General features: G+C 36.3%; 9 protein-coding genes across 12 annotated transcripts in view; 6 read left to right on the forward strand and 3 right to left on the reverse strand.

The window, feature by feature from the left end:
- Window positions 1-3,135: 3,135 nt before the first annotated feature.
- Window positions 3,136-36,510, forward strand: LOC121425225 (polycomb group RING finger protein 6-like). Of its 2 annotated transcripts, XM_041621236.1 has the most exons (12): window positions 3,145-3,269; window positions 13,834-14,206; window positions 17,301-17,435; window positions 25,541-25,640; window positions 26,549-26,645; window positions 27,529-27,584; window positions 28,567-28,626; window positions 29,239-29,314; window positions 30,825-30,852; window positions 32,752-32,850; window positions 34,699-34,779; window positions 35,429-36,510. In XM_041621236.1, exons 2-12 carry the CDS (start codon window positions 13,874-13,876, stop codon window positions 35,489-35,491), a joined length of 1,128 nt encoding a protein of 375 aa, XP_041477170.1. In that variant the 5' UTR covers window positions 3,145-3,269; window positions 13,834-13,873; the 3' UTR covers window positions 35,492-36,510. The 2 variants fall into 2 exon arrangements, with proteins under 2 accessions (XP_041477171.1, XP_041477170.1); XM_041621237.1 differs by lacking the exons at window positions 13,834-14,206; window positions 17,301-17,435 and having other exon boundaries at window positions 3,136-3,269.
- On the forward strand, window positions 3,619-8,126 carry LOC121425224. The gene is made up of 3 exons (XM_041621235.1): window positions 3,619-3,847; window positions 4,875-5,018; window positions 5,298-8,126. The coding sequence occupies exon 3, from the start codon at window positions 6,611-6,613 to the stop codon at window positions 8,042-8,044; it is 1,434 nt and encodes a 477-aa protein (XP_041477169.1). The 5' UTR covers window positions 3,619-3,847; window positions 4,875-5,018; window positions 5,298-6,610; the 3' UTR covers window positions 8,045-8,126.
- A 5,791-nt stretch (window positions 36,511-42,301) lies between the features above and the next one.
- On the reverse strand, window positions 42,302-54,673 carry LOC121424799 (transmembrane protein 128-like). Its single transcript, XM_041620580.1, has 5 exons — window positions 54,456-54,673; window positions 47,730-47,916; window positions 47,022-47,183; window positions 46,330-46,434; window positions 42,302-43,902 (listed from the first exon to the last, which is right to left on the reverse strand). The coding sequence occupies exons 1-5, from the start codon at window positions 54,583-54,585 to the stop codon at window positions 43,881-43,883; spliced, it is 606 nt and encodes a 201-aa protein (XP_041476514.1). The 5' UTR covers window positions 54,586-54,673; the 3' UTR covers window positions 42,302-43,880.
- A 9,302-nt stretch (window positions 54,674-63,975) lies between these two features.
- On the reverse strand, window positions 63,976-78,995 carry LOC121424831 (sideroflexin-1-like). Its single transcript, XM_041620631.1, has 9 exons — window positions 78,933-78,995; window positions 73,142-73,356; window positions 72,293-72,463; window positions 70,290-70,388; window positions 69,010-69,085; window positions 68,001-68,214; window positions 67,183-67,282; window positions 65,850-65,897; window positions 63,976-64,767 (listed from the first exon to the last, which is right to left on the reverse strand). Exons 2-9 carry the CDS (start codon window positions 73,330-73,332, stop codon window positions 64,671-64,673), a joined length of 996 nt encoding a protein of 331 aa, XP_041476565.1. The 5' UTR covers window positions 73,333-73,356; window positions 78,933-78,995; the 3' UTR covers window positions 63,976-64,670.
- A 58-nt stretch (window positions 78,996-79,053) lies between these two features.
- LOC121424832 (titin homolog) lies at window positions 79,054-95,051 on the forward strand. Of its 3 annotated transcripts, none has more exons than XM_041620632.1 (8): window positions 79,054-79,100; window positions 81,771-81,948; window positions 83,690-83,810; window positions 84,306-84,413; window positions 86,682-86,768; window positions 88,248-89,971; window positions 92,785-93,044; window positions 93,792-95,051. In XM_041620632.1, exons 2-8 carry the CDS (start codon window positions 81,824-81,826, stop codon window positions 94,781-94,783), a joined length of 3,417 nt encoding a protein of 1,138 aa, XP_041476566.1. In that variant the 5' UTR covers window positions 79,054-79,100; window positions 81,771-81,823; the 3' UTR covers window positions 94,784-95,051. The 3 variants fall into 3 exon arrangements, with proteins under 3 accessions (XP_041476566.1, XP_041476568.1, XP_041476567.1); XM_041620634.1 differs by having other exon boundaries at window positions 79,071-79,100; window positions 88,248-89,968; window positions 92,788-93,044; XM_041620633.1 differs by having other exon boundaries at window positions 79,071-79,100; window positions 88,248-89,967; window positions 92,784-93,044.
- A 9,654-nt stretch (window positions 95,052-104,705) lies between these two features.
- LOC121424731 (G-protein coupled receptor 12-like) lies at window positions 104,706-109,477 on the forward strand. Its single transcript, XM_041620484.1, has 2 exons — window positions 104,706-106,446; window positions 108,544-109,477. The coding sequence occupies exons 1-2, from the start codon at window positions 106,240-106,242 to the stop codon at window positions 109,309-109,311; spliced, it is 975 nt and encodes a 324-aa protein (XP_041476418.1). The 5' UTR covers window positions 104,706-106,239; the 3' UTR covers window positions 109,312-109,477.
- Window positions 109,478-113,912: 4,435 nt separating this feature from the next.
- Window positions 113,913-114,413, reverse strand: LOC121425269. Its single transcript, XM_041621293.1, has one exon. It carries the CDS (start codon window positions 114,411-114,413, stop codon window positions 113,913-113,915), a length of 501 nt encoding a protein of 166 aa, XP_041477227.1.
- Window positions 114,414-125,042: 10,629 nt separating this feature from the next.
- Window positions 125,043-127,358, forward strand: LOC121425668 (substance-P receptor-like). Its single transcript, XM_041621820.1, has 2 exons — window positions 125,043-125,563; window positions 126,438-127,358. Exons 1-2 carry the CDS (start codon window positions 125,357-125,359, stop codon window positions 127,215-127,217), a joined length of 987 nt encoding a protein of 328 aa, XP_041477754.1. The 5' UTR covers window positions 125,043-125,356; the 3' UTR covers window positions 127,218-127,358.
- Window positions 127,359-134,476: 7,118 nt separating this feature from the next.
- The window catches only part of LOC121425319 (G-protein coupled receptor 12-like), an 11,338-nt gene continuing 1,635 nt past the window's right edge, over window positions 134,477-144,179 (forward strand). The window contains exon 1 of the mRNA XM_041621348.1: window positions 134,477-135,024. Coding sequence (XP_041477282.1) covers window positions 134,818-135,024 — 207 coding nt within the window. The 5' untranslated portion in view covers window positions 134,477-134,817. The remainder of the gene's footprint in view (window positions 135,025-144,179) is intronic.

Consider the following 144,179-nt stretch of genomic DNA (forward strand, 5'->3'; position numbering starts at 1 on the left):
AAATGGTTATTTTGGTGTGCGCACTTTTTGGATAGTGTTTCTCTGAAGCCATGTGCGAAGTTTCATGAAATAACTGTTGGCAGAAGTAACAAAAACCGTCCATGAAACAAACCCTCATTTCATATTTGTTAAAATTTTGACTTCCTCTCTCATAGACTTGTGTACATTATTGGTGCATATGTTTAAGCATACATGTACGTAACCCCTTGTTCAATATGGTGGAACTTTTTCCAAGGCTGTCTTTAGCAATGTCGTTTGGCAGTAATGTGTATCAACCTATGGGCAAAATTCTGTGCAAAAATGAAATCGATTTGTTTATTTATGGATGAGTGAGCACGCATCAAAGTGGGAAAATTTGTATTTTCAATGTCACAGACTCATTTTAAAGGGTAATAAAGTGAATATTGGGGGCAAATTTGGTTTCAAATGTGTCTTTAATTGCTGTAGTTTTATCATCCATCATTTCTATCACCAAATACTTTTCGAACTCTAACCATTTTCATGGTTGAGCGAGCACATTCGAAAACTTAGGAATGAATACACTTTATACTGCATAAATGTATTCTTTTCCTAACAATTTCTCAGGATCAGTTAAATGAATGGACAGATCAGTGGTGGATCCAGAATTTTAGATGGGGGTAGGGGCCTATAATCGGGGGAGCCATCAACATTTTTAAATTTTAACATGATCTAACAAGTTGTAGAAGATACTACCAAACCCCCCCCCCCTATGATGATACGTCATAATACAGGGGGCGCAGAGCAGTTTTCAAAGTGGGGGGGGGGGGAGGGGGGGGGCTGACCATGCCAAAAATCACAATCGTATCACATTTTTGTACTTGCTTATGGAAAAAATAGGGGGCTGAAGCGTACCCCTCCCCCCCGCTTCCGCGGCCCCTGCAATACATAATGCTCACTCAGCCATGAACATACGATATCAAAATTTGGTCTGAAGTGGGTAAATGATGGATAGTAAAACAGCATAACACCATAAAATTCACCTAAAAACAATTTTTTGCCCAACTTTGTATTTGCACAATCTGAAAAACGACTCTTGTGACTTTCAAAAATTGTCATTTTTAATCCAATCTTTAATTGCTCATGCATGACTCAACTGATCAATCTCATTTTTCCCCAGGAGTTGCTTAATGAGTGTAGAAAACCACTAATGAAATATCATATCTCAAAATAAATCGGTTCAAAAGTTACAGCAATTTGATTCAGGGGGACTTACTTTTTTTGTTGTGTATATTTCCACATTGTTTTACAAAACGCAATGGTTGCAACAGAGCTAGGGGACGGGGCAGTGGCGTAGCTAGGATTTTTTTCCCGGGGGGCACTGGGGGGTCCTTGCTTTTTCAGGGGGGGCACCGGCCATTTTCCGGTGTGTGTCTATGTGTCCACAAGGGCGGATCCGACTTTCGCCAATAGGGGACCAGGCCAGAAATTATCTTCACCTATATCAGTCACTTCTTAGTTTTATTCTTATAAAACAACATAAACATAAAATAATCTCATAAGCCTTATAAAAAGTGCGAGCGCGAAGCGCGAGCGATTTTTTTTTTACTTCAATGTATTTTTTCCTGAAAATTTAATTTTCTGGGCAATGTTATGTGTGATCCTTAACAAGATTCATATGTACCCCCAAGCATGAACATAATTTTTTATCAACTTTCTAGCATTATCGAAAAGGGACCTGTTAAGGACTGCTTACAGTTACCCACGAAGACGGTATATATTTCAATAATGCGAGCGCGAAGCGCGAGCAAATTTTTTTGACATTCTGACCTAAAAAAAAATGGTCATTCTAAGCACTTTTTGTATTAATTAATGGGATATGTATGTAACTAAACAATTGATGCGAGCGCGAAGCGCAAGAGGAAGAAAATTGAGATTTTAGACCTAAAAGCGGGACACTCTATTCATATTTTGTAAGTCATAAGTAGGATATAGTCAATTGGGTATCATTAATAATGCGATCGTGAAGCGTGAGCAGACAATTATTGATATTCTGATGTAAAACTGGATATATAAAGAACATGCAGGCTATCGCGCATGTTTTATATTTAGACCTAAAATCTGGGCATTCTGAACACATTTGTGTAATGGAACATTATGGAATACACGTAGACACTATAAACTTGGCAAATCAAACAATGTGACCACGCAGCGTGAGCTTAAAATGCTGATATGTAGACCATAAAACGGACATTTTACAGAGCACCTTAATTTGTAAATGAAAAAAAAATAATGAAAGCTCGATGTCCGAGCTAAAATATGTTTTGCATATTGACTTCAAAACTTGCTCCACATCAGCTTATTGAGCAAGATATGAATCCCATCGAACAGGCAATTATGGCGCGAAGCGCCAGCAAAAATTCTATATAGTAACATGAAAATATTTTTTTGTAATTGCAAGTCTTCCCCTTACATTAATTATTTCATTCACTCGTCTTCCTCCTCTTCTTTTTTCTTCTGTCTTTCTTCTTCTTTTCCTTATTCTTTCTCCCTTTTTTCTTTTCTTTTTTTTTGCTCTGCCAATTTTTTCTGGGGGGGCACCTGGGGGGGCACACCAAATCTCAGGGGGGCACGTGCCCCCCCAGGCCCCCCCGTAGCTACGCCACTGGGTCGGGGCACGTGCATAGGGGTAATTCCCCAGTCAGGATCGTTGCCCCCCCCCTTCCCCAAAAATATTGACAAAAACACATTGAATACAAAATATGTTATACACATGCAAGTTGTAAAGACTTTTTTTTTAAATTCAGCCAAACGCTGAAAATTTCATCAAAATCTGATTAAAAGAATAAGGTATTCAATATGTCTCCCCTCCAACAAAGTTGCACGAATATAATAAAGTGAATAGGATGATCCAATCATACAATCAATCAATCAATCAATCAGTCAACCAATCGCTGTAAGAGTATTACGACGAGTATGAAGGGTCAGAATAATAGCGTTTGTTTGAAGAAAGTAAGGCATTTCTTCCAAATTATTGTATAATTGACACTGATATATTTCAAATAAAAAAGTCATGAATAATCTGAGCTATAATGTGCATGGTCATTATATTTCAACTGTAATAGCTATAATTATGTGAATAAATTATTATTTGTGATAACACTTTAGCTTGCCATATTCAGGGAGCAGAGACTTTCTACTTCGAGCGCGCGGCCGAGCTACGTCGAGAAATCGCCTGTTTCAGCTTAATCCTGGTCAAGCTTGGGTACCATAATATGTCTCGCCGTATCTTGAGGGGTCAGCCCGTGCCGGTAAGAAAGCAATACAGTCGGAAATAAAATAGAAGTTTGCGTGATATTAACTTAAAAGTTATAAAATAAAGTGTAACGTTTAAAACTGACTTGGCCACTGACTTATGGTTGAGACAAGTCCCATCCATTTATTTTTGTGCAGGGAAAATGCAATGGGGGAGAATGAACAAGGTTATGATATAACCCACATGTTCACTGCTACCACCCTGCCTGTGGGGAATCTAGAGGTAGGACTATGGTATGCCAATGTTTTACAGAGCACACACTTTAAAAAATCATTAAAATATCACTTTTATGACCAAAATTACTAATTTCCATACAGTTGCAATTTATTTTTCATTAGGGTAGCGCACCCATTATTCGGTCACGATCCAGAATTCGGTCAAGCAGCTGTTTGAACAGCTGTGAGAAACTCATGAATAATTCATAAGCTTCGAAACTTGCACAAATCAGACACCAGTACAAGACACCCACACAGTTCAAACAGGGACGTAAGGACACCTACTTAAACTTCTCCAAAATCACCTAGAAATTCGCCGGTGACGCCGAGCTTCTCAACTTCCGGGTTCCGTTAGCAGGTGAGTTAAGACGCATAGCCATTTGTAGACGTTTATGGTACTATAAATATGTGTTCTTGTGGAATGAATTTGGTACGAGTGTGTAGAGGAGAGTTGAGATGTTCACTCTGTCGCAGCAAAATCGCAAATGGCGGGTTCAGGCGAGCGCAAGAAGACTTCATACGTCTACCTTGCCTTGAGAGGGCGCTAGTCCACTATTCGGTCAGGCAACATTGAGTGCTTTGCCAGCGCAATTGCTTAAAACTTGCCGGCGAAGACGCTTCGTCATTTGCCGACAAGGGAAGCAATTTTTCTTATTTCTTTTTAAAATATATCTCATTCAATATTTTCAAATACATCTTCGATTTTTAAATGGATGCTATTTCCTACTAATTTAGATATAGAATATAACAGATCATTTGTTCATGGTATGAAAAAATAAGGGATGATGGCTGAATGCAATGCTTTGGGTGTGACGAATGTGATAAAAAGATAATGTTGATTCCACAAACGCTCAATATAAGAGTTTCATTTTCTCAAGTTTTAAATATTGGGGGCCTAGTTTATTTTAATGATTATGTTATGGTTAAGTGATGAACTATCATTCTTAAAATTTAAATTCGCTGTTGCTATAGGCAATGGAATTATCAGTTGTCTCTGGCCTACCATTTTTATTGTGAATAAGTTGGCGATGTTACTCAGTTCACCCACAGTTGTGAGAGTAGTTTTTTTCATGTGCGCCTCGGAATAGAATATTTCTAGATAGATGGAGCCATATAAATGCCTATTTTTATTATTATTAATATAGACTTTCAATTTTCATATAAACATGGATAAAAATACAATTATTTATTTTTTAAAAAATGTATTCTGTATTAAAACCAAATTATGCCCGATGATGGTAAATATATATATATTTCTCAAAATGTAATTTAATAAAACCCCATACTTAAATCCTCATCATCTCTAATGAGAGCCTTTTGATTCCCTGGTCCATTTATTTATTTTAAAAATCAATATTTAATCACTTTTCTTGTATTTCATGAAGGTTGCAAAAATGCCGAGGAATAAATACAGGACTTATAATCAAGAACAAGTGGATGAGGCGGTCACACGTATCCGCATGGATAAAATGTCGATCAGAAAAGCCGCAGAAACGTATGGGATCCCAAAGTCAACGCTTATAGATAAAGTAAGTATGGTCTGTATACCAAAATGAAAGTGACAAAAAAAAACTCTTGTGTTCTAATAAGGAAACTTAAAATATGTAAAATCTCCAAGCCAACATTTATATATAAAGTAAAGAGGGTCTACATACCAAAGTGAAAATTACACACAAAAAACACTTTTTGTGTTCTAATAATGAAACTTAAAATATGTAAAAGTCGCTCCTATAAATTATCACTTCTTTTAATCTAATTTAGGTTCTGCTAATAAAAGTTATATTTTCTCCTTACCTGTATCTCCTCAGGTCGCTGGAAAGACACCAATCAAATCTACCCAAGGGCCGTGCCCATACCTCAACTTTGCTGAGGAAGCAAAAATCGCCAAATGGGCCCAGGAGATGTCGAGAATAGGGTTTGGTGTGAACAGGCTAGAGTTGCAGCAGGTAATCCAAAAACAATTTGAGTACATCTGTTGCTTTTCCTTTTCGTCAACAGTTCTACTATTTCATTTATTTGTAATATTTTGTTTTCTTATTTATTTAATATTGATTTAATTTTCTGTTGTAGTTTTTCCTGTTCCTGTGATTGTAAATATTAGGAAGTTAAATAAATGAACTGAACTGACTCGAATACTCGTTTCCCCTTGTAGTATTGCTTTGATAGTCCAGAGTATGACTAATGAGGGAGAAACATACATAGAGTAAAATGTTTATATGGGAGACGGAGAGAGATGAGAAGGTTGAAAAGAAGTGAGAAAGAAGAAAGGAGAAAAAATACTAAAGCACATGAAAATAAATAATGAGAAGCAAAAACAGAGTCAAAGAAATAGAAGAGTAGGCCTGGATCATCATCCGAGGTGAAGAGCAGATGTGGTAAGTAATTTTGGCGATGAAGGGAGGAGAGATGGGCAATGTCATCAGGTGAGATGTTTATGTATTTCACTAATTATAACCAAAATATCAATATTCACAAAAAAGCGTTTGTTCGAAATTAACATTTCCAAGAAAGCATTGTTTTCTTTTGTTGGTGTTCCTTGCCCGTTGCAACATATTTATATCTGAAGTTCTCTATACTTTCATAACATTACAATCATTAAGGTTTTACGAGGATTCCACTATGTATAAGAAAGATAATATTTCTGACGATATTGATAATGATTGACACAATAAAAGTACTGATGATTATGACAATAATGACAGTTATGATAATGATTATGATACTTTTGATGATATTTATGAAAATGACGATAAAGATTACAATGAAATCAATTTCAATTTGTATATCAACGTAGATGCCCTACTACCTGAGCCAACACACACGAGTCTTAAAGTCATTAGGTATAGCCATGATAGCCATAAGAACAGAGAAAAATATATAATTAATTTTAATGACTTAATTGGTACATTATAATTGTCACGAACAGGTTAGAAATATTATGGATCCAATATTCCAATGAGGTATGGTTTGAAATTGTAGCTAGGACTAGTGTTGACCTGGTTTTAATGATCAGAAGACCATCCATCTACTTTGGCTCCTCGATCATGTCCAGAGAAGCATTTACTACGCCCTTCTCTTCCGTTTTTATTGCTCAATTCAATAGACTGTCAAGAAGATAGTCATGGACGATAAGAGGAAGACTCCTTTCAAGGAGGGGATGCCTGGAAAGAAGTGGCTGAGGTGCTTCTTCAAGCGACACCCCGAGCTCTCGGAAAGGAAGCCAGAGCTCCTCGGCAGTGAAAGGGCTGTGGTGACCACGGAGAAGATGGATAAGTTCTACGATGATCTGAATGAGTACCTAGTCACCAAGGATTGCTCGTCGATCCTCACTTCGCCACGTCGGATCTTCAATTGTGATGAGAGTGGATTCCCCCTGAGTGGAAAGATGTCCAAAATAATCGCAACCAAGGGTAGCCGCACTGTAAGCTCAGTAGGGTCCAGTAATAAGTCACAGGTTACCGTCCTGGCCACGATCTCGGCCTCGGGTGATGTGCTTCCTCCCACCATTGTTATAGCTGGCCAAAGATTCAAGGAGAATCCACTCAAGGATGGGCCCGAAGCTTGCCTGGGTAGGAGCGAGAGTGGATGGATGACAAGCGAAGTGTTCTTCGAGTACGTAGCAAACAGCTTTATCCCTTGGGTTGAAGACCATGGAATCCCCAAACCCGTTCTTCTACTCGTCGACGGCCATAGCAGCCACATCAATTATGAGGTCGGTAAGCTCTGCAACGAGGCAGGTGTTGAGTTGTATCCACTACCAGCTCATGCCAGCCACATCATTCAACCCTGTGATGTGGCGTTCTTCAAGCCACTTAAGTCAGCATGGGCTCAAGCTGAGCGCCAGTATCGCCAAGATAATCCAGGCCAATGTGTGACGAAGTACACCTTTGCAAGCGTGTTTAGAGGACCATGGGAAGATGTCAGCAGAAGGAAGGAGTTGGTAAAATCCGCCTTCAGAGCTACTGGCATTTTTCCGTTCTCCAAGAACTATGCAAAGGAGAAGCTGGCACCAGCTTCTGTATACAGGGAGGTACAGGATGAGAGGGATGTGAATGCTGAGGTAAACACCCAGGCCCCTGGTCCCTCCGGGGATGCTACCCAGTCAACGTCTGCAGGCCCATCTTCCTTCTCCCTTCCACTGGAGAAGCACCTTCGGTACCCTCAGATCACCAGGGTGAAGTCAGGGAGACGGAAAGGAGAAGATCTTCCAAAATGCATTAGTAGTGATGCGTATTTGAAGTACTTGAGAGAGAAGCAAGAGGCAAAAAATCAAGAAGAGGAAAAGAAGAGAAAACGAAAAGAAGAGAGAGACATGAAGAAGAAAGCAAAAGAAGATGGCAAGAGGAAGACGAAGTTGAAAAACACCGAAGAGGATCATCCTGATATCGATGTCAACACCTGTCCAGAATGCGAAGGCACGTACGACAACGATCCGGATCAATGGGTGGGTTGCTGTTACTGTGCAAGGTGGCTTCACATCGTTTGCTCTCGACGGTTGGACGGTTTGACAGATGAAGAGATCATCGCTCTGGATTTCAAGTGCCATTTTTGTTAGGTTATATGTTTGAATGACATCTAACATGAAAGACACCTGGATAAATCTTATTAAAGATAAAAACAACATTGGAACACTTACATTTTTGTTTATACCATATGAACTACTTCTTAAAGGGGTTCTCCGGCCTGAAAATAATATGGTTCGAACAGATGAAGTTAAATCAGACAAATGAAAAACTGAAAATTTGATCAAAATCGGACAATCTTACTCTTTATTTAGCTATAAATATTTTCAGCCCGGATAACCCCTTTTAATGTACAAAGATTCCATATTACATTAAAATATTTTATAGTATAATTTGTCTTATCCAAAACAACTTTGTCTTTTTTTCAGCTGATATTGATTTTTTCTAATCATTAATTTACAGTGCAATATTCTTTTGTATAATTTATTGTATTTTTGTCATTTCTTATCCATTTTATATATTTGTGAAACGGAACGAAATTTAATTTTCCTATGTATAACTATTCTTTCCTTAAATCAATGAAATATACCAAATTCATTTTTATGACGATTAATTACAATTATCTTGCCATTGATTTCAATTAAACAACAGCAAAAAAAGGAATATCTGCTTGAATTTTACAAACAAAGTTTCATAGTTTCAATTTATCTGTTTTATTATAAGTTTGGTGATTTATAATCTATTCAATGATTGCGTGACGGATATCTTGAGTGAATAGTTTCTGATTGATAGTATTTCTAATTTGACTGATTAATGACTGAGTGATTGATTTTCTGAGTTTGCTGGGGCTGTTTGAAAAATTCTCTTCAAGTTGTTAGTGGGCACAGGGCAGTTTGTCGATTAGACATATACTTTAATTATCTAATATGACTCTTATGACTGACTGGATGGGTTTGATGAATTGATTGTCCGAGGGGCTAATTGTGAGTTTGATTAATTACCCTTCAGAACTATTTGATATGTTAATTGAATATCGAATGAAAATTAAACTGTGTGGGTAATATATTCACAAAATTCAACATTTGGCCCAAATGCAATTGAAAATAGAGGTGAATATATATATTTCCTATTTTCAATTGCGTTTGGATCAAGTGTTGAGTTTTATCGATGTTATAATTGACATATTCGGCAATTTTCATTAAGATCATGCTTCAATAATTAATTGAAAAGATTATTCTAAAATAGTAAGGTTATTTTGGAGGGAGTCAAACATGCTAACATGCAAAATGGAAATAGGAAAGAAGGGGAATAACAGGGAAAACATCATACAAGAATTATATCTAGCCCTCCATGTCTTAGAAACAAATAATCTGAAAGTATTCCAATTGAAAACTCTTAAAAATGAGGAACTAAAAATACATGCAAAAAGGTATTATTAACGAGCATAAAATAATGGATCTAAACCGAAACAAAGCAGACAAAGTCATAAACATGCAAAATACAAATTTTGGAAGAAAAAAAATCCGGGGCATGCATAGGACTATGAAAACTGCAAACAGGTAAGAAACCATGCAAGTTGGGATCATATAAATACCAAAACAAAACAGAAAAAATAACATGAAATGTAACGTCGGAAAGCAAAACAAGTGATTGAAAGTAGGAAATTATAAATCATAAACAAAGTAAACTAATACAAAAGGAGTTTTGCCTGTAAAGAGAGAAAAGGAAAAAAATACAAAAGTTATATGGAACATATATTTAGTTTACGCCATCACATGGCGAACTTTCAAACAATACCGTCCAGTCTAAATTCTTCCACCTGTTCTGTTATTTCTTGTGGATTATGTTTTATTGTTACTATTATTAAAAAATAAACACTAGAAATGTATAATTAAGATGTGGAGATCACATAAAAGGAATAAAAAACAGTAAGCATAAGAGAAAGTCGAATAGTTAACAGTAGATAAATCGCGCATTTTCGCGCGACCGAATTCAGGGCGGCGTGTCCGAATACTGGGCGAAAAACACCACCTCGGTCTATCGGCAATATTTTGTTCAACAATATTCAATATTCTAAATAAGTTCAATAATCTGAAAGAGGACAATATTTTCTTTCTCCTGGATGGTGGATTTACAAATAAATGAGGTAAGTATTTATTTTACCCGCGATTTCCCCTTAAGTGACCGAATACCGGGTGCGTTACCCTAGATCGGATAAAACGGGGAAGTGAATTTGCGCGACAGCCGAGGTAAGTCACTGTTTTTGTTCCTTTTAACTTGATTTTTCTCCGTTTTTTGGCAATTAATGCCAAGAGGGAATATTAATTTGCATTTTGGTTGTGTTAACTTTCAAAATTTTTATTCATTAAAGACAAAAATTGAAGAGCCCCGACGGGGGGATTTTGCATTGCAAGTCCCCTAATGGTGGCTGCACGATAGCGAGCCGTCTGTGTACGAGGAGAGATAAAAAAAAAATAAAATGTAAAAAAACTCCTCGAAACAGATGGCTGCCAGCTGTCTAGGTTATATCACTCATTCAATGAACAAGGTTATAATATAACCTTGTTCTCAGTTATATCTCCATGTGTGGCAAAATAAGGGTGGCAATGTTTGGCTTATTTTCTCTTTTTCTTTGGGGCAAATGCTTGATTTTTTTACACTGTCAGTTTTCATTACAGCTATTCATCATTACAACTTGGCTCTTATGTAAATTTAATTCTTTAAATTATTTTTTTCTTAATTAAATATAGGTCTAGAAGTAGAATCTAGGGATTGAAAATGAAAATTTTCTTGCCATATTACTTTCCACCAATAGAGGGCGTACACAAAAATATGTCCAAAATTCAAGTTTTTGAGCACTCTGGGGAACATGGTGAATACAAAAATTATCCTAAGTTACTAATGAAAAATAAATTGCAACTGTATGGAAATCAGTAATATTGGTCACAAAAGTGATATTTTAATGATTTTTTCATAGTGTGTGCTATGTAGGGGAAGGCAGGGTAAGTTGTGACAGTTTTTGCTTTTTGCATGTTAGAATTGATATGATTAATGATCTTGTCGAAATAAGTACCTTGCCTTGAAATTTAATTCTTCTGAAATATTTTCCACCTATATATAACTTTCTATCCCCACACTGAAAGTCATCGTGACCTTTGAAAAAAACGATGTCAAATGGCTCAACTTGCCCCATATATGGGGTAAGTTTGAGCCACCTTCTGGGGTAAGTTGAGCCACAAGAACTATGGACAAAATGTATGAGGGGAGAGCCAGCATGTCAATTTTTTGTTTAAAGTCTTTTCACTTGCTAATTCTCTGTAAATACTAACATCCTTTAACCCTAATTCTCCCGGGGGGGGGGGGGGGGGGCCATAATGGCCCCCCCTCAACAATTTTCGCGATATATCTGCTGCGCGAAATTTTTTCACCTCGCAGCTCACTGACTTTTACATTCAAGTCTCGCGCAAATTTTGAGACCAAAGTTGTGATGCCCGGGTACGCGGTTACGACATTACGCAACATTATGCAAGTGCATGTCAGACCCAAAATTGCTCATAAACGTGATTTCATGTACAAATCCAATGCAAATTGCGTATTTAGCCAAAATTCATAAATGTATCATTATTTCTACTTTTACTGATTAAACTTAATTAATTTTGCCTTGTTTATGATCAGAATTATGTCTGGAACAATTTCCATTGAAAAAACAATAAAAAACAAAAAGTAAAAAAACAAAGAAATACATAAGAAATTCATAAAACAATAAAATACATAAGAAATTTATTTCTAAACCAAAGTTTTTTTGAATTACGATTGTTAAGAATGCTACAAAGAAAATTTTTACCAAAAATTAGCATTCTAGGAGCTTTATTTAGTGAATTAGAGCAAAAAGTATGATTTATGCATAAATTAGAATAATTAATTCATATAAAATAAAATCTCATTACTTTGAAAAATTTTACCATACAGCCTTGTAGATTACATCGCACACTACCAGCGTGCAAATTTTTGCGTCGCTCGCGCGATCGGCGGCCGAGATCTTAAGGGGGGGCCATAATGGCCCCCCCCCCCCGGGAATGACAAGAATCAAAATACCCCGGGAGATTTAGGGTTAAAAGGAAAAGAGCAGTCATGTAAATTTGCTCCTTTCAGCCAACATTTCAATCAATTTTTATGGTTTGTTTGTTTTTTAAGATACATTACCATAGGAATCACCATGGCTCAACTTGCCCCATGCTGTTTGGCTCAACTTACCCCGTCCGAACTTCGTGTGATAATTTTGTATCCACACATTTATTATGCATCCATCATATAAAAGACTATGACAAGAATGAAGATCCATACCTGGACTAATAATGTTGTTATCATGTCTTTATTATATTCAAAGACGTGTGTGTTTATAAAGCACTTATCTATTTCACACTCTTTTTTACTTTTTTGGCTGAAATTCATATTTTTCCCTCTAAAAAACTACTTTATGTTTCAAAGTTGTAAACAATGTGGTGGGGTTAGGAGTTATGCTATGGGTCATCAATACATGACACCACCACAATGTCTGACTCATTCATTATTGGCCTGGGGCTGGTGGCTCAACTTGCCCCTATGCTCAACTTACCCCGCCTTCCCCTACTGCATTGGCATACCATAGTCCTACCTGCAGATTCCCCACAGGCAGGATGGTTGCAGTGAACAAGTGGGGGGAAGGGGCATTTAGGTCAGTCACACGTTCAAGTTTATGTTTTTTTTCTCAATTATACTAAACATTATACATGTCATCAATGAAGTAACAATAGTAATACTCAATTATTTCAAGCGTATTACGAGGTACTAACCATTCTTCAGTTCAAAAAAGGCTTTGCCTTTATTCCGCTGATTTTGATTGGTCAAAAATTCCCGTGGTTGCTTCGTAAGATTTCGTACACCTTCGGCACATATCGATAATAATCGTGGATTTTCACTTACCATAGTGGGATGGAAGGACCTAATATTAAAGGAGAATGAAACCATTGGAACAAGATACATGTAGCTTGTGTGAAAACAGAAAAATCAAAGAAACAGATCAACGAAAGTTTGAGAAAAATCGGACAAATAATGAGAAAGTTATGAGCATTTGAATATTGCGATCACTAATGCTATGGAGATAACAAATTGGCAATGCGACAAAGATGTGTGATGTCACTTGTGAACAACTCTCCCCATTACTTTAGTATATATTTCACTTGAATTGCCTCTTTTATCGCATCAATCCATAAATCATACTGTTCTTTCTACATGAGGGCATGTAATACATAATTTTTAAGAATACATCATGGATAAAGAGTTTGTATCATCATAAGAAAAAGCAAAAAGAGACATTTTGAGGGTATTTTATAGTCCATCAAAGGGAAAGTTGTTCATCAGTGACATCACACATCCTTGTCGCATTGCCAATGTGAGGATCTCCATAGCATTAGTGATTGCAATATTCAAATGCTCATAACTTTCTCACTATTTGTCCGATTTTTCTCAAACTTTCTTTATTCTTATTCTTTGATTTTTCTGTTTCTACACAAGCCTATTTGTTCCAAAGGTTTCATTCCCCTTTAAAGGTTCCATGAAAAGCCTCAATGATTTACTGTTATTCGTTCGGGAAGAGGTTTTGAAGCACAAAACCATCAACTATTCGCCTTAAAAATATCACATTTTAAATTTAATTTCAGAGCCAAATTTAAGGTCATATCTTGGCTATTTTTAACGAATATGCCCCGCCCTCCGAAAAAAATCTCAGAACGGCATTTGGAGAAGCACGTGACCACTGACGTCACCTAAAGAAGAAAGATTGTTTTGCCCGCACGGTCTATGGGTTTCACGTGTGTAATGTATTGTCTTTCAATCCTTGCAGTCGCCGTCGTCATTATTTATTTTGATGAAAAGTTACAAAAATGCCAACCAGATGTATCGTTGCTGGATGTTGTAATACTCCTAAAGAAAACGTTAGTTTGCACCGATTTCCAAGAGACCCCAGTCTTCGTAAAGTTTGGACTTCGAAAGTAAAGCTTACTCGAGCTAACTGGGCAGGCCCCTCGGACACTAGTGTCATCTGCAGTGTACACTTTGCGGAGACCGATTTCGAAGACCCAGGATTGTGGACAGAATTTGGACTAAAAAAACAAAGGCGGTTGAAAGCAACGGCAATTCCTAAAATCAGGAGCAATTCTTATGAAGAACCGAAAAGGAAACAGAGAGATTCAGTGGAGAAAAGGAAGAAAATACGGGTAAGCTTTATTGCATTTTTTCGTGATGATGATGATGGATGATGAGTTCCGCATCAATAATGAGCTGTTGAGTGCTGTGTTAGCGCATCGCGACAACTTGCTAAATTCGAATTTTATTATTATTATTAGACTCTAGTCTAGAGCTCTACATGTATTTCTGTAAAATCTTGGCGTCAACCGACATTGCACTGTTGGGATAGTGTTGTGATGGCGTGTGCTTGTACGAAAAAGTTGGAAAAAGTTGAAGCGGACATCGCTTGCCCCGCGCCGCTAGGGGGATGTACCGGGGGCCAGACAGCTGGGTGGGCCGTAACAGTTGAAAAGTCCATCTGTGATGATGTGAATGTGATGAGCGCGCTCTTGCCCCCTTATCAATTTCAGGCCAATCTCGTGGTGCCAATTCTTTTTGATCAACTCTGTTGCTATCGAATTTAAAAAATCGCAACCCCAAAAAGAAGAATTCTCCAATAGAAATTGCTGTATTCTTTGATTGAATTTGAAGGAAGCACTCCCGTGACTACGAGATTAGTAATAGTATGCCAACACAGGACATTGCATTTTGTCATAGGCCCTGTTTTGATTATTGTAATTGATAATCCATCAGATTATTATCACTGTTTTCTTTGCAATTCTGGAATAATTATTGATATTTTCCATAATGTTATCGAAGGTGTCAGATGTGGATGACCCAGCCTAAATTCTAGATCTACAATTAATGTGCATAAGGTAAATGTTTTGTGAAAAATAAGCGAAACATTAAAATGTCCTATATCTAGTTATTTTACAACTGATTTTGAAGAAAATTTTCAGGGTTGTACTTGTTTAATTTTTATCTTTTTATTCAAATCAAGATTTTTCTGGGGTGGTCTTCACAATGTTATCAAAATTGTCATTTTATTTTAAAAATAATTTATCATGTATTTTAAAATTTTTTTACCCATATTTTAATTTCTCAAGTTTGTTTTAATTATTTTTTTTATTGCTGATATTATTACAAGCATAAACTGCATAAATTCAATGATATATTTTTTTACCAGTAAAAACAAAAATAATCACACAATTATGAATTTTGGCTGAAACCATTTTTTTTCATTGAGATTGTACATTATGTTTTTTTTATAATTTTTTTAGTATTATTAACCTGCCACTCCCAAAAAAAATGCTTTTAGAGAATTTTTAACTTGAACCTTATGATTTATTTTTCTTTTGTGGTCTAATATGAGAGTTCATACATTTTTGTTGATGACATGATAATGAATCCAAGGTGAAATGTCATCAAAGTCTAAAATATTTTTTATTCTGTTCATACATGTAGGTATCCATCATACTACAATAACACTGAAAAATCCAAATGCTTTTCTTAAAGTATTTTTCAGAAGTTGCACATTTCTGAGTGTCCCATACATGTAGGAGCTGTCACACCTTGGCGTTTTAGACAGCATATGATAGAGGAATTTGGCGAATACGCTGGCGTACGTTGAATACGTTACGGGTAAGTTTTGCATACGTTAAGAGTACGCTAAAACACGCTGGTATACGTCGTCATACGGCGAGGTCGAAAAATTTTGTGCAAGCACAAAATTTTTTGACGTATGCCAGCGTATGGCTCATACGTCCCGCATACGCGGGCCAATAGTTGTAGGCAAGTTACGCGATCGTTGATACACGTTGACACACGTTACTCGTAAGTTACTCATAAGTCGATGTACGTCGAGATAATGTCCAGCGTACCCTAAAACTTACTTTTAACCTATGAGTAACGTGCTTTGAACGTATGTGTAACTTAACTCCAACTATTGACGTATGAAGACGTATGAAGACGTGCTCCGGACGACCACAAAACTTACTGAACGTGTTTATAACTTACAGCTACCGTATAATGGCGTATTGATAACGTTTATAGGAATTGGTATATAAAGGTGGGGTTCACAGGAGTTTTCTTCGGCATGGCGGTGGTGTTGATACGGTGATGTATCGTGCGGTTATGATTTGAATAGTCGAGCGGCAGCCTTTTTATAGGCTACGACACGTGTTCGTCAGCGATACGCTGCCGCGCGCTATGCGTAAGTTAGGCTATCGTAGGGCATAAGCAATACGCTAAGCATTCGTTGGAATACGTTACTTATAAGTTAACGCAGCGTTCGATATAAGTTACTAAGACGTCATGTATACGTCCAACTCGTTATGAATACGCTAAGTATACGCCCAGAGTTGAAAAAAAAATCAAAGTTCAGCGTATGCCGACGTTTTAGAGAAATTTTGATACATCGGGCATACGCTGTCTAAAACGCCAAGGTGTGACACCACCTTAAGGTTGCAATATCTTGGATGCCTTCATGCTGTTAAATGATGATTTTCATAATTTCATTCCCAGTATCAATTCAAGCAGTGTTATGGTCTTTGATGAAATGAATCATGGAGCTGGAAAAATATGACCACGCTGTAAAGTACCCTGGTTTTACACTGACATCATCATGGAAAATATATTTATACCCTTTTTACACAGGCTAAAATTTCCTTAACCAAGTACAATAGGTGGGGCTAAATGGCAATTTAGCCCCACCTATAGTACGGGGTTAAGCTTAGCCCACTTTCTTTTTACACAGCATTTTTGCAAAGTGGGCTACCCCCACCTATAGTACGGGATTATTTGGCCCTGCAAAAAAGCAGGGTTATCCCACCAATTGCGGTGCTAAGAGCAATAGTACGGTGTTAAGATTGCATGTGTAAAACGAAAGTGGGCTAAGCTTAACCCCGTACTATAGGTGGTGCTAAATGGCAATTTGGCCCCACCTATAGTACGGGGTTAAGGAAATTGTAGCGTGTGTAAAAAGTGTACGAGTGAAGTACTTGTACTACGAATGATCGACAAAAACCACTAGTCCGGGGTTAGCGAGTTTCGTGTGTGAAAAGCAAGCATTCCTTATCCGGGGTTAGCAATAACAATTTGGCATGTGTGAAAAGGAAAAAAAATAGTACGGGTTAAGGATAGTACGGGGTTAGCGATAATCCGGGGTTAAGAAAATCCTGTGTAAAAAGGGCATTAGTAATTGAAGAACTATAAACTCATACTTGTTTTATGTTACTTATACAGATGCTAGATGAACTGCTTAGCCCTGGAAATCCTGAAAGTACTCATGATGATGATGATGATGATGATAATGGCGGTGATGACATCAATATGCCAGGACCAAGCTGGGCTACAGATGCCGATGTAGCACCCATGCAGGTATTGATTCTTCATAATTTTTACATTTTAAAAAAATTATATATACTGGTCTTTTTTCTTCTTTTGTCCGTTTCTGGTGCTATCAGTCATTTTGATTCCCTGAATTGTCTTTGTATATATAATAAGCTGGGACGTGGGAGGGAGTACACTGTATGATGATTAATGTTTTGTTGTTCTTAGAAGCATGCAGTCTACATGGCATGTATTTTCTGAAAAAGAAAATTAGTTAAATGAAGAGTGTAAATCTTGAAAACTTATGTGGTTGTAACTATACAAACATGATCACCTCATACCCTTTTCATAAACCCATCCTCCAATTAGCCGCCTAAGAGTAATGCGGATAATTCAATAAAAATTGCGTTCACAAACTCCGAAAATAAGCCGCACTATTTTTACGAGCGCCCGTCCTGAAAAAGGCGGATAATCGTCATGACAACTGGACACGCCCACTCCGATGCGGTTGTGTTGGAAAAGGGTGACCTTGTGACCGCACCATGGCAATTATCCGCATTATTTGGAAATGCGTTCATAAACTCAAAATCTTGTCCCGATGCTGCTATTATGCGGATAATAGCAGCATCAAAATAATGCGGATAACTCTGGTCCTCCTCCAATTTTACGACCAAATTATAATAATAATAATACCAACATGCCTATATAGCGCATATCACTGCCAAATGCGTCCCTATGCGCTTCATTGGATATTATTACCCTGGCTTTAGCCCCGGAGCCTTTTACAGCGCGGTGGCATTTCAAGGAATAAATTCCTGCCAGGTACCCATTCACCTCACCTGGGTCGAGTGCAGCACAATGTGGACAAATTTCTTGCTGAAGGAAATTACGCCATGGCTGGGATTCGAACCCACGACCCTCTGTTTCAAAGTCCGAAGACTAATCCACTGGGCCACAACGCTCCACGCTCCACAAATTATGCTGCTATTAGCCGCATAATTGGGTTTATGAAAGGGGTATTAGTCTCATTCTTTATTTCTGCGTCTTATGTTGACAGTTGTTACACTTTGGTAATAAATGTATCTCATGTGTGTCCATGAGGGTGATGGGGTTAAAGGTCATCTAGCGGTCAAAAGGTCAAATGGTAATGTCGTTTTTGTTCAGCTTGCTCTCATTTCTTTGTTTCTGCATCAATTGTGATTACACTTACATGTACAAATAACCATTGGGTAATACCACATGTATTTATTAGGATGATAAGTTAAAATATACAATATAAGACACCAGTGATTTTCATATTCAGGAGTATTATTTCTCATATCTTATATTTGCCAAAAGATGTTATTCAATGTACTATTTTTAACAAGAGATTTCATGTTTCTAACCTTGCCTGTATTATACCAAACTATGTTATTTTGCTTTTCGATAAAACTTATTGTTTGCTGTAGCTGCAAGATATGTTTACATTTAGACAGCAGATTTAGTTCGCTTGTTATTAAAATTGAAAGATATTATATTTGGATGGAAGTTTTTATGATATTTACAGTCTCGGCTAATGTCAGAAAACAGTTATATGCACATCCTGGTTGCTATAAATGAGAGAATAGGTGATGCCACACACTTCTTTTGTATTTAATACTATTCAGTTTGATCAACTCCCTAACACTTGGAATTCCATGGTTGTAACCTACTGTGATAGGGTGAAGAGTGTGCTTAATGCCAAATTAGGCTAAAAAAAGAGCATAGGTCATAATATTTAGAAGAAAAAACAGTTGGTGACATAAATTTTCTCATTTGCAAGTAAGTGTGTGTGCATGTAATTTTGTGAAAAAATTAAAAATCTTATTTACCCTGATTTCTATTAAATTTCCCATTATACTAGCGAGATTTTTTTCTTATAATTCAAATCTACAATTTTTTGGGGGGGGGGGGGGGTCGTGTGGTACAACAGTTGAAACCAGGGGCGGATCCTGGATTTTCCAAATAAGAGGGGCACATTTTTCTGATGAATATTTGACAAGCCCCCCTCCCCCCGAAAAACGTTTTCACCTGAAATTGAAGGTCATTTCGTCCATGAGAATAATTGACAAGCCCCCCCCCCAAAAAAAAAAAATGGTCCTGGCATACAAAAGGAGGGACACCTTTGTGTTAGAAAGGCATCTTTACCTTTTAAAATTTTAATTGTGCCTCTCAAAAGGGGGAGGGAACAGACTGGCTGTGTCCCCTCCCCTAGATCCAACAGTGAAACTATTTAAGAATTGAAAAGTGTAAAAATATAAAAATGCATTATGTGAACTCTACTTAATGTATTTTTGGGGTACATTTTAAATAATTATTGTGGCACCCCTCCCCCCTTTCCCTTAAAAGATCTGAAGCTTATCATGCACAGATTCAATGTCTCAGAGTTGGCACTGATTGGAGGATTCAAAACCTATTTTGATATTTTCTTTGAAAATTCATGTGCTCTTCACATATCCTGGATCTTGATCTCGTCTCACGATATCCAATATCATACCAAGATTGCTCGAACCCTTGCAACAACTTTTTGAACGTTTGCCTACTTTAAGCTTTGTACCATTTCACCTTCATACTTGTAAATAAAAACTCATTCCCTTTCTTGCATAATCACTTGTCCCTTGCCAATCTCACATCAGTACTCTCACTTTTATTGTTTTATCATTCGATGTGTACTCTCTCTTCATAAATCACACCTTTTCCCAAATTTGCACAAAGTAGCAGGTCTAGATGGTGCCAAGGGCAAGCTGATTAATTGCACCCTTTTCCAACCAATAATAGTTACTATAGTTACTGAATTCAATTAAAGTATGCAAACCTTTTATGGATGTAGGTATTTGTTTTATCTTGGTAAATGCAATTAAATATGGTGCTTATGTGGAGATTATGTGCACCTTTGTTCCAACTAGATATGCTACTGACAAGTTATGTCATATACACTGTTAATAATTTTTCTTTCACTATGCATTCTCATATACTATCATTTTCATTGAATAATTTCCCCCCATTTTCTCTCATTCACATGACTGAAGTACTATTAAAAAAAAAATATATAATCTGCATTGTTTAACAAATAAGTCCATGAATTTTTCCTGTAATAGTAATATCAACTTCTCATATAATCTTTCCAATCACTGCACAGGACACATCCTTTCTAGTAACACACCAGTAAACAAATAATGAAAGACACAATGAAGTGTTGGTTATTTTTCAACTTTATTATCTAAAAAAAATAACCATTAAAAAACAATAAGATTGCAATAAAAAAAAGTGATCATCATAGTCTCTTACATCCGAAGGGCTGGCTTTACTTGGTTACATCATAGCTCCTGGAAGCCATGGTAGACGTCTGATGGGAAGGTTTCCCTGATCACTCTCATGGCGCACGATGGAAGGGGGACCCTTACTGCTCGTCCCAGGAAACCCCAGCACCAGCGGGCAAGTTGACGATAGGGCACATGACGGTTCTTCCTGCAAGTAGAGTGGAAAAAAAATGTCATCTCAACAGAAGGGTATGAATAAGGCTCCAGCTGCGTAGTTTTGTTAAATGGAAACTACGTAAAAATTGGGGTTATTTATTCAACTGAATTTTTTTATAGTTCTTAAATCAATCAAATCAATCCAAGTACCCATAATCCTTTCCAATTTCCCTAAAAAAGTAATTGTGTCCTAAATTAAACAAAACAAATTAGTCCTGAAAAATTTCTTTTTAAAAATTTCATTTCCTTTACTGCTCTGATTCACATTATTGCATATTTCATGAACATATACATACTCATTCTCTGTCGCATCATTGCGACCTCCTCCTCCATACACGGCCCTGATATGGCAAAAGGGTTTATCTTGAAATTTTGAGTTTTTGACAAAATTTCAAATCCGGGTAATTTTAAGGCGCCCTTTTCACTGGTGGGATCGTAGCTTTTGAGATAGCATCGGCTATCTAGGTTAATTTCTTAAAATTTGGTCCAATTTTTATGGTAAAACCATCTATCTCGCACACAGCCGACTTGCAACCGAAGGCTTCCATGGAAAACTGGTCTATCTCTGACTTATACTGCTTTACCATGCAAATTGTACTGTTAATCTTTCCTTATTTCAACGGGAAAACGGTTAACTTCAAGTTAGACCGTTTTTCCGAAAAAAATGAACCCCCCACTCTTTGCTATGTCAAAGATGGATCGTTTTACCATATTAACTGCCCGATGACGGCAACTCTTAACTTTTTCTTAGACAGTACTTCGCTGCATAGTGCGCATGCGCAGCGCATATTCAGGCCATCCGAGCCGGCCTGGAGGATAAAAATGGATCGTAAGAAAGTTGGGAGGCTGAGCTGCCTCCCATCTAGAGGGAGGATATTGCTGGGGTTGTCGTTAGAAAAAAAAACTCACAGGTAAGGATAAAAGAAGGCAGAATACAATGACACTAATTAATTCATCCTAATTCCGAGACCAAGGCAGCTGCTAGATCATTTAGATCTACTGTATCGACGGCTGACGTACACTTCGCGCGCCAGCCGCCGCTGCGGTAGGGACTAGGCCTTAGCCTGCCATATAGAACTGACCATCTGGGGACCGTTTCATCAACATTTTTGTCTGACAATTTGTCAGATCTGACATCTTTTCGTGATTCTGATTGGCTGAGAGGCACTGTTACTATAGTAACTGTCGGATAAAATGGGACTTGTCAGATTAAACGTCCGACAAGTCCTTTCATGAACTGCTCCCCTGGTGTCCAATATCAATATAAAAGCAATATAGCAAATCCTTTTTCTTCCCAGTACCCCAAGAAATGTTATGAACTTTCATAAACCAAGGACGGCGACAGATTAGAAGAACTAACTGTTTTGCTGGATTATCCAGCTTGTGGAGGTTCATGTGGTAAAATACCATGCATTTCCACATTTTATTTTTACCGAGTCATCTAGGATTCTAGCTAGCATTTGATAAATACGGTAAAACGGTCTATCTTTGAGATAGACGTTTTTGCCATATTAACTCGCTGAGACCATAATTAGAGATAGACCCTTTCACCAAATCATCCATTTGATTAATATGCAGCCAGTCGGCAAGCCCCTGAGTTAATGAGCAAATGGGCAAGATTTATCCAAGTCCTCTCGTGGCTGAATTCATTTCCCTGCAAAATCTTGTGAATTGTGAGACTTTCTTTCTCAAAGAATTTAACCACTTTCTCCTTGAGTGAAATTGATTATTTTTATACCATGGGAAAGAGTAAATGTTACTCTTTTATATTGGTCATTTATTTTGAATAAAATATTTTGATAAATAAGTTGATTTTTTACCTGAAAAGATGCATCAAACAGAATTTTCTTCCTCTGTTTTCACTTGCAAATTCTGCAACATTTTGTGTTTTAGGCACAAACATTTACCGGTATATCATCAGAAAGCTCAAACTCTATACTTTCTTACAATGTCCCTCTTTAATGTGTGGCATCTTTTAGATGGGTCAGCAGCCAGCTTTTTCCATGAAGATGCAAGACGAGATTTCTAAAATTTCTGAGTGACATAAAATCCAGAGTTCTGATTGGCTGAATAATGTTTTCGCAACAATAGGCGCGGGTAATTTGAAGAGATTACCACATGGTGAGGCCCAGTGTGGGGAACATTGAAATTTGCGTGAGTGTGTGGTTTCTATGAACAATCAGAGCGCATTATTCTTGATTTTGAGCTGCTAAATGTACTTGGCCTATGAAAAGCTGGCTGCTAACCCATCTAAAATTCATCTTCTTATAAAAATTATATATTAAAGCTTAGATCTTCAGCTTTATCATGATTTAAAAATCATTTGTGCTCAAACAGAAATTAAGTGTGAAAACAACAAATTTTGTTGCATTCAAAAAATTATTTTGTTTCATGTTTGATATCAAAAGTTTTCCCTATATTACCACATTCTTTTAAAAATCCAAACACCTGACGTAAAAGAATGATTCTTCTTCTTCACAAAGATACCAAAAACATGAAATTTGGTCAATATTTAGAGCAGCAATGGCCGAATAAAAAGAGGTGTTTTGGTTCGCACCAAGCTCATTAACAATGCAAAAAACCCTAGTCATGAATATCACTTGGATAAAAGAAGCCACTTTTTCAGGGCTTGCCGACTGACTGTATGGTAAAATGGTCTATCTCGAAGATAGAACGTTTTGCCGTATTAACTTACTCCCTTTTGCATGTCAATAGCCCCGTACGGTAAAACCGTCTAACTACGTAAATGTGGTATTAATTTTGAAATAAATAGATGAAATAAGGGTTTTAAAATTAAAATATCAGTTTTTAATACACTTTATTGCTATACAAAGTATCACACAATTAATCCCTCAAATAAAAAAAGCTCACAAGTTTGAACTTTAAACCCATTTTTTTCCGTTTTTCCCCAAACAGTGTTTTTCAAGATAGACCCTTTTACCATATCAGGGCCGTACTGTTGCCGGTAGTGGAAATAGGCCGTCTCTAGCACCCAGGGGTTGAGACAAACCCCCTCAAATCCTGGATGGTTTGTGATGCAGTCAAGTTCACCACCGTTGAAAGAATCCATCTTCTGGACAACCTCTGGGATCTCTTTGCAGCACACACACTCGCGGACGATGGGCATTGGTGCACAGTCCCCACTGCATGTACACCTGTATGAATAGTAAACCCGGAAGTCGGGCAAACGCGATCGATCGTTCTTCAGGTGACGTCACAATGATTGACAGCTCGATTTGCTGATTTTTCTCAAAAATAAAATGGGCGTTCCCATTGAAGTTCATTTTCAAGGAATTACTCGAAACCTGTGAGCCGAGCGAGGAAAACGATGACAGATTCGTGTTTTGCACGAAAAACTACATTAGGAAAATGCTTACTTCTAAAATGAATGATTTCTGTGTCATGGAACCTTTAAGGTATTAATTTGTCTTTGTTTGAAATCGCCTTCTCATTATCATCAGATCTCATCGAAACTCCGGAAGTAATGAAATTGAATTTTGAGAACATTTTGTGAAAGTTGAATTGAATTTGGTTCGTAAAGAGCCAGCGGAAATGAATTTCAATTTTGAGTTTTGTGAGGTGTTTGTGAATCTGACTCTGTCATGATTTTTTGTTAGAATGTGTCTAAATGTCTAGAATATGGTATTAATGGAAGTTGTATTTTTGAATGGCACAGAAAGCTCCTTTCATAAATTTAATTTAGAAATAGGTTTACATGTATATGAGATATGTTTCATGAATATTATATCTGATTATGGACCTTTGTTATGGTGTTAATTATTATTTTGAAGATATGCAATAATAGGATAAGACAATAATGAGGCGATAGTGATGATGAGACATTAATTAACAGCGGCATGTAACGCACCCATGGGTGTATTTTGGTATAGCTTAGACCTTTTTATCGCAAATAGCTTCATGCAAAAGATCATGGGATCGAAAGGGGGCAAGAGGCAAGAGTGCTGCTATTGTCTGGATGGGACCATACGAAGCAACTGACAATATCATGTACAATATACATTTGTTTTTGTTTTTTGTTATCAATAATTATCAATTTTTAAGTATTATGCGAAGCAACCAACAATATCATGTAGAGTATACATTTGTTATTTTGATTTTTGTTATTGAATTGAAATAAAAAGTATGTCAGTAAACATGCGATCATTGCTTGAATTCAGCTTTTTCTTTCAGAATCTCATAAACATCAAATTTATTTTGTTTGAAGGGGGATTCATGAGTTATACAAATATGTTTTTGGTAGTGGTATGGCAAAGAAAAAGAATATGGAAGTTCAAAATGAAGTACAGTGGGGGTCCTAAAACTTACATATTTTCAATCATTTTTAATACCAGTTTTGAAATCCTCAGGAAATTTCCTGAAGGAAAAGTATACTTTTGTTTGGATAGAGTAAATATGTTGAAGGAATCAATGAAATGCCTGAAATCCAATATTGTTTTACCACAAAGATTCACTCTATCTCCCTATCTTTACCAGATGTTAAATTTGACACAAGTCTTTAGGAGAAATCAAAGTTGTAACCCATCAGTGTTTCGATGAATCATACCTTTGGTTTGGACCTTTAATTCCCCATTCTTCCTCAATGATATGAAAATAATCAGTTTCTCAACATTCCCATAATTTCATTTTATTTTTAAACAGATCTACATTAGACTGACAGAAGTGAATCAGTATATAACATGTCACCTATGTGGAGGTTATCTAATTGATGCTACGACTATAACAGAGTGCCTTCATACTTGTAAGTATTCTTAAAATTTGTTGCAGGTAATAAAGTTTTCTCTCATTAGACCAATTTTTTCTTGCCTGTTAAAAAGAAGAATTCAAATAACATGCAAAATTTTTTGGGAAATTGTGGAATGTAGATAATTTGTATTAAGGTTGCAGACACACAAAAATTGTGTAAGTGTAAATGGTACATCTAGTCTACAGGAAGGTAACAAGCTTTTGTTATATCTCAGAAATGCACCTTATTACATAATCTGCATAATTCATTTTACCCTCCTGGCCGACATGAATTGTTAGAAAATGTTTCCCTAAAATCAAATTGCTAGCCTGCCGACTCTTTCTGTTAATGCCTCCTAGCATAGTATTGTATGTTATGGTAATTGAAGTTTTAAGATTGACTTGACTTTCTGATTTTTTTTTTGCTAGGGACAGGCAGGTGCAATACACCATGTGAACACTGTACGTGATGAATAGTGTATTGGTTTTGACATGCATTGTGACCCTCCTATAGGTGTGACTCTCCTAGGAAATAGTGCTGCAAAAGCAAGACATTAACCTTCACTATGTGTTGAAAAGGGGACAATGTAAGATGTTCTTTTCTGGACTCAGGTGCATAAAATCTATTTATGATATCTACATGTACTTTATTAACAACAGTTTTTTATGTCACATGGATCAAAGTTTGCAGACTAAATTTCAAACTATATTTTCTTAGTGTTGAATATTGGTATATGTAGTATGCATTACACAGTCAATGGAATCTTTATCACATGCATCAAAGTTTGTAGACTACATAATATTTCTTAGTGTTATAAATTGTAATATTTACACAAAGGAATTTTGATGTCACTTCCATCAAAGTTTGTAGACTACATCTCATTATGGTACAAAAACATATATTCTCTTCTTTTCCAATTTCAGTTTGTAAGAGGTGCCTTGTTTCATACATCAAGAAAAATGATCTTTGCCCAACGTGTGATATCCTTATTCATCCTTCTAATCCATTCTTGAGCATCAAGTAAGTTTGTTATTCTCTTCCTTGATCTATTTGTGTAGATTGTCTGTATTTGTGTTATAAAAAGAACAAAGTTATTCATGGCTACATTATCCTGTTTTCACAAATAGATGATTTTCCACTAGAAATTAAAGTTATCGAAAGGAGGAGTCTACCGTCCTTTTATATAGAGCAAAAAAAACAGTTTTCTTTAATTTCATGTATTAAATTGCCATATGTGGAATTTCATAAGGAGTAATATTAAAGTGACATCTGCCTACTGTCAGTATACTTCTAATGTCACATAATAAATGTTTTGAGAAACATTGCAGAATTCATATAGAGATTTTAATTTATTTTACATTTGATTTTGTTGGGATGTTTATTCTTCTGCTTGCCTGATTTTTCTGTACTTACAGTGTAGTCAAAATCTTGGAATTGGGGTTAGCTCTGATCTACTACAATATATCTGAATCAGTACGCATAGGCCCATATTCTGAAGTCAGGTTTAACTTAAACTCCAGTTTAAAGTTGTGGTTTAGGTATGGAAAAAGCCAATTGTTACATAAATCACTAGCGGTAGAGATATAATATTTCACAGCATTTGGCTCTCAAATCATTCATAATTGTATAGGAAATATAAATAGATGATTGTCTTCACCATCGATGAATCAGGAAAGGGCACAGTAAACATAAGAAACATACAACTTAATAACAATTTTGACACTTTTGGCTTGCCATAATGTGAGCACAGAGTTAAACCATGGTCTAAGTTAAACCTGACTTCAGAATACGGGCCATAGAGAATAAATATTGAATAGTGTATGACATCATTGACTCACTTATTAGCATACCATCCAAGAATGGACTCATTGATTAATATTTTTGTATGCTATTCTTACTCTAGGCTAGATCCAACATTACAGGAAATTGTCTACAAACTACTTCCATACATCCAAGATGGTGAGGAGAGTTTTTTTTTTAATAATTGGTTTTTTTTAACAAGAGATGTTACACTGGGATGGCTTACCTAGGGTATGTCAACCTATGTATGTTAAGTTGTTTTATTCTTGATCTTTTATGATATCAAGAATTGTTATTTTTAACAATTAAAAGCAAAAACTAACCAATAGCGCCATCTCGAGTCCTCAACTACTCTTCCTGGGCACATTTCCTGATCCATAATGCTAGTGTAGTCTAGCGATATAGCAATATAGACCCACTTGAATGATAACATGCTAATTAACTACTCAATACATTTCTACCACAATAATTATTTTACCAAATAGCAAAACAATTACTTTTCCTCTCAAAACATTTTAGTTTCTCTACATGCAAATACAATTCTAGGTCAATTTATTCTCTGTAGTACTTTGTTAGTAGATATCTGAAAACGTATATTTTAAGACTATGTATTTATAACATACAGTCAATGAGAGACCAAACACAGTTCACTCACCCTTTAAACCGATCTCTTGACAGATTTCCATCTCTTGATATCATGAATCAAGTATGATAAATGAGGAGAGAGCTTGTCATACTGTAATCCGAATAAGTTGGCTGAAACATCCAGGTGTCTTTATGCTGGGATGAAACATGCAGTAAAAAATATTGGTTTGGTGGTTCCGACTCTCCTTCTAAAGAAGGGTTGGGGTTCAAATCCTCGCTACATGTATGACATCGATTTCCTTCAGCAAGTAATTCATAATTTGCTGCACTAACTTATTGAAATAATGCACAGAGCACAAAAACAGCGGCTACGCTAAAGCTGGGAAAATGTGTATTAAGTTCTTAAGAGGCAAATGGGTAGAATGCAACTATATTGCTACAGCTTGTGAGATGGAAATAATATTACTGGCTGTTGGGACCTGCATTTTCATGAATAAAAAAAATAATGTTTAATGCATGATTTTGAATTAACATTGTACATAAAAAAATTTTGCAGATGAAAAAGCCAGGGAAGCAAGGTTTTGGAAGGAGAGGAATCTTAAGCAGCCACAGAAAGGTGAAACAAAGTTTTCTTTAATTTGTGGGCTTTTGTTTTGCTGTATTTGGTGATAAGGAAGGGATGTCGCACTGAATGCAGTATATTGTCAATAAACCACACTTCCCCTCTATCTGGTCTCACTCTCCCTCCACTTTTTAATATTCAACACTTATCTACAATGCCCCCATAAAATTTATTCTTCCTTGCAAAATTAATAGAAAATATGGTTATATTTCATTGTCTGAGATATCAGATCAATTACATCTTTTGAAATGTTCAAATCTACGTTCAAGATCTATCTTTTATGATTAAAAGCTCTTTATAAAATATTCATCTTTCTTTTACTTATCAGTATATCGTTTTGCAAATTTCTAAGAACTGATCATTATAGGCCTTAGAATGTGCAATTATTCACTTTTAGAACAGTGTTCTTGTTAGCCTTATTTGCACGTTCCATGAGAAATTAGATAAAGCTAAACTGCCGTCTGATTCCATCGCAATTGCTATTTAATTTGTTGTGCAGTCAAATAAAACAGAAAACTAATTTGGTGATGATTTCAAGGAATCTAATGTAAGTTTTTATGTGTATCAATTTAATATCATGTATGGTAATTTTTGTATTTGATACAGAACTGCCACCTCCAGAGAATGCTGTATTGCCAAGAAATACTGAAGTTCATATCGCAGTTCTTTTAGAGTATGCAGGGTAAGTAATTTACTAAAAAACAGGGTCAAACTTGCGTAAATAACTTCACTTTATGATTACACATGCTATCATATTCGTCATTGTCTTTGTCATCTACGTCATCATCATCATCATCACCATCATCATCATACTTACTTTACTTTAAGTCCACTATGCTGTAGGCTTGAGTTGAGTGCCTGTTCATCGATCGTAGTATCTCCTCTGGTGGTAGTACAGTATCCATGGTATCGGTACTTAACACGAGAAAGGACTGTCGGAAGTGTGTACATGTATGCTAAAAAACGTGGAAAAACAAAGACAATACTGCCTTCACTGGCTTATAGAGCAAATCATAATTCTTCGACCAGTGCCTATCTAGACGATTTTTGAAGGAGTTGACTGAAGAGGCTGAACAACACTGTCAGGAAGACTATTCCACATACCTATGACTCTGTTACTGAAAAAGTACTTTCAAATATCAAGCCTAGAAAATTTCTTCTCCAACTTCAACCTATGACCTCTAGACCTCCTCTGCAACTTGGTGAAAAGGTTGAGTTGTGTGTAATATATTCCAGTCATGTACTTGTAGACATCAATCATGTAACCTCTCCTTGGCCTATGAGCAAGACTCGGTAATTTTAGTTTCATGAGACGTTCCATATAAGACAGATTTCTAAAACCTGGAATCATTTTTGTGGCTTGCCTCTGTACACTTACTATCTTTCTTTGTTCACTCAATTTATATGGTGACCATGCAGCTTGTCCATACTCTAATAGGGGTCTGATAAGACCTTCAAACAAATATGACATTGTAACTGCATCGAGACAAACAAAAGATCTTCTTATGAATCCTAGGACTCTGTTTCCCTTTAATGCTGCTTGTGTCACTTGGCCTTTAAAAGACAGCTTTGAATCACGATCTTTATCATCATCATCATCATCAATCATCACAACTTCAACCATCACCACATTAGCCATCATCATACTTCTGCCTTCTTGTCAGGCATGTGATATATTGGAATGGAGATGGGTAATAGCAACATGTTCTGTTGCCTGCTAGAAGATCGGCTAGTAGCTGCTGAAGTGGCTAAGAACTATTAGTATTACTATCATCATTATCATCATCATCGGCCTCATCATCATCGTCATCATTATCATCATCATCATCATTAACATCATCATTATCATCATCATCATTATCATCGTCATCATCAACGTCCTCATCATCCTCATCATCATCATCATCATCATTATGTCCATAATCATCACTCCATTATCCCTACTAATTTGGTGATCAAGACCATTTTTTTTTTTGGGGGGGGGAGGGAGAGGCTGCATCATTATTGTAATGCCCCATCTTTTCCTGTTGATGTTATATCAATTTTTTTTATACCAACCTCATTTCATCCCTCACAAATTTGAACACTCACAAAGACAGAACACAAGATTGTAAGCCTGTTCTTTTGAAAATGCAATATTTTATTCTCTGTATTATTCTATGATATGTAAATTATTTATTCTTTGTTCTCAGGGCATCAGTTGGCTGTCCAGTCATCAAGGTGTGTATTATCATATATTTTGTAGAATAATATATAAATTTTATAAACATAATCGATAAAAAAATCAATCGTCACTTTTGGACAAAGTTTTCTTTTCCATCCACTTGATAGCATTTAATAATTTACCAAAGAAAATAAAAATTGTCATTAAGAAATTTAGAGTAAATGAGAGGAATCTTTGTCCAGAAGTTATGTACTGTATTCAGTTTTTTTGTCTCACCTGCATAGCAGAGTGAGACTATAGGCGCCGCTTTTCCGACGGCGGCGGCGTCAACATCAAATCTTAACCTAAGGTTAAGTTTTTGAAATGACATCGTAACTTAGAAAGTATATGGACCTAGTTCATGAAACTTGGCCATAAGGTTAATCAAGTATTACTGAACATCCTATTAGAGTTTCATGTCACATGACCAAGGTCAAAGGTCATTTAGGGTCAATGAACTTGGACCATGTTGGGGGAATCAACATCAAAATCTTAACCCGAGGTTAAGTTTTTTGAAATGTCATCATAACTTAGAAAATATATGGACCTAGTTCATTAAACTTGGACATAAGGTTAATCAAGTATCACCAAAGATCCTGCATGAGTTTCACGTCACATGACCAAGGTCAAAGGTCATTTAGGGTCAATGAACTTTGGCTGATTTGGGGGTATCTGTTGAATTACCATCATAACTTTAAAAGTTTTTGGATCTGATTCATGAAACTTGGACATAATAGTAATCAAATATCACTGAACATCCTGTGCGAGTTTCAGGTCACATGATCAAGGTCATTTAGGGTCAATGAACTTTGGCCGAATTGGGGGTATTTGTTGAATTACCATCATAACTTTGAAAGTATGTTGGTCTAGTTCATAAAACTTGGACATAAGAGTAATCAAGTATCACTGAACATCCTGTGCACATTTTAGGTCACATGACCAAGGTCAAAGGTCAATGAACTTTGGCCATGGGGGTATCTGTTGAATTACCATCATAACTTTGCAAGTTTATTGATCTGACTTTTGAAACTTGGACATAAGAGTAATCAAATATCACTGAATATCCTGTGCAAGTTTCAGGTCACATGATCAACGTCAAAGGTCATGTGAGGTCAATGAACTTTGGCCACATTGGGGGTATTTGTTGAATTACCATCCTATCTCTGTAAGTGTATTGGTCTAGTTCATAAAACGTGGAAATAAGAGTAACCAAGTATCACTGAACATCTTGTGCGAGTTATAGTAGTTTTCAAAGTCAGCACTGCTGCTATGTTGAATCGCGTGATGCTGGTGAGACGGCCAGAGGCATTCCACTTGTTTTCAAATAAGTCTTAAAATTATGTAATGTGTTTAGATTATTGTAAGGAATGCAAAATATTAGAACATACAGTTAATGAACACTCCTTCAAATTTGCATGACTTCATGCTCTGTCCTTGTACCTTTCACAGCAATAAAAGGTGAAAAAATAGAAACAAACAAATACATTTTTTAAATCCCAAGGCAGATCTGTGTCTTGATATTTTGTTCAAATAAGAAAGAAAAAAAGAATGAAAAGTAGGAGTCATAGTTACTGAGATGTATTTCCCCTTCTGGTGGGTGTTTCATAAAGCTGTTCGTAAGTTAAGAGCGACTTTCAGAACGACTGGTGATCCTCTCTTATGGTAAATTGTATACACCAAAATTCTCATTGGCGATGGTTTATTAGCGTGGAAGAAAGTTTTACCAGTCGTTTTTAAAGTCGCTCTTAACTTACGAACAACTTTATGAAACGACCCCTGTTTAACCAAACACTATGTGTACTTTGTCTACTTTTATTTTTTCCTATCTCGTGGCTGCTTGTATCATTTCAATTCTTTTGTCTCGTTTGTTTTGACCTTCAAATTTGTCAACCTTTTCTACTGTATTTCTTCAACAGCCTCTAGAAAAGAAGTATATTCTTGTACCTAGCCGAGTGACTATCTGCCAGATACAGAGGTTCATTGAGCACAAATTAAACATTGAAAGACCTCTTGAGGTATGTATTCCATTCATTACAATTACATTTATAAGTCATGAATATACAAGAGAAATCTGTTTATAGTGCTTTACAGAGGAAGGGACATAAAAATATAATTATAGTTATTCATACATCACACGTTCTACATGTAGATTGTATTTTTAGTAATTGATGATTAATCATTTGCTATAGATATTGATAAATATTTGTAAAAGTTTATATTTGACCAATTATAACTAGCAACAATAATCAATAAATTCATTAAGATGATTTAAATAAAAATTAAATTGGAAAATTTGGATGCATATGTGTGAAAAATTGCATATCAGAAATTCTCCATATATTTTTTTGTATATTCTCACCTCCCATGGTATGGCTATGAATGACATTGAGTGCTTCAAGCTTGAACGGTTATAGATTCATTAGGTTCCAACTGTAATCTTCACTGACACTGCACTATCTCTCAGAATATAAACATGGTTACTCTAATCAGGAAAAAAATAATAAAACAGTCAATTTTTTCATCCAGTTTCCATTTTCTACATGTATTGTGTGTCTCCCAGGATTGACCAGTTTCCCTGATTGTCAGGACTCCGTGAAAATAAATTTTTCAGTGAAAACTGAAAATTTTCAATATCTCCCTGATACATATATTGATTTGGTGTAATTTAGATAGATCTCCCTTCTCCCTCGGCAAATTCTTCATGTAAGGTGAATTGCGTTGGCAGCTCGGGGGTGGTATTCTGAGATCCATTTTATCTCAAATAAAATAAAATATTTATCTCTGTTAAAATCAGTAAGATAAAATACCCTTAAAAACTCTCCGAATTGGTATTCTGAGAATAATTTTCTCTTCATTTTATATCTGTCAGACACACCTATTTTTCAATCAATGTCCAATTAGAAACACGTTTTTATAGCTCTCTCATATCACTCAACCAATGGAAATCCATTCCGCTAGGTGTGGCAAAGAAGTGAGATTGCGTCAATTCATTGACTTCAAATACGCTTGCGTGTCTTTCAAATATTTCTTTTAACAAATATGACAATACTCTCATCTTTTTTTAGAAGTCTATTTCGCATCTTTTCAAGCATCATTTCAAAGACAATATTAGTCAAGAAAGGTCTTATGAAATACTTCCTGATTGTACAGGAATAACGTTAAGGTGTTGTTCTCCATGAATATGTAATTTTCCTTCATTTTCATGTCAACATTTGGAGTTAATTCACCTAGAAATATTGGTGAAATCAACGTCGCGGAGGTAAAATAGCCCCTACCCTCTTTTTAAGTTTATTTGATTATTTCTTCAAAGTAACTTGGGCGCAAGCACATCATCCGCGTTGCAATGACCAGATATGCGATGGGTATGTCTACGCAGCCACTGCTCTGTTGCGTATCATCATAGGTATGCAAGATAAAATTTAAAAGCAAGATAAAATTTTCATTTTTATCTGAGAGATAAAATGTCATCTCAGAATACCAATTTTTTTTTTTAAGAGATAAAATATTTTAAAGATAAAATGACCTCAGAATACCGCCCCAGGGCCCCATCTTACAAAAAATTACGATTGATGCGATCAACCACAACTACGGAAAGCCAGCATCATAAACATCTAAAATGCATATTTCTTCAAAATATTTTCTGATAATGTTTATTCATACATTTAGTATTCTCTTGAAGATTCAGAGTGATTATCTTTTTTTACTAAGGAGATGTGCAAATTTCCTGTAAAAAAAATTATGGTAGGGAAGGATTTCCATACAGTTGAGATTGGAGTGGAACAATCGTAACTCTTCGTAAGACAGGCCCCTGATCTGTTTGTACGATACCCTCATACAAGCCTCAATGTTTATATTTATGGTAGGTTGACATCGTCTGTGATGAAGATATCTTAGAACCAGATGTTATGTTGAAACAGATATGGGCTCAGAGTACAGAAGAACAGGTATGTCACTGTGATTAGATAACGGGGGAGTTTTCGCACTGCTACGCAGAACACTTTCAAAAACATAGAGAATGCATTATCAAATGCCCATCATGACAATGAGCTAACCAAGAAATCTTTGTTGAAAATTGTTTAATCGAAACAGCAGTTTCGGTCTGGACACTGGATAAACAACATATTCAATATTTGTCAACCCCAAAACTTGGGACAAGCTGCTTTTTTTATTTATCTATTTTCGAAAAAATACCTAGCTGTTCATTGTCATTTGATGCACATTCTCGATACATCGACTGTTTTCATGAATTTGTTGTGCATTGCGGGGTAAAAACTTCCTATTAACTCATTAAAAGAAAGGTAAGTAAGTATTTTAGATATATTTCAGTGGTGGTTACGCCATAGTGACTTGAATAAAATTCCAACAAAAAATGGTAAAAGGTTAGCAAAAGCAGACCAAAGAATATTGCCACTTGGTAGTGAAGGATTTACTGTCAAAGCCTTAAAATATATTTTTTTTAGATACATTTTCACAGCCCAGTGATGACATGCTACTTCAGCTATTTGAATGGACCCCCCCACTTGAAAACATTAAGTTTGATCTAAGCATATTGTATTCCAACTCATACATGTATTTTGTTATCTCATATTACAGATGGAGGATGGTTTGTTATGCCTGTATTATAGCATATCAAATATACAAGAAGAACCCAGTTGATGAAGTCATCACTCCTGAATACGTTTGGACATAGTCAGGTGACCAGGATGGAATGGTTACACGTGATCAGTCATGTGACCATTTACAAACTTCTTAAAAATGTACTATGAGTGTAGTGCATGCATTGCCTAAGACTACTTCCCAAATACAGAACTATTTCTGGGTTAGCATAATTATTTATTTTCAAGAAAGGGATTAGGTAAACTGAGCGTGGCAACCACACAATTCATATAAAAGGAAGTTAGATGTTCAGATGAACCCCCCCCCAATAAAAAAAACATGGCTGTCAAAATACTATCCTATAAGTTAGTCTTCCTTTGACATCCTTTAGAGTGGCAGAGTGGCTGTTTTAAGACTGGGGCCCCATCTTACATAGAGTTGTGATTGATCCAATTTATCTCAACTATGGAAAACCAGTGACCCCTAATATCTTTATTTATGTCCATTCATAGAGGTTGTTGCAACAAAAACATTAAACAATCAATTGCAAACTACAGTTGCAACTTAACAAGTGGTGGAATCAATTCCAACTAAATCACATTGTTTTCTACATATTGATACAAGAAGTAGACGTCGATCAATTGCAAATTTTTAACTAATTGCAATACCTATGATTGATTTTGGGACCTTAAATTGACTTGCCATTGATTCCAAGTTTCTTGCAACACTCCAAAGTCTTTTTCTCTTCTAAATATGATGAATAATCCTACATGCATCATTGTCATGACAAGTCGGTCTGCACAAAATGATTCCCAAAGGATTGTTAGGGTACATTTCATTTATGAAAATAATGACAATGATGGATTTCTTTTAATAAGATTTAATGGATCAATCGCAACTCTTTGTATTACTGGGTCCTTGGTGGGTGTTTCTTGAAGAATGTGGTAAGTTACAAGCGACTTTTAAATGACTGGTAACCCTGTCTTAGGAACTAAACCAACACCATTGGAAATCTGGTGTGTATCACTTACAGGGATGGTCCAGGCTGAAAATATTTGTATCTTAATACATAGAGTAGAATTCACTAAGCAAAATGCCGAAAATGTATCACAATTGGATAACAAATAATAAAGTTATTGAAGTTTTGTGAAAACAGTCATGAATATTCATTAGATGGGCTAATGATGTCACATCCCAATTTCCATTTTCTTATGTTATTACATAAAATCATATTGTTTTCATTATTTCATACATGTACTTGTGTGAATAATATGTCTCCTTTATAATGAAATAAGTTGCAGCAATAAATATCTAATGCACTAAATCAGTTGTCAATCCAATTTTTCTAGTTCTTGGAGGAAAAATTTGAATAACCTCATTTCATATAATAAAATACAAAAGAACAAGTGGAGATGTGACATCATCAGCCCACCTAATGAATATTCATGACTGTTTTCACAAATATTGCTAAACTTTAAAATTCAGGAACTGTCTTATTTATTATCCGATTTTGATGAAATTTTCGGCACTTTGCTCAGTGAATTCTACTCTATGTAACAAGATATAAATATTTTCAGCCTAGACCATCTCTTTAAAGGGGCATGTTCACCCTAAAGAAAAGTCTGTTGTAAAAATAGCGGGAAAAAAAATTGTAAAATATATTGGTGAAGGTTAGAGGAAAATTCATTGAAGATTATAAAGGTTATTAGGATTTTAAGTTTTGGATTTGTGACATCATAAATGAGAAGCTGCACCATACATTATGTAATATAAAATGCTTTAATTTCAATTTTTTAAATGGCTCATGATGAGTAATTTTTGTCTTTTGAAGAACAGGTGTGCAATAATTTGTCTATTGATACACTGAAGGTACAACTTACAAGTACATAAACAATTTTTACCATATGATGTGTAGGAAAGCTGCTCGCAAATAACTGTTTCATTCATTCTTTGATGGAGTCTTATCAAACCTTCAGCAATGTTTCTTTATTTCTTTCTGCTATTTTTCAAATTAACTTTTTGTCAGGGCGAACTTGCCCTTTAACACAACAAAGGATCACTAGTCGTTTATAAAATCGCTTGACATTTGAGTATAGTTTTATGAAACACCCACCAGGAACGTGAAGGGGGTATTACTAGATAAAGTGCCTCATCATTAAAGAACATAAGTGATTTCCAAAAAACTTGAGATCCAAGGTTTGGTACCCACTTTTATAGTAAACACACTTTGCTTTTATTTCTTAGCATTCAAGAAAAGTGGGTATATGCTCTGGTGATATGGATCCTAATCAAAAGATTGGCTTAAATATATCAGATTGGCTTAAATATATCACATGATCAGTCATGTGATTTCACTCACAGAAAAATTTACTACTGACTGACTGGTACTAATAATTTTTTTTGTTGACCGGTCATGGTTTCGAGAGGAGCAGGGGAGGATCCAGGATTTGCAGGGGGGGGGGTGGGGCACAGTTCCCCCCGATGAATATTTTATTTGACAAAAAAAAAGGTTCTCGCAGGAGGGGGGGTCTCACTTGGATAGCAGGGGAAGGGCATGGGTCGGATGTACCCCCCCCCCTCCTGGATCTGCCACTGGAGAGGTGGATGTGGTTTCTCAAATATCAATGGTTGACATCACTATCTTATAAATCATATAATATGCATAATTTTGCTATTGAGGCATTCACATAAGTTTACACAATGTCTTTGAAATAGTTTAGAAATGTTAGAAGTATTCCAAAGATACCTTGTGCGTGGAATTCTTATCAATGTCTCAGATGTTGTGTATTATTTGTTTGATATTCCAGTACTATTGCCAACTTTCATGATCATAATTGATTTTTTTCTGTTTATTTTCCCAAATGAATTGTACACCAACATCATCTCATGATTAATGTAAAATAAAAACTACATGTTTCTTGATTATGTTTTGTAATAAAACTTTTGTACACATATATACCTATGTGAGGCTATTTATTTCTGAAGTATGTGCAGTTTGGTCATTTCTGATAGTTGAAATTTTGACATATTGCAGCTCAAAGGGCAAGTCTAGCCAGCAAAAGTTTATTTGAATTGATAGATAAAATAAAAAGCATGAAACTGATTTTTTTCATAATCATATCATATAACAGAGTGATAACATTTAAAGTTTTGCTTATTGTCGGTGAAATGCCCATCATACACGAGACGCAATTGAGGAAATATATGTCACATAACTGATACATTTTTGTATTTCATTAGGTGAATGTAGAAAAATTAAACCACATTTAGTAAAAAAATGAAAGAAATAGCACATGACATCATCACCTTCTCATTTGCAAAACTGCGAACGACAGTACATACAACTGTTTTTTAAACTTAAAAATTACATAAATTTCTTATTTTTTACAACCAATTTTGAAGATTTCATCTATATGCTGGTTTGATTTCTCTTTGTTCAAATCAACTTGTCTACCACAACCTTTTATGACCAAGGTTTGATTCCCCTTTAATTGAATAAAGCATTAACTGTGAGGATGAATCACAGTTTCCCGTCTTACAAAATGTTGCATTTGATCCAATCAACACAACTATGGAAAAACCAGCAACGTCAACATCTAAAATGCATATTTGTTCAAAATATTTTCTACATATGATGTATATTTACATCGTGCTGTTCAGTATGCTCCCTATTAAATACATAAGGACAGAGTGCAAATTTCCTGTTGAAAAAATAATTGACATTGGATTTTCATATAGTTGAGGTTGATAAGATCAATCCTTACTGTGGTAGAGCCGTGGTGTAAACAGAGGGTCATGTGATCGAATCCCACCGTGGTCTAGCGTCCTTTGGCAAGGCGTTAATCCACTTTGCCACTCTCAACCCAGGTGCTAAATGTACACCCGGTAGGATGTGAAAGATATTGTATGTTTGATTTTGCCAGCGCCATAATGTGGCTGCAAGGAATGCTCCCCAGGGAGTGAAAATTGTGCACTTTTCATGCTTTGCTGTAATGCGTTTTGGGCCATTCTGGGAAAAGCACTTTATAAAAATTGGCTATTATCATTATTATTACTCTTTGTAAGATGGACAGATCTATTTACATACAGATCAAACTGAATAAAAACTAAACACTAAGACAAATTATCTGGAAAATAATGCATTTATTGCACAAAACAAATAAATACATTGCATTAATCATCAAATCACACAATGAAAAACAAGAAATGTTTAAGGCACATATGGACATCAGGGAATAATTTTACTTTTAAAATTTGATTTGCAGTTTTGGTCACCTGACAAAATATTAAACTGCCATTATGTAAATATCTACATGTATGTACCTCTAAAATACTTGCTACATAGCGAGAAGCATTTCAACCAAGATTTACTGATTGTACATTTACTGGATTATTATGGTTCTTGACAAATCAAAATAAACTTCTGACAACATGCAACAGTATTTTTTCTAGTACAACATTATATGAAAAATATGAAACACACACAGCCTAAAACAAATTTCAGATAGTTGACGATTTTCAAAATTATTTATCATATTCATGTCTGTATTTGAAGTCCTGCTTCAGACCATAATTTCTTTAAGTTGGCAATAAACGAAACCATGTAAAAATATGGTTACATAGTGTAATTGAATATCATAAGAGTTGGAGGATCATAGCTTAGTTGCTTCACCAGATGGTCCCAAGTTTGAGTGCCACTCACCTCAACCAATGTGAACTAAACAGGTATAGATCTGCAAAGATTTATTCTTTGAATGCACACTATTGGGGTGTTGCAAGAAACTATTTGCAATCAATTATAAATACTCTGTTGCAATTTTTACAATTGATAGATCAATTTTAACTGTAGCAAATCAGATTACACAGCTTGTTTCAAGAAGCAGATAAGCTAGCAATTGCAAATTCCCAAGTAATTTCAATAGTTATGATTAATTTAGGGACCAACACAGACCTGCAACTGATCGCAAGTTTCAATGTAACGTTAAAGCGAGGCCTTGTATCCTCTCCGATAGTAAAAGAGAGGACGGATGGCGGTAACTTTAATAGCTGCCCTTGGCTATTTTTCAAATTATTTTCAGGGGGAATATCATGCCAGGAAAATGAAGCTCTGACTTTACACTGTTATGCTGTTCTCTAGCCCAAATGATCTTGTTCAATTCAGGTAGTCAATTGACATCTCTATCAATCAGTATCAATGCTTGGCAAAAATCATAATTTTACTTAAAAATTCTGAACATAGAATTCTCCTAAAATACCAAAGCACTGGGCAATGTAAATGAATAGGAAACAAAGAGAGATAGATCAAGTGCATAAATTTGTAAATGGAATGTCACCATAATGTCTATTAAATGTTTATAAGGTGATAAAACTCAAGGATTAGCATTATTTAGCTGATGCAAGGAGTCATTGAATTAGGCTAGGCCCCAAAATGTTCACAATTTCGATGTCAAGAGGTATACACAAATAATCTAAGTAATTTCAGATGAAAGAGGAGATTCTAAGCTTTAAAATGGTAGGTCATTTGTCTATTGTATTTATGATTAAGTTATGATAAATCATCTCCAAATCTCGTTTTCGTTTTTTCTGGGAGGCACTGTATACTTATTTTAGAAACCAATGAAACTTTCAGCTTTAAAGCCCAACGTTATATCAAAACAGAATTTCATATGTCTTGCGCACAAAAGTATAAAAAAAGATAATTCCTCTGCTTTTTACAAGAATATTTACATCTTTCAATACAAAAGAAAATAACTTAGATATACATATTGAACTATATATACATGTTGTTACATTCACAATATAAAAATATTTCTCTATAGTTGGTACTGGTATTAAACTGTTTCATTCATCAAACTCAATGTTAGTGGAATTATTCACTGCAAATATTAATTGTTCCACTCGTAAAATGTGCAAAGAAACAATTAGTGACATCAAGAATGAACAGAAAATGTTAAAATAGAAAGTAAAAATCATTCAAATGATTACAGTGAGATGGAAGTGTTAAAACAGTAACTTTGGTCCTATGCCAGTGAGTCTTGACCTTCAAAGGTAAAGCCCACACAAACTAAAAGTTTCATTGGGGCAGTGGTGGACCATGACCCAGAGGAGACAAAGCATTGGAGGGGCACTGTATTGTTCACAAACAATACAGTGCCCCTCCAATCATTGTCTCCTACAGGTCATGGTCCATCACTGATTTGGGGGTAAACTTGGCCTTTAATCTACATGTACATCGTATTCCACTCATAATCGAAAGCAATACCAATATCATTATTTTCATGCACTCTAATCATTTGATCCCATCAATATTCTTGGCCTCATGCAACTCATTGGTCCTACATAAAAAAATTATGATTGGTTAAAAACTGATCAAACATCCAACTGATCCTGTACGTGTATGTTCGGTACTTCACATGTTTTATCAAAAGCTTGTTAAATTCATCTCTTCACTTTACATGCTCCATTAGTTGTATTTATGCACCATATGTAATCATTGTGTCTTCCAAAGCACGAGATATAAAGAATTACTAGTATCTTGTGACCAATAACCAACACTAAATATTTTAAAAATACCTATTCAGGCTCGTTCAGGCATACATGTACTCTGACTGCTGGTTATGACCAGTGGCAGTTGTTTGTAAGACAAACAAGGTGCCCTAAGACACCAAACTGGAGGAAGCCTACTTTTTCAGGCTGCAAATCAGGGAGTCCTGGGGACCGTTTCATCAACATTTTTGTCCGACAAGTTGTCAGATCTGACATCTTTCCTTGATTCTGATTGGCTGAGAGGTACTGTTACTATAGTAACTGTCGGATAAAATGGGACATGTCGGATAAAACGTCCGACAAGTCCCTTCATGAAACGCTCCCCAGAAGACCAAGTCTAAGTCCTACTAGAGACTTATCAATCACTTGCCCACTGGTCCTACATCGATTCATTCAACCTATAGATAATCCAGTTTTGTCTGTGGAGCGTTGATGCCCATTGGATTAGTCTCCGGTCTTTGAAACGGACGGCTGTGAATTCAAATCCCATGCCATGGCGTAATATCCTCCAGCAAGACATTCATCCGCACTGTGCTGCACTCGACCCAGGTGAGTTGTATGGGTACCTGGCAGGTTTAATTCCTAGAATGCACCAAGCAACTCTAACAGCTGTGCTCAAGCCGGGGTAAAATATAGTGCCCCATTGAATAGGAAACTAGATGATCGATGGCTCATAAATGCTATACGTTATTATTATCTGATCTTTGCTAATACCAATCACCATAACAGAGACAGATCTCACTGCAAAATTTCACAACCAACAATAGTAAGAGGACATAGGTCACTGCATACTGCATGCACCCCGAGACTTGACACTTCAAATGCATACTAACAGGATTTCATAATACATGTTAGTGCAGGGAAAGAATAGGGACTTTTGACATTTAGGAGTGGGGTGATAAACATCAACTATAACACAGCTCCTGGATGTTTTTGTTTAATTTCAACATTTTTATTTTTTCATTCAGCAAAGTGAAATCCTGAGAAATCCACCAATTTGCAACCAAATCGGTTCTTGAAGCATGTTATTCATATTTCCCACAGTGTCTACATGAATACCAGTGAATTCATGAATAGAAAATGATGTACTTGAAAATGGTCATGGTATTATTGGCAGTTACTATACACTACACATCTTGGAGGGTCCCATATTTCTATGATTTCACCAATACATGTATCTGGATTTTACTGCTTGGCAACTAATTTGGAAATTAAACATCTTCCTTTTCCGATGAGAAATAGCCCCAAATTTGTCAATTTATGTTATGAAACATGATTTTCCCATAACAGTGTATCTAATCAGTGGATCAATCAATAAATGGAGTTTGTCACGATTAATAATTAGAGAAGAGCCATACTAAAGCTTTTCGTTGTGATGACGCACACATGAATGGAAGCGAACAAAACAAAATATATAACAAAGGGCACGTAGGCAGACTGGCGCGAAATAGTGAGCGCTGATTGGCTATTTAAGTCCCAATGGTAAATTAGTCTTGCCCCGAGTCTGATGGGGAAAAAACAGCATAAATAATTTACCGTTAGGACTATAGTCAATCAGCACTCACAATTTCCTGCCACTCTGCCTATGCGCCCTTTGTTATATTCTTTTGTTGTGTTCGCTTCCATTTTATGTGCGTCTTACTCTGAATAGTACACAATGAAAAGCTTTAGTATGGCTCTTCTCACTATTTAAAAATTTTGTACCACTAAATGACTATTAATTAGGAGAGCAAAACACTAATCAATGAGCAAAGTGCAGAGTAAACAGTTGAGAGGCTGAAGCCGGAAGATGAAATGTGGGTTAATATTTGAAGAGATTTGAAAAATCCCTAAAAGACTTAAGAGATTTTATAAGCACAGAGAGAGAGAGAGAGAGAGAAAGCAAGATGAAAGATAGAATTGATCAGATAACTACCCCCTGCCGACTGTGATATGGTGAGGAAGAAAACAGAAGAACATTTGTAAGTAATAAATAATATAAAAAAATCACAATATAAATACATAGAAACATACATTACAAATTGTGTCCAATCAATGCTTAAGTTATACACTGTGGAATAGATACATATAACGGTAGCACTCCCTAATTAACAAGAATCTAAAATGATAGGTCTGCTACAATCCCCTACAAAATATAATCAATTGAAATCAATCAATATGTTGATGAAAAATAATGAATTTTCTAGTACAGGATTTTGGATTTTATATTCATTGTTACAAAATCGTGATATTATTTCCCTTTACTCAATTTCAAGATTAAGAATTTTTCATGAATAGTTAGTGGGATTCAGAAGACTATGCTCTCAAGATTCGACCAAACACAATGGCCCGAATTGAAAACCCACGGTTGAGTCCATGGTTTATGCAGATTTCCTGTATAAATTGCGCTGAATTTAGCGCGCATCTGGCACGTGTATAAAAAATAGCCAATTCTGATGTGCGCTTTTGTCACAGTGCACCAAATTGACGCCTGTTACCATGGTTATATACGCTATTTTATTCATGAGTCCACTCTTCAAACAGTGGACTCATGAACCACTCTTCAAACGGTGGACTCGTAAATAAAATAGCGTATCTAAACCATGGTAACAGGCGTCAATTTGGTGCACTGTGACAAAAGCGCGCATCAGAATTGGACATTTCCTATACACGTGCCCGATAAGCGCTAAATTAAGCGTAATTTACACAGGAAATCTGCATAAACCATGGACTCAACCGTGGGTTTTCGAAACCACCTTTGTGAATTCGGGCCAGTACGCCTGAAACCATGACTCAACGAAACCAGCCTATTGATACGTGCTCCAATTTAAATAATCTGAAACATCATCTGGGGCCCGTTGCAGAAAGAGTTGCAATCAATCGCAACTCTAAAAATCATGCGCAATTTCATTTTCGACCAATCAACAACGCGCATTTGGGACTTGCGCATGATTTTTAGACTTGCGATCGATTGCAACTCTTTCTGCAACGGGCCCCTGTACATGCTTCAAGTTCTAGCTGTTCTAAAACCTCATAAATATAGCATGCAGTTTTACAAGTAATACCTCAGTCACATTTGCTCTAAGACAGCCATTTGGCAAGTCGAAAACAGCCGTTTTATTCATTTTTGTTCAAACCACCTATATGTAGCTATCACAAGAAATGTTGAAATGGCTGTTTTCGACTCGCCGTACAGCTACTGAAGAGCAAATGTGACTGAGGTATAAATGACGCACAAGCACTTTGGATGCAATGAAGATTACATGCTCACGTCATGTAGCATGAAGGCTTTGGCACACTGAACATGGTATGGTGCATGCTAGATTTGATTAGTCACATTGGAGGGGTATTCATGATCACTTCATTTCCACTATTTCCGGTCCACCATTATTCCTCAATAAGGCCCAATGTTTGACCTTGATCACTTTAGCTTGACCAGGGGTGGGGGTGTTTCACCAACATGTCTTGTCAGGTCTGACAACATTCCTTGTTTTTGATTGGCTGATAAGTGTATAAGCAATATTACTAGGGTACATGTAACTATTAGATATAGGTATTTGTCTGATAAAACAACAGACTAGTCCTCCATGAAATGCTTCCCTGGCCTTTCTACGAGTATCGTCATGTGGCATATTGTTTTCCAGGTGGGTGTTTCATAAAGCTGTTTGTTAGTTAAAAAGGACTGGTGAGCCTTTCTTGTGGAAAATGGTATATTCATTGGCGATGGTTAAATAAGAAAGGTTCACCAGTCGCTCTTAACTTAAACACAGCTCTATGAAACGGCCCCCAGGGCACTTAACATTGCTTCCTGGGCCCTGTTGCATAACAGCTACCGCTATGGTAACTTTGCCACCCAATATATTGATATCTATCATGGATTTTATCATTTTAGCAGAGCGATCAATACAATAAATTACAAAAACCTGTCATTTGATTAATTGCTATGCTTTGTGTAACGCATACACAAAGGCCACATCTTTTCCCTTTGGAGCAATGCCTCCCTGATAACAATTGATAAAAGATAGCCTTCCTTATAACAAATGTTGCATACAAGGCCAATTCTACTTAGGTCTTTAAATGGAGATTAGGCATTTTTACAACTGATTTCGAGTTCTCAATTCAGACAGTTGCTTTCATGTTGCCCATTTCTTTCATTTTGGCCCATGCCATTTTGATACCCTGAAAAAGCAAATGGCCAATGTTCACTCTAGCATTAAGCAACAATCTGTCATCAGATAGAGGAGACATTAGAGCATCCATCAACATAGAAACATCTCCTCCATATCATTCAGAGCCAAAACTCTGACAGACTATTCCAAAAGAATTTAACACATTTCTTTAATACACACTGTACGTGTAGTATAGATGCTTACATGCTATTCGGTAGGAGACTGACGAGGACGATGAAACCCATGAAGAGAGTGAAGAGAAATAAAGGTGTCAGGAATCCATACACAGGCCACAGAGCTATGTTGAGACTGTTGAGAAGAAAAGGAGAGCAAGAGACATAGAGAGAGAAGGGGGGGCGTAGAGGGGTGACAGAGAGAGAGGGGCAGATGGAAAATAAAAGAAATACTTAACATAACTGAAGAAATCAAAGTTAATCATGAAACACATTACCTTTCTTTGCATGGTACTTTATCCCTTTATTTAATTTTCTAAAAAAATATATTCCCCTGCCATGCAAGACCTAAAATAAAATGTTTTCAACTTCTTCAAAAAAATGTTTAGAACACTCACACGATCCAATCCTAAAATTTTCAGCCCAAAGCTTTGGAATATGGTTTATATAAAAAGAATAAGCATGCAGATATCGATTTTTAGCAGGCACCCTAGGCTATCAAATTAATTTTTCATGTAAGATGACAAAATTTACATTTTCATTTCATATCGTCCACATAACTGTTTCAGGGCATGTATTCATAAAATCTAGTGTTTGGAATAGTCAAAGACATTTTCTTTTCTTTTTTGGGGGGGGGGGGGGGGTGGGGCGCAGGTGGGGGGGAGGGATTTACCAATGAAAGCTATTAAAAGACAGGCTTGAGGCTGCCTTACAAGATCTTACCACAGAGTCCCAGCAACGAAGGAACATGTTGCAATGGGTATGGCACACGGACAGTGTTTCTCCCAATCGTTGATCTTTCTTATCCACGAGCACACAACGATGAGGTAGAGGGCGATGATCAAGTTTACGCCGAGGAAACAAACACCAACATACAGCCACGTCCTAAAAAGGGGTGAGGGGAACAAATGGGCCAATTTGAAAGTAAGGAGCTCAATAAGTAAAGTCTTTAAATTAAATGTTCTGAGCTCCATTTTAGGCCTACTCCATTTCATAAAACTTATTATCATAAAAAAATTACAATATACTTTAAGCTGCCAAATTCCTTTAATCTGATTGGTTGATGGTTCATTTTTCATAGAAATTGAGTATTCTTCATTATACCAAGTCTTCGTGAGACGGGACCTTCGTGGGTGTTCTGGGAATTTACAGTAACTGGAAGATGAAGTGAAAATCTAAAGAATGTTTAAAAACATAATTTAAGGAATATTTTGGGTAGCAATGATGATGATGTGACCAAGGGTGGTAGCTCCGAATCATGAGGCTATTAGATAAATGTTCCGACCATTAACTTTAATTGAATTCCCTAGCCAATGTTTAATGAATACTCACTACAACTGATCATACATGAATAATTATCCAATGAAAATGAACTTGCAGATTTATTCATAAATGTTAACACTGCAACATCATAAAGCTGTGACAACTCACCGATTTACAGCAGAATTATAAAGAATAGCAGGTAGAAAGTCAGTTAATTTGAAGATAGCAATCGACGAAAGAATCCAGAATACTGTTTGGAAGTTGTAAGGTGAGCTGGCCTTTGCCTCGGCTTCTTCACGTTTTTTCTGCATCTCCTCAAGCTTCTTTGGGTCAGTCTTCCGGTACTTTAAGATGTCTTGGGGAAAAGGAAAGGGTTTTTTTTAATGATACATGTATAAAGCCATAACTGTAGCTGAAATCAAAGAATTTCTCATCAACCTGTACCATGTACATAGCTATATTATAACTGAAAGAGCTCTGTGATATAGAAGTAATACATTTGCATCACAAAGCAACATTAACCCCAATCCCTGATTTCTCCTATTGGTAAAAAAACATTCAAATTTAAGGGAAAATACAAGAAATATTCTAAGAGTTTGGGAAAATATTTCACGAATCAGTGGAATATTTTCCCGAACCCATTAGAATATTTCTGGTATTCCATTGTGAGCCATCCTATTCATGCTGTTTGACCTGCGACTAGGCACTTCAGGTGAAAATTAGGAAAGACTGTTCCAGCATATTTGATAGGCTCACAATGAGGCCCTATATCTACGATTCACAAAACTGTTTGAATTTTCAAATTCCGATATCTAGAAGTCGAGTTATTGTCATCTTTGTGATGAAAAAACAGGGCTTTTTGTGGACAAAAGAAGATTGCGAAATCTTATTATTTTCTTTGTTTTGGGCATGGCACATTTATAACACATAGCTTATGGGGAATTGTACAATCTTTTAATATATCTTAAAGTACTCAGATTGATTTGACATATTGGCATATGATGTCTTTGGTTCAAGGGCAACTACCCCTGGACAATTCCCCCACCCCCCCGACAATTCCCCCCACCCCCGGACAATTACCCCCCACCCCCGCCCGGACAATTACCCCCCCCCCCGGCCGGACAACTATACTGTAATACTGTAAACCTATGCCTATTTCGGGGGTAATTGCCCTGTGGTAGGTTTGTGCACAGGGTAAACATGACTTGATATTGATTTTCTTTGCTTGAACATTAGAAATTAAGTTTTCAATTAATATAATTTGTAATCAAAGAAGAGAATTAAAATAATAATCTTAGGATTTCTTGAAAAAATAAAAACAGATTGATTTCAATTGTCTATTATCTCATTATTGTTATTGTGGTCTCAATAAAATTGTTGATATTATCATTGTCTCATCATCGTTTCATTATTGTCCCAATTTTTATTATGATTATTATTATCATCATAATAATAATTATTTTTGTTTCATTAATATTATTTTCTTAATAATTATTACAATAAAAATTACTATCATTATAGTAATAATTGTTATAATTATTTCATAATAATTATTATTGAAATAATAATTATTATTGTCTCAAAAATTATAAGGCCTTTAATTATAATTATGATTATATTTATAATTATAATTAAAATAATTTGATGACAATAATTATTTTTGATGACTTATCAAAATTACTGTCTCAGTAATTATTACAATTATAATTACTTACATTATTATTGTTATCATTATAATTCTTTTATAATAATTATTATTGTATTGTCTCAATAATAATAAGGCCTTTAATCGTAATTATGATTATTTTTATAATTATAATCATTTTTATAATAATCATTATTATTGAGGACTTATCAATATTACTGTCTCAGTAATTATTACAATTATAATTACTTTCATTGTAATTGTTATCATTATAATTATTTTATAATTATTGTAATAATAGTTACAATGTATCATTGTCTCAATAATTATAAGGCCTATAATTATAATTACTATAATTATAATCATTTCTACAATTACATTTATTTTGATTATGAGTATTGTTATGATTATTATTGATATCTCATTAATATTATTGTCTCAGTAATTATTACAACTAAAAGTACTATCATTATAATTGTCATCATTACAATTATTTTATTATAATAATGATTACTGTAATAATAATTATTATTGTCAATAAATACTAGAATTGTCATTATCTATGTAATTATAATTATTTTATAATCATTATTGATGTCTCATTAACATTGTCTCAATAATTATTACAATCATAATTATTATAATTATAATTGATATAATTGAAATCCTTTTATAATAATTATTATTGTAATAATAATTATTAAGTCTCAACATTTATTGTCTAATTATTATTAATGTCTCATCACTATTGCCTCATTATTGTCTTCAAACTAATAATTAACACCAAAACAAAGGTCCATAAATCAGATATCAAATTCATGAAACACATCTTAAACATGTATTTTTAAATTCAAAGGCTTTCTGTGCCATTTAAAAATACGACTTCCGTTGACAATTCCATATTCTATGCATTCAGACGCATTGATACAAAACAATCCCTTATCAATCAAAATTCTTGAATTTTACTCGCAGTTTTTTGTCTTAATACATATTTCGCAAAAAATCTACAAATTAATTTTCAAAAAACAATTCAAATTTCATAATAAATAGAGCTCAAATCGTAATTTAAAAAAATATATACAACGAACAAAACGAAATGTGTCTGAAAATCCAGACTAATCTCGATGCCCATCGCAACGGGGATGACGTCACACACAGCTTCTCGCGATCGCGCACACGGTCAAAACTACCCTGCTCGATCGTCAAGTCAGATTCGCAAACGCCTCATGACACTCAAATTTGAAGCTCATATTCGGAATCTCTCTACAGACCAAATTCGATTAAAATTTCACAAAATGTTCTCAAATATATAAACTTATAAATGACCAAAGTTATCAAGAGATCTGATGATTACAAGAAGGAAATTTCAAGCAAAGAAAAATAAATACACTACTCAAAAAAAGTTAAGGACCACTTTTAAAACGTATGTAATTTTTTTTTTATATACATCTGTACAAGGTGTTTCTACAATCAACAACTTCCTGACAACAGCAATGCCAAGATACAGCTGTCCTGAATGCCATCAAACACACTGTAATCAATTTGGTTTCAGTTGTTGCATGATGTCTCTCACATCATTGCATATCCTGAAAAGCGGGCTCATTGTGAAGTGGTACAAAAGTGGATTCAAAAGCATTTTCTGTCTTTAGTCTTTACAATCAACAAATTGCTGACAACAGTAATGCCAGGATACAGGTGTCCTGAATATCCTCAAACACAATGAAATCAATTTCAAACATGCAGTTCTTTCACGATGTTTCTCACATCATTGCAGTGGGCCCGTATAAAAGTGGCTTCCAAAGCAATTACTGTCTTTAAAATCAACAACTTGCCTACAACAGCAATGCCAAGACACCACCTAAGTGAAACAGATGTAGCCAGAGCCCTAGGGATGCTCGAAGCTGGCCTCAGTCAGCGAAGAGTAGCCAGAGTGATGGGCGTGTCACACAGTGTCATTAGCAGAGCAAGTGAAAGACACCGAGAGACAGGGCTATACTCTGAGAGACCCCGTAGTGGCCGACCAGTTTCAACAACCCCTAGAGATGATCGCTACTTGACGAATCTCAGTCTCCGCAACCACTTTCACAGTGCACGCCGCCTCAATAATGATTTCACTGCAGCAACTGGAGTGATTGTTTCCACTCAAACAATCCGTAACCGACTTCACAGAGCAAATTTGAATGCCAGACGGCCAGCTCAGTGTGTCCAACTCACCCCTGCTCAAAGAAGAATTCGTCTCAACTTGGCTCGGCAGCATGTCAGATGGACCAGACAGCAATGGTGTAGAGTTCTAGTTTTAGTTCTGTTCACAGATGAGAGCGGATTTTCCCTTGACCACAATGATGGACGTTTGAGAGTCTGGAGGCGACCAGGAGAGAGATTTGCTGACCCCTGTATTGCAGAACATGACCGTTATGGGGGAGGCAGCATCATGGTGTGGGGAGGCATCACCTATGACAACCGTACTCGTGTCTACGTGGTCCCAGGGAGAGCAATGAGCAATGGTACAGGGATGAAGTCCTCGAACCTATTGTGGTGCCATTTGCTGAAAATGTGGGTGAAAACTTCATTTTGATGGATGACAATGCCCGTCCCCACCGAGCTAGGGTGGTGACCGAGTTCCTTGAGGGCCATGGAATTGAGCGTATGGAGTGGCCAGCGAGGTCCCCGGACTTGAACCCGATAGAGCACGTCTGGGATATGATGGGGAGAAGTATCCAGCAGCTCGAAGCCCATCCACTTGGACTGCAGCAGCTGGGTGTGGCTCTGGAGGCTGCATGGGATGCACTGGTCGTCAGAGACATTAATCACCTCATTAGCTCCATGAGACAGCGCTGTGAAGCCGTTATTGCTGCAGGAGAAGGTCATACGCGATACTAGGCTGGCTGAAAGACACTCAGACATTCGTTTTTTCCTCTTCATGTCGATAGTTGATACCCCTGTGAACCCACTTTTCAGGATGTGCAGTGATGAGAGCGACAGTGTGCAACAACTGAAACCACCCATGCGTGAAATTGATTACAGCGTGTTTAAGGACATTCAGGACAGTTGTACTGAGGTATTTCCAGAAATAAAACACCTTGTATAAAAAAATTATATACGTTTTAAAAAGTGGTCCTTAACTTTTTTTGAGTAGTGTACTTCAATATTAGGTCCTTCCCTCGCAAGAAGGTAAGTGTAACTCTGTGTTATAGTATTTCCGACGTTTACCGAAGATGTTCGAAGCAACTGCGAGAAGTTTTGACCAATCAAAATCACGGAAATAAAGGAAGAAAATGACTCTGTCTTTTCGGCCAAAATCCGAATGCAACTCAAGCACTCGGCCGAAGTGCCGAGCGGAGCGAACTGTGTGTGTTAGACATACGCCTGCCATTCACTGCAATGCAAAAATCGATGTCTAGCGCTTTGTCCGCGCGCCCGACTGAAGTGCCTACTGCGACCCTCACATGCGATGTTTTGAAATCGGTCGTGAATAATACATGTTAGAAACTGGCCAAAAATAAAAAATTTTGATGATAACCGAAGGATGGACACGGAGTGAAATAAGGGTGTAGAGTAAGATATTAAGCTATTTTTCTCTATAATTTTTAATAATTTTCTTCCCCCCTTTGCCTCTTGGAGTATCTGAACGAGTTCACAGGCTCGATGTTCGGGTAGGTGGAGCGTAGCCGTGGGGTGGAGCCTGCACAAACATCGCTTAAAGGTGAAGTCCAACCCAGAAAAATGTTGATTTGAATAAACAGAGAATAATCAAAATCGGAATTTTAAAGTTACGCTTATTTTTCACATGCATAACAGTGCTATGCACAATTGAGTTAGTCGATGATGTCCATCACTATTTCTTTTTTTTATTGTTTGAATTATAAAATTTTTCATTTTTTACAGATTTGACAATAAGGATCAACTTGAATGAACCATATGAAGCAATGCTATCTACACAGGTTCAGGGAGGAATAAATCATTGTTTCACTTGACAATAATAAAATACAAAAGGAATAGTGAGTGGATGACATCATGACGACATGAGCATGATGAGCCTCCTCATTTGCATACAGACCAGGATGTGAATAGAAATGTTTTGAGAAATTAATTTAAGTGAAATTTTAAAATGTCATAACTTTATTATTTTTTTTTTCGATTTTGATGAAATTTTTAGTGTTATGGCATGCTTCTTATTTTAGATTTTTCTCTTTTTATTCAACTTAATTTTTGTTGTTGGGGTGGACTTGTCCTTAACTAAGTTTAACTTTAAGTTTAATGAAGGCAGTGTATACAGCCACACGCGTGTGTCTTTACCATCCAGCCACACGCGTGTGGTTATATCCAGAACACCTATCTGTGGATACCGCCACACGCCGCCAGTAATAACAGTAAAACACGTATGTAGGTATGACCGTCTATATCACGATCAAAATAACCTCATTTCTTCATTAAATTCTTACATTCTAAACCCCTTTGAGTTTGATATCCTTAGATCGTTTCAATTTCATTCTCACCGTCTTCTCTCCTTTTCTTGTCTTGTTACAAACGGTCGTCTGTTTAACAGCAAATTCTCTTTTTCTACTTGTGTCGATTCTGGCTTCCTTCGCGGTGGCAGACCCATACAGCGTTAGCGCAGCGCAGTAGCTCCGATACACAGTTTGGGTTTCGTACGTACGCGCACATAGCCTAGAGTCAGTAGAGAATCGACACAAGTAGAAAAAGTGTGGAAATTTGCTATTTAACAGGCGGCCTTTTGTAACAAGACAAGGAAAGAAGACGGTGAGAATGAAATTGAAACGATTTAAAGAAATCAAAGGGGTTTAGAATGTAAGAATTTAATGAAGAAATGAGGTTATTTTGATCGTGATATAGACGGTCAGACCTACATACGTGTTTTACTGTTATTACTGGCGGCGTGTGGCGGTATCCACAGATAGGTGTTCTGGATATAACCACACGCGTGTGGCTGGATGGTAAAGACACACGCGTGTGGCTGTATACACTGCCTTTTTTTTATTAATGAAAGAGGAGATTCAAAGTTTCACACTGGTAAATCATGGTATGTCATTTGTCTATTGTATTTTTTATTACTATTAGGTTATAACCGTTACGATAAATCATCGCTAAATCTGGGATTCGTTTTTTGTGGGACGGTCGATCGTACAATCGCCCGTATAGGCAACAATCTAGTAACATCATCACAAACAGAAAAGTCAGCGCTTGGGGCTGTAGTCTAGACTTCCGTCTTCATGACATTGACAACTTACCCCCTCCATACGCTTCCATGAAAACCTTTGCAATACGTCTTCTCCTGATTTCATATTCGTTGTCAGTTGAGTTATCTTGTAAAGTTTGAGTTTCAGCCGGTTTCGATGATTCAGAATCCTGGTTCTCCATGTTGATTCCGTTATTATAAGATCGAGATTTTTCGTGCAGCGACAGTTCTTTTCGTGTTTCGTGTGCCGCGACAGTTATAATTCTTTATTACGCAACGGGATGGCCTGGTACGGTGATGTTTAGCGCGCGATGTGAAACAAATAATGAAATTTAAAAATAATGAATTCTCAAACAACCCGGAGACAATCCCCATTAATCAAACAAGTAAATGTGTAAATAAATCAAATCAAATAAACGAACACCAATAAATGAATGCGTAAAAATAGACTGACTGATAGATTAGATAGATGGGTCAATCCACGTCAAATCAACCAATTTTCAGACAATTTGTCACCCGACCCTCTTCGATTTTCTTAAAACTCGCACCAAATGTTGCCCAAAGTGTCTGACGGAAAAATTTGAAATATTTTGCCCCAATGTCAAATGGTTGCTAAGATACGGCCTCCCATAGCAACCAATGCGCACTCAAAGAAATTATTTTAAATAAAATTGCCTATTTTTGATTGACTACTGCAGCAAAGTTTGATTGATTACAATCTTCATTTTAAGTAAATTGGAAGAACTTTTTGGTCTAAACATGCAGAGTATACTGTAGCGCGGACCTGTCCACCGGATTTCACACACGAGGTCACCGAAAATGGCGTTAAGCATCCGTGTCAATGATTTCAGAAGCATGTTTGGAGGCTCATAAATCCAAAACTAAATTAGCTTAGAACCAAATATTATGCACATTTATGGACTTTCATATACTCAACAGAATTACAAAAAATTGACCCAAGAGTGTGTGTCGTTTTCCTGTAGGGCGCCCTCAAAGTTGGATTTTTTTCAAAAGATGCCAAGTTCAAGGTCACGGATCACCTCCCGTCCCATCGAGGAGGGGGACCAATTTCTGTGTTTTGATAGACATTTACCCATATTTTCAAGTGTTACTTGAGAAATTTTGCTACCGGAATGTTTAGGGGCTGATTTGCGCATTCCAAAATGGTCGTAAACACCCTAAATTTGACGTTAATGACTCATACATGCTTTTCAACACTTTTCAAATTGTGATAACTCAAAGATGAAATGCCAAAAGACATTGATATCTTCTGTGATGATAGTCTGTAATTGGTATTAAAAGGATATATCTTTAGAAATAGTTTTTATTGTTGGTAATGACCTTGAATACACACCTCAAATTCAATAAAAACAGTAAATTGGCTAATTTTTCAGAATCATATGGCATTCAAATGGTGTTTACATTGACTTTCAAATGGGTGTCATTTCAATACAAAGGATGAGCTTAAGCCAAAACTTGAAAGACATGTTCAACTTTTGTTCTACTTTAAGCAACATAAAATATTTGAACTCAAAACTATAATCATTTGACCTTGAAATTATTCCAAATATAGCTAATTATTGCTTCATAAGTAGCATATTCAAATCACGCGTGTACATTGCACTTTGCAACACATTTCAAAATGGATTTTCTCATAGAGAGAATACCTGATCAGGCTGATATTTGCAGTATTGATAGTCTGTAATGAGTTCTTGGAGGATCTACAGATTAAGTACCTATTCTCTCATGACAATGACCTTGAAAATACAGCTGAAAATCATGAAAATCAATAAATCATACAATTTTCATTAGTAATCAAGTGTTTTTACCCACTTTTCATTGTGTGTTATTCCATCTTAGATTGTGAGCTCATGCTGATAATTGCAAATCATGTTCCACTTTTGGTCTACTTTAAGCTACATAAAATATTTGAACTCAAAACTATATCATTTGACCTTGAAATTGTTCCAAATATAGCTATTTGTGCTTCATAAGTAGCATATTCAAATCACACGTGTACTTTGCAACACATTTCAAAATGGATTTTCTCAAAGAGAGAATACCTGATCAGGCTGATATTTGCAGTATTAGTAGTCTGTAATGAGTTCTTGGAGGATCTACAGATTCAGTACCTATTCTCTCATGACAATGACCTTGAATATACAGCTGAAAATCATGAAAATCAATAAATCATACAATTTTCATTAGTAATCAAGTGTTTTTACCCACTTTTCATTGTGTGTTATTCCATCTTAGATTGTGAGCTCATGCTGATAATTGCAAATCATGTTCCACTTTTGGTCTACTTTAAGCTACATAAAATATTTGAACTCAAAACTATATCATTTGACCTTGAAATTGTTCCAAATATAGCTATTTGTGCTTCATAAGTAGCATATTCAAATCACACGTGTACTTTGCAACACATTTTAAAATGGATTTTCTCAAAGAGAGAATACATGATCAGGCTGATATTTGCAGTATTAGTAGTCTGTAATGAGTTCTTGCAGGATCTACAGATCAAGGAACTATTCTTTCATGACAATGACCTTGAAAATACAGCTGAAAATCATGAAAAATCAATAAATCAGACTGAACTCAAAACAATATCTTTTGACCTTGAAATCATTCCAAATATAGCTATTTGTTGCTTCATAAGTAGCATAATTCAAATCGTGCATGTACATTAGATTAGCAACACATTTCAATACTTGGAAATAATTTCAAGGTCAAATGATATGGTTTTGAGTTCAGTCTGATTTATTGATTTTTCATGATTTTCAGCTGTATTTTCAAGGTCATTGTCATGAAAGAATAGTTCCTTGATCTGTATATCCTGCAAGAACTCATTACAGACTACTAATACTGCAAATATCAGCCTGATCATGTATTCTCTCTATGAGAAAATCCAATTTGAAATGTGTTGCAAAGTACACGTGTGATTTGAATATGCTACTTATGAAGCACAAATAGCTATATTTGGAACAATTTCAAGGTCGAATGATAAGGTTTTGAGTTCAAATATTTCATGTAGCTGAAGTAGACCAAAAGTGGAACATGATTTGCAATTATCAGCATGAGCTCACAATCTAAGATGGAATAACACACAATGAAAAGTGGGTAAAAACACTTGATTACTAATGAAAATTGTATGATTTATTGATTTTCATGATTTTCAGCTGTATATTCAAGGTCATTGTCATGAGAGAATAGGTACTTAATCTGTAGATCCTCCAAGAACTGATTACAGACTACTCATACTGCAAATATCAGCCTGATCAGGTATTCTCTCTATGAGAAAATCCATTTTGAAATGTGTTGCAAAGTGCAATGTACACGCGCGATTTGAATATGCTACTTATGAAGCAATAATTAGCTATATTTGGAATAATTTCAAGGTCAAATGATATAGTTTTGAGTTCAAATATTTTATGTTGCTTAAAGTAGAACAAAAGTTGAACATATCTTTCAAGTTTTGGCTTAAGCTCACCCTTTGTATTGAAATGACACCCATTTGAAAGTCAATGTAAACACCATTTGAATGCCATATGATTCTGAAAAATTAGCCAATTTACTGTTTTTATTGAATTTTAGGTGTGTTTTCAAGGTCATTACCAACAATAAAAACTATTTCTAAAGATATATCCTTTTAATACCAATTACAGACTATCATCACAGAAGATATCAATGTCTTTTGGCATTTCATCTTTGAGTTATCACAATTTGAAAAGTGTTGAAAAGCATGCATGAGTCATTAACGCCAAATTTAGGGTGTTTACGACCATTTTGGAATGCGCAAATCAGCCCCTAAACATTCCGGTAGCAAAATTTCTCAAGTAACACTTGAAAATATGGGTAAATGTCTATCAAAACACAGAAATTGGTCCCCCTCCTCGATGGGACGGGAGGTGATCCGTGACCTTGAACTTGGCATCTTTTGGAAAAAATCCAACTTTGAGGGCGCCCTACAGGAAAACGACACACACTCTTGGGTCAATTTTTTGTAATTCTGTTGAGTATATGAAAGTCCATAAATGTGCATAATATTTGGTTCTAAGCTAATTTAGTTTTGGATTTATGAGCCTCCAAACATGCTTCTGAAATCATTGACATGGATGCTTAACGCCATTTTCGGTGACCTCGTGTGCGAAATCCGGTGGACAGGTCCGCGCTACAGTATACTCTGCATGTTTAGTCCAAAAAGTTCTTCCAATTTACTTAAAATGAAGACTGTAATCAATCAAACTTTGCTGCAGTAGTCAATCAAAAATGGGCAATTTTATTTAAAATAATTTCTTTGAGTGCGCATTGGTTGCTATGGGAGGCCGTATCTTAGCAACCATTTGACATTGGGGCAAAATATTTCAAATTTTTCCGTCAGATACTTGGGGCAACATTTGGTGCGAGTTTAAAGAAAATCGAAGAGGGTCGGGTGACAAGCATTGGTTGATTTGACATGGATTGACCCAGATATATATAGATCAATCGATCGATCGATAGATAAATATGAAAATAAACAACAAACAAATCAGTAATAAATTTATTCATTAATAATTAAATAAATTCATAAATGGGAAAGTACATTAAAATGAAAACGTGTGAATAAACAAATAAACAAGGTAAGGCCGAGGTAAGTTTACCTAAAATTAAACCTCATGGGATCGTTTTTTGAAATTATAAAGTTTCATTGAAGAACGTCATATTCAGTTAATGAATGAAATCAGCACAAAAATAACTTATTTGAATTTATATAAGGGCTTAAGATACCGGGGGGGGGGGGGGGGGCACTTACATTGACGAGTGGATACCATGCGCGACCAAAAAAGAAATACGTAAAAATGTCTTTTTCACGATAGGGCACGTTACGTACGTAACGTGATAAGGGTGTCAAAAACACAAAAATAATGAAAAAAGGGTATCCATTTCGCTTAGAAAATTACGTGTTTAGGGTCGCGAATTTGCGGGGATGATAAAACAAAATTAAAATGTTTTATAAAGGATGTCCTTTTTGCCCCAACACTTCGTTTAGAGTCCGATTTGTGGGAGGTGTAGGTGGGGTCGTACTAATTAAACCAAATAAGCAGGTAAAGCTGACGACCGAGGCCCTAACAATAAAACATTCCTGAACTTGTTTAGGGGTTCAGAGTATCGTTTTGTTTCCAATACTTGTTAAAAGGTTTCACACGCCAATACTTGTTACGGGGTGCATTTTCAGAATATGGAAATTACGTGTTTAGGGTGCTTTTCGAGACCTCATGGTCACGCATATGGTATCCATTGTATTTATATGGGCCCATATTCCTGAAGAAATTGATTCCGTATATAAAATATACCAGGAAATTTATTTAAACCCTTTTAAGATATACGTACAGTAAATCAAAAGATTTGCATGAAACTGATATTAAATGATGATCTTAAAACTAACAGTTAATATTCAAACCGTATCATGCATGAAAAAATTGTTATTCGGAACCTCTACCACTCTAGTATGAGGCTTAGTGCAAAATGTCCTTTTCTCAATTGCAGGATGGTTATAACAATGATGAAGATGAAGATAGTATGTGAGGATGATTGAGATGAGATAAAAGGTGAAGAAGAAATTAATAATCCATCCGCTCATACCCATAGTCCATCTGAATGGTACCAATTAACGCATTGATAACTCCCTCAGTAGTGTGCTATTTTTTGTTTACCACACCCACACATGCGATTCCATTCAATCGCCCACCAGTATAGTGCCACCAATTACTCCTGAAGGATATTATGCCATGGCTGGGAATCGAATTCACGACCCTTGGCTTCAAAGTCCGGAGCCTAATCCACTGAGCCACAATGCTCCACAACTAATCTTAAGATCTATCATTTCAGTAATACTATACAATATGCACCAATTATTCTTTTATAAATAGCAGAATATATCATAGGAGTTGCGCAATATAATTTTTTTATTGTCATTATTATATAAGGGATGTTTTGTAATGTATATGAAATTGTATAATGATAGATTAGCTTTAAATCTGGCATCAAAATATTATCATCATACACAAAAGCAGAAAGGGAGTCATCGATGGTTTCTTCAAAGAATGGAAGCTTGTTCATGGACAGAACTCTGCCACGTGCCACCAGTCCATTTTTGAACTCTCTTAAAATGTCCTCTGTACATTCTAGTATGGAGACAAACTTCAATTGATATTGAAATTGTTTCGGATGAAACACCCTTTCATACGACAATCTTCAGTTCATAAAGATAGTTTAGGCGCATTTACATGTATTTTCATTCACCCCTGAACATGGGGAATGCCGATCTTATGATTTGAATGAAAGGAAAATGGTCCTTTGCTAAACCATATCAAACCCACCATAATGCATAATAATCTTGAAAGGGAAAAGAACACTTAAGTAAGTAGTCATGACACAACTTTTCATTTCGGAGAGTCTTTATCTTAATGACAATATCATCATAAATATATACTCTGAAGTTTCACGATTATCATTCTCACATCCCATCATGTTTTCCCTGAAACCAGGGTAAGGTAAAGGTTGAAAGTGTTATACATCTGGATAAACCTTAAAAAATAGTTAAATTAAATGTACATAAATATCACTTACACTATAAAATAAAGATAACATTTTACTTATGTATAATTTTGTGCTTATGATCAATACTAATTCAAATAATTGTATGAATGCCGTTTAAAATCAGTAGTAAAATAAAAAGAGCTACAGATAAGAATAAAAGATGAAATCTTTAAAATGGACTACATCACTGCCCGAGAAAAACATACATTTCAAATTTTCAATACTAGTAACATTTCTGATGACAAAAATATCAGGAATTTCAACAAAGCAACATTGAGTTTAGTGAACTTGGTTAACAGAAACCTTCAAATGCAAAGTTTTCTGACGAGCAAAATAAAACAGGTCAGTGCTATTATTCATTACAGCTGCAGGTCAAATGGATTTAAAAGTCATCCCACTTGAATACTCAAAACATATTGAAATATACACCTATAATATATCACTCACCTCGTAAAAGAAATGAACTGCACTCAACAGCACAACAAAGTAAAAACATGTCATTAAAATAAGAATAACATTAACATATCAATCACAGCAGATGACAAGATTTCATGATTCAATAAAATCAGTACAAATCCAATTTGCGTACTGGAATATACACATAAAATATGTTCACTCTAAATGTTTTCGCAAGTGGATATTCATTACTAAGGTGGAATCTGGGCCTGTTTTCTAAACATTGCTATATCAAAAAACATGGCATTTCATTGGCTAACATCCAATATGCAGTTTCAATTTGAAATGGAAGTTTATATTTAAGATTCATAAAGAGATAGCTAAATTATTGCATTATTAACTGCATAGGATAATTTTTTCATAATTATACTATAATAAAAACATATCCACTCCAGCAATATTCATCAGGGCCATTTAACATAAAGAGTCACAATTGATCATATAGTTGAATTTGATGATTACTTGCATTGATTATCATATGCAATCAATCTTACAAATCAACTGTATGATTAATCTATAAACTCTGTGTAACGGAGCCCCGAAATGACTGTTTTATACAGCACCAACGTTTTACACTTTAAAACAGCGGATTGAAATTTTACATTTAAAACGGCAATTTGAATTTCACACACTTTACAGTACATCTTAAAATTCAATGTATAAGAAACATATACATGTACATGTCTGACTCATATGGCAGCTGGAGAGAGCATCTCAAAAGATTATCAGTTGAATAGTGCATTTTTTAATAGAAAAAAAAAAATTGGGTTGCCATGCCGAGGAATCGGATCAAGCTTAAAATTTCTTGTAGAAATGCTTGTCGGAGCAAACATTTTCAACTACTAGTATACTGTACCACTTATCTACATTCCTAGATTTCAGAAATATTTAGAAATCGCCACTCCTAGTCATTGATGAAATTTCAAATTTGAAAATGCTACAGAGGTAACTCTAGTAATATATCATTATAAAGAAAATGATGAATAAATAAACAGATGGGGGGGGGGGGGTCTTCTAAAAAGCTATAAAATCAACTGTCTAAAAATGAATGGCTGGAGCCCTATTTATTAAATAATTTGAATTATAAAATTGTATTATTGGTTTCATTTCAGATCAATCTTAACATTGTTTTTGCCTTGACATAGACATATCCCACATACAGTATGTAACATATACATGTGTGAACCCCCATTTACCATAGCAACATTATTTGTTATGCTGATAACATGATCGTAATGGCAAGATTAAAGAGTATAACCATTTCTTTCTTTTTTTCAGAGCACACAATATCATATACCATGATGAAGTGCTCTATAATAATTCAGCCTTTGCATTATTTTCAAAGCAGCTGTTTTTTATTACATTTTCTTGAAACTAATTTCCATCCAAGTATTTAAGCAGTGTCAATATTTGTTATGATGTTTGATCATTTTCATTAAAAATGGCACACAGTAGACAACAGTGTACTTCGTGGACAATCATTATTTCACTAACAATTAATCAAACAAGATTTTACAACTTATGCATTGGATGTGTATTTTACAGTTTTTACAACTACAAGTCCAAAAGACAAGCAAAAAGAAGCTATATCTACTCACAGTACTGTGAAAATACGTAACTTGATTCATAACTATACATCAAGCTGATAGCTGGCCACAGAATACATTGCAACTTAATGACCTTAATTTACAGAGGTGGTTTTGATTCTGCATTATCTGGTACATACATTGAGAAGGATAAATAGTTATGCACGAGTTTGTTGCGCAGAACTGTAATGTAAATTCAGACTTGTTCCTATTGCTTTGGAACCGGGAAAGTGATCTTCAGTTCACCTATTATCCATTTTGGTTCTTTAAATTTAATATGAAAACTCATTGAATTTACCATTGCACAACAGAATTCATATTTTTTTGTTAAGTTCTGTACATACCCTGTAATAAAATTATTTTCCACTATATTATTATTATTATTTGTTTGGCGTCACCTGTGCCTGGGAGGCGAAAAGCGAACTGAATCACTATGACCCGCAGGTCTCTCCTCCCGATATAACTGATTGGGGGGAATGCAGGTGGACCACAACACTGGGGTTTCCCCCTACTCTTATACGAATAGTGCAGTGGGTTCTAAATGTGCAAAGGTGGTGACTCTCCTCTACACGGGGCCTCCATTTAACGTCCTATCCGAGGGACGGAGTGTTTTCCATAGTAACATAGCCTGCATCTATGAAACATGGGAGAGACGTTTACACACAACGCACTGGCTTCAGTCATCCCCGGGGTGGACTCGAACCCACGATCTTTGGTTTGACGGGCAGACGCGTTACCGACTGAGCCAACACTGCTCTCGCGTGTGTGAAACAGAAATAAAGGCTTCACAACAGAAAAGATCATTGTTTGAAATGGAAAATCACTGTCACTATATATTATTGCAAATATTACTGCCAATATATTTTTTTAAAACTGAAAACAAAATATGGATCCAAATATAAACATCATTCAGTGTCCTACAACAAAACCATGAATTAAATTTTTTTTACCTTTCTCAATGATGTGCTTAAATCGACATACATGTAATACACAATCCCTGCATAAAACATGGTTTCAAAACCACCGCTGCAAATTATTCGGGCTAATTACATGTTATGAATTAATGGCTTTGACTGGACAAAGCAGGCAGCATTTAGAAAGTATACACCTAGGTCCTTAATACATATATTGCAAAGCTCAAGGTGCTTACAGAACACCCTCATTTATAAGGTTGCTGGAAGAAAGCTTTTACTTACTGCCACTGATAATACATTAAAACTTATCATGATAAATGAAAGAAATCATAAGGGCAAAAGTTGCTTGCTTAAACAAGTTCCAGCGCTACAATGTATAGCCTGTGAAATATGGAGACATTTTGGACTTTCCTGTATGTCAGGATGATATGTAAGCCATGAAATAAAGAAAGCTGAATTTACTGAATTGTTATAATGATGTTTATTACATACTACTTATCATATCTAGGGCTTGTCCATTCTTCGGTGGAATAAGTGCATAATATATAAATGGATTAATAAAAAATAAATAAACTTTGACAATATTATTTTTGTAACATCTATGGCCAACCTATTTCCCTATACTTCAACCCAAGCACCAGCAGTGATAAATAGAACCAATGTAGACCAGCACTGGATCGGTGACTTTCCCCTGAGCACGGCATACTGGCAAATTCGCAATACCTACAGTGCTTAGAGTCCCTTGTTGAAGTATACCCTGTCTATACCACCACCTCGCTTCTGTATGTTTGCCTGTATATCCTCTTCAAGACTCTTCACAGGCAATGAGCTGAAGGGAGTAATATGAAGAGATAAGTTGATTAATCTAATATATAATGCATATATTTTTTTCATATCTCTACTGTGCGAGTAAAAAAATACCTCACCAATCCCAAATTTCAGGAAAAAATGACATGAATACATAATTATTATTATATTGCCCAAAAAAGTATGTTCTTCGAAATAATTTGATACCATATATATATGGTATGATCAGGAGGTATTCTTTGTAGTGATGTAAATTTTGATATGCGCCAAAGTAAGGCATGACTACAATGAATGAATCCAGAAGTCAATGATGTTATAATCCTACAAGGGTTGCATTAAGATCTATTTCACAACATCTTTTCAATAATTTACATTACAATTGTTTAATTAACACTCTTTAATATCAATTCTCAAGTAAATTTCATCGACAATGGATTTGCAAATTATGTTTACTAACTCATGTCGGATTACGACATCATTGGCATCTGGATTCATTCATTGTCCTTACTTTGGTGAAAATCAAATTAACATCAATGCAAAGAATACCTACTGATTATCCAAATGTGAAGACATACAGTACCACACAAATATGGTATCAATTTATTTGGGGAAAGATACTCTTTCCAGCCACATATGATTATGCATTCATGCATAAATTGGGGATTTGTGAGGTGTCAATTCTTTTTTTACTCATACGGTTTATAACACATTTCATTTCAGCAAGAGCCCATTTCAAAAAGACTCACAGCTGTTGTAGCTGTGCTACATTTATTATGGTAACCACAGAAATCTAGACTTTGATCGTTTCATATTACAAAATATAAAGGAAAAAGTGGAACAAGGATATGATATCATAAATTTGTTCATTGTATATTCATGAAGATATGTATAGAACTGTTACAATGAAATACTGTAAATCTTAAAAATGTCATAACTCTGTTATTCCTTGATTGATTTTTATTAGATTTTCAGCATTTTGTTTGTCTGATGTCTCTTTATCAGTTCAAATCAAAATATTTTCATCCTAACATACTCCTTCAAATTTAAATAGCAAACTGCTAAAATTATGAAAAAAAAAGAATAAAATAACAATGAAATTCATACCTTTTCTGTGGGAACAGAGCACAGCATAGTGGTGTTGCGAACAATAGCCTAAATAGAAACGAAGACAAACACAGAATTTATTACAAAATTTCATATGGATTTATTCATCAGAGTAATCCCATAGTCAAAAATGGAGGGGGGGGGCTATAATACTGCTTGCTCACTCCTCAATTTCAACATGACCAGAATATACAGGTAGTAGGGTTACAGGGAAAAAGGACAAAAAAGTCAAAAATACATGGGGATTCAAGGAAAATCCCAATTCATTGCAATGTTAAAGATCAAATGTTGCAGATTTAGGCAACTTGTAAAAAGTAGCCCCCCAAAATAAAACAATATGTTTTTTTGCCTTTTGGGTAACATTGCCATAATTTGGTGGCTGAAAATGCTATCTTTAAGTAAAATTTTTCCTTGTCTGCCATATACATCTGTGCAGTAGTTATTTCTTTGGAGGAAAATCATCCAATAATATACCATGATGCTTGAGGATCAGGCTAAAAATATTCATATTGAAGGAACATCAAATCTCCTGAGGGCCAACAACCTGAAGGAGAATGGTACTATATATGTTCCTGAGTGTGAATAGTTTAAGCTTGTTCCTAGAATGAGTCATTGTATATTTGTGTGAACACTAAATGCACCAATCTTTAAACAAGGGATATAGAACCCAGTATTTTCCATGAATAAAATTGTTTGTATCAAACTTAACAAATTCCTTTTTTTTGGGGGGGGGGAGGGGGAGATGCTGAGTGAAATACTAAACACTAAAAACTAACACTTATACCTGCCAAAAAACCTTTCATCTCATTTGAAAACAATACCTGAACAAAGCAATCAATAAAAAAAATGCTGAAAAAACACAACCATAGAGATTACACATTCATGGCATTACACAAATACCCAAAGACTACTTGGTTTCTTCAATTTTACAAATGTACTGGTATGCATTCCCACATGGACTCAAGGGTCTTTATGACATAATGTAGTATCAACTGTCGGTTAAAACAATGGTGGATCCAGGGGAGGGGTTGAGGGGGGGGGGGGTGGGAAGAGCACATCTGCCCCCCCCTTTTGAGAGGCATAATACAAAATTTGCACTGTAAATTTGCTGTTTTAACACAAGTGTGACCCCCTCCCTTTTTGAAAACAAAGACTTTTCCGTGGACGAAAATGACCTAAAATTTTGGGTGAAAAACATTTTTTTTGGGGGGCTTGTCAAATATTCCTCGGGAAAATGTCCCCCCCCCCCCTCTTTTTGAAAAATCCTGGATCTGCCCCTGTCTCAAATTACCAACCTTACAATACATGAATGTGTAGTACATATATCACTTACATGAGGCCGACCAAAGATACTTGTATAGGGGCATTGAGATATGGGTAGCGCTTGAGAAGCGTTCCCTTGTCGAGTCGATTCATAATGAATGGAGGTATAACTGGCAAACAGAAAAAGAAAAATAAATAATGAGAATATTCAAAGATACCAGGGTTCTGTGAAACAAAAGGTTTGAAATCCTACGATACATGGCAACGACCAATCAAACTAATTGTTGCATACACATCTATTTCAAAATACTGCCCAGGAACCAGTCAAAATTGTTCTTTAATTTCTTGAAATCTTGCTAACTTTATTTTTAAGAGCCCTTAGCACATTATGTTGGTTTTGCTTATTTCTGCAATTCATAAACAAAAACGTACAATGGAAGATAATTTGTCAAATTGATGTGGAAATTGGAATTCACAATTGGAGTTAATCCTATGGTTGCATTATCATGAATACGTAAGGACTATTTATTATTTTCGTCTTGAGAATGAGCATAATAAATATGTATTATAGCTAATGGTAACTATATTATGTCAATTATTTTGTTAAAGTCCTTTACAGATAAATATCTTAAGAAACTCATTTTGGGGGCTTTATAACTTCCCTCCTTTTCACTTTATTTCTAAAGGGTATAGATGGTAAACATCTAGCTTCATATATTAATAAATTGTGAAAGACTAGTTACAATATTGACAACATGGTTTACATTTGCTTGTACGTTGAATATGTACACATTCTTGAATTATCATAATTTATTTTTTTAATGGAAATAAATAAATTAAATTGCACTGAAAAGAATCATAAATACTCAAGAGTTTATAGCTGCTTACCCATGCCTGGCATGGCCATGCAGATTCTTGATATTACGACCTGCGTGATGGCACTCTTTGCTGCTTTCTTCGAGTTCCCCACCCGATTGCCGTTCTCGTCAAAGACGGGAATACCGTTAGAGAGTTCTGCACTTCTCATCATGGGTATATTGATGCAGTTTGCCGCTGCCACTGCAGCAAATGGGACCATCCTACCAATGATGGCTGGGGCCGACTAGAAAGTAATAAAACAGCAAGATTGGTCTCAATAGAGGTTGTGGTCAAGATGTAAATCATAATTGTAAGTTCTCCTTGTCGTATATCGGAAGAATATGAAAAAAAAGTTTTTCATTTGCTGAGAGGCATGGCACAGATGTCTATTACTATGGTTACTTTCAGATAAAACAGATTTTGTTGGAAAATACCTCAGAAAAGTCCTTTCATGAAACCATGGGCGGATCCAGGATTTTCCAAAGGGGGGGGGGGGAACATTTCCCTGAGGAAAAATTTAACAAGAAATTCATCCAAGAAAAAAAAAATCTTCACTTTCAAAAGGAGGGGGGGGGACAGGCCGGCTTTGCCCCCCCCCCCCCCACCCTCCTCCTCCTGGATCCGCCAGTGCATGAAACACTTGCCTGACGAACTGTCAGATGACAAATGTTAATGAAATGTTCTCCTGGGCCCTGTCTTACAAAGAGTTGTGATTATTCCGATCAATCACAAATATGGATGGCCAACAATATCAACATCTAAAATGCAAATATGTCCTATTTTCTGGATCTATTGTGTATTCGTATTTCTATTCAATTTCTTGTAAAATTTTTTTTTCTTTGTTTACAAAGACCTTCGTGCAAATTTCCTGAAGAAAAAATTATGGCACTGATGGATTTCCATATAGTTGAGTTTTTGATCGGATCAATCGCAACTCTTTGTAAGATTGGTCCTGAAGTGATCAACTTCTATCATAGCTAGAATCCCCTGCATGTTTATCAAACAAAGCAGCAAACTACATGAAATAAGAGATGCTCACCTTTACTAACATGTTGAGACCGATGGCTGTGCCTACTGCTCCTGTGGTGGCTAATACATATGATTTCCCCAGTTGCCTAAAACAAAGATATCGTACAAAAGCAAGTAACAGCCAAGAATGAGAGTAATAAATCCCTTGCATTTCTTTTCCATATTATGTATTTACCTGTTCATGCATGGCCTGAAAAAGAAAATGCCTTCTGCACCTACGTTTGGAAATCTATGACAACTGCTCTAATACTAGCCTATAATTTAGGTAGAGACTGCAGCTTTTGCCTTCCTTTACGAGTCTGATGCTGTTACGCGAAACATTGTCAGTATGTCTGATACCAAAGACTATTCCACTGTGACTGTGAAGAAGCCATCTCACAAACACTCCGGTCTCTAGTGAGTTCTTGTTTTGTGATCAACTATCATTCACTGCGGGGTTTTCGCTATGAAAAACTGCCAACAGACAATTGTTGATAAAAAAAAAACAAGAACGCGAGACTAGAGTGTATAGATGTAGGTGGGTGCTTAGCAGCCACTGCACATAGTCTTCTGTAACAGACATATTGCTGATGTTTCTTGTAACAGTGCCAAGCTTGTAAAGACAAAGAAAAAAGCTGCTGCCCCAAACTAGATTGAAGGCTACTCCAATTCCCGCAGCTTGTTATCTCACCTAATCCTCACCACATTTTGAACAAGAATGCCACTTCACAACCTTAAGCCTAAATAGTTAAATACAGAGGTGATTGATGGAAATGTAGATTTCGTGCAGTCTCCATACGGTCTCATCCTTTTTCATCTAAACCAGTTCATCTCTTTGACTATTTTTTTGTTTTATAGCCATATTGCCCATTTACCAATTTGGCTATTAAATTTCCAGTGATAAGCTACATGTATACCCATATTCAATCAGTTTGTCTCCAGTTAATAAAGCCTATATACAAAATTTATGAACCAAATTCTCATTTGACAAAGTGTAAATAAAATGAAGTAAAGATTCATATTGAATAACAGTAGTTAGACTAAATGGTAATTACACCTAATTGACAGTAGACCAAAAGTTTTTATCTTGTCAGACCATATATGCTAGTAGACCAAGTAGATACAATAATCGCAAGAGCAAATGTGGGGTAGCCGCCATTGGTTTGAGGATACAAACTCTCTTTAGATTTTCTATTCATTTTTAATCGTTGCACTATCTGAGCAACAATATCGGGCCCAGTTACAAAAATAATTGTGATTGACCAATCACCAGATACATGTAGTACCCTTTGAAGAAATTATTGAACTTACGAGACTGGGATCGGTGAATCTCCACTTCTGTTTGTGTAGTTGACTACTGCATTGAAGGACTGATTAAACCATTGCCAAAATAATACTGCAGGGGTTGTTCTAAAAAAAAAAAAAAGAAAAGAAAGTAAAGTAGAATGAATAATCAGGAAAAACTTAATCAAGGCACTAAAATATTTTTATTCATTTTATTTTATTTTATTTGTTTTCTTTATCCAGGGTTAGCCTGTTCAGTGGTTTAGACACTGTTGTCAACCAGGGCCCTGCACAATACATATATACATAAAACAATCAAAAGAATACATTACATGTATATACAACACATTATGAAGTTGACATTGTTACACTGCAATACAATTAGAGAGATAATGATTTGAGTACTTGAAAAATGAAGCAGTATTGAAAATTGACAGGAAAACAAGGAAAAATTGATAGGTATGTATTTTCATTATTATAGGTTAAACCTTTTTAGAATTATGAACTTATCAATTAAGTAAAATTGCAAGGGTGAATTTATAAATCGATCTATCATACAAAAAAACTCACTGAAAGAACTACAAGTATATATCGGAGCCTAAAAGTTTTTGAGTATATATTCGAGTATATAAGCTTGCTGATTTTCAATCTGAGTCAATTATACCATAAAAACATTTAAAAAGTTCCAATTTTGAAGAGGAAAAAGAGGAAAACATAGATAAACCAAAGCAATAGAATCTTCATTCATACCATTGTACAACCAGAAGGGAGAGGAGGGGAAAAAGTCCCCTGATTTATATTTTCTTTGACCAGTAGTCTTCCTCACACAGACTCACAGCCAAGGATAGTATGCAAAGTGAGACAAGTGGAATGCCTCTGGCTGTCTCACCTGCATCACGCGGTTCAATATAGCAGCAGTGCTGACTTTGAATACTACTCTAACTCGCACAAGATGTTCAGTGATACATGGTTACTCTTATGTCCACTTTTTATGAACTAGACCAATAAACTTACAGAGATATGATGGTTATTCAACAAAAAACCCCAACATGGCCAAAGTTCATTGACCTTACATGACCTTTGACCTTGATCATGTGACCTGAAACTCGCACAGGATGTTCAGTGATACTTGATTACTCTTATGTACAAGTTTCATGAATCAGATCCATAAACTTTCAAAGTTATGATGGGAATTCAACAGATATCCCCAATTCGGCCAAAGTTCATTGACCCTAAATGACCTTTGACCTTGGTCATGTGACGTGAAACTCGTGCAGGATGTTCAGTGATACTTGATTAACCTTATGTCCAAGTTTCATGAACTAGGTCCATATATTTTCTAAGTTATGATGACATTTCAAAAACTTAACCTCAGGTTAAGATTTTGATGTTGATCCCTCCAACATGGTCTAAGTTAATTGACCCTAAATGACCTTTGACCTTGGTCATGTGACATGAAACTCTAATAGGATGTTCAGTAATACTTGATTAACCTTATGGCCAAGTTTTATTAACTAGGTCCATATAATTTCTAAGTTATGATGTCATTTCAAAAACTTAATCTCAGGTTAAGATTTGATGTTGACGCCGCCGCCGTCGGAAAAGCGGCACCTACATGTAGTCTCACTCTGCTTCGCAGGTGAGACAAAAATGGGATCACATGGCTTATTGTAGCAAGCGATCCCTGCATCATATTGTGCGCCTTGTATGCAAATCATATGAAAACAGCTGTGCCCCATCAATTGAAGCCCTAAATTGAGAGGGGAAAGTGGAGCGAGTTCTTGGTAAGTAATGTTCAGATTATGTGATTAAGGACAATTCTCCAAGTACCGTAGCTTGTTGGAATTTCCCTATAAACCTTGGACTGTAGTTTTAATGGGGGAAGAAAGGTGGAATGAGAGGGAGTTGGAGAAGGAAAGAGAAGGAGGTGGGAAAGGTGGGAAAGAGAAGAGAGATACAAAGATACAAGGAAAACTTAGAAAGGTCATGGAAAAGGGCAAAGACTTTCGTCTGACTTTCCATCTTCTTACCTGTAGAAAGTCAGCATACAGCCTGTAATGCACATGTTCATGGGGACCTGGGCGGACATTCGACCTATCAGCATCATCTTCTCTTTCGTGTCGGGATGGAATGCAGAATCGTAGCGATATTTCGCTGTCCAGACCTCATCGTTTGACGTTCCCGCTGGCTCTTTGCCTTCCCTATTCAAAACAAATACACAAGCGGTGACAATTGAATGCTGCATAATGTTCCATTTTCATGAGATCTGTATTTTATAGCTGACATATGATATACCACAACCATATAATATCTTAGTCACAAGTGACATCAGCTTTCTCATTTCAATACCATTAACTGTACGCTTGTAAAGGTTTTTTTTTTCTTTACAAATAGTCTAACTTTCATTCATGAATAATTGAAGTGCATTTCCAACAGCATTGGAGGGGGGGTGGGGTGTACGCCATATGGCAGCTGCCACTTTACACAAGCAACTCTGCCCACAGTCTAATCACTTGTGATGACATATCTTTTCCAAGACACAAATCAAATTTTATTAGAGTAAAGGTAAATACCTGGCCCAGGGAAGCAGGGGTGCTGGGGTTGCTGAAACACCAACAAGATTCACCAGGGGATGCAGCATGTATTATTTACGATATACAGCACCCCTGGAAATCTCGTAGATATGCTAAATAGCATTAATGCAACCAAATCATCTCCAGTTGTTTGTTTTTTGCTAAAGTCAAATTTAAGCCAGCATCCCCTGTGAAAATATCACTTCCAAGTCCCCTAGGTAAATAATATAGGTTTTTTGCATAATATGTTTTGAAAATCACAAATAAAAAGGTAAATAATGTGATAAACACTTTAATGTTCATTACCTGTATAACTGGACTAGTTTCTTGGCTTCGTCTAACTGCGTACTGGAGAGTAGGACATTAAGAGGGTTGGTGACCATGAAGAAGTGTTTCGCTCGACCCGTGTAGAGATTCTGATCAAACATAGGTTCATCAAGGTTTAGACGTGGTCCAGCAGTCTCTGAGGATTCCATCATCATTCCAGGATCAGCCATCTTGGGGGTTCAAGTGTTGTAGTGCTGCATGGTCAGACCAATAAAAATGATGATGACGAAGCTTTTTTACTGTACTTTACAAGAATGAAATTTCTATATATATACTATACCAGTACATAATTTGTCTAGCATTAAAGGACAAGTCCACCCCAACAAAAAATTGATTTGAATAAAAAGAGAAAAATCCAACATACATAACACTGAAAATTTCAGTTTTCAAAAAAAAACTGAGGAAATAAGAAAGTTGAAATTGTAAAGTTTCGCTTCATTTCACAAAAACAGAACTATATGCACAACTCGGTTGGTATGCAAATGAGGGAACTCATGACATCACATCACTCACTAATTCTTTTGTATTTTATGATATGAAATATGAAATACATGTATTTTGATTTCCTCGTCATTGTCATGTGAATTGAAGTTATATTCCCTCCTGAACACTTGGAATTCTATTATTTTAACATTTTGTGGTTCAGGCAAGGAGGTCCTAATTGTCAAATTCATAAAAATTGAAATACTGTATAATTCAAACAATAAAAAACAAAAGAAATAGTGAGTGAGTGACATCATCGACTCTCTCATTTGGATGTAACTGACTCGTTCATACAACTATTTTGTGAAAAATAAGTGAAAGTTTGAAATGTCATAACTTTCTTAAGTTATTTGACATCTGATTTTGATGCTTGTGCTTTTGTGCTTGTCCGATTTTTCTCCATTGATTCAAATTAACATTTTTCTGAGGTGGACTTGACCTTTAAAAACACATTATCATACAATGATAATCAAACAAACTTTGGGTGTTGTGTTGTCACATCAAAAAGACACTTGGCAAAACTTAGATAGAATAGTCAGGATTACAGGAATACATTTAAACTATTTGGAACAAAGAAACATGAATATCGCAGTATACTTATTTCAATCATACAAAAGTGGCAAAGTAAGGGCATCATTCAAAATGTTATAAATTATAAATTCCAGCAGATGGGCATCCTACCTGGAAATCCTATTTGGAAGCCAAAAAGGACTTCAGGAGAGCCCTGAGACAAGTTAAAGCCTCCAACAGACTCAAACTGCATGGAAAGATAGAGTCAGCAAATGACATGAACAGCTCCTTGTTCTACAGCCTGGTAAAGTAAAAAAAAAAGCAGGCAAAACCTCAACTGTGGACCTCCCATTCATGGTATACAAGGAGACCCTGTTCCAGGGCAAGGATGTCATCAAGGGCTGGAAATCTTATTTTCAAGATCTCTCTTCAGATCCTACTGCAACCAACTACGAATGAGCCAAACACATGACTGAGCACTCCCCTAACTATTCACCCCTGCACTTCCTTCACACCTCCGTATTGCTGCAAGACTTCGCTCCCAACTTCTGACACTCCAGGCACCTACCTAACACAACAAAGACTGAAGACCATAGGCAAGTCTCCCAGCGCCACCTGTAGACTTTGCTCAACAGAGGAAGAAAGCTCCACCCACTTCCTTGCTTCCTGCCCAGCCCTCAAACCCCAACGGTCTGTTCTCACTCAACATGTCCTATCTCTAAGCCTCCCTGCTTCAGTCAGCCAAGCCTTCACCTCTGCTCACCCCCTCATCCTTGCCACTAATATCTTATTACCCTCCTCGCACCTATCTGTCACTCTTGCTGCCAATGTTATGACCCACTGCCTCAGATACATTCTTAAAATTCATCATATAAGCTTAGAGAAATTACTTCAACTCAACAACCAACCTGCGGATAGCCGCTGATCCTTGAATACCGGGGGAAGAACAACAAAGAAGAAGAAGTATGAGACTAAAAAGGAAAATATGAGAAGCTGCGTGTGAAAAATCTAATTTATTTATTTTATTTGTCAGATATACACACTGTAACGCAAGAAATACAAATGTGAGTGTTTAGAGTATAAACATACCTCAGTTGCATGATGAGTAAATGAAGACAAGGAAAATATGAACATTGCTGCAAACATGTCCAAGTGAATAAAGTAGTGGTTTGCAAAAATAAAGCATAGAAAAGGTTGTGCAATGATCAATCCGCAATGGAAAAAATACTATTAACAGAAATAATGCTAAAAATTACAACGATCATAAAGTGATAAACGTTGGTCATATTTAAGTTGATCACTTAATTTATGGAAGTTTATATAAGAATACAAGGTTTAAGAATATAAAAAATATATATGTTCAACATTTCAAAGTTAAGGAGTAGAGACTACCGTGACTGCTTTAACATGATATACCGGTAGGAGCCGAAAGGGGCCTACCCTACGATTTAAAATGCGCCTCTTCATATGGACTTTCCATAAACTTTTCTTTGATGAACTTATCTTTATTTGTAATGATTGTGATGGATTTGTAAGCTATAGGCCTAATCTGTATCTAAGACTTAAATTCAATTAGCTATTTTGTTACTGCAGATTTTTGTTTTGTTTCACTGTTTCACATCTCAAGTTATCCCAAATCCAAGAATTAATTTTCATTGATTAAAATTAATCTCATCAAAAAATTTTAACTTGATTTTTGTCCATGTTTTTTGGATATTAATGCCAAGAGGGAATATTAATTTGCATTTTGGTTGCGTTAATTTTCAAAAGTTTGATTCATTAAAGACAAAAATTAAAGAGCCCCGACGGAGGGATTTTGCATTGTGGCTGCACGCAGGATGACCAGATTTCATAAAATTAAATACGGGACAATCGACAAAAAAGATTAACAAAGAAGACCAGCTACACAGTGTACGTTCGACTTGTGAAAAAATAATATAAGGAGTTCGACGGGAGGGTGAACGAAAGTATGAAGGAGAGAAAGAAAAGACGATAGGAAAGAGATGAATTGAGAAGAAAGAAATGAAAAAAAATGAAGGAAAAAGTAATAAAAAAGGATGAAAGTAAGAATAACAGAAATAAGGTTTCCGTCATTTTTTTAAATTAAATGTAAAAGGAAGGAAGGCAAAATGAATAAATGTATGAAAGACAAAATAAAGGAGAGAAAGAAAAAAGTAAGAGGACAAGAAAAACGTTTCCTTCATTCTTTGAAAGAAACGAACAATGAAAGAAGACAAACGGGAAGGGAGGGAAGGAAGGAAGGTACGGAAAGAAAGAAAGAATAAGGGAAAAGAACTAGAAGGAAAAATAAAATAAAGAATGAAAGAAAGGAGGAAAGACAGGTAGGAAAGAATGAACAAAATTGGAAGGAGAGAAAGAACCAAAACAAAAAGGAGAGGAAGGGAGAAGAAGCAAAGAAAAGTTTAAGGAAAGAAAGAATGAAGGAAATAAAAAAAGGAATTTAATAAAGAAGGCATGTAAGAGAAAGAAGGAAAGAAAGAAACTTGAACACTGAAAGTATGAGGAAAGAAAGATAAGAAATAAAGATGGATGGAACAAAAAAGGGCAAACAAGAAGGATAGGACGAAGAAAGATGGTTAGAAAAGAAAGAAATAGGAAAAAAGTTCAATCTTTAAGCAAACAAAACAATCCAATCATGTAACAAAAATCATAATGATATTTGGTGTTTTATAAACATAGACTATTTCTAAAATCTTAAAAACTATGTTTTAGAAATGAAAAAATTTCAAAGCAAAACAATGTCAACTTAAAAATTAGAAGAAAATTCACGGCATCATACTCAGCAAGACTCAAAACGAAAGCTGGAGCAATATACTTATGAAAAACCAATAACTTGTTCCTCCGAGTACATCTCCAAATCAGTAATCTCAATGAGAATCCATATTATAATTATACAAATTTCCCGCCGATTTTGTGATTATTTTGGTGGAAAACTGTTTATCATGTCTTTATTTGCACCACTGAGAATCTGCTCCAATCCTACACACCTTGCTAGTCACCTGCAGCACACAGACAGGAGGCCAGTTCGTTTGCAATGTATTGGGCAATGTTGGGTTAGCAAAAAAATAAATCACCGCAGAACTTGCAAAAGTTTAGTAATCGTTTTTATTGTTGTCTCTTCTTCGTCGTCTGTTGGTTATTTGATGAAAATTCATCACTTTTAAATGGATTGAGTACTTGACTACATTTTGTTTAATATTCTGAAACACGGGACAAATAGGCGTCCCGGGAAGGGTTTGGCAGGACGCCGGGACAAAGGAGCAGAATACAGGACAATCCCGGGAAAAACGGGACATCTGGGGAGCGTTTCATCAATATTTTCATCCGACAAGTTGTCAGATCTGACATCTTTCCTTGATTCTGATTGGCTGAGAGGCACTGTTCCTATGGTAATTGTCGTATAAACTGGTACTCAGTAGAGGCGCACAGCCAATATTGGAGACTGTCTCCAATGTGGGAGATTATCTCCAATATCAGAGACTTTTGTGAAGAATTTGGGTATCCAATTTCAGAGACAGTCTCCAGTTTTGGAGACCAATTTCCTTTGTTTACATTTGCTGCAAAAGGATTACCTTGGCGGCAAATAAAAATGTGATAAGCAGATTCCTCATGAAAAATTACCCCTTTTCACCGTCTACTTTAAAAATTCACCGTCTACTTTTGTTTTGATAAGGATTTTTGTTGTCAATCACACACAAAACAAATGGGCTTCTGACCTCAGTGAGACAAAATTTTGGGTGGAAAAAATCATGCTTTTGTTGGTGTTGTTTCTTTTGTCCTTTTGCAAAGCAAGTCTCCAATGTGGGAGATTGTCTCCCCTATTGGAGAGAGTCTCCCATATTGGCCGTGCGCCTCTACTGGTACTTGTCGGATAAAACGTCCGACAAGTCCTTTCATGAAACGCCCCCCTACCCCTGGTCACCCTGAGCCTGGCTGCACGATAGCGAGCCGTCTGTGTACGTGGAGAAATTAACAAATAAAAAAAAATTTAAAAACTCCTCAAAACAGACGGCTGCCAGCAGCTGTCTTGCCCTGCCGGGGCCTGGCTAGTCCAGATTGGACCTTGTTGTTTGGAAGTGCCCTTTCCCAAAAGCTAACATAGAGGGCACATGTCTCCCAATCTCTAATCAGCAACAATCCACTCATCTTCGCGGTGGGGAGCGAAGATGAGTGGATTGTCGCTGATTAGAGATTGGGAGACATGTGCCCTCTATGTTAGCTTTTGGGAAAGGGCACTTCCAAACAACAAGGTCCAATCTGGACTAGGGCCTGGCATGCAGTTGGGCATTTGGTCTCAACAAATCAAGATTTGATTTAGTGAGTGATGTGGTCAAACAGTATCGCAGTGAAAATATTGAGGCCGAGGGGTGCCATAATGCCCACATCCCCCGGCAAGTTAAATACAATCCAACAACCTCTCACAAAATGGTCAGCAATTTCACTTATGGGCAATTCGGATACTCAAATCACGGAAACATGATAAACCTTATTCACCTGCAAGTACAAGACATCGCACGAGAAGATATGGCACGGAACCGAATTGAGACTCGGAGACTACCTAAACCGTAACGCGAGAAAATTGCAATAGGCCTACGTCGTCGTCGATACACTTATCACTTCACTATCCATTTTCAATAGCTCTAAATTCACACCCTGCCCACGTCCACACAAGGTTGTGAATCTTCATACAACCCAATTGCCAGTATACAAAATATGATAATTAATACTTAAAATTCTTTGAAATTCTTTATTTTACCTTAAAAAAGACGAAAACACAACCTCTCTTTCTGTCACCTAAATCCTAATGTAGTGTCGCGTCAAATTTACTGTCGCGGTGACTAAACAAACTAATACTGTATATCTTTTCTCGACTTTAGCCTAGGTGTATCGGACGCGGACGCGTGCTAACGCTGACAGTAAAACGGTAAATACAAAATAGATATATTTCTAGATAAAAGGATTTATATATGCTTAGTCAAGATATGTAGAGTATGCAGAAGTGTAAGAAACCAAGCTGAATTTATATAATTCAATATGCTCTTATGTTTTGTTTTTAACTTGGCCTTAGGCTTAGTTGCCGCTGTGACGCGTGCGAGCCATGCACTCATGAGCCATGGCCATTACCTTACGACCGGCGTGCGCACTTCTCTTGCATTAATATAAATAGGCAAATTCATGCTTCCGTGACGCAGGTGTAAGAATTGCACTCGAAGTAAATCGCAAAGTAGCTCTATGATGCATGCACCTTATCCAGCTAGACCCTCGAGAGGGCAGCTGAGCTGAGCTGCTAGTGCAGTGCTAGCTGCTGGTGCTGTGCTCAGTCTATAAACCCAGGACCAGGTAGCTGCGGCCCGCGCCGGCCGGAGCTCCCAGACCCTGTATGAATGAAAATATCCTGAAAATATATCTGTGGCACGCTGGATTTGCTTTGCGGGCCAGAGGCAGAGGACTTGTCCGTTGGCGTTACCCGTTAGTCCATGTGTAGCAGGCAGAGTACACTCTCCAATAAAAGTCCAAAATCATCATGGGATGGGGTCGAAATGGCAATGGCATTGCCAACCAGTAGAGGCGCATGGCCAATATGGGAGACTCTCTAAGTAATAGGGGAGACAATCTCCCACATTGGAGACTTGCTTTGCAAAATTACAAAAGAAACAACACCAACATTCAACAAAAGCATAATTTTTTTCCACCCAAAATTTTGTCTCGCCGAGGTCAGATGCCCATTTATTTTGTGTGTGGATGACAACAAAAATCCTTATCAAAACATATGTAGATGGTGAATTTTTAAAGTAGATGGTGAAAAGGTGTAAATTTTCATGAGGAATCTGCTTATCACATATTATTTGCCGCCAAGGTAATCCTTTTGGAAGTTTTGCCGCAAATGTAAACAAAGGAAATTAGTCTCCAAAACTGGAGACTGTCTCTGAAATTGGATACCCAAATTCTTTACAAAAGTCTCTGATATTGGAGATAATCTCCCACATTGGAGACAATCTCCCACATTGGAGACAGTCTCCAATATTGGCTGTGCAGTTGTGCGCCTCTACTGCCAACACTGTAGCACCCCAAATGAAGGGAAAAAATAACTTGTGCACTTACTCTTTCCTCGATTATATGGATGTTTGATTGAGGGTCCTTTTTTTGCCTCGATGTCAGGAATCCTTGACCTCAGGATTCTGTGTCACGATATACACATGTACCTTCAATGCTTCATCCATATAATCAAGGTAAGTGCATAATTTATTTTTCCCCTTATATTTGGAGTACTATTGTGACCCTATTCTACCCCATTTTGGAGAGTACACTCTGCCTAATATTACATAGACGAGTCCTGGGCTATCCTACGAAAATAGGCAGAGGGTATGCTCAGTCATGCATGCTAGGCACTGAGCAAAAATAGATAGAGCATGGACAGGTAAATGTAGTACTGGATCAGTGTTTATAATCATGACAGTTCACTCAGCATGCTCAGTCAGACGAGTATGGAGTAGGCAGCTGGTCCTCGGTCAGAGTGAGACTGAGAGTCATGATCCAGAAAGTGGCTTCTTTTTAGCTTTATCATGTTTACAATGGTATGCATTAGAATCAAGATTCCAGAAAGGTTGTGCAATTGCATGCACAGCACTATGGCAGTTTTGCATCAGCTGACTTAAAGCAAATTTCCCAACCAGAAACTGTTCGAAAACGCCATAAGAGTATATAGACATACATGTAGCAACAATTAACGTTACAAGTCTCGGAATCACATTTGAAGGTCAATATGCCCACCACTCCTGAATACCGGGAACGGTTGTATTTCGGCTTGATCACGAGGTCATTGTTGAATTCTCATTCAGCTTCACTTGGCCTGCTTGGCTTTGCCATTGTTTTGATATTGACTGCCTACAGCAGCTAGAATGTTTGCCATATGTTCACATGATTTTGGTAGCTAACGGGAAAAAATACACAGGGGCTCGGGGCGATTGTGCCCCCGAAATGCCCTAAAGAGCCCTGGAAAACTAAAATGGAGCCCCTGAAATTCATATAGGGTCCAATGTAAACTTAAACACAAATTAGGATATTTGGGCTAGTGAGCTCAAAAATAGCCCCGGAAAATAAATTATTGATTTTTTCCCTGGTAGCTAACTTCATTTTATATCAAAATTATGGCGAATCCAAGGGATGTCTGACTGAGAGTTTGATTGATGACGCATAGCAGCCAATCAAAATCAAGGTTCATATACATGTACATAGAAGTTGCCATAATGGCAAAGTTACAACAGTTGTAACTTCTTATGAAAGAGGCCCCAGATGTCATGGTGGGCTTCTCTGTCTGTGGCATTGCCTACAATGGTGGTGATTAAGAAAAAAATATTTTGAAACAGTATTCATTTTTGAAATTTTTGAATTTTGATACAACTCTTGTACACTTTTGGTGAACCCTGCTTGTGAAACAAACCAAAAAAAGCCACCAAATTTCCCCATGTAAATTTCCCCATGTTACAGGTCTACATCCTTTGGCTGTTTACTTGTTTAGTTGCTTACATATTAAAGATTACAGTCATCCATTTGAAAAGAATAATGGCTTGAAAATCTCTTTTTCGTATCACAGGTTTGCTGCAGTGAAAGTCCAGCTATATCCACAATCAAACAGAGTAGCACAGTATGGTGTTCTTCACTTGCAATGCTTGTGGTCAGGCTATCAAGAAAGCACAGGTAGAGAAACATTATCAACAAAGATGTCGCAGTTGTGAAGTGCTGTCATGCATGGACTGTGGGAAAGACTTCTAGTAAGTGAAATCTAAACTGATTGTCCCTTGTTTATTATGAGTGAAGTTTCATGAACTGAAGAAATTATATCAGTTTTTTAAAAGTGGATATAATGATACATCTTTCAGTGTACTACAGGCCTGAATTCACAAAGTTGGTTTTTTAAACCATATGTTGAACCCATGGTTTATACAGATTTCCTGTATAAAGTAGGCTTATTTACCACGTCTATTAAAAAAATCCAATGTTGATGCACGCTTTTGTCACACTGTGCGAAATTGACGCCTGTAGCCGCAAGTGGTTTTTCATGCTATTTTATTAATGAGTCCACTGTTTTTGAATACTGAGTCCACTCTTCAAACAGTGGACTCGTGAATGAAATAGCATACTTAACCATAGCAACAGGCATCAATTTCGCGCACTGTCAAAAAGCGTGCATCAGCATTGGAATTTTTTTGATATAAGCGGTAAATAAGCATAATTTATACATATACATGTACTATATCTGCATAAACTATGGGTTCAACTGATGGTTTTTTTCAAAACCATCTTCGTGAATTCGGGAGTTTGTATGTCAAAATAATCATTACTTGTCCTTGGCCTACCGCCTTATTGTTAAAAATGATTTACAGTATCTAGATGTGACAAAACCTTTCAAATTGTGGTCAAATATTTTTAAAGTTTATTTTAACTGTGCAGTATATACGCATACACATAGTTAATTGCTTTGGATGATGTGATAAGACTAAAAGCAACACTAGAATAACGCAATAATGAGAAGATTTTTATTATTTTTTATTTCTATTCATGCATATTGTGTTTTATTCAATTGTTTTTTTAAGTATGGGAATTTTGATTATGTAGAGGTGATGTGGATCAGTAGATAAGCCTCAGACTTTGAACCAAGATGTTTGAGGTTCACACTCCTCTGAAGCACTAACACATTTTGACATAATTGACAAGAAATTAATTTATTTTGATTTTAATCAATATTAACATTTGCCACTCTCAACCCAGGTGAAGTAAATGGGAATGTGGTAAGAGATAATTCTTTGAATGCCCAAGTGCTTAATCGCAGTGACCATGCTAAAACCCCAGGAATCACATGCATCACTTAATGAAATATTAATATTGGACATTATTTGTGAATGTTGCTGTTTTACTTCTTCTTCATATTATTATCCCATTATGATTTAAAATAATTGGAAATTATATAAATCAATGATCAAAAGATTTTTCACAGTGAATACTTATGAATTTACTTTGTACCTATTTCATTCTTATTTATGCTACACTTATTTGTACCTATGTGGGTTTATTTCCAAATGCCAATTCGTCCAATTGCCAACTCGTCTACTATTATTTGGTCTACCATCAGTTCATCCGCTATCCACATGGTCCAATTGCTAATACGTCCACTCACCATTTCGTCTAATAACCAGTTGGTCCAATAGCCAAATAGTCCATATACTATTTGGTCTAATTGAACTAAGTGTTAACAGCAAAGTGAAGGAAAATTAAATGGATATTAGATCAACTCGTTATGAGACGAAATGGTCATACAGGAAATGGTGATTAGACGATGCGATGATTGGACCAAATTGTTGTTAGACGAAATGTTGATGGACGGAATGGCGTTAGACTAAATGAAAGTAGACCATGTGGTGTCTGAACGAGTTGGCAATTGACAAATTGGTAATTTACCCTTATGTAACACTGATTTATAGTTATTTTTATGTTATCTCATACTTTATAATATAGTGGTGATGACTACAAGCAGCACACTCAGTGTATATCAGAAGATCAAAAGTATGGAGGCAAAGGATACCAGGCACCTCAGAACACCAACAAAGGAGAAGCTAAACAAGAACAATGGCTCCTGGTTAGTTCAATTTAGAATTCTACTCAATTGTTTTCATACAGCCCTAGTTATGGAAATCATTACAAACAGGACAATTCAATAATATGATAATCAACCTTTTTGTACGTTCGACCCCCATTATCCTCAAGTTTTGCTTCACTCCATTAACTGACCCGAGTCATTGTCATTTGAGAGCATCATAGACTGTCAAAAGAACAAGAAATCAGAGACAGAAAAATTCATGAAGGTCCCACGTATAGGGGTCGGACGTACATATTGTATGAAATTGCCCAATTGTAAATCTTTGAGCTATTCTCATATATGTGCAGTATCTTAGGCATAAACAAAAATATTCAGTTCCCTAACACACATGACAACACATATGGCAATACATCTAGAAGCCTTTTCATACTTTTTATGCAATACCTGAAAAAAAATACAGACAGGCCCCATTTCTTTTTCCTTATGCACAAATAACTCTTAAATAAATAATACCCAATAACATTTATTTTTCAGCGTGTAAGAGAAGCTGTTGCAGCAGGGAACATCAGCGGCCACATCAAAAATCTGCTGGATCAGATTGCTGAATATCCCAACATTCCCAGAAAAAAAGGCAAATTTGAGGTACATTTAATTTTTGTTGATCGCATACATACATGTTATTCTTCTGTTCAATATATGCAATATTGAGTGACCTGAGCACTGTAGCAAACAAGCTTAGTGTTGGGTCACAAGGCTGATTATTTGTATTATTGATTCCATTATTATTATGTGTAAGCTTTAAGAAAATCAACTTAACAATCAATCACTAAGTTTTTTGTTAAATATTGTTTTCATTTACTTTTTACTTTACGTACTGCCCGTTTTGCCTCCTGGCATGTAGGGCAGCAACAAAAGCTCTCCGTTCCCGTCTGTCTTGGGCAAGTTTCTGTAGTGATCCCCAGGCCTGTCAGAGGTTAGGCATTTCACCCTCCACGGTCCGTCACCAGATGTTCTTAGGCTGACCTTGTTTTCCCCTTCCTTGTGGGGTCCACAGCATTGCTGTCCTTGTTATGTTATCTGCTTCTTTTTCTTAATGCATGCCCGATCCAACTCCACCTCCTTTATGTGTGTCTTCCATACTCTCTTGTTGGCATTTGTTATTGTGTTAGGAAATTGTTTTCACAGGGCACACAAACCTTTTTCAAAAGACACAATTTTGAAAAGAATGGCAAAGTCCAATATTTCATGCAGCAAAAAAGTGTGCTAAACATCGGAAGCTTCCCAAATTGTTTGCACTTCTTTGCACATTAGGCGCACTCTGCCTCGTTAAACACTAATGTCGGATATTGCCATTATTTGAGATCCATATCCTTCATAAAACCGATAAATTGCCAATTTGTCTACTGCCAACTGGTCCACTCACCACATTGTCTACTTTCAATTAGTCTAATGCCATTCCATCCATGAACATTTCGTTCTACAATCATTTGGTTTAATCATCACTTTGTCTCATGACCATTTCATCTCATAACCAGTTGGTCTTATATCCATTTCATGTTCATTCATTTTGTACAAATTAACACTAAGTCCATTAGACCAAATGGTATATGGACTAAATTTTCATTGGACCAACTGGTTATTAGACGAAATGGTGAGTGGACGAATTCGCAATTAGACCATGTGGAAAGTGGACAAACTGATGGTAGACCAAATGATAGTAGACAAAATGATGAGTGGACGAATTGAAGATAAACCACAAACCTCCATGTAATGTTTATGGGCCTAGTGTAAACTGCCACCAAAGACACCAAAAACAGAAATTGGGCATTCATTAAGAATGAAGGGGAAGTTTTGGAGACCTGATCGGGCAACCAAACACAAATTTCACTGATCTTGATCTCTACAAGTTTGTAAGAGTCCCCCAAAATGTGTTCATGAAATTTCATTTTTGCATATGATATCTTTGTTAAAAAAGAGACAGGTTTATCATGGAAATTTGAGACCCATTTTTTTTTAATATGATAATGATAAATAATAGTTTTGTACATGGGAAAGAGTGAAAAATGTACCGCATTACTCCTTTTTATGCGTGCATTAAATATGATGTGCTTCTTTATACTGATATAAATGATATGGATTGCAAGTGGTTGGTTTTCAACAGATTTGTCATGAGCTTGTCATTAAGTTCTTGATTAATTTGGTTTCTGTCTACTGGTAATGTGGTTTTATGATTCCTACTATGAATAAAGGGTTACACTTCATAATTCCAAAAGTTCGAAATTCCGAAGGTTCGTAATTCCGAAACACGTAAATTGCCTATACCTCGATGTTCGTTAATCTGGAAACGTAAAAGGGTTCTTTAATCCGAACATTTGTGGCGTTATTCCAAAGGGTCGTTGTTCTGAAGGTTCTATAATCCGAAAACGAAATAAGGTTCGATGTTTCGAAGGTTCGTGAGTCCGAAAACGAAATAAGGTTCGTTGTTCCGAAGGTTCGGTAGTCCGAAAACGAAATAAGGTTCGTTAATCTTTACGTTTTCGGACTAACGAACCTTCGGAATTACAAACCTCACTTTGTTTTCGGACTAACGAACCTTCGGAATTACGAACCTCATTTCGTTTTCGGACTTACGAACCTTCGGAATTACGAACCTTTGGAAATACGAACCTTCGGAATAAAGAACCTTTGGAATATCTGAACCTTCGGAAGTACTAATGTATGTGGAATAAAGTGTTCAAAGAATCTACCTTTAATGAAATTCAGTGAATATTTGTCAGCAGTGAAGATCTCAATTATAACATTATCAATTTATTCATCTGTAGCCACAGAGCTAATATCTTTGTAATTGTATTTCAGTTTATATCCTTTGTGTTAAAACTATCTTGTGTTTTCATTTTTTGTTTGCTTCAGAACTTTGTAAGGAACAGTCTGAAGGTCCATCATCCAAAGACAATTGAGCAAGTTTGGAGTATTTTCAGTGCTGCTACAGCTAAACCAGTAAGGCAATAAGATTATAAGGGAAATTCCACTCTCACCTTTTTTTTTAGGTAGAGAACATTATGATTGAAAGTTTGACAAATTTCCAGAGATTGCAGTATGGTATTTTTTTTGCTACCCCAGTTATGTATGAAATCCATGAATTGCCACCAACAATATCCATTGTTTTGTTACTAATCAGTGGGTTTATGTGTGAAATTGTATACAAATAATGTTTTAAATACTCCATGCGCATGTGAAATAATTTAGAATTACCTTATAAATTTAGAAATTAAGATTTCATGAAATTGTAGTACTTATGCAGTGCTCATTACATGCATGAAGCCCTTGACCCTAAATAGACTGGGCTATTTCGACGCCTAAGAAGACGGGGGAGGGGGGGGGCTGATTCAGCCCCCCCTTATGATCTTGGCCGTCGATCGCGCGATCGCGACGAAAATCGGCACACGCATTACCCATGGCATTATCTACAAAACTATAACATAAAATTCTGCAAAAAATCTTATGTCTCATTAATTATGCTAATTTATGCGTAAAATCATAAGTTTGCTCTAATTAAATAAATAATGCCCCTGAAATGCTAATTTTTCTTTCACATACTCTAGATAGGCATCTGATCAAATTGATTTTAAAAAAATTTCAAAATCACATTTATTTTCTTATGTATTCTACTTTTTCTAAATTTCTTATGTATTTCTTTGTTTTTCGACTTTATGTTTTTTATTGTTTTTTCAATGGAAATTGTCGGGGACTGATACATTTATGAATTTTGGCTAAGAATACTTTTTGCATTGGATTTGTACACAAATTCACGTTTTTCAGTAATTTTGGGTCTGCATGCACTTACGAAATGTTGCGTAATTTTGGAACCGCGGGGGTCACAATTTTGGTCTCAAAATTTGCGTGAGACTTGAAAGTAAAAAGTCAGCGAGCGACGCGGTCAAAAAAATTCGCGCGGCGGATTTATCACGAAAAATAGACTGGGGGGGGCTGATTCAGCCCCCCCCCCAGTCTTTTTAGGGTTAAAGGACAAGTCCACCCCAACAAAAAGTTTATTTGAATAAATAGATAAAAATCCAACAAGCATAACACTGAAGATTTCATCAAAGTCGGATGTAAAATAAGAAAGCTTTGTTTACTTTCACATAAGAGTTTATGCACATCCTGGTCGGTATGCAAATGAGGAGACCGATGACATCTTCGACTCTCTATTTCTTTTGTATTTTATTATATGAAATATCCTCATTTTCTCCTCATTTTCAAGGGAAACAACAATCTCTAGTTATTCAAATCAACATGTATCTGAGGTGGACTTGACCTTTAACAAGAATTCCATGTACCTCGCAAGTGTTGTCATAAAGTAAAGCTGAAGTGAAATGATAAATGAATTACACATGTTCACTAATGTGGGAATATGCATGTATTTTGTCATGTTTGCTTTTATAAAAAGTCGATTACATATCCTATTTTCTTCTACAGGATGTTTCCAAATCAACAGAACCAACTTCAATTGGAACAGGAGAGAATGGAGGAACAAATTCCTTGAATGGCCATTGTGATGGGGATGATCAAGGTGAACAAATAAAGGAAGAGGTCTTCGAGGAAGAGGAGGAGGAAATGAAAGGCAAGCATAAAAAAACATCTAAACATTCTGAAACAATTGAAAATGATTGCAAAGATAACATTGTAACATCCAAGGATAGGATGAAGAAGAAGAAGAGCATGACAACAAGAACATTTGAAAAGTCTGAAAGTAGCAACAGCAGTCTAGCAGTTTCAGTAGAGGCTCATGAAACAAAAGCAGTGAATTGTTCTAAAAAGAAGAAAAGAAAATCATCAGAGATTGGAAATCCAGCAGATAAGACAAACTGTGACGGGGAAGAAGTGAAGGCTAAGAAAAAGAAGGTGTCTAAGGTCTCAAAGGACTCTAAACCTATGGAGAATGTAGGAAGAACTCTCACTATTTCATCAAAAGAGAAAGTTGGCGTCAAGAAGAAAAAGAAGAAGAAAGACGCGGAACGGAATAAATCATTAAGTTATAGTGATGGAGAAGTGAGTTTTGAGTTGAAAGTACCTGCGAAAAAGAAGAAAACAAAAAAGACAAAGCAAACAAAAACTTATGATCTTGGACATGATGGAAGTGTGTTCAATGAAGGTAGTGGTTTGGAGGAAGAAGCTGCTAAAAAGAGCAAGAAAAAGAAGGTGAAAGGGAAAATCAAGATAAGTACCAATAATGATGGCTCAGGTTTAGATGAAATGAAGAGGAAAGCAAAGATATCTAAAAAGAGTAAGGAGCAAGAAGATCAAGATGTAAAGAAGAAAGGGAGTAAGGCAAATAATGCTTCTGATAAGTCTGAAAGGAAGAAGAAGGAAAAGAAGCTGAAAAAGAAAGGAAGTGGTGAAAGTGATATAGTTGTTACGAACAAGCAAATGAAATTTGATGTCATTGGAGAAATAAAGAAATCAACAAGTAAAGAGAAAAGGGAGAAAAAGAAGAGGAAATCTGCTGGTCTTGAGAAATTAAAGTCTTCTGTAAGCAGTGATGAATCAAACCCACTTGCTAATGACAATCCAGTTAAGGGAGACAAAAGGATATCAAAGAAAAAGAATAAATCGCATGAGCAGCTGTTATCTATAGAAGTGAAAAACACGGGATCTAGTCAGGATGGTAATGGATGTTTAGTCAAAAATATTGTGGTGAAGAAAAGCAAAAAGAAGAAACTGCCAAACAAAGAAATAACATCATGCAAAATTGACGGTACCGGTAGCCATAAAAAGAAGAAGAAAAAGTCTAAAGTGACGCATAATATAAAGAATGCGGCATCTGATCAAGGTTACAACTCTGACAATGCTATTGATTTGGTTAAAGAGAAGGCCAAAAAGAAAAGAGTGATGCCACCTGACAAATTGAAAGGAGTCAAAGAAGCAGTAACAAGCTCTTCAGGATTTGTCTTTCCGTGCACCGCTGGTAGCAGTATCACAGGGTTTGAGTTGATTGGAAATCAAATTGTTGTACATAGAATGCCTGAGAATGTTTTTCATAGTGATCCTAAGGTTTTCAAGGAGTCTTCAATTGAGCCACCTCCTCACAAAGCAACAAAGACTTCCTCAGACTCCAAACCAAAGAAGCTGAAAAAGAAGCGAGATGGCCCTGATGGTTTAGGACAAAGGAAAGAGACTGACAGATGTGAGAGCGCAGGTAATCACAACTGTTTTTATATCATACTTATTCCTGTAGCAAGGTCAGGATAAACTGATCAGAGCCAATACCATGCAGTCTGTAGTGGTGACACCCATATTCTTTGGAGTCCCGTCCTCTTCTCTTTTGCATCTCTTTCGCCACTCTCTTGCGACTCTTGATTCAGCCTGCCGTTAAAATTGAAATAAAATGCGAATCTCTTAATTATACATTTGTGTGATATGATGGGGTAAATATCATTATATCTTCTCCGCTCCCTGGGGACCAGTGCTGTTGTATCACTTTGCAGGTGACTTGATCAAAGAATTTTTTCATCATCCTCGGGATCAGATTCAATCATCGTCCTGTTCTTCATTCGTGTGCAGTACAAAAGGCTCCCCTTTGAAAAGGATGTAACTTTATGGGGGGAATAATGCAAAGGTTGCTTATCAACGTGATCATGGTGGCTTCTGCAGTTTGTCAACTTCTACATGTTCATTTAAATGATAAGGAATGTTTACTTGCATTGTTTACTGGAGTCTGTCATACATTGTTCTCCTAAATTGCAGTCATCCAATTCCTACTGTGGATTTCAGTCATGCGATCATGCAGTCCCCTAGCTGTTTCCAATTTTCTGAAGTATTCGAAAGCTTTTCCAATGTATTTGGCAGTGGATAAATCCCCTGGAAACTTTGAGATATCCCTATTTTTCTCTGAAACTGAGTCCAATTCTCAAAATCATTTTCCCAAAATATGGTCCCTGGTTTCACTGAGTGATCGATATGCATGCAGTCAAAGAAAATGTAGTTTGAGTAAATCGCCATCAAAGATTGATTTGAAGGCTCAGTATCAAGCTCTTTAATACAAAAGGTTAAATGAAATTTATATCCCAAGTCAGGATATATTCCATCCTCTATTTCTAAATGTGTTTATTTGAAAGATTCTCAATATTTTTGGAAATAAAGAGCGTTATTCACAACCATGAATTCAACATCCCGCTGCAACGTAGCAATGAAAACCATTGTAAAGTAATCCTTCTTGACTTGAGAGAATTTCTCTTCACCATGTCGTCAAGGAATGAGGTGTTTCTCTACGCTGTATTGACTTGAGTCAGTTGATAGAGCCCACTTTGTCCAAACAATGAGGCCAGGATGAGAAGGACCAGACTCTTGTACAAGCTGAACCCATCCATTAATGAACAACCCCAGGAGATGTAGAATGGTTTACAACCCTAGGATACGATGCACCCTTAAAAGATAACATACCCAACATGGTTTATATCTCAAGATGTACATCAGTGATCAGTCACACACTCATGTACTGTACCTTCTCCAGTTGCGTACCATAATCACCAGGAATACCATTTGCCAGACCTAACTCTGAATTCAGAGTTTATCAACTTACTGAGTGTATTTTCAGCTGTAGGAAACACAATTTTGTGTCCAAAATGGCTCATTCCGATGATTTTCAGACTTTTTTATCAATGCCAAATTGCCAAGTTACATCCATGAATTATTCTTTTTGGCCAGTATACCTGTTCTTCTTTTCCTTCCATGTGTAATATTTTTCTGTTTCCTTCTCAAAGTACATAGAGGCATGCAAAAGAAAAAAAATAGCCTATTTATGATCATTTCATTGACATGGAATCACCTTTAGTAGTAGAAATAGTTATAGTATAAGTAGTGCATATGTTCACATGTAACAGCGTCATTATTTTGCTTCAATTTGCATTGATGTTTTTTCCCCATTGCTTGCTTGAAAATAATTATTATTGCATTAGTATAATGGCAATTAATATGAATGTGTCTATGTGCACCATTTTCTGACATCAATTATTTAAAAGTAAAGAGAAGAGTTTCTAAAATGGATGTGCATCAAATTTATGAAAGCTTATTTCATGGAGCACAGGAGCGGTAGAATTATTTAGATACTAGTTATTTTAATAATAAAAATGATGATGATGATGACCCTACATCAGGGGCGGATCCAGGATTTTCCAAGGGGGGGCACATTTTCCTAAGGAAAATTTTGACACGCAAATAAAAAGGTTTTCAACCCAAAATAATAACATTTCTTCCATGAAAATATTTGACAAGCACAAAAAAGTCTTCACTTTCAAAGGGGGGGGGGGGGGAGGGCACATTACCCTAGATCTGATCTGGGTAGGTCCTGCGTAGATGCCTTGGGTATTCTTGTTTGTCCATGTAGGTCTTTGAACGTCCAGGAGGCCAACACAGCTTTTTTCAAAAGGTCAAAAACATTGCTTACACCTTGATAGTCCATATAGATGCCTTGCTTCGCCACCATAGTCCATGCAGATTAGTGTAAGTGCTGTGTAGGTGTTGTGTAGATGCCATGTTGATATCATATGTACCATCAATGCTCATCGATGCTCTGTCTGGGGCAAAACTATCCAAGACCTTCCCCGGTTCGTGATTATCGTGTAGATCCTTGAGGATACGTGTTTACACGAGACTGGGGTTTAGCCAGAATGCCAAATCATCTACATGTACGTGGCCATGGCGTGTTTTCCTTCAGCAAGAAATTTACCCACATTGTGCTGCACTCAACCCAGGTGAGGTAACTGGGTACTGGCAGGAAGTAATTCCTGAAAAAAGCTGTGCGCACCTGAATTGGTAGACTAGCTTAGCCGGGTAATACAGGAGCGCTTTGAGCACCTAGCATGGTGGATATGTGCACTATACAAATCCTATATTCATAATATATATAAAATTATGTCTTCATAATGTGCATACTATATTGGAGAACAGTGTATGAAAAAATAAATGCTTATTAATTATTGTATTTGCATTACATCTTGTATGTTGAATGATTAGGGAAGAAGAAGAAGAAACGTAAGCATGAGGAGATTGCTGTCCAACCTAGTGATCAAGATGGAACATCTTCTGCAGAGCCATCAGCAAAGAAAACCAAGAAGGAGAAAGAGAAAGGAAAGAAAGCGACAGAGAAATCCAAGAAGACGTCTGCAGTGGTAATTTCAATCCCATCTTCAACAGAAGTCAATGGCAAGAAAAAGAAGAAGGATAAGAAAAAGAAGGAGGAGCTGATGAGTGAACATGGCGATAAAGTGTCAACAGGTATTGAAGATGAATTCTCTTCACGTTATCTTTCACATTACATTTCTCACTTTCAAATTACTTTCCAAAGTTATTCTTGACAACCTGAAATCTTGCCAGACAAAGTAATAATTCATTCATTGCTAATGAAACAGGCATATTGAACAGAAATTGCTCAACATTCTGTTTCATATATGATTTTACTAGGTAATTTTAGGCACTGTCTCACTTTTTTGTCTGTGTGAAATTCCCATCCATCTTTGTTTTATTTCTTGATAGATGAGTTTGTTAGAATCAAAATACATTCTCGCTTGTTTGATTAGAAACACCCAAACCTGATTGTGAACACGACTTTCCGTGCATTCCTTAAAGAAAAGTCTACCATTGTTCATTTGCTTATTAAGTTAGTTGGTTTACACCACTTTGAAATTATATTTTGGCTTTGGATTTGAACTGTGGAAGAGTCAGCCTCAAAGGGATAAGAAGGAAATGCATTGTATTTGTTGTAGATCATGCAGAGGCTTTGCAGTGACTACACACTGGAATCAATGCTTGTGTCCACATTTAGATGTTTGATCTTACTGTTCAGTTATATTTGGTCATGTTATTGATATTAGGGTGAATTAGGGTTTGCTGTGGACTACTGTAGGGACAATTTCCCTCAATGATCTGAAATTTGACAAGAATTTGAAGCTATTGCATTACAATGTTTCATTTCAACCACAACTTGACTATCTTTCTTTCCTCCATTACGTTTCTCTCAAACAGATTCCAAGAAGAAAAAGAGTAAGAAACACAAGGACAGTGAGCTCATTGATTTAAATGGAAATACCTTGCCAGAGGGTTCCCCAAAGATATTGAAGATTTTGACAGAATCTTCGTCAAAGAAATCTAAAAAGAAAAAGAGTAAAAGCAATGGGGAAGGTACATCAACTGAAATGATCAAGGACTCAAAAACGGCTAATAAGACCAAATCCAAGGAGAAAGAAGATACAACGAATAGTGATATCAGTTTAGAAAATGGTTTAACTGCCTTGCCAAGTGTTCATTGTGATGAAGCTGCCAAAAAGAAAAAGAAGAAAAGGAAGAACAAAGACATTGATTCTATATGCATTTCAAACAGACAGGATGAAGGTAGTATTGATGAGTCAAAGAAGAAAAAGAAAAAGAGCAATAGCAGTGGTGAAGAAACATCAATTGAAATGATCAAGAACACAAAGACGGCTAATAAGACCAAATCCAAGGACAAAGAAGATGCATTGAATAGTGAAATTATTGTAACAAATGGTGTTACTGCCTTGTCAAGTGTTCATTATGATGAAGTTGCCAAAAAGAAAAAGAAGAAAAGGAAGAACAAGGACAGTGGTTCGATATGTATTTCAAGCAGACAGGATGAAGGGAGTATTGATGAGTCAATGAAGAAAAAGAAAAAGAAGAAAAAGGTGAAATGCGATTCCAATTCAGAAAAGGAAAGTTCAGTAAAGACTGGTACAGAGTCAGAGATCGGAAAGGTTGATGTGAATGCTACAGGATCAGAAAACGGTAGGTCAAAAAAAGTTGAGAAATCAGAGAATGCAAAGTCTTTCAGCACCATATTACCTGAGGAAGAATCTTTCCAAAACAAAACCAAAACAAAGTCTGAGAAATCACCTAAGAAGAAAAAAACGCATAAAAAGAGCAAGGAATCTAGTGATGTATCTGCTGAAACAAAAGCAGAGAAAAAGAAGGTTAAGAAGTCAAAAAAGATGAAAGAAAGGTAGAAATGTTGGCAGGATGAAGGGAAGAATTATGAATTTCTACATGTATGACTATAGTCAGATGGACATTTTGACAGATGAAATTTAAAAGAATAATTCAAGTTCTGACCCAAAGAGAAGTTATCTGAAAATGAAAAAGAAAACTGGAGAATGTAATTTGCACAAGTTGGTATTAATAAAAGTTGTGAGCATTATTGCTTGGTATATCCTGAAAGTTTTTCATAAAGTTAGTTTAGTATATCTTGGCTGCGTAGTCAGCTACATAGGGATATATCAGCACAAAAAAGGGTCACCAGTCACTGTTGTGCGTGTGCGCAAAGTCATTCATAATTTACGAACAGCTTTATGAAACATCTGCCTGGATTAATTTCTTTTAAAGTTTTACCATCCTTTGAAACAAATCATTTCACTACTGAGGAGGGGAAAAAAAGCTTGAAAGGAAAAAGAGTTGAGGGAAAAAAAAGTTCAAAATAGAGTTGGAGGGTCGCGAATGAAACTGTCGTCATATTTCTAAAAACCAATGATCATTCCATGTAAATGAGATTCGTACTATTTTCTATCTTGTATACATGTATTAATTTTAGTTGTAAATTAATACCAGTCTACCATTGTATAAGGTTCTGGTGTGAAATGAAATCTACATAGTATGGAAATAATCAGATGTGTGGTTTGTATTGGCTATCCCCTTCCCCCCAAAAAAAAAAAAATCTAAAGAAATTGAAGATGCAGTAGTGCTAATCATGCTGGCAGAGACGATACCCTTTCCTTTATGATCTCAGCCATTCAATTCAGTTAAAAAAATTGTCTTTATTGATAATCAAACATGTTAACAATCATGCATGAAACACAGCAAGAGCTGGAAAAATCATGTTTACAAGTTGGTGTTTGCACAATTAAATACATTGTAAAAACCATAGATCTTGAGGACAAGATCTCAGCCATTGACAAGGTCACTCCAAAACTTAGCTGGCTCTTCACCCACAACATTACAGTCATTCATTTGCAAATTATGTGCTAAGTGATTATGGTAGAACATTAGTAATTGCTCAGAGATATTGAGCAGAATAAACTTGTTCTTTTGTTAACCCTTTTTTTCTCCACCCCCCCCCCCCCCCCCCTATATGTGCTGCAGATGCGTATCTGCTTGATGTTTGTAATTTTCAGCAAACTCTAAATTTCAGTCATTGTTCATTTGTGCTCATTTGTGGTGCTTTAATTATGTCAGGACTTGCTAAATCTAGATTATGATGATAGAATTTTGCTTGATTTTGAAGATTCTCTTGAAATAATTGCTTGAATACTGTGATTTTTCAAATAAGGATATTTGCTAAGTTTGGGCATAACTTGCACATATTTTTTTTACAATGATTCAATATTTTGAATTGCCAAATATGCTTTTTTATTTGTAAATACATTCTTAGTGTTTCTTGACATGTAAAAAACGAATAAGTATTGAAATTATTTCTTTATGTATTTTTAAATTGTGTTAAAGTTTCATTTTTCCAATATTTTGATTTCAATTTTTATTTCAAAAGAAAGTACTTTTGCCATACTGTATAGTTATCATTATAGTAATAATAATGATATAGAAAATGCAAACTCAGTATTCTTTATTACACATTCACTTTTGCTGGAAATAATAATTTTTATATTTATGTGAAGAAATGTGTTACCAGCATATGCTTATGAAATATTTTGTCATTTATGAACTGCATTCTGGAATGTTGCAAATTTTATGTAAATGCCGCATATACATGTAATCATGCAGGACAAAGTGGAGTTGAATTCGCCCTTCTCCCACCCCCCCCCCCCCTTCAGTCACTTCCTCCCTACCTTGCCTTTTTAGCTCATCCGGCCCGAAGCCGAAGGGCAAGATGAGCTTATGCTGTGGCGTCCTTCGTCTGTCTTCAATTTCAAAATGCTACTTCTTCGCCACTTCAAGTCCGATTTCAATTCTGTTTGCTATATATGATAGCACTAGGTGGGGGATTCAAAACTACTACACAGAAATTTGAAATTCATTAAGTATGCTAATTTACGTGAATTTTGAATTATGTGCATTTTTCAAAATTCACAAAAAATGCTTCTTCATTTGTTGACCGATTTTGAATTTTTTGCTTCCATCTGGTTGAACTTCATGAGGTTTACCAAACTTTTACACAGAATTTTGAAATTTTTACCAGAACAATTTTTATGCTAATTAATGGAAAATTAATTTATGCAAATTTTTAAAAATTCACATAAAATGCTTCTTTATTTGTTGACCAATTTTGATTTTTTTCTTCCATCTGGTAAAGCTGCATGAGGTTCACCAAACTTCCACACAGAATTTTGAAATTGTAACGGACAATTTTTATGCTAATTTATGTGAAATTAATTTATTCATATTTTTAGAAATTCACATAAAATGCTTTTTCTTATTTAATTGTTGACAAATTTTGATTTTGTTTCTTCCATCTGGTATAACTTCATGAGGTTCACCAAACTTCTACACAGAATTTTGAAATTTTTACCAGAACAATTTTTATGCTACTTTATGTGAAATTAATTTATTCATATTTTTAGAAATTCACATAAAATGCTTTTTCTTCTTTAATTGTTGACCGATTTAGATTTTGTTTCTTCCATCTGGTAGAACTTCAAGAGGTTCACCGTACTTGTACATAGAATTTTGAAATTTTCAGTATAAAATTATGCTAATTTATGCGAATTTTATTCAGAAATCAAAGAAAATACCCCTTTATTTGTTGACCGATTTTGATTTTTTTTTCAATCTGGTAGAGCTGCATGAGGTTCACCAAACTTGTACATGAAATTTTGTCTGGAAAATTATTTATGCTAATTTATGCAAAATTATTCATAACATTTTTTTTTTCATTTTTTGATCAATTTCAATTTTGTTTGCTTTATTTGATAGCTTTAGGTGGTGATACAAAATTTCAAAACAGAATTTTGAAATTCATTAAATAGGCTAATTTATTCATATATTTTCAAAACTCACAAAAATTACTTATTTGTTGATTGATTTTGATTATTTTTGTCTCACCTGCGAAGCAAAGTGAGACTATAGGCGCCGCTTTTCCGACGGCGGCGGCGGCGTCAACATCAAATCTTAACCTGAGGTTAAGTTTTTGAAATGACGTCATAACTTAGAAAGTATATGGACTTAGTTAATAAAACTTGGCCATAAGGTTAATCAAGTATTACTGAACATCCTATTAGAGTTTCATGTCACATAACCAAGGTCAAAGGTCATTTAGGGTCAATGAACTTAGACCATATTGGAGGAATCAACATCGAAATCTTAACCTGAGGTTAAGTTTTTGAAATGTCATCATAACTTAGAAAATGTATGGACCTAGTTCATGAAACTTGGACATAAGGTTAATCAAGTATCACTGAACATCCTGCATGAGTTTCACGTCACATGACCAAGGTCAAAGGTCATTTAGGGTCAATGAACTTTGGCCGAATTGGGGATATCTGTTGAATTCCCATCATAACTTTGAAAGTTTATGGATGTGATTCATGAAACTTGGACATAATAGTAATCAAGCATCACTGAAAATTTTGTGCAAGTTTCAGGTCTCATGATTAAGGTCAAAGGTCATTTAGGGTCAATGAACTTTGGCCGAATCGGGGGTATCTGTTGAATTACCATCATAACTTTGAAAGTTTATTGGTCTAGTTCATTAAACTTGGACATTAGAGTAATCAAGTATCACTGAACATCCTGTGCGCGTTTCAGGTCACATGACCAAGGTTAAAGGTCAATGAACTTTGGCCGAATTGGGTGTATCTGTTGAATTACCATCATAACTTTGAAAGTTTATGGATCTGATTCATGAAACTTGTACATAAGAGTAATCAAGTATCACTGAACATCCTGTTCGAGTTTCAGGTCACATGATCAAGGTCAAAGGTCATGTAAGGTCAATGAACTTTGGCCATGTTGGGGTTTTTTGTTGAATAACCATCATATCTCTGTAAGTTTATTGGTCTAGTTCATAAAAAAGGGAAATAAGAGTAACCATGTATCACTGAACATCTTGTGGGAGTTAGAGTAGTATTCAAAGTGAGCACTGCTGCTATATTGAACCGCGTGATGCAGGTGAGACGGCCAGAGGCATTCCACTTGTTGTTCCATCTGAGAGCTAGCTACATGAGGTTCACCAAGGTTCTACACAGAGTTAAGAAATTTTGACTAGAAAGTTATTTATGCTTAATTCATATGAAATTTATTCATAGATCACAAAAAAATGCTTCTGTGTCATTTCTTCATCAATTCTATATCTTCAATTTATGTCACCAATATAATTCACTACAAGGTCAACTGGGCTGAAATTAAAATTGCTTTAAATTTTGTTGCGAGATGCCAGATGAGCTCCACGTCATTGATGTGCTAGTTTAGGGTTATGATTTTAAAACTGCTGATGCTAATGGAAGCTAATGCCTAGGCCAATGGAAGTGATTGTGAGACAATGAATTTTTTTAAATCATATTTTGAGGATTTTCATGACTTTATAATGAATCATATTACACTTATTGACAATTATCGTGAGACAATAAACACAAAGTGAGATGTCCAACTTGATGAAAATTGGCAAACGCACTACCCATGGCATAATCTACAAAACAGATCAAATTCTGCAAAAAATCTCATTTCTAGTTAATTACTGGTAAACTAATATGTGCGTAAAATCAAAAGCTTGCTCTATTTAACTAAGTAATGCCCCTCGAATGCCAATTTTGTATTCACAGACTCTTTATAGGGTTCTCATCAAATCCGGGGGGGGGGGCACTTCCATTCACGAGTGGATACCATGCGCGACCATGGGGTCTCGAAAAGCACCCTAAACACGTAATTTCTATATTCTGAAGATGCACCCCTTAACAAGTATTGGCGTGTGAAATCCTATATACCCTTAAGTATTGGAAACAAAACCGTTCTTGGCAAATATTCCTTGAAATTAACCCCTAAACAAGTACAGGAAAGTTTTATTGTTACGGGTCATTCGGTCGTCGGCTTTACCTTATTTGGTTTAGTACGACCCCACCTTCTACAGTTCATCAGATTGGCGATATTGAACAAGAATGGTCTTTATACGCATCAAGAATTTTCATTGTCTTTGACAGCATTGAGATGTTTAAGGGAGATGACAACTCTGTGTAACAATTATGGATGTGCATGAAGAAGTACAAGGACCTACTTTTCAAATAGACAAATGTTTGGAGCCTGTTTGATGTGAAGATATTGGTCTAGTAGTATTTTTACTTTATTTTTGATACTTTATCTACTATCTATAAGGCTTTGGTAGGGAAGTTGATTATTTTGCATTAGTTGTTAGTTTAAACCCAGCATTGAATGCTAAAACTTTTATAAGGATGGAAGGTTGTCTATGTTGTCTCAATGTCATTTTCCTTGATCTCATGACCTCAATCTCATAATCGTACTCTGTGATATTATTGAATATATTTATAAGTGGATATTATACAAATAATGCACATAAGCGCGCATGCATGCAGGGCCAAATAATGAACGATGTGCGAGAAGAGCCAATGGATACACCGCACCGAGGCCGGAAGGCTTAGTGCGGAATATCCTTCTGGCGAGGCGAGCACATTTCGGTCCTCTATGCACAAGAATGCGTGCATTGTTTTATACACCCCCCATGTTACCGAGTTGCCCCGAATGTATCTAAACTATCCTACACTCAGACGTCAGAGTACTTTTGGAATGACGTCAGAATGCAGGATAATGCTTTTTGGAAGCAATAGTACAATTTGCTGAATATCATATGATCCAATTTGGACCAATCAGATTACAGAACATTCTTGGGAGTTGTGACCATCTTTGGACGGTGTGCATGCTCAATTATATATCACCACAATTATTATTATATTTAATATTATATTTTAATACTGTTTTTAAAGTTCTACAAACTCTTAAAAGTGGTCATTTTATTTCTATCATTTAAAATTATACTTTTTGTAGTGTGTTTATATGCCAATTATAATAAATACAATTTATTTTACATATGTGAATTAACATGGAAAAAAATATTTGATTGTAAAATAGCTAGGGTGAGAGGGTTATTTTGATGTCCCTAACAGAAACAATTTTGCACCCAATATGTGCTCCGCATTTTGTTGTTTAAGAAGGCAAAATTCATGCACCTCTATGTTCTAGCTTTCAGAATAGTAAAATTTTGAAAATTTAACCTTATCAAAGATTCAATACTTGAAAATAAAATTTTAGATACAACAATAAGAGCACCTTTTAAAATTGCCCCATATTCAATACCTTGTTGATCCCGGTATGACATTCCCTTTTTATTCAATTAGCCAAAATTGTGCAAGTATATGATAATTATTCCAAGTCATTTCTCCAGTCTTTGTACACATTCCCTTTAGGGGAAAGAGAGAGAGAGGAATAATGTAAAAAGAATATGTGAACATGATATTGATAAACAGAAAGGGGGAATCGAGCAAAATATCAGGAAAAATGAACAAGTTCAAGAAAAAAGAGGAAGGGTGGGGGGAAGAGATAGCAGTGGAAAAAAATGGAATTAACCCTATCTAGGCCGAGAGGGGGCCTTGGCCGAGCCCCCCCCCCCCCCAAAAAAAAAAAAAAAAAAAAACCGATACGCCCAATATTTTTGCCGCGCGAATTTTTTGGCCACGCCACTGACTTTTTACTTTCAAGTCTTGCTCATTGCGACGCCCGGGTACGCCGTTCCAAAATTGTGCAACATTTTATATGTGCATGTAAGACAAAATTGCTCAAAACCATGATTTTGTGTACAGAGTCAATGCAATTAAATTGTGTTTTCTGATTTCAATTGAGTCCCCGACAAAGTTAAAAAAAAACCGTCAATAAAAAACAAAAGGTAAAAAACTGAGAAATATATAGATTGAAAAAAACATGATAATGCACAAGAAATTGATCTGATGTCTCAATTTTTTCACAGAGTTTCTACACCAAAAATTAGAACAATTGGGAGCTTTAATTAGTGGAAAAGATTACGCATAAGATGGCACAATCCATTAATACGGCGTTTTGGATGAAATAAATTGATACAGAAATTTGTAGATTATGTCCCAGACAACCTCCGTGCCAATTATCAGCGAGATCGACCACCGAGGTCTCAAGGGGGAAGGGGCCTGAGAGCCCCCCCCCGGCCACATGATCTCCCAAAATACCCAGGCCTAGATAGGGTTGTTAAGGGTGGAATGAAGAACAAGAGGGATAGAGGAAAGAAGAGGAAGAAAAGGAGAAAATCAGTCAGAAAGCAAAATAAAATACACGGTAACAAATAAAATATAAAACCAAATGACAAATGGAAATAAAAGGGGAGAGATCAAGAAAGAAAATAATCAATGAAACGGATCCGTACCTCACTAATCAAATGCGAGCTGAAAATGTTTGAAATTCAGACCTGAAAACGGGACATTTCAACCACTGAAGAGCATATGTATTTGCTTAATATAAAAAAGCGAGCGAGAGCTAAAACTTATACAATTCAGACTAGAAAAAAGGGGGCACTTACAGAGGCGTCGATCCTGGGGGGCAGGGGGGGGGGGCGATCGCCCTACCAATGAAAATATGGGGGGCAAACATCGTTTTGCCCCCCCCCCCCATTATTCCGCTGATGTGTAAAAATAAAATAAGATTGTAATGTTACACAGAAATCAGCAAGCGAGATTGAGATACCATCTCGTTCTTTATTTAAAATTGTGCTCGTGCTCAAAATGTCCGCTTTTTAGATTGGAATATAGAAAATTCAGCTCGCGCTCGCATCATTTATGTAGCAATACCCCATACTTTTCATGATTAAATAGGTGAATAGAATGTCCCGTTTTCATTTCTAAACCTCAACAGAACTCACGCTTCGATTTGCAATAATCTTTTGTTGGATATATTGTTCTTTATCAAAAACGTCCATTAAACTGTCTTTTTTTCAGATCGGTATTAAAAATTTTCAGCTCGCGTTTCGCGCTCGCATCTATTGTTCTTTTAGATACCCATCTTAATCACTGGTACCAAAAATGCTTAGACTATCAAGCTTTCAGGTCCGAATATAAAGAAATTTCAGCTCGCTCTCGGCACTCGCATTGTCTGTGTAGTGAGATACATGTATCTATTCTCATAATTTACTACATATTGTCCTAAACAGGTACTTTTTTCCTGTTTTCATGTCAGTATACTAAAAAATTTCAGCTCGCGCTTCGCGCTCGCATTAACTTGTTGGTGAGATATGTGTCTCTTTCTCATAAGTCACATAAATAAATTAATACACACACACATTATGTATATATACCTATGTGTGTGGGGTTAGTTTGTTCCTTTTGTGTGATCGAGCGCCTTTGGAACGTTGATTCATGATTTTGCCCCCCCCCCCATCTGAAAAAAGGATCGACGCCCCTTGGCAAACACTAAGTAATCGTGAAAATGATAGTATGTCAGTTACCAAAATAAAAAGGACGAAGAGCTGGAAAAATATTTGGTAAATAACTTGAAACAGAATGTTTTTAAAGCCATTTAATCCTGACGATGGACGGGAATGTATTTCATTTAACAGGCAATGCGAGCACTATAAGCTAGGAGTGCATGGGTGACTAAGGGCCAGTTATGCAAATTATTTTAATAATAATTACTTATTATGAAACGCTTTTCAATCGCTATAAAGCGCCTGAGAAAAATGCACTATTTAATCATGATAATTGTGGACATGCAGCTGCTAGCCGCTGAGCGCGGAGTACCCACGCCCCCCTCCTTATAATTAGTAACGCCAGCTACGTGACTTTACATGATTCTTTAAGAGAATATCTTTGAAACCTTTGCCAACTGCCAACACAGTGTCACCATGCATGCATGGACCTATCAGGAAGAGAGATGATCATGGTCACACGGTGTGATGTGTTCACATAGTGGACTCAATAGATCTATTGTTCACACTGCTGCTAAAATGCTAAAATTCAACAGTGTGAAGATATTTCCACACTGTTGTATGGAAGCTTAAAAGTGCCACCGAGATGTTGAGATAATTATCTCGGGAAGTCGACATCTTGATAGCAAAAGATAAGATGACGAGATCCTGGATCTCATCATGTCGACATCTTTTAGAAGAGATGATGAGATGACAAGATCCCGGATCTCATCATGTCAACATCTTTTAGAAGAGATGTTGAGATGACAAGATCCCGGATCTCATCATGTTGACATCTTTTAGAAGAGATGATGAGATGACAAGATCCTGGATCTCATCATGTTGACATCTTTTGGAAGAGATGATGAGATGACAAGATCCCGGATCTCATCATGTTGACATCTTGTAGAAGAGATGATGAGATGACAAGATCCTGGATCTCATCATGTTGACATCTTGTAGAAGAGATGATGAGATGACAAGATCCTGGATCTCATCATGTCAACATCTTAAGAAGAGATGTTGAGATGACAAGATCATCTCATCATCTCATCATCTTTTCTACAAGATGTCAACATGATGAGATCCGGGATCTTGTCATCTCAACATCTCTTCTAAAAGATGTTGACATGATGAGATCCGGGATCTTGTCATCTCATCATCTGTTCTAAAAGATGTTGACATGATGAGATCCAGGATCTTGTCATCTCATCATCTCTTCTAAAAGATGTCGACATGATGAGATCCAGGATCTCGTCATCTCAACATCTCTTCTAAAAGATGTTGACATGATGAGATCCAGGATCTCGTCATCTCAACATCTCTTCTAAAAGATGTTGACATGATGAGATCCAGGATCTCGTCATCTCATCATCTCTTCTAAAAGATGTTGACATGATGAGATCCAGGATCTCGTCATCTTATATTTTGCTATCAAGATGTCGACTTCCCGAGATAATTATCTCAACATCTCGGTGGCACTTTTAAGCTTCCATACTGTTGACACCTCGACAGCAAACTGTGACTGTTCACCACGTGCATGTTCACGCAGTCGAATATGTGATTCACACTGTTGAAACGCTCAAATTTATTATCAGTGTGAAGGTGATTTCACACTCTGTTCCACACTGTGAACGCACGAACTGTGGTACACTGTGTTCTTTTCAGTTACTGAGTTAAGGTAAGCCCCATCGGGAGCATACAATGAGGAGAAATTAGGGGCATTTCACACATTTTTCTGGGGTTCTTTATGGCAGCAAGCGGGTATGTATTTCAGTTATGTTCTCGCCTTAAACCCCAAGGCGACATTATCACGCATTTAATTGCCAGCAATTCCAAAGCATCATTTTCAATGACCCCCCCCTTCCTATAAGCCTAATCTAGGCGTCAGTTCTCGAAGACCCCCTATATATAATTTTCGAGTTTCCAAGCGCCCTCAAATGCAGAGGGCCGTCAAGCCTATCTTAACCCCCTCATTTCATAGAAACTTCAGGTCTTATGGTATGGGCTCAGATTCCGATGGGGCTGCACACTAAACATATTCCAAATTCGCCCCACCCGAAATGAAATCTCCTCATCTATTCGCTCATATCTGCGATTTTACTAACTCATCGTTTTCCAGGCTATTCATATAGGCCTACAATTGGCAAAATCTACTTACCTACCCGACCGAGTCATCATTATTACTTTGCTTAACCAAACAAGATCTATTGAGAGAGGCGAAAACTACACGAGAAAGAGATTGACCATCAGTCGAACGTCGAATCCACTCACAATGGTGGATAAACACTTGTTATCTCACGAAGCTCCGTGTTTTCTAAAGATGGGCCACTCTTTCTCATCAAACCTCGTTTTTTGTGTCATCTTGACGTTGATTAGAGTGGAATTTTTGTTTTCTTTTGATGGGCATTATATTGTTATTTCTTTTCATAGGTAATGACTATTAAAAAAGAAAACATGAAGGTCCATTAATTATTAGAAATTATAATAATAAAAGCATGGTCGATCTTTCTATGAAAACATGCCGTCATTTTTCAGCTGGGCATTGTTGGCGTATACTGTGTGACCAAAAAGAAGGCATGACAGCATTCTTTGATCACCAACAAAGTAATGTAATTAAAACTTTTTTTAAAGTTAGCAAAGACATTTGCAGCAAATACTTTGCTCTAGATTTGTTCAGATGAAACATAATAATGAACAAATAAACTGCAAGGCCCTATAAGAGTGTGAGGTTGAAATTCGAAATGAACAGAAATCGATGTGATTTTTGGATTGGAAGCATCAAAGCCAAATCCTTAAAGAATCCCAACAATTAAACTGCGGGGCTATCATCCGAAGCCGACTTTGAAGGTTTCTGTTTCTACTGAAGCTGTATCCAGATCTGTAGAACAATAAACCTTTAAATCTCAGAATCATTTGAGAGGATTTTATTTTACAAACACAATAATTTCATCACAACGAGGTATTAACGCACCATCAGTTCCACCACCGTTACTATTTCTAATCGGAGCTCAGATCAATATATCTGGAATGTCCAGTCTTAGTACCTATAGTGTCCTCGTTGCAATTCACGGCATCAGCGTCGGCATGAATGCAGCCACTGTGGCTGCCATCATTGCCAGCAAAAAGCTGAGGAAGACACAGAATATCTTCACTTGTAATATCGCCATTGTCGATTGCATTACATCAGTCCTCACGATCATTGCTATTCTTCTTTCATATCTACGAGACATAGATGTAAGTATCTGCCTATGCTAGTGAAAAGACCACTCATTAACTTTTATTTGATCAAAATTGCTCAGGTATAGGAAGTCATTGATAGTTGGCATTTAAATGTGGTGGTATATTCATTTCTTCAAGTTGTTTCGTATGTATCTGGTGAACTGTAATAATTTATGTAATATTTTTTGTTATACTTTTTTCTTCAGATTATATGTGTTTGTGAACTGAATAAAGACTACTACAAAACAAACAAAACAGCTAGGAGTTCTCAATATTGTTTAGACAATCAAGTTGCCTTTTTAATTCATCACAAACACTCCTATAAAAAAATGCACAGCTTTACTGGCGCCATATTTCATAACTTAAAACACTTCGTGCTGGTAAAGTTGTGCACCTTTCTGCCTTAATTGGTGCACGGTGTTTTCGAATAGTTTTCGAATAGTGATGTAAGTCCAGAAAGTTTCAACTTTGTCCTCAGAGTGTTCATAATCAATGTCATCTAAAGTGGACAGGGTATATGGGGCCTATGGCTACCCGAACACTTAAGCTGGCTCTCGGTCCCCCCCCCCCTCCCACTTTAATTTGCAAAGTAAATTGCCAAGTCTTTATTTCAGTCCCTTTAAATTCTTTTGCAGGTCTTAAATTGATTGCACGGTAAAGGAGGGGACATTGCATCACAGACCATCACCCTGCTTTCTTTGACATGTTTTTGTTGCTAGCCTACTTTGTAGCTCTCTATTCCTGTTATATTCAAATGTTTATTAAAACTGGATTTGAGAAAAATGAATAGTCTTGGCCTTCGAGATAACGGAACATTGACAAGTTATTATTGTATTACGCGTAATCATTCATTTTTTTTGTACTTGTAAATTGTTGTTTACAATGCCGCAGGTTCACAATTTATCAAAGACGCCGACAGCGACAGTATTTTTTCCCACCGCAGTTGTGGAAGCCAATTTATTCATGACTTGCGCCTTTGGAATAAGAATTCGCATGTTTATGGACTTGACAAAATTAATTGTCAGTGGTCGTCGCGTTATAGCGTTCACGTTTCCACAAATGAATCATCACCCTCAAATTACCGGTACCCTTATAGTTACATAGGCCTTATTGGATTAGATAGATATCTATATCCAATTCTTAAACACTTAAAGCTATAGGCTAGCGAATTAACCATGTTTATTTCAAATCTAGACCTGTCTATGCCGGCTAATGCCATGGTTAACTTCGAACTGGTTAATCCCGATCTTATACCGTTTAAAATTAGGTTAGACCAATTAGCTTATAATAGTAGCCTTAAAATTGGTCTAGTCCGTAGGCCTATACAAAATTAGTCCGAGATCTAAATAAATTTATTTTAGATCTAGTCTAGTCTCTAGACCTTGATAGACTGATCTACGCTGTATCAGCACGAAACGTCTAACGTCAGGCACAGTGAGCAGAACATGCACGGATGGCTATAGGCTCATTATATTGCAATCGCAGAGTAAACTCTCGATTTTCATCCCCGTCTTGATCAACAAAATCTGCATTTTTACCAATTATTAAGTTTTTAATTTCCCATGCTTCAAATCGGCAATTGTGTTGCTAGACTAGACTCATGCAAGGCTACCAGCTCATTGGCCTAACGTTTACAAGTAAACGTGAAGTTCGGAATAAACCAATTCTAAGTTAACCATGGCATTAATCGGCCGCAGGCATATAGGCAGGTCCAGATTTGAGATAAAGTTATATACGCTAGCCATAGCCTATACTATAGCATTTTCCTGTCATAAGTGGCAAGTTAAAAGTGTTTAAGAATTGAATCTACATATAGACCTAAGGCTAACAGGGTATCGGCCATATGAAGGTGCCGATTCATTCATGGCGATTGCAACAAATTTTGTAAAAAATTACGTCCACGCGCATGCGTACTCTTATACCGAATACGCAAGTCATGAATATTCATATTGGCTTCCACAACTGCGGTGGAAAAAATAATTTCGCACCCCGGTAAAGACCATAATATTAAAGGCGCCATGAATAACGCAAGTCTCCTGCAGTAACCGTTCTTTGCGTACCTACATGTAATCATCTAAATATATTCTTCATTTTACTTCTATTTCATTTCAGATTTCAATACTTCACTTGGGATCGCGCGCAGTGGTGATTACTGGGATATTCAGCGCGCTAGCGGTCGCCATTCATCGCTTCATCATTATCCGTTTTGATCCATTCAACAAGCGTAACCTCGTCACCGCACCACGCTGTGTTGTAGCCAGCATTGCATTTTGGTTAGTTCCACTTGGGACATTCACAGCTATCAAACTATTCAACAAGGATGAACGCGTTGACATTGAAACGCTCATTTTGCCTATTGTCTCATTTGCATCCCATGCAATCTGCACCGCGTGCTATGTAACGGTATACTGGACAATTTTAAACGCCGCTCACAAAGTTGGGCTGTCCAACCGCTTGCTGCTACAACGCATCAAACAGAATAAAAAAGTGCTGATTACTTTCGCGCTCGTCGTTGGAACAAATATCGCCTGTTCGCTCCCGCTTAGTCTTAGTTTCTTCATAAGCTACGTCAGACCAGACTGGGTTTTCAACTTCAATACATTCAAGCTCAATTCTAGTTTCAGGGCCTTTGCCAACGTGGCAAGAGGTCTGCTTGGACTCAACGGAATTCTTAATCCAATCATATACTGGACTAGACTAACCGATTTCCGCAATCTCATTAATTGCTGCAACCCCACGCGCAAACCTTCGAGTCGTAAAGCAGAAAGTGAGAGGAATGAGCTGTCACTCCAAACGCAGGAGAGTACCGCCCCCGATCTTAAGGCATGTAAAGGCAGCGGTGGAGTTCGCGAACATGGTATCTATGTTGTTTCCACCTAGCTTTTCAACGGGGTAGTAGATATGGCTCGCCATATATGTAGAAAATAATTCTCGTGGCTGTTGTTCATACCCTTCATCGGTTGAACATTGTCCTGGGGCCTGTTGCAGAAAGAGTTGCGTTTAAACGCAAGTCAAAAAATCAATCGCAAGTCCCAAATGCGCGCTGTTGATTGGTTGAAAATCAAGTTGCGCGTGATTTTCAGAGTTGCGATTGATTGCAACTCTCTCTGCAACGGGCCCCTGACTGTTCAAGTCCTATATCAAACCATTATGTGCATTTAGCTTTACTTGTGTTTTATTTTTCAAAAAATAGTAGTATGTTGACATATTTTGCTGAATTGGATGAAATTCACAAGTTTAATTACCAAAAAGTACTAACAGTTTAGAATTTGTTAGACGAAAACTGGTTATGAATATTCAGAATGACCGAATTGTGACATTTACAACTTTTATTTTATAAACAAACCACAAATAAAAAAAGAAAAGAAAATCTAGGATCGAAGTGAATTGAAAGCAATTGACTGAATGACCAAAGAACTACAGCGGGTCCCCCCAAAACCTATACACTTTTGAAATAGCTGCCAAATAAAAAAAATATATCACTTTGGGGGAAAACACTTATATGGAAGTCAATAGTCAACTTTCAAATGACACCAAAAAGTTGGAAAACTATTTATGCTTGAGCGAGCACTCCCCACTGAAACAAAGGGTATGAAAATTAGGGTGGGCAGGAATTAGCCTTCCAATTTCTTTGTTTTGAGATGCGAGTCTCTTGGAACTTGCAAAGTTGAGGGTGCTTTGATATATTAATGATCAAGCATTATCAAGTTAGGTTTTAGAGCAAATTTCAAGAATTATTGAATTGAAATTTAATGCATGAGTGAACATGAAATACAATTTTCACTTTTTTCAAGTGGATCTCATCAATGTGTTCATGGAAGTCAGAATAGGGGCAGGACTTACGTGGGGGACTTAGGTTCGCTGACGGCAGGCGCGCCGGAACACTTTCATTTTTTTTTTTTGGGGGGGGGCAAAATCACGAAGGGGGCACAATATTTTTGACAGCGTGAGATACCGAGCGATCGAGCGGGAGAGGCCGTGTGGGACCCCCACGGTAAGACTTTGTGGAAAAATGGAGTATAAAAGTTGAGTTTCTAAGAGCATTCAAAAATAAATTTCTTGAGAATCAAACATAGAATTCACTACGAAAGACTATACTCATAATTTATGAGAACCTATGAAATCTACGCGCAAAACGATCGCTTCAGAATGTAGTTTTCATGTATGATCAATTAAATTACGTATTACGCTTATATTTTATTTGACTCAAAATACCAGATATTACATTTTTCATGCAATATCCTTTCAGAAACATGTATTTATGTATATTTACGTACACGGAAGACGCGAGAGAGCACAATCATCATAAGTTCCAAGTACAGTAATTCCTGTCAGGACAAGGAGTGTACACTGTTAGAAAAAAATAAAAGAAGTTCCTGCAGCAGAGTCTCGAGAACACCTGTAATCTTACCGATTTGCGTAATCTTACAAGAAATTGGTATTTGGAGTATGGAATCTTACAAATTTCCTTGAATAAAACATCCTTTTCCCCATTTTAAACAGACCTGTTCTGTTAAATTACAGATAAATTCCTGTTTTATGAATTTACAGAATGATTCTGTTATTGCTTTCTGCAAAATCTTCTGTTTATTTTCTGTAAAATCACGTTTTTTTAACAGTGTAGGCCTATTAAGCAGAAGAAGTGTAACAACAAAAACAAAAGAAATTCCAATGAATGTCTTTTCAAATTCAAAATGTCATACTGTTCTGACGTGCCAGACGTCGATAAGCACTTAAATCCCCATTCTATGCAAATCATTTCTGACATCAGCATTGGCGATAGTCCCTGATTATCCATGCATGCATGGGCAATACGTTTCATATTTTGTAACTGGAGGAAAAAGAAATATGACAAGCTTATTTGTCTAACAATTTAAAACTTTTCTGAAAATCATTTAAGTTTAAAACATTACTCGACTTATGTGTTTCCTTTTGCATGTTTTGTATGGCTGCATGGGAAGCACTTTTGGATGACTCCTTCAAAATCTTTTTTTCTTTACATATTTTCTGGGGAAAATATAGCCATATCTAGGAAATGATGAATATAAAATTCCAGGAAATGTTCATTTGTAAATAATCATGAACTTATTAACAAAAAACTACCGCAGTTCATAATGTACATTATGTAACATTATTTAGACGAAAACAATTACATTCCAATAGCGGATGTGGTTGACGGTACACCATGTGAGTTTTCGAAAAAGTGGATTGAGGAAGAAGTGAAATTGATAGGGAATTCGAAGGAAGAGGACAGTTGAAAGTCGAGTAATTTTTTGTTTAAAATGAGCGTAGTCCTGAAAAAGACAGTAAAGAAAAGACAGTAAACAAGAAAAGGCTGAAGAGGCTTGAGTAGTTGACAGATGAGTACTCCATTCGCCGACTCAAGCTAGCATCTTCTCATTTATCCAATAATCCAACTACTCAAACTTCTTTAACTCTATAACCAGGGATATATAACCTTTCCTGTTTTACAGTCATTTTCAGAAGTACACACATTTTCAAGAAATATTACTATAGGACCTAAGCTCAATCTTCCAATTTCTCACCTATCAATTTTACTTCTTCCTCTATCCATTTAGACTCCACTTGGTGTATACCGTACACGACATCCGGTACACATCACCATGCAAGCCCTCAAACATCATCTAATTATATTCCAGTGTGTTTCTCAAGGATTTGTAGAAGTGTAACACATCTATTTGTACTCGACATACATACCAGGAAGGGCAAAATAATGAAAATATCAGTATTGGTCTACGGCTAATATTAAGCTATACGCTACGATATTATTTGTCCAGGCTTGCAGCATTGAGATAATTTATTATATAAGGCTATAAAATTATTGTACCATACTGATATCTTGTTTTCATTTCGTAATTATAAAAAAAAAAGAATCTATATGGGAGAGCTCACTCTACTCTGTACTCAAATACAATCACTCTTCTAAAATGTGTAATGCACACATCGTTTGTAAAAACCACTTGCTTCCCCTCAACGTCCTGCAAGATCCAAAAGATTCCATCCAGATGATACATAAACGAACAAAAATTGAAAGAAAATGAAAAGGCTACTTATAGAAAAAGTACAAAATATCGGATAAACTTTGAATGTCATGATAATTTTCAATGATCACTGTCATGACTGTGCTCAACTATTTAGTCCTTTTTAAGATGTGCAAATGTGTTATTTCTCTTGCTATCTCCGCTACTAATGAACTCATTGACTAGTTCACACATGTCGCACATGTCAGCTTTGTCTGTCAGAAGAGAGTTCAACCTTCGCTGGCTCATTGTCGATCGGAGATACGTTTTCAGCTGACGGAGTATGCTGAATGAGCGTTCAGCTGTAACAGATGTGGCGGGATGTGTAAGATACAGCTTCACTAGCTTCATGACCTCTGGAATCATCGGCTTCATGGAAGATGTTCCAAGAGTTTCGATGATCTTGTCCACGGAAGATGTTGACGCAGTGGACTGCTTGGACGTTTCCGACGCCAGATTATCTAGTACTCTGTAACTGCGCGTCAAGACAAGAGCCATCAAGATCATCCTTGTAGTGCTTCACCACACAATCTAGGGACTCAGATGACACCTTGTTTTCGGTCCAGGCTGTCGTCAAGAGGCCTCCTGTGGCCAACAAGACAGGGGATGCATTTTGACGAAATGCATTCCTCCATGCAGCCCACTGATCACAAATTCTAAAGCCTCGAACCATACACTTCGGTAGAGATCTTTAGGAGTTTTGAAGATATGTGGGTCACTCTGCTCATACCGTCGCGACGGTGCTTTAGACTGTCGGGGTAGCTCGGGGTCATGCTGTTCTTCCCGTTCTTCATAGATGACTGTTTTGCTCCAAGTGTCATCGAACACCGTCTCCGTCCTCATTGCCTTCAGCTGATTGATGGCAACCCTCGTAAGCCAGACCCCCTGTCCGGCTAACAGACGAGATCCTTGGATTGCCGTACTGAGTCGGTCGCTCAGTTCAGAGATAGCAAGACTGATGATGAGAGAAATCGTGAAGTCGGAGATGGAAACGGCGTTGAGGAATCCATTGGCTCGTGACTGCATGTCTCGATCAGTTGACGTATTTTAAATTTCTATCAGGGATTCTTTCACCACCTGTAGTTGCTCTTTGATACTGCTGAAGGCCTTGAATTTGACTGTGAATCGGGTGGGGCAAAGCAGCCTCACATGTCTTTGTGGCGAGCCCAGTGCTTCTGCGACTGTTTTTACTATAGCACATTGCGTTGGGGGAATCTCTGAAGAAGTTGATCAGGTCCGTTACGGTGGTCAGGAAGTTACGGAGGTTGGAACATTCTTTACCATATCTTGGACAGCTAATTAATGCAGTGCACGTGGCACAGTGTGTGGTGTTGATTCTCTGATCATTCCCCTCTTACAGTCGGCTCGCGACACCACTTCTTTTTCCTTGGAATGTTGATGCTCCATCAAAGCTTGCAGCCCGGCAGAGAGAGGGGGAGGTTATATTGATGCGTCTTTGATAGTCTTGTAAACGGACTCTGCGTCACACTTATCATTCGCGTACATGCCAAGGACGTTCTCTTCTACCAGCAGCTCGCCTGTTGCAATGCGGACGCAAATACAAAGTTGCTCCAACCTGGACACATCAGTGGTTTCATCAGCAATGATCGCGTATGCCTTCCCATGCATTTCCTTAGCCAACTCACGCATCAAAGATCTGGACATCATATCGATCATCTCCTCTTGCATCTGGTGTGAGGTCCATGACGACTTCCTTTTGAGCCACCGGTCGAAACCTTCAATGTCCTTGCATCGCAATGTCAATAAAGTGTGGAAGTTGCTGCTGTGGTCAGTGTGTCCTCGCATGGGCAATCCCTGTTTGGCAAGATGCTGCAAAGTGGAGAAGATCGCATGAAGATACTTCGTGTTCTTTTCCATCTCTTCTTTTGCAGTGTGGTCAAGAATCTCAGCAATATTTCTCCCATGCCAGATCTGGTTCATTTTGTATGTAAGTAAGCGATGGCTTTCACTTCGCTCAATTGCCTTTTTCCAGTTTGAAAACCCCTTCTTGCTGAAAACCTCTTAGACTCCTCTTCTTCTCTTCCACCACTTGGAATTTTTCGCAAGCACCCTTGATCGGCATACATGGCAAAATGCCGCTACGTCACCGTTATTTGTTGCTTGCTCCCACTCTAACCATTGGTATGAGGCATACCACTCAGGGCGAAACTGCCTGCCGTGATTGTCTTTCTGGAAGTTAGCTGAAGTAGGCTGATTGGGTTTTTCTTTTAAAAGAACTTCGGTTTCTTGTCCCTTCTACCATATGGCAGGGTTTTCGTGGATTGTGGAGGACTCTGGCAAACCTCCACTTGCTTGAGTTGACTCAGTAGTGTCCTTTTCCTCTTTCTTGTTTACTTTTGAAAAGTATGTTAGGAGTGATCGAGATCCTTTCGCATCGTCTAATGGGAAGGAGTTTTGGAATCTAAAATACACAAAGTGCTACATCATATAAGCTGAAATAGTATCAGACAAAACGCCTGCCAATCGTGCCAATGAAAAGGAATCGAGGAAAATACGGGGCTATAAAAATATCTTAAGATTTTTTTAATAGTTATGTAGAACAGTACTGTAACGCTCATTTTCTTTTTAGAGTTGAGTCCTTTGGAAGTTGCAAAGTTAAGGGTGTTATGCTAAATTACTGATGAATTGAGATCAGTTTTGGTTTCTTAAGCAAATTTCATGAGTTACTAAATTGAAATGTAATGCATGAGTACATCTAAACAGGAATTGTAATTTTAGTGTATCATTTTTAGTTTGTTATGTGGATCTTAGCAACTGTGCTTGTGAGAGTCAGAGTAATGTGAATGGTTCCTGTAACATGCAAGGCGGTGAGACTGGGTTGAAGGGGCATTCTTCTCTGTGTTATCTTGCAAATTACATGTCATGTACGCACCCCCGCCCTCCACCCCTTTCTGTCTCCTAGATGATATTTAAGACTTCAATGTCAAATGACTTATGGTTTTGGGTCTTTTTCCATTGAATGATTATTAAAAACTTGACTAATTATGATGATTTATGAAATGATTAATTGAAAAAGCTGCATGTTTGATTGATAATTTATTGAAAAAGTTGAATAGTTGATTGATCACCTTGATTGAGTTGATTTAGTAGCAGATTGTTGATTGAATAATTAATAGGTAAAAGATGATAACCTAATTTTCAGACTTTATTATCAAATTGACAATCCGCTCTGCTCTTAATGCGTACGTGCAATAGCAATCAATCTCAACAGGAGGGGGAGGGACGGACCTGTAGGAGGGAGGCTAAACGATCTGTTGACCCTTTTCCCATCAGCTTCCTTCACCCACTGTCATTTCTTACCCCTATTACCCCAATTTACACACTGCTGAGACCCACATTGTAAAGTTAAAATGCTGCACTAAAGATTGCAATTCACGCTCACTCATGCATGGAATTTCAATTTGATAATTAATGAAATTGGCTCTAACAATTTAAAGTGATAATAAATGACCATTATTTCATCACAACAGCCTCAAGTTTACAAGTTCCAAGGGACTCGTCTCTCAAAAACTGAAAGAAACCGAGAGGCTTATTCCCGCCCCCCCCCCCCAGTTTTCATACCCTTTGTTTAAGTGGGTGGTGCTCACTTAAGCATGAATAGTTTTCCAACATTTTGATGTCATTTGAAAGATGACCTAATTGGCTTTCCTTATATATAGGTATTTTCCCCCAAAGTGATATACTTTTTATTTTGCAGCCATTTCAAAAGTGTATAGTTTTTTGGGACGCACTGTAGTGGATAACCACTTTTTTATGTGGGACCGAGTCAGCGAGGGTTTAGAATTCCGATGACCGGGGTGAGTCGATTTCTCACTTGGTGCGCTAATGCCCGGTAATCAAATCCTCATTACCAGATCCCTCGAAGAGGACCTTAAGCAGTCATGGCAGTTGGTCTTCTGATTGCTTGCTTACGAGCATCCACGCTTTCTTAGCAATCAGGTGAAACATTACTACTAAATCAAATTTCAACAAAGTATATAATATCATAAGGCATTGTTGAATTTGTATAAAATGTGAATGTATATAATAGCTACATGTAGTATGCAAAAAATGAACGCGTAAGAATGTGATTGTATAGACAGATGTATTTGAAAGATTTAAATTTATGACCAATAAACTGAAAGTTATGTATATACTTGGTTTGAGTATTCTAATCATCTAGAGTGCGTATTTACATTTGATATTGCTTTATTCGTGATTATATAATATAGCTTTTGAAAATTACCATGGAATATTGTCATTTATCATGTTCTACATGTCAAATAAAAATTAACAAAAAATATTATTCATTAAATTGTTTTTTAATGAGTTGTTTTTTGTATTCTTTAGTTTGTTGATAATGTGGGCCTGTATACTGCCAACTGATATTTGGAGGAAATTAAGACCACGAAACTAAATAGCTAATTCATTGTATAGCCAACATCTATTTGCAATACATCTTTGTAGGTCTTACCTGTATGGCATGTTGCTCTTTATTTGCTAAAAGCATGCCTATTCTTTTTATATTTCCATTATTGTTTGCTTTCAGATCGTTTTCACCATTTGCTGTTAGCGATGAGTAATGTGTGAGTATAGATCGCAAAACAATACAAGACGAAGGGGCGCGAGAACTTAGTCAAGAAACTAAAAGAGAAAACTATATGTTTTCGAGATCTTAGATTTTCTTTAAGTTCAATTGACGAGATTCAAGGTCTAGATCCATGAGATTCACTACACGAGGCTGGAGATGTGATTTGTCCTTCTTAGACAATTTCTAAGACTTTTTAAAGAAATCTTGTACTAAATCACCATATTTGGGCACTTTCAGCTCTTATGAAATATATATATTCTTGTTAAAAGCAATCATCATGATCATTATCAAGTATTTAGGATTAAGGATTGAAATACTTTCAAGATCAAGTTCCACCCAGTTTAATTGAGGAGAACATTACTTTCTTATTCATATAACGAAGTGTATATCTAAAATATATCAAGGCGAGCTACATGTATTTGTCGCATACATTCGTAATTCCGAAGGTTCGTCAATCCGAAAACGAAATAAGGTTCGTAATTCCGAAGGTTCGTCAATCCGAAAACGAAATAAGGTTCGTAATTCCGAAGGTTCGTTAATCCGAAAACGACATAAGGTTCGTAATTCCGAAGGTTCGTTAATCCGAAAATAAAATGAGGTTCGTAATTCCGAAGGTTCGTCAATCCGAAAACGAAATAAGGTTCGTTAATCCGAAAACGAAATAAGGTTCGTTAATCCGAAAACGAAATAAGGTTCGTTAATCCGAAAACGAAATAAGGTTCGTTAATCCGAAAATTAAGTAAGGTTCGTATTTCCGAAAATGAAAAATTATTCATTTTGGTAACAAAAACGGTGTTGTCATTACAAACTTACGCGATATTATGCAATGACGATCGATGATACATGCATGTGTTGTGGCCAAAAGCATGTATTTCATTAAGAATAGGCGCCCTGATCAAGCATAGGCTAATTTCGACTTTATCTGAGCAATTGCTGCCTAAGCAAATGGTTTAAAGATGCAGGGATCAAGTGTGTTGGTCGCGTGCGAGTAACCTCTAGATAATAGGATTTGTATTGTAGGGGATGTCATTTTTAATAACAGCTTCTGCTGGTAATAAAAAAAACTATAATAATGATCCTTGTGAGATGTTGAAAGCGCGAATCGCAAGCTCAAACTAGTAGACTTTCATGTAACAAGACGTGAACTTAAACATTCTGAGAAGTTTTTTTTATTGTGAGAAAGATGTGTATTTTTCTAAAGAAATTATTAACTCGAGGGCGAGCTGTAATTTGTTTATATACTGACCTGTTTTAAGGACTGCATTTAGTGACTCATGAATAGAATATATATCTCACGAACTAAATAATGAGAGCGCGAACCGCAAGCTTAAAATTTGTGATATTCCACCTGAAAACTGGACATTTACTATTTTTTGTAACCAGGAATAGAATGAGTTCCTCAATAAACAATACTTGATGCGAGCGAGAAACGTGAGCCAAAATTTTCCGATTTCCAACCTGAAAACTGGACATTCTAAGCATTCTTTAAAAAAAATAATAGCTGGGAGAACAGTTTTCAGAACTAAAGTGGCTTCCCTGGGTAAATAATATCTATATCATTATTATCATTCTAGGCCTACATGAAATTTCCAAAAGTTTGAGTACGTGATTCGCTCGCAACATCTCACAAGGATGCCCTTTTAACAGTAATTGACAAAAAAGGCGAATTTTACATCTTCAGATTTGATTTCTTTCCCCCCCCCCAAACCGCTTGCTCGCAACGCTCGCAGAAATGAAACGTAAATATATAATTCATCAATCAGTGATCACTTAATTTTTTTTGCTCAATTCAATTACTACAAAACACACACCCTCTTTACACAGATGATAATCTCATGGTGAAAATATACGTTTGCACCAAATTGCCCCTATTGGCCCCTTTTTTGGCTTTGCCCCCCCCCCCCCCAGGAAAATATATTCCGCCGCCACTGGTTGAAACACGAATCTTCTTCATGGCTAACTGCAAAAAGTTCTTTAAATGTCCCCTTTAGATCAGGTCAGAGCTTATATATTTGAAATTTCTGTTTGCGATCTTGCTCGCAGTTATTATCTAAAGTTAGTTACATAGGCATTTCGTTTTGAAGATCACAGACATATTGCCCATCATATTAAAAAATATATATATAGCTCGCGCTCGCATTAGGCTATTTAAAAAGAGTTTATCATGTTATTACATATTTACTTTATTTTATAATTATACAGCTAATTATTGACTGTTAGGACTACCCTTTCAAAGAAAGAAACAAAGATCAACTTTAAGCTGCCGATCGAGGAAAATGTGGCTGAAAAAAATATTGCCCCCCCCCCATTTGACGAAAGTTGGATCCGCCGGGAGGGAGGCAGGTGGCACTTGCACCCCCAAAATGAAATAAAAAACAGGGAAATTAATATTTTCCAAAATGGGAAAGTTCCTTTTTCAAAAATGAATATGCCGTTTTTCGTGTTTTTTTTTCGAAATAAAATACTCTTTTTAAAGTATACAAGTTAAGTTTTCAGGCTGGAATATTGCAAATTTTCAGCTTGCGCTTCGCACTCTCATTCGATTGGTGAAATATGCATCCTAAAGAGGTCACTAAATGCTTTCTTTAACAGGTTCCTTTTCTGGTCAGTATGTTTAAGCTGCGTTTTGCGCTCGTGTAATTTTTTAGTTAGATGCACATCTTTTTAATGACAGCAGAAATCTGCTCGGATTTTTAAAAACTTATTTTCATTTTTTATTGAAATACCCTAAAGTTTTAGCTTGTGATTCACGCTCGCAACACCTCGCAATTATGCCATTTTAAGAATAATTGACCCCCAAAACGTTTTACAACTTCACCTTTGAATTTGTTTTACCAAGCCGCTCGCTCATTACACTCTCTCCCGAAAAATAAAGCCTAAATATACGTTTTGTCATAATAAGAAATCACTTCAAAAAAGGTTTTTCTCTACTTAATCACTATCAAACACACAATGACTTCAAGCAGATGATAATCTTAAGGGGAAAATATCACCAAAGTGTCCATTTTGACGTATGAGTTTCATTTTTTGGCTTTACCCCCCAAACGAAAATTCGTTCGGCCGCCCTTGCCTTCCCATCCTCATAACAATTGAACGGCAACAGTGTCCCCCGCCCCCATTCCCCTTGCCTCTGCTTTCCCGGTTTTCATTTTTCGGATTAACGAACGTTATTTTGTTTTCGGATTAACGAACCTTATTTCGTTTTCGGATTAACGAACCTTATTTCGTTTTCGGATTAACGAACCTCATTTCGTTTTCGGATTAACGAACCTTCGGAACAACGAACCTTATTTCGTTTTCGGATTAACGAACCTTCGGAACAACGAACCTTATTTCGTTTTCGGATTAACGAACCTTCAGAACAACGAACCTTATTTCGTTTTCGGATTATCGAACCTTCGGAACAACGAACCTTATTTCGTTTTCGGATTATCGAACCTTCGGAACAACGAACCTTATTTCGTTTTCGGATTATCGAACCTTGGGAATAACGAACCGTCGGAATAACGCCACAAATGTTCGGATTAACGAACCCTTTTTCGTTTTCGGATTAACCAACATCGAGGTATAGGCAATTTACGTGTTTCGGAATTACGAACCTTCGGAATAAAGAACCTTCGGAATTACGAAGTGTAACCTGTATTTGTAACTGTCTAGATCATGTCCATGGATAACGTACAAAGCGATAGAATGTCAGGTTACCTAAATTTTGAATGAATTTTATTTGAGCTGATCGCATTGATGTTTCATTAAAATCTATCGTAGAAGTAATTGTATTCAATATCCCGCAGTATAACTTGTTCAATAGCGAGTTTTCGCAATCGCGACGGAAACGGATTATACAACATATCAAATGAGAATGCCTGCCAAATCGCAATGAACAGCTTAGGGTCTTTGTCGAAAATTGGTGAACCGGCACAGCTGATCGTCGTAAGATTCTAAGCTGACAAAAATTGGAAATAATTTTGTCGTTTGTCCAGAATCCAAGATGAAACTGCGGCCTTGATTCACCGACGTTCGAAAAAGACTGCTTTGTTTAATTTTGAAAAGGGCTTTTGACAGTAGATTTTCTATTTGTAGAATCATCCTCGTCCCATTTGCGAGAACCGCCTATAAAAGGACAAGTCCACAACAACAAAATGTTGATTTGAATAAAAAAAGAGAACTATCAAACAAGCATTAACACCAAAAATTTCATTCAAAATCAGATGTAAAATAAGAAAGTTAGGACATTTTAAAATTTTGCTTAATTTCACAAAACAGTTTCACAATCTTCCGGTGAAACGACATATAATCCGGCGACAATTACTTCGGGCTTTTACTTCGTCTAAAAATGTAGGGTTATGCATAGCTGCAATAGGGTTTTATGTTAGGTTTAGGATATCGTATAGTGTAAAATCCCGGATTGAAGTTGGTCATTCAATTAATGTGTATAATTTGCATGGAACCGTTATTCCTTGACATGCCATAAATGACAGAAATTAATGATAAAAATAATGGAGATATCTGAAATCAACTCTTTTTTCCCATTGATTTGTTTAGTTTTATATTGGCACAGACCCCGCTCGGCCAAACAACCTAAAAGTTAGGATTAGCCTAAATGATTATTCGGATAGAAAAGTCGTCATTAAAACTAACAATGTGTCTGTATATATATATATACTAAAAGCGCAATAATGAGAAATGTTTAGCAATTATATCGATTCGTGTTTTCTTTTTTCTTTGATATCTCCCCTTGACACAGCGTGGGTATAATACATTTTACGCAGAGTGATTCGAGGTCAACATTCTGTCTAACAAGTTACTTTGATCTGATAGACGAGATCAAAGATTATATGAAAATATCCCCATGTTTTACGTCTTTCAACATCAATTACCTTTTTAAAAGTGTAAATTGTTTATTGATATTCACACTGCATATTTTTGATATTGATAAACAAAATTCTTACATATACCCTTCTCAGGATTGCTTCTTAAGCCCTTGAGAAATATTCTCCCAACGTCCTTTACATGAAATATTATATTATGAACTTCTCCATTCCAATAAATCGAGCTCCTGACAATTCAGACGACAGAAGGGTTTCAAGTCTGGTATGTAGCTCAGTCAGTGATCGAACCCACGGCCTCCCGTTCATGAGGCGGACGCTGTACTACTGAGCCATCAATTGTGGGTGGGTGCGCCCGTGTGCGTTTATGTGCGAAATTTGGTGTGTGTATGTGCGTAAGAGAGAGCGTGCGTGTGAGTAAGCAACTATGCAAGTCTATAGACAGTCAAAAAATGAACAATCAAAACTCGGTAATCAATAAAATTATGTTGTGTAGGTGTTGTCTTTATTCAGGTGAATTTGGCGCGAGAAAATTACACTTAAAACTTATTACAGTAAACTTGATTCAAAACCTGTGCTCATCAATTTTACATAACGCAATGACACACTAATGTGGAAAAATGTAATATGTAAAAAAAAGTCAAAGGTTAACGCAACGCATGTTATATATACATATATAAAAAAATATCCTCTTTTCCTAAAAATGCTAGCACATAATTATATTCCATTTTGAAAAAATCATGAATCATAAACTAAACATTTGAAAAGTTTTAATATATGATTCTACAGAACCTTTGAATCGGGGAGCTTTCCCAAGGTTCGTCACAGATTTAAAACATAGAAAATACCCTATTTCTGTGATCATTAATGGATTTTCATCACTTTCATCGAAATGTTTCCGAATTCTCTTTGCTCTTTAAAACCAACATCAAGATGAAGATCACCGTAAGAATTAGACTACAATTAATTGCCATTATTCGAATAAAAATGTCAAAATATCAAAATATACCTCAATACCATTTTTCTATCATAAATTATATTATTTCATAGGCCCTAATTTATTCATCATTTCATTATTTCTATTAAATCATAAATATGCCATTGATGTATCAAAACGTTACCGGGTCTATTAGCTAACGATAACGCAACATATATATATATATAGTATATATATATATATATATATATATATATATATATATATAAAGTGAAATTTAGATATCAAACCTTCAAAATAGGAATACTCTCACCGCCAATGTCAACTACCATCTCAAGTAGATATAAAAACATTGAGACGATACAATGACTTTGTTGTTAAACATGATTGTGACGCTCTATACAATTACTACAGTTGGTTAAATATGCGTTATTCATAAGAAAATGAAGATTTTTAGCAATATTTTTTTAGCATTCCAGATTTGTTTTATCTATCCTTATTTTGTAGTGCCGTTAATAATTTGGATCCAACTCATGAATCAATTATAATTACTTGTTTACTGGCGATATTAATAATATGTCCCAAACCAAAATCATTACCATGTGGCGTAGGGGTTAAAAAAAATAAATAAATAAAGGCTATACAATTGACCGACGTTAAATATTTTGCTTAATTCCGAAAATGTATTATTATGAGCATGATGATCCAAGCTATCGAAAAATAGACATTAATTTTCATCACTACTTCTGCAAAATATGTAATCCATTTTAAATGTTGTTTATCGTCCAATACATGAAGGCCTACATTTTCTGTATAATTCTGAGACATCCCTCCCTATAAGCCTGATCTAGGCGTCAGTTCTCGAAGACCCCCCTATCATTTTCGAGTTTCCAAGCACCCTTAAATGCAGAGGGCCATCAAGCCCATCTTAAGCCCCTCATTTCATAGTAACGTTAGGTCTTACAGATTGCGGGCTGGAGATATTTATCAATAAAGAAGAGTAAAATTCACAGAGCAATTAAAATGCAGAAAATTTCATCAAAATCGGATAACAAATAACTATGTTATTGAATTTTAAACATTTTGTATTATTCCGGCAGTTCTAGGCATGTCTTAATGAAAATTCATGAAATGGGCTATGATGTCATTTCCCCATTTGTTCTTTTGTATTTAACTATATGAAATTAGCTTTATCAAAAAATTCTACCAAGAACTAAAACAATTGGATTGACGACTGTTTAAGTGCATTAGTTATTTATTGCCGCAACTCACTTCATCATAATGGAGACACATCATTTACAGGTGTATGAAATAAGGAAACATTTATGATTTATGTAATAACATAAGAAAAAGGAAAGTGGGGATGGGACATCATCAGCCCTACTAATGAATATTCATGACGATGTGCATATGACTGTTTTCACAAAATATTGATAGACTTTGAAATTCAATCGTTATTTGTTCAGCATTTAATTTTACTCTTTATTTAGATATATTTCAAGCCCGGATCATCCCTTTTAAGGGTATAGAGTCAGATTCCAATGGAGCTATTCCAAATCCGCCCCCCCCCCCTCCGAAATAAAATCTCATCTCCTCATATCTGCGATTTTACCAACTCATCTTTTTTCCTATTCATAAATGCCTGCGATTGGCAAAATCAATTTATACTGACCCGATCGAGTCACCATTATTATTTTGCTTAACCAAACACGATCATTTGAGAGATGCGGAAATGACACGAGAAAGAGATTGACCATCGGTCGAACGTCGAATCCTCTCACAATGATGGATAAACACAATTTATCTCAGCTAGTAGATGAGTGTTTTCTAAAGATGGGCCAATCTTTAATTTTCATCAAACCTTGTTATTTCGAGTCATCTTAATGTTGATTTGAGTGTGGTTTTTGTTTTCTTGATGGATATCATTTCCTTTCGTAAGTAATGGCTATTAAAAAAGAAAACTTATAGCTCCATATCAGAGGCTGTAACAATATGGTCGATCTTTTTATGAATACATGCCGTCATTTTGGGGGCATTGTTAGCGTACTGTATGACTAAAATTGAAGAAGGCATAATAGACTTATTCGATTATACCAACAAAGTAATGCAATTAAAAGCTTTTTAAAGTTAGCAAAGACATGTAGCAAATACTCATTTGCTCTAGATTTGTTCAGATGAAAAACACAATGAACAAATGAACTGCAAGCGGCGTTATAAGAGTGAGGGTGAAATTGGAAATGAAGAGAAACCGATGTGATTTTTTGATTGGGAGCATAAAAGCCAAATCCCTGGCAAAGAATCCCACCACTTTAACTACAGTACTATCATCCGGAGCCGACTTGGAAGGTTTCTTATTTCTACTGAAGCCGCATCAAGATCTTTAGAAAATAAAACGTTTAATCTCAGAAGTACTTTAGAATATTTAATTTTGAGACTGTAATATAATTTCCATCACAACGAGTTATTTTACGCAGTATCAGATTCCGCCACCGTTACAATATATGTAATCCGAGCTCGATCAGATCGAATCATGTCCAGTCTAAGTATCTACAGTGGCCTCGTTGGAATTCACGGCATCAGCGTCGGCATGAATGCGGCCACTGTGGCCGCCATCATTGCCAGCAAAAGGCTGAGGAAGACCCAGAATATCTTCGTGTGTAATATCGCCACTGTCGATTGCATTACATCAACCCTCGCGATCCTCACTCTTCTCCTGTCATATCTACGAGGCATAAATGTAAGTATCTGCCTCTATTAGTGAAATTATATAGAGAGACTCCTCATCAAGTTTTATTTCATCAAAATTGCTCAGCTATATAGGAAGTCATTTTTTTCAGATAATGTGTGTTTGTGAACTGAATAAAGATTACTACAAAAAAAGGGGCTCTCAATAATCTTTTGAGAATCAAGTTGCCTTTTTTCACTCATCACATACACTCTTAAAATAAAAAATGCAGCTTTATTGGCGCCACATAGTTTGATCACTTCGTACAACTTGTGAAATTGTGCACCTTTCTGCTGTACATGGTGCACAGTTTTTTCGAATAGTGATGTAAGCTAGAAAGTTGAAACTTTGTCCTTGGAGTGTTAATAATCAATGTCATCCTAAGTGGACAAGTAAGGCCTAGCGACTTTAACACTTTAAGCTGGCTCTCAGCCCCCACTTTAATAAGCAAAGTAAGTTGCCAAGTCTTTATTTCTTTTCCTTTTTCCTTTTGCAAGTGATTGCATGTAAAGGAGGGGACGTCACGTACAGACCCTGCTTTCTTAATTGGCATGTTTTGACTGCTCACCTAGTTTGTAGCCCTCTATTCCTGCTAAATTCAGATGTATGTTAAAACAGGATTATTTGAAAAAAATGGAGTAAAGTCTAGACCATCGAAATAACGGAGCATTGACAAGTTATTATTATGTTACGCTTAATCATTTTGTACTTGGAAATCATAAGTTTACAATAAGGGGTTTACAATTCCGGAGGTTCACAATATATATCAAAGACAGTAATGTTAAGGGCTCCATGAATAACCAAGAGGCAAATCTGCCACGAGCCACGAGATTCTTATTGCATACCCAATAATCTAAATATTTATTTTACTTCTATTTCGTTTCAGATTACATTACTCCACTTGGGAATGCGCGCAGCGGTAATTACTGGGATATTCAGCGCGCTAGCGGTCGCCATTCATCGCTTCATCATCATCCGTTTTGATCCATTCAACAAGCGTAACCTCGTCACCGCACCACGCTGTGTTGTAGCCAGCATTGCATTTTGGTTAATTCCGCTTGGGACATTCACAGCTATCAACCTATTCAACATAGATGAACGCGTTGACCTTGAAACGCTCATTTTGCCTATGGTCTCATTCGTATCCCATACCATCTGCACCGTTTGCTATGTAACGGTGTACTGGACAATTTCAAACGCAGCGAACGAACAAGTCGGGTTGTCCAATCGCATGCTGCTACAACGCATCAAACAGAATAAAAAAGTGCTGGTTACTTTTGCGCTCGTTGTTGGAACAAATATTGTCTGTTCGCTCCCGATTAGTTTTAGTTACTTCATTATCTACGTCAGACCAGACTGGGTTTTCAACTTCGAAACATTCACGCTCAATTATAAGTTCTGGATCTATGCCAACGTGACAAGAGGTCTACTTGGACTCAACGGAATTCTTAATCCGATAATCTACTGGAGTCGACTAACCGACTTCCGCAACCTCATTACTAGTAATGTGCCGCGTTGTTGCATCCCTACGCGCAGCCCTTCGAGTCATAAGGCGGAGGGTGAGAAGAATGCTGAGCTCTCACTTAAAACGCAGGAGAGCTCCGTCCCCGATCCTAAAGACAGCGGTGGAGTTCGCGAGCAAGGTGTTAATGTTGTTTCTACTTAGCTTTTCAACGGAGTTAATGGCTCGCCATATACATTGGTGTCGATCACGGGGGGAGATATATCCCAACCCCCAATATTTCAAATGGGGCGATGGGCTGTATTATCATCCCCCCAATAATTTAGGGTAGAAACATTTTAATAATGATGATGAAAAAATGAAAAGTTTGATCATGATGATTATAGTGATGATTATAGTATGCCATCAATCAGTTTGTTTCCCCTCGCCATCTGTGTATATTGTTATTAAATAAAACCATCCTTTTCCAGGACTTTTGAACAGATGGGTGGAGGTTCAAGATGAAAAAGAATGAAATTTTATGTATACGATATTTTTTTAACACATGACATAAAAGGACCCCGACGAAAACAATTTTTGTTGTGTTCCATCCCACCAGTGGTGAATAAATTGAATTTAATAAATCAATTAATTCAAAAGGGTGGAAATTAAAAGGGAGTAAAAGGGTGGCAAGATAAACGGGGAAAACCCCATGGACGTAAATCCCAGAGGGGTAGATCTTGAAGAAGTACAAATAACTTTTCTCAGATTTACCCCTCCCCACATCCAAGTGCATAAGAAAAATACCTTTGCGTTTCTGTAGAGTATAGGCTTATCACTTCATTTATCTGCCTGGTTACACACACTTTACCGATGTACGCCATTATAGTATTGTTATATATTAAGTTCGGCATTCAGTAAACATTTGAACAAGAAAATATACCAAAAGTAAGATGTGCACAAAACGAAAGTCACCCCTAGTTGTATATCCAAATACCTTGACTAGAACGATAAGTTTTGGTCAGTAATATTTTGCAGGAGAGCATTGATGTCCTCATTACCTATCTATCTGGAAATGAGGTGCCTATAGTCATGATAGAGTTAGCCCATATCAAATGCAAAAATTTCACTTTTAAAAAGTCATAATGGTCGTTTGGTAATCAGTAGCTCATATGTATGGTGCTTTGGTTGTATGCGGTTGGATGTAATTAATATTAAACATTTTATCATGTCACTCCATCAGATACCTTTCATGAAAATATTGAGGTTCAGTGAGCTCAATATAATATTATATTTTTTATTTTTTAATAAGTGAAATCAATTAATTGTTTCAGAAAGAATAATCATTCATTTCTCTCTAAAGCGTATCTTCGGATATGAACGTCGGATGTGTTTTTTCCATGTTACTCTTGTTATTGTTATGGACTTGAATAACTAATCTTGATTGATTTTTTTCTTATTTTGGCAAAAAGAAATATCTTTTGAGTTTGGAAAGGGATGGCAGTTTTGCATTCTATATGAGCACACTCATGCGGTGCGTAAATTTCATTTTAACACATATCAGCTGATATTACACACTGATGGTTCAAGAAAATGTTGGAGAAATATCATAACATGAAAGTGGAGTTTTGATTGTTTTTATGTTTGTTTTTGTTTCATGCACTTATAAAGCATTTAAAACATGTTAACATCCAGGGTTAAAATAGTCTAAGGAATGAGCCCGATGGCGCATGAGAAGCCACACAGTTTGTAATTTGTCCTAGTCTTAATTTGTCCGAATCTGCATTTTATCATCATGCATTTAGAAGAAAAAAAGGATATTGCCAGTCGGGTTAGATTTTAGACAGTAGTTGTACACTTCATGCCAATAAACAGATCACTTTGTACATGGTCCAGACAATTTTTGCCATTTTTTCTTTCGTATGCATTTAGAATAGGCTTACTTGTAACACAAATTAAATTTTCAAAAAAAATATCTAAGTACAGTACACTGCAACAATGAAGGAATTTCAAGGAACACCATGCATATCAATCACTCCCAAATGTCCTAACTTGTGATTTTAGTGGGGGTAATGTTGAAAGATCCCCATCCACAAGAACATTTGTGTCAATCACCCCCCCCAACCAAGAATACCGATCGACACCCATGGCCATATAAGTGGAAAAATAATTCTTGTGGTGTCACCGATGAAGAGTATGAACGGCGACGCGTCAACGTTCATATCTCATCGGTGTGTTGAACATTGTCCTGACTGTTCAAGTCCTATATCAAACCATTATGTATATTTAGTTTACATGAGTTTTATGTAAAAAATAATAGTATTTACAAATATTTTACTGAATCGGATGAAGTTCGCAAGTTTAATTACCAGAAAGTACTAGCAGCTAAGAGTTGCTTGGATTTATTTTATTTAGTTTTTGCAGAGCTAAATGTATGTTTCTTATAAAGGAATACCTGCTACCTCTTAATATAAGCTTACACCCTGCCAATTATCGCCATTATACGTACTGATAATATTTCAAGACGAAAACTGGTCATAGATATTCAGAATGATCGAGTTGTGACATTTACGTTTTATAAACATACCACAATTCTTAAAAAACCCGGAAAATCTAGGATTGAAGTGAATTGGAAGCAACTGATACTTTTTATGTGTGAGCGAGTCAGCGAGGGTTTCGAATTCTCACATGGTGCGCTAATGTCCGTTGGTATAAGGCAATTAAATCATCATTACCAGGTCCCTAAGCTGTTAGTATTCTGATTGCTTGCTTACAAGCATCCATGCTTTCTTAGCAATCAAGTGAAACATTACTGCACCAAATCAAATTTCAGCAAAGTATATTATTATAAGGCATTGTTGGATTTGTATAAAATGTGAATGTATATACTAGTTTGCAAAAAATTGAACGCGAAAGAATGTGATAGTATAGACAGATGTATTTTAAAGTTTTAAATTCATAACCAATAAACTGAAAGTTATGTCTATATACTTGGTTTGAGTACTCTAATCATGTAGAGTGTGTATTTACATTTAATATTGCTTTATTCGTGATGTATTATAGCTTTTGAAAATTACAGTGCGATATTATCGTCATTTATCGTGTTCTACACGTCAAATAAAAAGTAACAAAAAATCTTATTTGTTACATTGATATACGATTAAGTTTTTTTAATGAGTTGTTTTTTTATTATTTAGTTTGTTGATAATGCGGGCCTGTACTGCCAACTGATATTTGGAGGAAATTAAGACCACGAGACTAAATAACTAATTCATTATACAGCCAACATTTATTTGCAAAACATCTTTGAAGGTCTTAACTGTATGGCATGTTGCTCTTTTTTTGTTAAAAGCATATTTAGCATGCCTATTCTTTTTATATTTCCATTATTGTTTGCTTCTTTCAAAGCGTTTTTACAATTTGCTGTTAGCGATGAGTAATGTGTGATTACAAAGATCGCAAAATAATACAAGTTAGACGAAGGGGCGCGAGAACTTAATAGAGAAATTAATAGAAAAATATGCTATATGTTTTCGAGATCTTAGATTTTCTTTTAGTTTAATTGACGAGATTCAAGTCTAGATCCATGAGATTCACTACACGAGGCTGGAGATGTGATTTGTCCTTCTTAGACAATTTCTAGACTTTTTAAAGAAATCTTGTACTAAATCACCATACTTGAGCACTTTCGGCTCTTATGAAATATATGCTTAAAAATACCCCTCCCATTGGCGTACAGAGGTGGCACTTGCGGGCCATCGACCCCCCCCCGCGAAATGTTTCATTAGATATAATTATTTCTATCCAAGAATACCCCTTTAAAGCATCACCATGCCTATATTTTATTCAAAGGATAGATAAGGCATCTCCTAAAAAACGAAACTGATGATTATCGAAACTTCATCATAAATAGGCCTAAATAGACAAATGACCTATCATTGTCAAGCTTAGGTTTCCCCTTTTCATCTGGTATAACTTAAAGAATTCCTCATTCATGCATGGGTAAGAAATGAAAAAGGGACAATTGGCGGGTGCTATCTGAATTTCAAAAAAATCACATGTTTAAAGAGTTCAAATATCTGCTCTTTAATTTTGACACCTCAATCCCAGAAAATGGTCAATGAAGATAAAAGTAAGGTCTCTTTGAAATACTGCCTCAACGATTTTCATTAAGCAAATGTTTTTTTTCGGATTCCGCACCATAGCTATCACAAGAGATTGTCAACAAAGTCCGATGGCAAGCCTTCGAACGCCTCCCATTACATGAAGTCATTGGAATTCAAGCATTATTTCGAATAAATAAATTGTTAACCGGCCAATGAAAGCCGCGAATTGACTAAACTTCAAAAAAAGATGTGTGATCGCCATTGGAGCCAAAAATTGTAGGGGGGACCACCACAAATTTTTGACAAGAAAAAAAAGGTTATCAACCTAAAATTTTAGGGGGGACGCAGGAAAAAAAATTGACAAGCAAAAAAAAGGGTTATCGACTAAAAATTTAGGGGGGATCGCCCCCACCTCAAATTTAGAAGAAGGGGGCACGTCCCCCCGCTTTTGCTGCCTATGGTGATCGCCCCTTAAAATCACTGTTGAAAAAGTAATTTTGTGTATGATATGCTTACTCCTCCGCAAAGCTTTAAGCTGATAAAAATAACAAGAAAATTAGCAAACCCAATATAAAGGATATACTGTGAAAGGAGAATGTCAGAGATGGAGGGAAGGAGGAAAACGAGAGGGGAGAGGAAAGGAAAGAGAGAGAGGGGGGCAGAGAGGAGGAAGGGGGGAGATATATAGAAAGATTATGAGAATGACATTTTGTGGATTTATGTTTAAAATTGTGGAAGGAATGTGAGCCATCGAAGTGGAAATTAATTGCGAGGTCATTTTTCCCACTTCTTAAACAATTGTCTTTGAAATACATTTGAAAGAAAATAACATTCCACCAGCACGCAATTGAGCTTCTCTAATTTCCTCCTTAAAGATTTATACTAAAAAGGCAGGAAATAGAAAGTTGAATAAAGAGTTTTAAAATCGTCAACGGGTCGAGTTATTCCTTATATAACGTTACTATTATGGTAATGGTGATAAAAAAAAACCAAAAGCACGGTAAGGATAGATATTGTCTCTCCACCATAGCTATGACACGTGATTGTCAACAATCAAAGTCCGATGGCAGGCCTTCGAACGCCTCCCATTATATGAAGTCACTGGAATTCAAGCATTATTTCGAATAAAGAAATTGTTAACCGGCCAATGAAAGCCGCGAATTGGCTAAACTTCAAAAAATGATGTGTGATCGTCATTGGCGGTGGGAGCCAAAAATTGTAGGAGGGACCACCAAGAATTTTGAAAAGGAAAAAAAAGGGTTATCAACCTAAAATTTTAGGGGGGACGCAGGAAAAAAAAACTGACAAGCAAAAAAAAAAGGTTATCAACAAAAAATTTTGGGGATCGTCCCCCCACCTCAAATTTAGGGGGGACACGCCCCCCTCCCTCGCTTTTGCTGCCTATGGTGATCACCCCCCTTAAAATCACTGTTGGAAAAGTAATTTTGTCTATGATATGCTTACTCCTCCGCAAAGCTTTAAGCTGCTAAAAATAACAAGAAAATTAGCAAACCCATGCAATAGAAAGGATATACCTTGAAAGGTGAATGACAGAGATGGAGGGAAGGAGGAAAACGAGAGGAGAGAGGGAAGGAAAGAGAGAGGGAGATAGAGGGGGACAGAAAGGAGAAAGGGGGAGAGCGATACAGAAAGATTATGAGAATGACATTTTGTGGATTTGTGTATAAAATTGTGGAAGGAATGTAAGCCATCGAAGTGGAAATTAATTGCGAGGTCAATTTTCCCACTTCTTAAACAATAATTGGCTTTGAAATAAATTTGAAAGAAAATAATAGTCCACCAGCACGCAATCGAGCTTCTCTAATTTCCTCCTTAAAGATTTATACTAAAAAGGCAGGAAATAGAAAGTTGAATAAAGAGTTTTAAATTCGTTAACGGCTCGAGTTATTCCTTATATAACGTTACTATTATGGTAATGGTGATAAAAAAACAAAAGTGCGGTGAGGATAGATATTGGCTCTCCATTGTCTTTCAACCATATCTATCACACGAGATTGCCAATAATCAAAGTCCGATGGCAGGCCTTCGAACGCCTCCCATTATATGATATCATTAAAATCATCAAATAAAGAAGTTGTATAACGTTGTAACCGGCCAATGAAAGCCACGAATTGGCTAAACTTCAGAAAAATGTCATGCCCCCCCCCCCCCCCTTTTGCTGCCTATGGTGATCGCCCCTTAAAATCACTGTTGGAAAAGTAATTTTGTGTATGATATACTTACTCCTCCGCAAAGCTTTAAGCTGCTAAAATAACAAGAAAATTAGCAAACGCAATATAAAGGATATACCTTGAAAGGAGAATGACAGAGATGGAGGGAAGGAGGAAAACGAGAGGGGAGAGGGAAGGAAAGGGAGAGGGAGAGAGAGGGGGACAGAGAGGAAGGGGGAGAGAGATACAGAAAGATTATGAGAATGACGTTTTGTGGACTTATGTTTAAAACTGTGGAAGGAATGTGAGCCAGCGAAGTGGAAATTAATTGCGAGGTCATTTTTCCCACTTCGTAAACAATTGTCTTTGAAATAAATTTGAGAGAAAATAATATTCCACCAGCACGCAATCGAGCTTCTCTAATTTCCTCCTTAAAGATTTATACTAAAAAGGCAGGAAATACAAAGTTGAATAAAGTGTTTTAAAGTGGTCGAGTTATTCCTTATATAACGTTACTATTAGGGTGATAAAAAAACGAAAGCACGGTAAGGATAGATATTGTCTCTTCAGAAAATAATCCAATGAAAAAATAAGCCAACAACAGAACTAAAGCTGACCTTAAAAAAGCGATATTCAATCAGTTTTCAGTTCATTTGCCATACTTGTCCTTAATAGACTGCCTCACTGGCGTATACATGGGGGTGGGGGAAGGAGACAAAAAAGAAAAGGAAAACGGTTGAAATATAAGATAATAATACTAATAGTACAGTTCTTAATACGCATAACACCTATACAGGTCTCTATGCGCGAGGATTGTGGTTAGAATAGCTTTTTAGAAATTTTGCCCCATACGCCATTAATGTTTCCCTCATAGTTTTAACCCATCACATTACTGGGCTGCCTATAGCTACAAAGTGCAAGAAGAGATCGAGGATATAGCATACAAAGATCATGAAAAGACCACAGTATCGCTGTATCAATTATTGTATGGGCGATAAAAGCTTAGCCACCTTTTAACGTAAAACGTGATTGTTAGGCGGAATGAGGAAATAAATAAGTTAAATGAAGTGAGTCAAACGCACGCGCATTCTCTAACGCGCACCCTCAATTACTCTCCCATGGGGAAACAAGGCGAAACCATTAAATACTCGAGTTTTTGATGCACGATTTCTAAAGATATGAAATTGTTTAATTTTACATAGTTATCACACCCGTTTTTATTTTTATATCATGTTTTTGAAAATATTTTATATGTGTATATATAGGATTGCAAATTTTTCACAACAGAATATATGTTTGAAAGGCTAGAAAAATATCATCTCGGTATACTGCAAACCACTGTATGGATGGAAAGTTAATCGCCACATCGAATTCATCTTAATAAAATTAGACAATTTCCTAGGTGTCTTTCTCCGTTTATCTCTAAGCGCCACGCTATTGGTCTGATTTGGAAACAGAACAACTATTTAGTCCTTTCTGAACATCGTCTACCCGAATATCCTCAAAGACACCTAGATCTACAATCGATAGGAATACCTTCAAGAAGATATGGGTGAATTAGACACTTATATACCAATGCTCATCTTAAATTCAATCGCTATTGTTTGTAACGCGATTACGGTAATCGTCATCATCGCAAGCAAGACGCTAAGAAAGACGCAAAACATCTTTCTTTGGAACATTGCCTTCTCCGACTTTGTAGCAACGTTCATGACGGTTTTCACGCTCCTGTACCGTCACTTCATCAGGGAATACGTAAGCAAACAAAATTGTATATTCTAGATCTATATATATATATATATATATATATATATATATATATATATATATATATATATATATATATATATATATATATATATATTTATATATATTTATCAGACCATGTACCAAATTAAGCTCTTCTTATTTCTAAACAAATATCTGTGAGGCATTTATGATTATACAATATTTTTTATCGACTTATTGTTTTCATTGTTAAGTTCGTACTATTATGTAAGTCTGAGTTGTTTTTTTAAATCTCATTCTCTAATGTTCTGAAGCGCGCTGAACATCTAATTAAGATGGAAAGTGCATTATACAAATCTTAAATAATATTATTTATTAGAAAACAAATGGAATGCCTCTGGCCGTCTCACCTGCATCACGCGATTCAACATAGCAGCAGTGCTGGCTTTGAAAACTACTATAACTCACACAAGATGTTCAGTGATACTTGGTTACTCTTATTTCCACGTTTTATGAATTAGACCAATACACTTACAGAGATAGGATTGTAATTCAACAAATACTCCCAATGCCGCCAAAGTTCATTGATCTCACATGACATTTGACCTTGATCATGTGACCTGAAACTTGCACAGGATATTCAGTGATACTTGATTACACTTAGGTCCAAGTTTCAAAAGTCAGATCAATAAACTTGCAAAGTTATGATAGTAATTCAACAGATACCCCCATTATGGCCAAAGTTCATTGACCTTTGACCCTGGTCATGTGACCTAAAATGCGCACAGGATGTTCAGTGATACTTGATTACTCTTATGTCCAAGTTTTATGAACTAGACCAACATACTTTCAAAGTTATGATGGTAATTCAACAAATACCCCCAAATCGGCCAAAGTTCATTGACCCTAAATGACCTTTGACCTTGGTCATGTGACATGAAACTCTAATAGGATGTTCAGTAATACTTGATTAACCTTATGGCCAAGTTTCATGAACTAGGTCCATATACTTTTTAAGTTATGATGTCATTTCAAAAACTTAACCTCAGGTTAAGATTTGATGTTGACGCCGCCGCCGCACAGTGGGCCAGGAGAGAGCAAAAGTGCGCCAAAACTGGTTTTTGGTCATGAAACAAATTTTGTTTTTTTCATGTTCTAAGCAAAGATAAGAACCTGTAGGATGTCTCCATACAATATTTCTCCATGAAATTGATTATTAGTTGCCCATTTTATTCAATATTACCGGAAAAATGACCCTTTACGGCTACCGCATGTGAAAATGACACGTTTTAGATATTTCACTGTTTCAACAAAACGGATAGCTTAATTTATTTCTAATTCACGGTACTTTTTGATGAATGATTGTTTTAAGTGATCAAAAATTTTCAAGATAAAATGATGATCCCTTCAGAGGTAATTTTGGACGAAACCATTTGACAATGGGGGGTTTTAGCAAATTTTTTTTTCATGAGCATTTCTTTTACAAATTGCTGCCGATTGCTGCGCTATAAATACCATGACGGTCTTTGTTATAGTTCATGCTTTACAATGGTACCAAATTTAGCTGCAGATACGTGCATTTTCTGGAGATATAACCAATTTTCCAACCACATGTTCGCCGTATTTATCACAAAAAGTCGTTCCAAGTTAGTGTCCCATTATACGCGTGCCGAACGTTGCGGGTGACATTAAACAAACTCCCCGCTCTAGTAGACTTGTTAAGAGGTTGAACGCTGCATTTTTTAGTACAAATGTCCCACTTGGCACAAATGTCCCTTGAGTCAAAAGAAAAAGATTAATCCAAAGAGACACGCTGTCTCTATGCAAATAAGCAAGTAATTAGCATAAATTTGCATATTAGGTCGATATAGTAAAAGCAAGTATTATATTTAACCAGAACTGCCCTAAAATTGGAAATAAAGACTGAGGGTAAGACAGGGAAGAAAATTGACATAAAATAATTGGGATATCCTTGTTTATTATTACCTAATTTACATAAATTATGCAAATTATAATTTAAAACAGAGTATTTTTTTCATGAATCCTGAACTGTTTTAAAAAAAAAACAGCAACTAATACACAATGTCAACATTCTACATGAAAGAGAATATATTAGCGAAAACATCGATATGCTTCATGACAGTATTAGTGTCTTAATTTGCTTAGAAAGAGGGCAAATATGTCAAAATGTATGACGTGATATTGCGCTAAAACGAGACCAAAACAACCTCTATGTCACAGTCACACTCACGAATCGGACAATAAAGCGATCAATGGTATGTCATTCGAAATAACACAATCTCAACACAATAGCTTCCATCGGCTACTCGTATCGCTTTTGTTGGTGTATCTGCCACACCGTAATCTACGGGATATACGGGCAAAATGCATTTCGGTATCGGTAAAACAATATTAATTTTGTTTTGTTTCTCTTGGAAAATTTACAGGAGACATTGCTTTGCAGTTTACTGCTTTTATGAAACTCTGGCACATGAATCATGACGAATGTATCCTACCTCAATCCATATTTTAACTTTATCAAGACCCCGAAGTGGAAAACTGCTTTCCCCCGGCATTCCCGCCACTTTACAAAACCAGTTTAACTTGTATAATTGACTTGGAAAAGACAGATGTATGAGACATCAGTCAACACGTTTCCTGAAGAAAGTTTTTTTTTATTTAAGCCTACGCCCACGGGAGCCCTCCGAATCTATTCAATCCCCTCCCCGTATTTCGACTTTAAATTTTAAAAAATATCGTGTTTTAAAACCATCGGCCAGGTAAATTGCGTTATTTGGTATAATAAAGCAACTTTTATATCTATATTTTTATATTTACATTCATCATTACTGATATTATTATAATTATTATTAATATTATTATTATTGTTCTGCCGTTTGTAATAATGCTCTAGCACAGTAAATTATATAACCCAACAGGAGAATGTCTAGGATACACTTTCCCTTTTTGGTTTCATGTATTAAAAAATAGTTTATTGTCTTTAGAACTCTTAAAAGATTACTTTTGCTTGTATTGAAATCTTGGAATAGATTGAGGAGAAAATACTCTACAATTGACATGAAGAAGAGCTGCGGTACATTGAAGAACAGCCACACAGCCCTTTATTTATTCCACTCTGTTGAATTCAAATATTTTTAGAGCCCAATCGGAAGAAAGATGCATTTCTTCTACACACAGTAAAGCCTCTTTGCGTTCTCCTCTAGAAAAGAAAAGAACATATAGAAGATGGTTATATATCTCATAAAATAAGTTCGTGTACGTGACGGTGGTCTGTCGAAGTTGCCCAACCGTTTATTTTGTTTTGACAATATGTATTTAGAATATCGTCTAAATGAAGCCCTCATCTGGAAAAGGGCACTTATTAAAGGCAGCATGTACATTATATAGAGGAGGCCCTGGTACTTGGAAGCGGGGGCTGAAGCTTGTTAAATTTCTTGGGACCTAAAATTTTACATTAAACCTTTTTTGCTTTTCAAATTTTACTTGGATTTACTTGGATGTTGAGACGTAAAGCAATATGCTTATGTGCCCATCAAGAATTGATTTTAGATTTTAATACAAGCAAAAGTAATCTTTTAAGAGTTCTAAAGACAAACTATTTTTGAATACATTAAACCAAAAGGGGAAAGGGTATCCTAGGCATGCTCCTGTTGGGTTATAGCCTTTACTGTGCTAGAGCATTATTACAAACTGCAGAACAATAATAATGATAATAATAATGACGACAATAAATATAATAATAATGATAACAATAATATTAATATAGATAAATATGAAATATAGATATAACAGTTGCTTTATTATACCAAAAACGCAATTTGCCTTGCCGGTGGCTTTAAAACACGATATTTTTTTATTTAGTGTCGAAATACAGAGAGGGGACGGGGTAAATTAGGAGGGATCCCGTGGACGTAGGCAGTGGCGTACCGTGGGTCATGGCATGGGGGGGGGGGCACCAGCAAAAAATTTGAGTCACTAGTGAGCGCGCGAAGCGCGCCCATTTGCCAGGTATACTGACCTAATAGAGTCACTTGCCATTAAACGGATATGTATTTCATTGGTCAAATAATGCGAGCGCGAAGCGCGAGCTTAAAATTTTTGATATTCAGACCTTAAAAAGGGACACTATAATTAATCTTTTGTAATCATGATACGTACCTGTCTCACTAAATAATGCGAGCGCGAGCTGAAATTTTTTTAAATATTGACCCCAAACAGGAAGATTTTAAGGACTATATTTTAGGAATCCATTAAGAGTATACACATCTCACCATAGTCATCTAATGCGAGTGCCAATAAGCGCTTGCTGATTTTGTTAGAATTACATCTAAACATGCACATAATGCACTTGTAATCATGATTAAAATACCCATCTCACTAATCAAATCTTGCGAGCGCGAAGCGCGAGCTGAAAATTTAGGAAATTCAGACCCGAAGAGGGGCATTGTTTGTAGGAATTCACGAAGACCATACGTAGTTCACTTACCATATGATGCGAGCGCGAAGCGCGAGCTGAAAATTTTTGATATTCAGATCAGAAAAAGGGACATTTTAAGGACTGATTCTAGGAATTCATGGAGAGCAGACATATTTCACCAATCCACTACTGCGAAGGAAATGTTTTATATCAAGACCTTAAAATGGGGCAATCACTTTGAGTAGTCATGAAAAAGAAGCATACTATTGTACATAAAACAATAATAACTCGAAGTGCGAGGAAATATATTAGGCAGTATGTTGTATATTGACTTGAAAACGGGAGGATTTAGTATAACAGGGTTATATATCTCGTTAAACAGACAATGCGAGCACCAGGAACAATGAAGACATAGGCCCTGAGCAAATTATGTTTCGTAAAGTTATGAAAAAAATGTTTCTTATGTAATATAACATTACATAATTACGATATAATATGACATTATACATATAATGAACAATAATATTTTTTTCCCACTACGTTTATTTTCCTTTCTCCCTCTTTTCTCCTTTTCACCGTTTTTTTTTGGTCAGCCGATTGGGGGGGGGGGGCACGTGCCCCCCCATGCCTCCCCCCGTAGTTACGCCACTGGACGTAGGCTTAAATAATAAAAAAAATATCTTCAGGAAACATGTTAAGTGATGTCTCATACATCTCTCTTTTCCAAGTCGATAATACAAGTCAAACAGGTTTTGTAAAGTAGCGGGAATGCCGCGGGGAATGCAGTTTTGCCACTTCGGGGTCTCCAAAAGATATAAATTTTAACAAAGTTAAAATATGGATTGAGGTGGGGTACATTCGTCGTGGTTCATGTGCCAGAGCTTCATTAAAGCAGTAATCTGCAAAGCAATGTCTCCTGTAAATTTTCCAAGAGAAACAAAACAAAATTAATAGTGTTTTACCGATACCGAAATGCATTTTGCCCGTATATCCCGTAGATTACGGTGTGGCAGATACACCAACAAAAGCGATACGAGTAGCCGATGGAAGCTATTGTGTTGAGATTGCGTTATCTCGAATGACATACCATTGATCGCTTTATTGTCCGATTCGTGAGTGTGACTGTGACATAGAGGTTGTTTTGGTCTCGTTTTAGCGCAATATCACGTCATACATTTTGACATATTTGCCCTCTTTCTAAGCAAATTAAGACACTAATACTGTCATGAAGCATATCGATGTTTTCGCTAATATATTCTCTTTCATGTAGAATGTTGACATTGTGTATTAATTGCTGTTATTCATAAAACAGTTAAGGATTCATGAAAAAATACTCTGTTTTAAATTATAATTTGCATAATTTATGTAAATTAGGTAATAATAAACAAGGATATCTCAATCATTTTATGTCAATTTTCTTCCCTGTCTTACCCTAAGTCTTTATTTCCAATTTTAGGGCAGTTCTGGTTAAATATATATTCTGAAATACTTGTTTTACTATATCGACCTAATATGCAAATTTATGCAAATTACTTGCTTATTTGCATAGAGACAGCGTGTCTCTTTGGATGAATCTTTTTCTTTTGACTCAAGGAACATTTGTGCCAAGTGGGACATTTGTACTCAAAAATGCAGCGTTCACCCCTTTTTTTGCAGTTAACAAGTCTACTACTCCCTTCGGGACCGTATAAGACCGTATCTCTGTGAAACTCACCGTCGCTTGTTTGGAGAGAGAGAGGGGGGGGGGGGGGGGGGGGTCTGGCTCAGGTGTTTGGTTCTTTAAACTGGTATCTTCCTAAAATATTTTCGTTAAACATACGTTAAGACAAGCTGTCATTTCCACTTCCACTAACTATATAGTAATACATGTAAAACAACTTCATTTTGATGTCAAACTGTTCCATCCCCTGTTGCATATATGCTGTCATTCTGAGAAGATTAATTCTTAAGGTAAGATTCCCGGGTAAGATTATTAATTTGTTTTGTTGTTCATAAACCAAGTCCTACTGTATATCGCTATCATAAAGCAAGTCCTACTGTATATCGCTATAACACACATGACTAGGGATGTGATTGGTTTCACTCAGTTTTCTGCCAAAAAATGAAAATGACAGATACGTGGGATCTATACATGTATAAAGTTGCATTATCATTATTAGTATTTATCCCCCCCCCAAAAAAAAAAAGAAGAAAAAAAATGAAGGGTTTGTAACTTCACATACACGTATGAATTCGTTTATCTCTTGGCTCATTCTAAATTTGCTATAAATTATTGTTAAAATCAATCAAGAAGGAAGTGCATATTATCATTTCAAGGATTGATTGGTCTATGACTCTTATTGACTTTATATGTATTCCACAGACTAATGGTAACAAGTGACATTGTGATTAGTAGCAAATTTTTAAGAGTACAACAAGCACAGCCTCTTCCTCCTGATGTTCAAAGTATGCTAAAAGATCCTCTCACCAAAGACATAATGGTTGTTGAGATAACAGAGAGAGACTCTGTTTCGGAATAACTTTGTATACGCTGTTCTTGGTGAAATATATAGGTAGGCCTTGTACCGATTAACCTGCAGAGGACCCGGCCTCTATTATTTATCATTGGGATAATTATTTTAAAGATTTCACTGTCCAATACTGGCATCAATCCATTTTAATTCATGTAGGTGTGGTTAATCATTGTACCCATTGAATAAAAATACCCCTTTGCATTTTTTTTTACAATTTCACTTTGAATTTTACAATTCCGGATTCATGGTAGGGCGCCCTCTTTAACCCTAAATAGACTGGGCTATTTCGACGCCTAAGAAGACGGGGGGGGGGGGCTGATTCAGCCCCCCCTTATGATCTCGGCCGTCGATCGCGCGATCGCGACGAAAATTGGCACACGCATTACCCTTGGCATTACCTACAAAACTATAACATCAAATTCTTCAAAAAAATCTCATGTCTCATTAATGATGCTAATTTATGCGTAAAACCATAAGTTTGCTCTAATTAATAAAATAATGCCCCTGAATTGCTTATTTTTGTTTCACATACTCTAGATAGGCATCTGATCAAATTTATTTTTAAAAAAAATTCAACATCACATTTATTTTCTTATGTTTTCTATTGTTTTCTAAATTTCTTATGTATTTCTTTGTTTTTCGAATTTTGTTTTTTTATTGTTTTTTCAATGTAAATTGTCAGGGGCTTAATTAATTGATTTTAAGCAGTAAAAGGAAAAATAATGATACATTTATGAATTTTGGCTGAAAACACTATTTGCATTGGATTTGTACACAAATTCACGTTTTTGAGTAATTTGGGGTCTGCATGCACTTACAAAATGTTGCGTAATTTCGGAACCGAGTACCCGGGGGTCACAATTTTGGTCTCAAAAGTTGCCCGAGACTTGAAAGTAAAAAGTCAGTGAGCGACGCGGTCAAAAAATTTTGCGCGGCGGATTTATCGCGAAAAATGTCGAGGGGGGGCTGAATCAGCCCCCAGTCTTTTTAGGGTTAAGCGATACTCAAGTCACAAATTGAATTGTTTGTACCCCGAGCACAGACTTTTTTTTTGTTTGTTTGCCTGTTTATGTGTTTGCTGTTTGCTAATATGCTTCCTTATTGCTGAAATTTCTCTAAAACTAGTTTCTGAAAATTTGAAAATTATTGTAGAATTAGAAACATGTAATTTCTTCTCAAATGTTAACAGCCAATCAGAAAACAGTATTTTAATGACGTCATCAATATTTGAAAATACTTTTATTGAATTCTACGGGTGAAATTACCCCTATCTACCAAATTTAATCGTATAAATATGTGAAAAAAGGGTTTTGTCGCACTTTGGGTTCATTCTGGCCCACTGTGCGCCGCCGCCGTCGGAAAAGCGGCGCCTATAGTCTCACTCTGCTATGCAGGTGAGACAAAAACCAGTCATTAAATTTTGTACCGGAAAATTACAAAAGGTGCATCTTTTGTAATAACTAAGCTTTTGCGCCTTGTTAGAGAAAAGAGAATTTTTGAACGAAACTTTAAAGAGATACTCCAGACTGAAATTATTGATATCTAAATAAATAGAGTAATATTCACAAAGAAAACGTTGAAAATTTTATCGAAATCTGATAACAAATGCGATGTTATTGAATCTTGAAGTTTATCAATATATTGTGAAAACAATTATATGCACATCGTCATTAATATTCATTAGGTGGGCTAATGATGTCACATTCCCTTTCTTATGTTATTACACGAAATCATAATTATTTCATATTTTTATACAGGTGAGAATGATATGTCTCCTTTTTGATAAAATAAGTTGCGGCACTGAATATCTAATGCACTAAATCAGTTGTCAATTTATTTTTTTTAGTTCTCGGAGGAAACAATTGAATAAGCCAAATTTCATATAATGAAATACAAAAGAACAAGAGGGGATATGAAATCATCAGTTTGCTAATTAAATATTCATGAATATATGCCTAGAACTGCATGTATTACCGGAATAATGCAAATGTTGAGATTGCCATAACTTTATTCTTTGTCCGATTTTGATCAAATTTTCAGGGTTTTTTTCAGTCCCATATTTCTTGTTCTGTTAAAATCATATTATTTTCAGCCTGGAGTATCGCTTTAAGGTTAGAGTCATTTTTAGGTTCTGATATTGGTAGTACATCGAATAAAATGCGCTAGGAAGTTTCGAAAAGTAAGGAAAAAAACTAAATGCTGGGACATTTCTGCCCTGAATGCCTCACTTT

The sequence above is a fragment of the Lytechinus variegatus genome, chromosome 12 (assembly GCF_018143015.1).
Source record: "Lytechinus variegatus isolate NC3 chromosome 12, Lvar_3.0, whole genome shotgun sequence".
Lineage (NCBI taxonomy): Eukaryota > Metazoa > Echinodermata > Echinoidea > Temnopleuroida > Toxopneustidae > Lytechinus > Lytechinus variegatus.

Excerpts from the sequence above, each read along its gene's own strand:
- LOC121424831 (XM_041620631.1), bottom strand. The coding sequence starts at position 73,332 with ATGGCTGATCCTGGAATGATGATGGAATCCTCAGAGACTGCTGGACCA. Across the intron at positions 65,898-67,182 it reads GTATCTTTGGTCGGCCTCAT|GCTATTGTTCGCAACACCAC; the intron begins GTAAGTGATATA and ends GTTTCTATTTAG. Across the intron at positions 64,768-65,849 it reads GCTCTGTTCCCACAGAAAAG|CTCATTGCCTGTGAAGAGTC; the intron begins GTATGAATTTCA and ends TACTCCCTTCAG.
- LOC121425269 (XM_041621293.1), bottom strand. The coding sequence starts at position 114,413 with ATGAACCAGATCTGGCATGGGAGAAATATTGCTGAGATTCTTGACCAC.
- LOC121425225 (XM_041621236.1), top strand. The coding sequence starts at position 13,874 with ATGCCAACCAGATGTATCGTTGCTGGATGTTGTAATACTCCTAAAGAA. Across the intron at positions 25,641-26,548 it reads AACAGAGTGCCTTCATACTT|TTTGTAAGAGGTGCCTTGTT; the intron begins GTAAGTATTCTT and ends TTCCAATTTCAG. Across the intron at positions 32,851-34,698 it reads ACATTGAAAGACCTCTTGAG|GTTGACATCGTCTGTGATGA; the intron begins GTATGTATTCCA and ends TATTTATGGTAG.
- LOC121424832 (XM_041620632.1), top strand. The coding sequence starts at position 81,824 with ATGGTGTTCTTCACTTGCAATGCTTGTGGTCAGGCTATCAAGAAAGCA. Across the intron at positions 81,949-83,689 it reads GACTGTGGGAAAGACTTCTA|TGGTGATGACTACAAGCAGC; the intron begins GTAAGTGAAATC and ends TTTATAATATAG. Across the intron at positions 83,811-84,305 it reads AACAAGAACAATGGCTCCTG|CGTGTAAGAGAAGCTGTTGC; the intron begins GTTAGTTCAATT and ends TTTATTTTTCAG.
- LOC121424799 (XM_041620580.1), bottom strand. The coding sequence starts at position 54,585 with ATGGAGAACCAGGATTCTGAATCATCGAAACCGGCTGAAACTCAAACT. Across the intron at positions 47,184-47,729 it reads TATAATTCTGCTGTAAATCG|GACGTGGCTGTATGTTGGTG; the intron begins GTGAGTTGTCAC and ends ACCCCTTTTTAG. Across the intron at positions 46,435-47,021 it reads TTCGTTGCTGGGACTCTGTG|TCTCAACATAGCTCTGTGGC; the intron begins GTAAGATCTTGT and ends TCTTCTCAACAG.
- LOC121425224 (XM_041621235.1), top strand. The coding sequence starts at position 6,611 with ATGGACGATAAGAGGAAGACTCCTTTCAAGGAGGGGATGCCTGGAAAG.
- LOC121424731 (XM_041620484.1), top strand. The coding sequence starts at position 106,240 with ATGTCCAGTCTTAGTACCTATAGTGTCCTCGTTGCAATTCACGGCATC. Across the intron at positions 106,447-108,543 it reads CATATCTACGAGACATAGAT|ATTTCAATACTTCACTTGGG; the intron begins GTAAGTATCTGC and ends ATTTCATTTCAG.
- LOC121425668 (XM_041621820.1), top strand. The coding sequence starts at position 125,357 with ATGTCCAGTCTAAGTATCTACAGTGGCCTCGTTGGAATTCACGGCATC. Across the intron at positions 125,564-126,437 it reads CATATCTACGAGGCATAAAT|ATTACATTACTCCACTTGGG; the intron begins GTAAGTATCTGC and ends ATTTCGTTTCAG.